Source organism: Pygocentrus nattereri, chromosome 17, assembly GCF_015220715.1.
Source record: "Pygocentrus nattereri isolate fPygNat1 chromosome 17, fPygNat1.pri, whole genome shotgun sequence".
Classification (NCBI taxonomy): Eukaryota; Metazoa; Chordata; class Actinopteri; order Characiformes; family Serrasalmidae; genus Pygocentrus; species Pygocentrus nattereri.
The window spans coordinates 22,774,188-22,918,366 of record NC_051227.1 but is presented as its reverse complement, the minus strand read 5'-3'; the positions used below and the strand labels follow the sequence as shown (position 1 = coordinate 22,918,366).

The 144,179-nt window shown below is 38.5% G+C and overlaps 3 protein-coding genes and 1 long non-coding RNA gene across 5 annotated transcripts in view; 2 read left to right on the top strand and 2 right to left on the bottom strand.

The window, feature by feature from the left end:
* frem2b (FRAS1 related extracellular matrix 2b) overlaps positions 1–9,675 on the bottom strand; it is a 143,226-nt gene extending 133,551 nt beyond the window's left edge. The window contains exons 1-2 of the mRNA XM_017708604.2: positions 4,586–9,675; positions 406–495 (exon numbers count right to left, since the gene is read on the bottom strand). Of these exons, the coding sequence (XP_017564093.1) occupies positions 406–495; positions 4,586–9,605 (5,110 nt within the window). The 5' untranslated portion in view covers positions 9,606–9,675. The remainder of the gene's footprint in view (positions 1–405; positions 496–4,585) is intronic.
* Positions 9,676–22,910: 13,235 nt separating this feature from the next.
* LOC108433785 lies at positions 22,911–62,449 on the bottom strand. The gene is made up of 3 exons (XR_005131709.1): positions 62,062–62,449; positions 27,969–28,027; positions 22,911–23,018 (listed from the first exon to the last, which is right to left on the bottom strand). It is a non-coding gene; the product is annotated as an uncharacterized LOC108433785 (long non-coding RNA).
* On the top strand, positions 61,598–99,889 carry trpc4b (transient receptor potential cation channel, subfamily C, member 4b). Its single transcript, XM_017708566.2, has 11 exons — positions 61,598–61,920; positions 63,505–63,895; positions 77,446–77,964; positions 86,820–87,156; positions 90,071–90,210; positions 91,143–91,456; positions 92,988–93,183; positions 93,331–93,522; positions 96,806–96,847; positions 97,004–97,093; positions 98,456–99,889. The coding sequence occupies exons 2-11, from the start codon at positions 63,518–63,520 to the stop codon at positions 99,014–99,016; spliced, it is 2,769 nt and encodes a 922-aa protein (XP_017564055.1). The 5' UTR covers positions 61,598–61,920; positions 63,505–63,517; the 3' UTR covers positions 99,017–99,889.
* Positions 99,890–113,292: 13,403 nt separating this feature from the next.
* postnb (periostin, osteoblast specific factor b) lies at positions 113,293–133,770 on the top strand. Of its 2 annotated transcripts, none has more exons than XM_017708607.1 (21): positions 113,293–113,564; positions 114,212–114,310; positions 117,356–117,420; positions 117,691–117,848; positions 118,413–118,577; positions 118,728–118,874; positions 119,157–119,298; positions 121,135–121,347; positions 121,741–121,875; positions 123,684–123,832; positions 124,445–124,581; positions 124,827–124,957; positions 126,773–126,903; positions 127,432–127,534; positions 127,649–127,716; positions 128,047–128,092; positions 128,199–128,208; positions 128,323–128,591; positions 130,197–130,262; positions 132,365–132,400; positions 133,006–133,770. In XM_017708607.1, the coding sequence occupies exons 1-21, from the start codon at positions 113,446–113,448 to the stop codon at positions 133,044–133,046; spliced, it is 2,430 nt and encodes an 809-aa protein (XP_017564096.1). In that variant the 5' UTR covers positions 113,293–113,445; the 3' UTR covers positions 133,047–133,770. The 2 variants fall into 2 exon arrangements, with proteins under 2 accessions (XP_017564096.1, XP_017564094.1); XM_017708605.1 differs by having other exon boundaries at positions 113,295–113,564; positions 128,199–128,213; positions 128,328–128,591.
* The last annotated feature ends 10,409 nt before the right edge of the window (positions 133,771–144,179 follow it).

The window sequence follows — 144,179 nt, the reverse complement described above, 5'->3', positions numbered from 1 at the left end:
TCATAATTAAACATTCATTCCAGTCATCTAGTTGCTAATAGCTCGAGTTAGAAAATAATTAAAAACAAACCTTGATTGCAGTAATTTGCCAAGTCTTCAGCCACAGCGCACACACATGTCAATCAAATGACTTTTACCAAACAGGACAGGCCTGAAAGGAACAGCAACAGGCCCTGTGTACACATGTCCATTAACAATCCACGTACCAACTCGCACCTCACTTCCATCTGCAATGCTGTCAGACCTTTCTACACTGATGAGAAACCTGAGAGACACTTAGTCCATTAATATTCCACTTTGTTTAAAGGGATGGCGGAGATCAACACTTACATACAGAGTGTGGGCGCCAGAGAGAGAGAGCGAGAGAGCCCAGAGATCTATAAATAACACTGAAAAGACTCCTACCATTGTCTTCAATGGAGAAATAGAAGGTGTCGCTGGTGGCATTGTTTTCATCTCGAAGTACGTAGCATACGTGCATGTCATCAATGTCAGCTGAGGGAGAGATGGTGAAAATGCATCAGAGGGACAGACACAAATGCTGAAAGTTGTTGTTGAAGTATTTCAGAATATATTCATCCACTACTGTTCAAGAGATATTTTCATCTACTACTATAAAGAAGAGTTAAGTTGAAAAACTGAGAATGTTTTTTTTTTCTCAAATGAATACATCAACAATCAACAAGCTACTCACACGCACTTACGTCATGCACCGTAATTCAGTGACTGTGTCGTGTGTTAATATCATTTGTTCGCTTAAAGCCGGAACAAACAATGGACATCGCAATATGCCACACAGTTTATTAAATGAAGTTTAGGTATGATTTAAAACCCTTCGAGGTCTTCTGAGGTTATGCTGGTAAATGCACTTATAAGAAAACTTCAATCACTATGGATGGTCTGTGGACAGAAGTCAATAATAAAGCAGCTTCTTTAAAGATCACATTTAATGGAAAACCCATTTTTCTGGCTTTTAAATTAGATTGTGATAACAGTTTTGTGATGTCACAAAAAACAATGCATGATCAAGAAATATGGTAGCATATAGGCCCTTTAAATAATTGAAACATTTATGGAGAAAGAAATTTAAGAGGACCTTAACTCTATGCAGTCAAGCATAACTGCTACAAGGTTTTTTTTTGTCAGTTTGATCACTGACACGCTAAAAAATGACAGCGAAACAGGACCAACAGTTTACAGTGTTCATCAGCATTTTGTATCTCTTCTAATGTTGAAACAAGACTGGGCATTGGCAGCAACTTTACCATACCATATGTATCACGACAAGTGTTACTATAAGTGAGGATACAATGACAGTATGTACTGTGAGATGTACGACAGGCATTTTTTCTTAATGTCTACCTTAAAATTTGATTACGGAAAATTATATCAGTGATGTTTGGTGTAATATTAACAGCAAACAACAAAACGTTCACTAACATGTAGATGCAGATCACACAGAGCTCAGTAACGTCATCTAAAGCAGCGTAAACAGTTAACAGCTAAGCGCTAATCACACTAGACTACAAACTAATAACGCTGCAAAACTAATCACAGCTGTAAAAGTGAAACTAAAGCCCAGTCATAAATGGTGCACAAGCCTTGCGGTTTAATGTGGCCTCACTGCAACAGTGTGGATTTAGCCATGGCACATTTTCCCCAAATTTCTTGAATCACAGATGAGGACCAATCACAGTGTATTTCTGTTGACAGCTGTCTGGTCAGAACGGCAAGACGTGAGCAAAAATGCATTTGTTTATTTATTTAAGCAATTCAAAGAATTGTTTGTAATTAGTAAAATTAAAAAAGGGGAAGGTCTGTCCTACATGCACATGTTTAAACCTAGTACCCTTGAGGTTTCTTGAACCATAGGTCTGACATCACCAAGGTGAGGTCTTTAAGGAAGACTGCTGGGCTTAAGGTGGCATTTGAGACTGAGCTTAACTCAAACACACAGCTAACAAGCAGCTCCCACACCTTTCCATTTGTTAATAAAAGATACATCATGCACACAGCAGGACTGGTAAAAATAATGAATTAACTCTGTGCTCAGTCTCTCCTACACGTGAAAGGCCGGACTGAAATATTTTCTTCTCCAACAATACAAATAGTAGTAAATCTATAAGGCATCAGTATTAGTTTGCAATGTGCTGGATTTTATATCACAGGGTAAGATTTTAATACAGCAATGTTATACATAGGACTGCTCATAACCAATATTACTGCAAATATTCAAAAACTCTAGGAGAATAAAGAAAGCTCTGTGAATAAGGAGAGATGTGTTTCACATCAATAAGTAAACAACAAAGAATATTTTTACAAATATTATTAAATATCAAATAATTAAATATTATTAATATTATTATTATTATTTCTAAGCCACTTATCCTTGTGGGTTGTGGTGGGAGCTGTAACTATTATTTTACTGATATTATTATAACTGATATTTAACTGATATTATAATAATACTACTACTACTACTAATAATAATAATAATAGCTTTGACATTATTTATTGCATAAAATACTAATCAGTCATAGCATGCAGAATTAAATACTATTTTTGAATTAAATACTATATTTTATTTTGATGGAAATTACCTGGCAACCCTGAGCACTACTGGTGCCTTGCTAGCAATTCACTTCATAAACAAAACTCTGTTTTGCCAGACTTATAAAACCGACGCAATGAAGCATTATTATTTTATTTTAATATTCGTCACAGTCCTAATTCTACTGTATACTAGCACATACACATCATGTAAAGGCAAATACGAATACTGCCAATACTGCCTATTTAGCATATATTGCTGTCTTGATATTTTGACACACCTCACACTGTTTTGCCAAATATTAATAAAGTATTTAAAATTAATTAAAGGAACTGCTACCCATTCATTCTTCACTGTGTCTACAGACACAGCGACGCTCCACAAGATCTCAAAGTTTTTAATGGTGCCTTAGGTTCACTTAATAAACTGTGTCTCATCTTGTATTGGAATTTCAGTGATTTCTGGTGGTATTTGTCCTTTAAATGAGCAGACCCGACAATCAACACCAGTGTACGACACATGGACATCCATGTACATCGTACATGCTTGCTCTTGTTGACTGCCAGTGTAACATAATACAGTTTGTAAATCAGTATTGAAATACATCATGACCCGATGTATCAGTCAAGAATGTGAAAAAAGGCAAGCACCACTGGTTCTAACAAGGTTTAAGTTTGTCACTTGTCACATATTCACTGATGTATTTTGTTCTTAGGTTTGACATCTGAGTGCACATCACTCAGCATCAGTTTTACCTGATGTCTGAGGTTTAAAATTTGGGAAACATCAATAAAAAACCCTGGCACATCAATTTCCCGCAGAACGACAGGGTCCATAAAGAACATCAGAATTCCTGCTGGCACCACATCACTTATCTGTCTCTCTCTCTCTTGGAGCACATGCTTTTGTAGCCTGGGCATTTTGAAGAAAGAGTTAAGCTGACAGCTGAGGCTATCAATATTTGATGTCAAAACAGTTCCTTTCAAAGAGGAGAGCTCATAAAATTGTAAACCCATCATTTTCAAATACCCACCAGGGAGCAACAATTTTATTTACTGTTGGTTCCCACCCGGGTGAGATGTCCTTGAAGTATTAAAAAAAGCATACTAAGAAGAAGGAGGTTTTCAAGCAGGAGAAATGGTATTGGAATGATCAGCTCTCCTGCTAGTTCTGCTGAATTAAACTATCTGTTTATGTAGCTCTCTGACCAGCAGCAGCCCCAAGGTTAGTTTTGTTTTTTGGCAAATAAAAAATCCCTGTTGGTGCTCATGTTTGTACATGACATTTTCCTTTCAGAGTTTATTCTGCACCATGAAAGAGCTGGAGTTGTACAGTAACTCAGAATATGATGTTCTCGAAAAAAAAAACAACAAAAAAAGCAGAAGTGTTTTCATAACAGCCTTCAATTACAGAGGAATTCTACAGATTTTTCAACATTTCTGCAAAACTGAAGTAAAAAATGAAAGTCATGCATAGTGGTATGATGTGAAATGCCTCACTGTAGAGAAACTTGCCGACTCTTGGGAAGTAGAGGCATTAAAGGCCTTAAATGCTTTGGACATCTGGTCCCTATCACCACCACTGTAAACAATTGTAACTGTAAGTTTCTCTACAATGAAATATTTCACTAAAAACCACCAAAATAATTTTTAACCGTTTAATTATGCAGATACTTTGAAAAAAAAAATATAACTGGAATTCCCCTTTAACACACTGCAAATGAATGCAAATTCAAAAGCTACGCATTAGTCTGCTTGAAATGATGTCTCGAATTCAGTTCAAACTACATATTTCTCTCTACCCTGAGCTGTAATGGGTTTTGACCCATGCATACAGAGAGTTTAAACATTTGCATATGCTGTACAGTGAACTTCACCACTGATCTCAGGGAAAAATTCAAATTCTTTCAACAACCCTATCAGAGTTTCACTAAACTTTAATCATTGGGCAACTTGTGTACTGAGGCTACACAAAGCTGAACACTGATAAAAATAATGGTGCTTAGATGCATTAAAATCATAAAAAACAAATTACCTTGTGTGAACGTGGTGATGGTGGCGTTTCCTTTGCCCAGATTGATGAGGTAGCCGTGCTCTGCACCCACAGTGACTCTAAAAGTCACAGCTCCATGATGGCTGTCTCTGTCCTCAGCCTTCAGAGCTTTACTGGTGATCAGGAAGCCCAGGTGGCCGGTAGTCAGCGTTCTCAGCATCGTACCACCCTTGTTGACCACAATCTGTGGAATGCCATTGTCCACAGAAAGGATTGTGATTTTCATCACTTGTGGCTTGCGTGTTTCAAAAACTGTGTCAGGGAAGATGTAAAAGTCTGTGTGGGTTCCATCAGTGACCGTGAAGGAGAAGCTGTCGGATGCAGACTCTGTTCCATCGTGCTTATAGCTGATCATGTTGTCATTGAGATCCTGCTTGGTGAAGGTGGTGACAGGCCTGGTGTTGTTGAACAGAAGCTTCCCATGAACAGGCACCTGGGTGATGGTGAACTTCAGGAACCTGTCAACAGTGTCCCGGTCCTCCACGGTCAACTCAAAAGGGGTTATTAACTTAGTCTTACCCTCTGTAACAACCAGCCCGTGAATGGTGACCACAGGCTTTTTGTTGTCCACGTCTGTTATAGAGATGCGGAAGGTCCGGAACACGGGGTTGTAACCATCCGTCACCTCAAACTCAAAGCTGTCCATCTTAACTTCATCATCTGCAGTGTGGATGTAGTAGACTTTGTTGCCAGCTAGCTGGAGCTGAGTGAAAGAGGTGATGGGCATGCCAGGCGTGTCTGTGCACTCCAGATGGCCTCTCATAGGAGCTCGAGTGATAGTGAAGACCAGATGTTCGTCTGGGCTGTTGAGGTCACTGGTGCTGAGCAGGTCTGTGGTTAGAGTCACTCTTCCACCTTCTTTCAGAGAAACCCCTTTACTAACTACGTCAGGGAACACCATGTCTATTCCACCAACTGTTACGTAAAAGTACCTGTCAATCAGTGGGTTGATGCCATCGGTGACATCAAATTTGATGAGGTCACGTATTCCTTCTTGTCCATTGTGGACATATAAAATCAAACCCTGGTCAACATCATTTTGTGTGAAATTCATTCCGATAGTTATGTTTTCCAGTGTTCCAAATGGCGTCCTCCTTTGTAAAATTCCCTGATTGGGACCATAACGGATAACATAGGTTAGCGTACTATCCTCTGAATCCAGGTCTGTGGCTTTTAGAACTTTGTTGTTGATTTCTTTGATGTCACCTATCTCTATTTCAAGGCCGTCATTAATTGCCATCCTTGGAGTTTCATCATCCACTGGGATGACCATGATAATGACAGTTTTTTCCACCGTGAATTTGCCATCAGTGAGAAGAACAGTGAAGCTGTCCTCTGTGGTTTCGGAATCATCATGCTCATAAACAATACTAGAGGCCTCTCTTATCTGATCTAGAGTGAAGTTAGTTACAGGAACAGTGCCAGATGTTAACTGATTTAGAATAAAGCCATGTTTAGGAGGTTTAGTGATAATAAAGGTCAATTCTTCTGTAGGAATATCTGCATCCACACCATTCAAAATAGGAGTGTCAATCACCACGTTCATGCCTTCCATTACCACAAACTCTCTCATGTGGATCTCTGGCTTTTCATCATTGGATGGAATTATCACAATGGGGAAAAAGTGCCTCTCTGAGAAATTGATGCCATCAGAGCATCTGAAAGTGAACCTGTCCTCAACTGGCTCCACTCCTTTGTGAATGCTTTGTACATAGTAGATATGGTTCTGTTTGATGTCTTTGATGGTGAACGCACTAATAGCGATTCCTGACCTGGATTTCTCTGACCCTGGAGCAGGCGATATGTTCTCCAAGTATCCTGATGTAGGCTGAACAATGATCGTACACAAAAGGTCATCATTGGGAGTGTCAATATCATCAGCGCTTATGTGCAATATCTGAATGGCATTTTTCTCACCTTCAACAACGCTGAATTGGGGACCTACAAACACCTCAGGGGCTTGGCTGTCTATTGGCAGAATAGTTACCTGCACTCGAACGCCCTTGATTTTATTGCCTCCAACAGTCCACTCATCAGACATATCTGAAAGCGTCAGATTAAAGAAGTCTTCTTTTGTGGTGAGGCCAATTTCTCCACTTGTGTGCGCATAGACTACAAAGCCACTGATGATGTCTGCTTGCGTAAATCTGTTGGACGACACTCCATTCACTAGTATTTCACCAAACACTGGGGGATCCTCCACTATAAAGGTCAGTCTGAGGTCATCAGTGTCCTCATCTCGTCCTTGAATGACATTAGTGGTGATCTCCGTAGCGCCATTCTCTAAAACGTCAATGTAGGAACCAATGGTACCTTCTGGAAGGTTTATGGTTGGAACCTCATCATCAACGGGCTTCACAGTTATCCTAATGGTGATTGTGACAACATGGATCCCATCACTTACATCAAGTTGAAAGAAGTCACTGGTTGACTCATCTCCATTGTGAACGTAGGAGATCCTGCCATTGAAAATATCATCCAGATTGAACAAATCCCCTTTAGTGAGGATGGTAAACGTGTATTGAAGCTGACCATGCGTAGGAGGCTGGATGAGCGTGAAGGATATCCTTTTGCTATCCGTGTCGGGGTCTGTGGTATGAAGCTCGGAGTGTCTGATGACATGAGTTCCCCTCTCCAACACAGTGAAGCCAGTGTTGGTTATTTGGGGGGGCTTGTTGTCGACAGGCTGCAGGAAAATGGTGAATGTTCCATCCACACTGTTTCCTGCTGTATCTTCAACTGTGTACTGGAACTGCACTACATGCGGAGTTATTCCCAGCTCCAGATCGGGAGGCTTGTATGCTATCTTATGGTGGTTTATCTGTGCTTGTGTGAACTCCGTGACCTCCGTATTTGGACTCTCTGTCAAAACAATGGTTCCAAGGATCCCAGGGCTGTTGGTATCTGTGTCTGTTGGTGGCTGAGTGATGATGTATTTTAAATCCCTGTCTTCGGAGTCCAAATCAGTGTAACGTAGGAATTTCTTGCGAAAGTATGTGAGCTGGTACTCATGTACAGTCAGCTGTAAGGTGGTGCCAGGATAAAGCTCAGGTGGGAGGTCATCGATAGGGAGAATTTTAATAATAAAAGAGTTCTCCCCTGACTGATTTGGTGGGTCGTTATCATCTTGTACTCGGAAGACAAACTGATCCATAACGGCTTCAGTGTTGTGAGGCCCAATGTGCCTATAAAACAGCTTCCCATCTGTAATTTCTTGTTGGAGCCACTCTGTCACTGCCTTCTCATACATTTCATCTTCAGAATTGAACCTCCATGTGGATGGATCTTCTGGAGCATCAGACTGACGGAGTAGTACCTCCCCTATAGTTGAGAAAGGAGGCTCCATAATAAATTTGATGGTCGAGTCTTCAGAGTCAATATCAGCGGCACTGAGCATTAAAGCAGAAATAGGCATGATCTGGTTTTTAAACAGCACTAAACCTGTGTTGGCATTGATAATAGGTGGCTCATCATCAGTTGGCACCACAGTTATGGGGAAAAGGAACTCTACTTCATGTCTGCCATCTGTCATGCGGAATATGATGTTGTCACTGTACGTATCGCTGCCGTCGTGCTGGTAGATGACAGAGCCAAGGTCAAGATCTGCCGGTGTGAAGAATTTTCTCCTGGAGCCCAGCACGGTGAGCTCCCCATGCCTCAGCCCATCTATCACTGTAACTTTCACATCATCTAAATTGTCCTCATCACTAATCTGCAGGTTCTGCAAACTGGACAGCGGTCGAGACTGGCCCTCATACAACAGCTGCCCTGTATTTCGAGTCACAACCGGAGCCAACGTGTTCATGGGCTTAACCACAATCATGAAAGCGAAAGGGTCAGAGACGGCTCCCTCTGTGTCTACAACCACAAACTCAATTTGGAAAATTCTCTCACTGTCCGAATCCACAGATGGAGGCTTGTATGCTATTTTGAGATCCTTCAGATCTCCCTGATAGAAGGATGTGATGGGCAAATTCCTGTCATCTGTGCTCACAATGTAGCCCTCCTCAAAAGACAGAGGAGAGGTAATGTTAAAGATTAAGTCATCAGGTGGGGATTCAACATCCTCAGCAGCGAGCATGTCTGGAGTTATAGCGGTCATCACAAACTGATCAACTTCCATCATCATCATCGCCACAAAGCTGGGTTTGGGGGCAGTATTTTCTTCCCCCTCTTTAATGCGCACCATAATTTGGAAAAACTCCTGTTTTATGACATTACTTTCCTTGTCTTGTAGTTCAACGTACATTGGAATATAGTCTCGGTTCGGTGAGCGGTGGGCAAAAGTGTGCTGGTAGCGAACGTTTAGCCTGACAAATTCATCACAGTCAATCATTTTGCTTAGTTTACCTTCATCAATGAGCTTCCCATACCTGGGCAAAGCACTGACACTGGCAAGAGACGTTATTTTGCACTGATATGTATTCCTATCATACATGAACTCAAGAATTTTCCTATCGATAGGATTACTTATCCCAAGCAGCTTTTCCACAGCGAGGGGCATGTTTTTGGTCAGAATCTCCAGCTGAGTGAAGATCACCTCCACCTCCATCATGAACGGTATGATCACAGTGTGGCTCTGTGTGTCGTACCTAAGTTGTAGCCTCACTCTGTCTCTGGACGGACTCCTGGACCCGAAGTGCGAGTACTTCACGTCGTTTGGGCCAAACTCGCAGGGGAACTTTTTAGGAGACAGCTGCCCCGGTCTCTGTGACAGAGGGTCATTATCCAGAACTGTTAAGGTGCACTTGTCTCCGGGCTGGACCTGGATGACCAAATCGTTAACAGGATCAACAAAAACTGACCTGCCGAAAGGGACCCGTATTCCATTGTTAGCCACGAGTATGGCATCCTCAGACAGCTCCGATCTCAAGCCATAGCTCAGTCCAAAGCTGTCAAAAAGCTGCGCTGAGGAGCCATCAGTCAGCGTCAGTACGAGCACAAAGAAGCAGATGAAGCAGGAGCCGCCGGAGAGCCGCATCTCGCAGGCAGGAGGAAACATCCACAGCTCGGCGAAAACGAGTGGTGAAAGTTAGAGAGGAAACGCGGCGCGCTGCTGAAAGCTGCCCCACGCCTCGGCGCTCAGGAGCTGCACCATTCTCTCCGCCAGCAGCTGCACTCCTGCACGAACTTCATGCCTAGAGGAGCAGGGCGGGACTGGGAAGGACACGCCCCTTCACGCTCCCATTGGCGGAGCGCAGACGGCGGAATGCGCTTTGAAACTTCTGATTGGCGCGCTGGGGCTGTCAGTCAGGGAGGCGGGGCAAAGCGAGAAACCGAGCGGGAGCCACAGAGAAACGAGCAGAAAAAACACTAAAAAGATACTAGATTTTTAACAAATGATCATTTCAATGATTTAATTGACAAAAAAGTATTTTTTTGGCCACATTTTCAAGTGCAAAAGAAATGTGAACATTTTTTCTTTCAATATTTACACGATTAAATATTTTTTCGTTTTTATTTTCTAAACTAGTTTATCACATTAAAATTCTCAAAGCCATATGTCTATGCCTATGATTTCAAATAAACACTATTATATACGTTTATATGTGTTTTTCTTTACAAACTGACAATAATATTACATGTTAGGCTCCTCAAATAATTTCAGAAGACAATCGTTCATTTATTCTGTTTGTTTATTTGTTTGTTATCAGGAAAGTAGTCGGAAGTAATTAGAGAAGCAGTAGACGTGCTTTTTCTTACTGGCACTGAAGAGCATTGTTGCTCATTGCTCCGGCTCCCTCTGGTGGTTGGAACGGAAAGTGCACTCTCAGAATGATCAACTAAACGAGCACTGAGTTTATTCTGCTAAACAGATATTTAGATCTGTGTATTTCTGTTAGCTGTAGTGCTAATTGCTTTGTTCAGTGATTGTTAGAGGCCAGTATCAGTATAAATGTATTACCAATATCAGCCGCTAGAATAACTGTATCAACCAAATACTGTATTCCCTTGCTGCTGTTCTGGTGACTATCTCCGTGGCTGCTATGGTCAAATATGATAGACTATCTGCTAATATGTCATAGTATGTTACATCCTGCTCTGAACAACTCTACATATCGCTGCTGTCAGAACAAAACTTGTCTCCAAAATGGTAACTTTACAGGAGAAGGAAAAAACATACATTACTTTCAATGTAAGTCAATGGAACCAGACATTTTCCTGAGCCATTTTTGGCCATTTATTTTGATCCATCCTTCATGGAATTTACACACAATATAAAGGCCAACATGCATTTACAAAATATGTCAAAAACTGAATATCGACAAAAAATGGAGATACAAGGTTTTGTTCCAACAACAGCGATATACTAAGTCCCATCTGTGTCCTGCTTTGTATTTATGATATTTATTGCACTGTACTGTCTGCATTGTGTGTATTTGATCATTTTGCTCATTTGTTCCTGTGTTGGTCCTGGAGGAATGTCTTGTTTCACTGTGTACTTGCCTTAGAACTCCCAGCATATATCCCTTCACTATAGACTGAAAAAATATCTTTTAAGCTAAAACCTCATTTCAAATCTACAAGTATAATGTAACATGCCACATATTTATAACAAATTGGTGTAATAACTTTGTGTGATGTTGCTTTTAGAAGTATTAGACCTTTTGGATGTCTAGTTCCCATCACCACCACTGTAAGCAATCATGACTCCATAATTTTCTCATGAACTCTTAACCATTTAATCAGGCAGACTTTTAAAACCAATGGAATTCGCCTTCAAGCTGATGTAGGCTGCCCCATCTGCAGACATAGGCTGAGTCAATGTAATCACACAACGCTTCTAAAACACCTCTGACTACTTAAAAAAACGCACAAAATGTGTTAATTTCATATCTGTTCTGCCTGCGTGTTTTATCTTAGCATCAGTTTCACCAGCAGTCTCAGCGTTTTATCGAAATGGAACTGCATTAACCGAGGCATTCCAGTTATTCAGGTCAAATGTTTGAGTCCATGAGTCCATACTGTACTGTGCACATGTGTTGTGTTTTATTGAGTGATAAGCTTTGCATGGGTCTCTAGGGGGCTGCCAGGGGATGTGAGGAGAAGGAGCAGTTGCTCAGTGTAAAGATATTACAACATATGCAAAGGAAAAAAACTCATAAGCTGTGAAGCACACATTTACATACAAACCACACATCTCGTCAGATCTCAGCCTGTTTGTTGTGAGGAACACTTATTTTTTATTAAGCTCTGTGAGAGTTGAATCAGACATCTAATAACGCCTTTCGTCATGTATGACACTTAAGCTGAACGCATTAACAGCCTGTTAAGATTAGTTATCCAGCTCAACCATCATGATATGAAATAGTGCTAATAATCAAAAGCATCTTTCATTTCTCCTTGTGTACGTACATACAGTACTGTGCGAAAGTCTTAGGCACCCAAGACACATTTTCAAGACCTATTTATTTGTGTAGTTTGAGTTTATTTGGTGAGAGATGTGTTAATATTTGAACAAACATCCATCCATCCATCCATCCATCCATTTTCTAAGCCGCTTCTCCGTCAGGGTCGCGGGGGGGTGCTGGAGCCTATCCCAGCAGTATTCGGGCAGAAGGCAGGATACACCCTGGACAGGTTGCCAGTCCATCACAGATTTGAATAAACAAAAATGATAAAATATTAACAATGATTTTATATATATATATATATATATATACACATATGAATATAAAATAAATAGTGATTTTTTGGATGCTAGTGTGTTGTGTGTTTCTCCTCGAGGAAGCCCAGTATTATATGTAGTTAAAAAGCAACAAGGCAAAATATGGACCCAAGAAATTCTCGTTACTTTTTATTGTTTTTATGTTTATTTGAATTATGAATATGACTTTATTCTAATGTATATTGTGATAAACTCACTGCTGAGGTAAATTGTTTAAAAATTAGCGTAGATGCCTAAAACTTTCACACAGTAAACACAATATAACTGCTGATAATTGGCTTCGAATCTGTAAGTCTGTTTCCTTTTTCACATCAATCATGTTTCATCACACTCTTTTCTACACATGGTGTCTATTTGAACAGGCTCACACTCCATGCATTACAGTTTTGGCGAAAAGACGCTTTATATAGCACAAAAAGGTGCTGACTTACAATAACAATAGCAGAACCCTATTTGGTGCTCTACTGAACCATTTTTACGTGGCCTTTTTAAAAGAACCACAAACAACAGACTTTCCACAACAGCGACAAGCCACTTATAACCATGCAAAGAGCCATTACTGCATTCAGACAGTGATCTAATTGTTCAGCGTTCTATATATAACCAATGCATTTACTGCAGAACTGACATTTATTTATGATCTGTTGGCTGAAGAATGTATGTGTATATATATATATATATATATATATATATATATGTATGTGTGTGTGTGTGTGTGTGTGTGTGTGTGTGTGTGTGTGTATAATTTTTTAAAAAGATGGTTCTTCAAGGGTTCCTAAGTCAAGAAAATGGTTCTATATAGAACCATGAACACACGGAACCCTTTGGATTTTTAAAGGGTTCTCTGCATCATGAAAGCATTCTTCATTAATGTTTGTGATGTAATGTATTGACAGTAATGTATTATGATTAATGTAGAATGTGCTGTAGATGGTCTTGATTAAAGAACCCTTGAAGAGCCATCTCTTTTAAGGATGTAGTTTTCATTCCTTTCATTGCTTTCAGGTTCTCATAGAAATGTGCAGGGATGTTTTTAGACACCTCCAAAGTTGAGTCTTACAAGTTGAATACATTTTCCAATTCAAAAAATCCCAATTACAGATCTCCACTCATCCACCTATAAAACCTCACTCCACATCTCAGATGTCCACCTTTGGTGTTCTGGTGCAAAATTTGTGCCTCTTTTTTGTCGGTTTCCTTTTCTCAGTGAGGACATCTTATCAGCTACATCCTGTCAGGCTCATAGTGTTTAGTTGTCTTCTCACAGTGGAAGGATGGACAGAAACAGCTGTGGATTTTTTCAGATCTGAATCAAGACCGGAGCTTGATTTTCTCCTCTCTCTCAAAGGTGAAAGCTTTAAGTGCTGTTTGTCTGATGGGGACATTTTTCATGGCCTATCAGGTCTTGCAAAGCTGTAGGAGTTAAATTCTCTGTAGTTCTTTGCTCCAGTTTTGAGAACTCTTTGTTTTTTCTCTCATTTCGCCTTGATGTCCTCCTCCCTCATGCAGGTGGTTTATCTCATATCTAATCTCATCAGAAATATTTCCTGAAAATGAATAATGTGTACCTAACAGCTGTTTTGACTGGAAGCTTGGACTTTACACACTCCTCATTTACTGATCTACTTATTATGTCCTGTTCCAGTGCTGCAGGAAGAAATCTCATTTTTGACATCTCTAATTTATTATGCAGCAGTTTCTTAAGAAAGTGAAGATTTTCGTAAATCCTCCTGGAATTCTGTGCTGTCAGGAGCCTCACGTGGACTTAGACTCAGTAGATTAGCATTATACAGAGCTGATTTACAGCCCTATTGTGCAGTCTTCTGATTTATCACCACATTCCCCCCCACAACACGGACCTCCAGAGCATCTCAGTTCTCAGAGCTTCTCTACACCCAGAAACATAAACATTTGAGTTACTGCAACAAGCTGTGCTTTCTTCGCTCTATGCTGGCCTGTTTTTCTTAGCCACTGACCGTGAATGTCCACAATGCTGCTAAGAAATGACCATTTTCCAATTGTATATTTTACTGTAGATCACCATGAAGCACTTTTATGTGACCTTGAGCCACAGTAAAAACATTACTATGTGGAAACACCTGCATGTCCAGACGTGTGGTGGGCAGGTAAAGCTCACAACAGCACCTCTCCAACCAGAATCCTAAACCCGCTGCTTTATTTGAAACTAAGCAGATGTTCTGAGGGTGACTACAGATGTTCCCTGATGATCAGACAGTCCTCTAAAATCTCTCTCATAGCGGTCTATACTTAAATGTTCCATGCATTTATAGAGAGGCCAAACATTGCATGAAGCCTTGTGATCAGTTTTCCCCTTTCGTTGCTAATTCACATCACATGGTAGATCACTGAAAAACACAATCAGCCTTGAATGCGGACCAGGAACTGCCAGTTTGTTGAGAATAAACACATATTTTTGGCTCTAACACGACTTTGATGACAGTCACTTGGCATATCTAGCACCATCAGTTCCAACATACTGATCCAACCCATCAATTAAAGTGTGAATCAGAGCATTCCACCGCCCGTTCCAAAACATTATACATCGAGCACTACCTGGGCTCCTTCCGCCTTCATGGTACATTCCTGTAATTACTGTTTTCTCCTCTTGTCTTTTATTCGGAGTGAAGCTTCTAAATTCGTGTGTTTTTGATACAGAAAGACATCCTGTAAAGCTGATCATTTTCTCAGTGCCGCTTTGTCATTTGACTGCAGAAGCCCCTCACTGAAGCTTATGGAGCAGTATGCATATAAAATGACATTCAAAAGGTGGTTTATACTATATTCTTCTTTTTGTTCATTCAGATCATAGACATTTTGAATGAATAGAGGGACTGCACTGTTTAAAAAAAATAAGGTGCCAGTATAGGTTCTTTGGAGTGATACTAGAGCAGGGCCACTAAAAGGCCCATATTAAAACATCGAACAAATCCGTGGGCCAGAGAACAACTATGTTTTAATTCATTTTTAATTAATATTTTACCGTAAACCAAACTGTTTATTCAGCCATTGTTTATTCACAAAGCTTTAACAGTAAAATATATTGTATATACCTTAAAAATTGACATAAATAACTGAAATATTTTAAATTCCCCAGGAGCTAGATCTAAACCTACCTATTTACTTGATCTAGACACCTGCCATCCTTTCTTTGCTACATGTTCATTAAGGCTTGGGCTCAGTTTCTGAGCTACTAAGCTAACATTAAGTGTTTATATTGGCTGAACTGCAGCTAGTGTGTTTGGCAATACAACTGGTGTGACACTCTGTGGAATTGTGTAGAATTGAAGTGTAACTGCTGTCCCACAGATCACGGTTGGGGTAGCAGAGGCAGAGCACATACTACGTTGTAGTGCACACTGAGGGCTTTAGTGCAGCACATTGCGAAACAAGCAAATGTTAATAGAAAATTAAAATACTTTTATCCTGATCTTTATCCCTTACCTGATCTGGCAGGCAGGCCTTGTGTTTCATACATGGGCTATAGAGGAACCACTTCTGATTCCCTAAAGAACCTAGACAAAGTCAGATTTTTTGGAAAAAAAAATCTTTATATGACACGTTTTAGATTATACACACACACACACACACACACACACACGCACACACACACACACACACACACACGCACACACACACACACACACACACACACACACACACACACACACACACACACACACACATATATTGCTGTTGTCAGAACAAAAAAATCATATCTCCAAAATCACACAAAATCACAAATCATATCACAGCTTTACAGGAGTAGGAAAAAATATACTGAACTTATAATGTAAGTCAATGGAACCAGAAGTTTTTCCAAGTAAAAAAAAAAACAGACTTTTTAAAATTACGTCAAAAAGTGAATATATATATATATATATATATATATACACCTGTGGTTGCATTGACTTGCATAATCTAAAATGTTACTTCTTTTTCTCAATTTTCTCAATATGTTAAATTCATCAAATAAACAGTAAACATGTATTAAGGTGTGCAGAGGTGTTTCCTCTGTTGAGGATGTGTTCATTTATTTTCACTTAGAAAATCAACAAATGTCATTTGACCAAGGCACACAAACAAAAGAAGAAGAAGAAGCAGAAGAAGAAGAGTCTATCCATACAAGCCGAGAAACCTTTTTGCTACTGCTGATGGAGCCTCAATCATTTAAAGTTTTGAGCGATACCAAAGAGGAACCGTGTTGGATCTTAAAGAACCATGTTTGCAAAGGGGATTTGTTAATGTAAAGAACATTTAAAGGTTTAAAAAACAACAGCACATTGTTAACATGCAATGTTTAAGGGTTCTTCCTAGAACCTTTACATTATGTGGAGGTTCTTTAAAAGTTGGGGGTAACACGGTGCAAAGTACAAACAAGCACAAACCTTTTGAGGTAGTAAAGCAGCATAACCATCATTATACAATCATATTACAGTTACTTCACAAGTGTCAAGTTACCTGTGTTACTCATATGTCTGTAAGAGATCAATAGTGATTTGTGCAATGAATTTAAACTCTACATGTCCTGTATGTTTATTTCTATTGGCTGCTTTTGTAAGTAATCTGCCATCTGCGACAGCTGACTGGGAACTGGCCTATGATCATTGATGTACGAGGGTGGGACGCAATGTAAAACTTGGAGAACAATGTGTCAAAACATCTAGTCCTAATAATAAAAAACTGAGTCACTGTACTAAAGAAGAAAGTGCCCCAGCCTCACCTAACAGGCCTGACTCAGTTCCCATTCAGGAACAGCTCTGTAAGCTTTACATTTTACTCACATAGATTTTATTTCAAGCTGTTTTTGAACTCTTTCTAGCAACTAGTTTCTCTGTATGAACATCAGCTGTTCACCATTTTAATCAGCAGTTTTCTTAGAAGTCAGTGATAGTAACCGTCCTTTCAAACACTGTTTACTATGATTGGCTATTTCTTCCCAAATAATCTACTGAATGCACTATTAAGTTTTCCCTTGTATTTTCCAGCTTGGGTTTGTTTGGACCTTAGACAGTTTCACAAAAGTAATGAGCAGCAAGACTCAGTTTCTCCTGGAAGTAATAAGTCAAGAAATCCAATTACAACATGAGAGGAGTGATTAGTCATATGAAATGGATTGTGGCTTTCGTCTAACTACCCCAGCACTGTTCTTTAAACTAAAAGATTCCTTAAAAAGAATTTAAATGCTTTAAACTATACAGGGTTCTTTAAAGTGCTTTCCATACATACCTCCTTCACCTAAATGTATCTCTGAAGACAGGGACATCTCCACTGAGATGTTTTTAGGGAACTGAAAGTAATTCTTCTACAGTGTTGTGTGAAGAATTGTGTGCTTTTTTGTCACCAGGTAAACTGCTATGGTCTATATGTGATGTTTCAGTGTTGACAGCAGCCTATTTCTTCATTACCCTCAGTCTGGCGCTGATGACCCAAAAGGTCACAGCGAGTGATGACTGCAGCCATTCTGCGAGCAAATCCTTGGTCATGCATCTTATAGGACCATCTGGGCTGAGCTGACTGAGCAATGAAAACATATTTGCTATCATAAACAGAGGGCCATGGTCAAATATTGGATAACCTTGTCTAACCATAATGTACTATTTATACAGCATTTCTTCTTTTGCTTTACAAAAAGAACGAAAAAAACACCATATGGTCTCATCAGTCTCTGTCCAGAAGTTCTGCTGTCATTTTTTATCCTAAAACACTTAAGTAGAAAGAATGTACCAATAAATAAATAAAGCAATGACAGAGTTGGCAAGAAAGTACTTTTACTTTAGCGTATTCAGCTAAATGCATTTTACCTGATGTTTTTTATATGATAGGTTTCCTGGTGGAGCAGTTATTCCAGTTGTGTGACATCTTTATATATTTGCTTGAGTTTCAGTTTTGAGCAGTTGTGATTCTGGGGAATATTTATAGAGTTGCAGTCAGAAAAAAAAAATGCTCAGATGCATAATGTCATAAATGGATCTTTAACACTTGTTTGAGGAGTGTGAAAGAATCTCTCCCTTCCTTTCAATGATATGCCAGTCTAAAACTAGCTTGAAATATGTTATTTGTCAAAGGCTCAGCACAATATTTATCCCTTTTATCCAAAATGATATATCAGTAAGTATGTGATTATCATCATACTTCTGCTTCAGTCCAACATTTATTGGGCACTGTAGAGTGCATAAAATGACCTCTACATTTATATGTTTTTTTTTTTTGTATTCTGAGAGGGTGCTGGATAATGTTGGCTAATTGTGTTACCTAAATTAGCTTGCTAACATTGCATTAATGTGAACTACCTGACATCAAATATTTTGCATCTAAGATGCAAAACAGCTACAAATGTATTTTTATAACGTTATATGATTAGATACACTGACGTTTTTTAAATTGCCAATAGTCATTGAGACTTTTCCATGATTAGTTCCTGCTGTGTGTAGTTAAAGCCTGTTAGCTAGACCTGGTTAACCATCCAGTCACAAATGCACAGATGATTCCACACTAAACACATTCTTAAAATATGAAGTGTGGTGACTTTAACTTAATCAGAGAATTTGATTAGCATCTATTTAATCACAGCGTGGATTCCATCGTTGACTGAGACCCCTAACAGGCTTTCTCCCGTTGTCTGCAGGGCACCCGCATCCCTCAAAAAGGGAGACAGCACACCAGTATAACTTTCATCCAGCTCACATTCAGATCATTTTGGAGTTATGAGTTTACAGTTAACAATATGAGACTGAAATGTGCTTCCTATTCACCAGCTTTGTTTGAATTTCACTATTCCTCCTTAAATAGTGGGCAAGAAGCTGATGAATTCGAAGCTGACCAGCTTTGTGTTAACAATATAGTGGAAAAGTGAATCCTTCGAATAGCTGGCTCATAAACAGAAATCTAAGGTGTAGGCACCTTAGCATGTTGCAGGCTGAAGAGGGAGATTCAGAATAACAACCTGTCCCTGAACCTTAAAATCACTTATTGCAACTTCTTAGTAGAACTGTTTACAGCCAAATTTCTGTTGTTAATGTGATAATCAAAGGTTTTGCATTTCAATTATAATGTTAACATGAAGCTGAAATCACCTTCCAACTGGCCAGCTTCTTGTTCACCTTAAAAGGTGCAGTAAGTACAGTCTGCCTGTGCCCTCCATCCAGGCGATTATGCTTCACACAGAGGCTGTCAGTTAATCCTCTGGTGTTCATGCCCACACAGCAGAATGGTAGAAAATGACAAAGAAAAATTATATAAACCACTCCTTTTATGTTGTTTTTGGGTAAAATATTAGAAGATAATATTAAAATATATTGAAATATATTAAATTGCTGAAATATTTAAGTTATGTAATATTCTGTAGTCAGTCCTGGTTCTACCTAATAAGCAACACAAGCAGCTGCTTAGAGCCCAGAACTGCTTAAAGCCCACTAATAACCCCATTCTGGGTTATTATTGTGCCATTATGTTGTCTAAGATGCATGAATAGAGGGGAAAAAATGATAAATCATGTCTCAAAACAAACATAGACATCTGGAACCAAAAAAACAGAGAATTAAAAAAGAGAAAATGTGGAGAAAAGACCTGCTACAGGCTGATGCTGACTCCAAGAGACTCTGGAGGTGTGGCTATGCAAACAGCCACACATAAAGCCTGATGGTATCCATGCACCCTCCAACAAAGGGACTAATTATGTTATTTAATGTTGTTGGTTGGTAGTTCATGATGATTGTGTGTCAGAGTGTGGGTTCAGCTTGGGGTGTTTTGAGTGTAGATGTAGTCTGGTGAAGAGTTACTTGCAGCAGAAAAATGGCTTCCTGTCATGATTGGCCCCTCCCAGTCCTGTCCATGTGCTTTTTGTTTACTTTTTCATCCATGTGCGTTTGTTTTGGTTTCCTAGTCCAGCCCCTTGTTTTGGTTACCAGACATTACAGACATTAAATACATTACAGATGATAATAGTTTTAGATGTTTTGATAAAACTGTAACGTCTTTTCATAAGATTATAGAGCCCAAACGCAGAAGAAACATATTTATTTCAGTCAATTCACCTCACATCATGTTCTCACTAGGTAATGCATTTCTGAGGCTGATCCTTAAAATTTTTTCCTTAAAAAAAAAAAAGGTTCTGATTCATTTAGAACCAAAAATCATAGCTTGTAGAATACAGTTATAAAATTTTACATGCTTATTCCAAACCATATTCTGAAGGATATTGCATTGAAAAATATTTTACAATAAAAGGGCATAAAGATTACTTGATTAAACATTAAAACTTAAACAGATTGATTTATTTTGTCGGTTTCAGGTGACTTCAAAGTGAATTCTATCATCCAAAGGAAAAAACACCCAAATGGATGAATAGATGAAAGATCAGAAGTAGATACTGTCTCATTTGCATATCTCTGTATTTTTTTTCTTTTTGCAAAACATCCCATTCAAAACACATGCAAGAATATTAGTAATCAACTGCCAAAGCTTGGCTGTCATATGAATTGTTTTAAAAAACTGTTGTATTCACTCACAATGTCTATAAATAAGTTGAATATCCTTTCTTACAACAATCTAATGCAAAATTTTAAATATATCGACTAGACTTAAGTTGTTTTCACTTGGAAATATATCATGTTTTTCCAGTGATCATTACAAAAAAACAGCATTTAACTGATTCTTTCAGCCTGCCTGTATAAACTGGCTCATATAACACTGGACCTTAGTATGTTTGCACACATGATTATCAATATCACAGATCAGTTATTCACCGCAAAGGTCACCGTGTGTTGCCATCCCTCCTGCTGATGACCGCTCTCAGAATGCAGCGTCCCTGCGGTCACCTCGCGCTGCAGTTGTCGTTCTGTCTCTCCACTGCAACAATTGCAGAGCTTATCATGTCTATTTTTTACTCTGAAAGCCCCATTGTGGTGACAATAGAGGCCACAGTCTTCTCTGATCTCATTAGTGCTATTTTAGTTAATTACTTCACCGGCTGCGTGAGGCCTTTGATGGAGCATGCTGCCCCCGCCAGGCCAGGGGGAGGCCTATTTGCCGAAAACCTGTCAAAACAATTTTTGTTGCAGGCAGGTTTTAGCTATCAAAGGCCAAACATCAGCATGCCAGAGGTGGAGGCTTGGAGGGAGACCTAGAGGCAAAAGCTTTGAGATAAGCCCCTGTGAGCAAAATGTGACAGAACATTTGGTTTGTGGGAAATAATAGTGAAAATAAATTGTAAATTTGGCGTAAAAGTAGAGGAGGCAGTGGATAGGGCAAGATGGAGGCAGATGATCCTCTGTGGCAACCCCTAAAGGGAGCAGCCGAAAGAAGAAGAAGAATAGTGAAAATAAATGTTTCATACAAAGTAACACATTTATGCAAAGGTTGAAAAGAAACATTTCATTCCTTAATATTGGATAACATGAGGTACACTGACCTGTTGAAAAACAAGATGCAAGAGACATAAAAAGTAGACATACGGTGCCTTTCATATATACTGGCACCTTTGGTAAACATGAGCATACTATTAGTTAGTGCTTATCCTTTGAATCAAGCCTTTAATTGATATGCAAGAATTGGAATAAAAAAAATTCATATCAGGAAAATCCAACCACTACCCAGTTTATGCTTCCTGGCTGACACAGTCAGGTTTTGATTTAGTGTCTGCTGGAAACTGATGTCCATGATACCATGTATCTGAACAAGCTGTTCAGAGCATTTAGAGGAAAAATGTCACCATAATTCACAGCGTGGCTTTGCATCACATTACACCAAATCCACCTCTGGTCTTTGTTGCCAAAATCTCTATTATGGTCTCATCTGATCACAGAACACAGTCTAACTGAAAGTTCCAGGTACGCCCAGCAGATTCCTAACAACTCCAGTTATTTTAAGCATTTTAATCATTGCCTTGCTAGTGGAAATGGGTATTTTTAACTGTTCAGTTACTTTTGTAGCCATTTCCTGATTTGTGCAGTTCAACGACCTCTTGCTGGACATTTTCACTTAGAAAATCAACATTTTCTGTAAAGGAGCACAAAAAGTATTTTTTAAATTTAACACATTTTTTAGCAACTAATATGAATTCTTTGGTTACAATTATGAGACTAGTACATAAGAAATGTGGTTATGAGAGCAAGGAACTGAACTGTGAACTCACATACATACATACATACATGTCCTTAGGGTTTAAGTGGTTTTATGTACACTGTAAAAAGTGGCTCATCAGATCTACCTAAAAATGACTTTGTGCTAACAAGCAATTTAACTAGTTTAATTCAACTTTAAAAAATGGCTTTGATTGAAAGAACTGTTCATTCAAAGTATTTATGCAAGTTGAACAAAACTAATTAATTTACCTGTTACCACATAAAGTAATGTATGGTACAGCTTATGTGCCATTTTTACAGTGCATACAAAATAACCTCTTTACATAAATGTTGAATATACAGTACTGAACCAATAATAAAGACCACTCTTTATTTATCTACTTTTTAGACAAAATGGTGATTAAGTACAAGTTATATATTTTCTGATGTTTCTCAGGAGATATAATCCATTTGCATAAGGAAGTGGAAATTCAAAGGAAAGACAAGAGCTTCCAGAACTGAAGTTCAAAAGTTTATTAAAAGATACAGAGCAAATTGGACTCCTAGCAGTCATATCAGCCCTGGTAGGCCACCAAAAAAGCTACTTGGTCTCGTCTGACCATAGAACACGGTCCTGCTGACAGTTCAGGTAACGTGTGGCAATCTGCAAAAAAGTATAGAAGCTGTAATTAAAGAAAAGGATTTAAATTTAAGGAAAGCATGGACACAATATCAAAAAAATTGATTATTAGTTGTTTGGGCTCCTATGTAATTGGCAAGTGGTTGGGATAGTGTAGTGGTTAACACCTCTGCCTTCTACACTGTAGGCTGGGGTTCAATCCCCACCTGGGCAAACACCCTACACTATACCAATAAGTGTCCTTGGGCAAGACTCCTAACACCGCCTTGGCCTGCCTGTGTAAAATGATCAAATTGTAAGTCGCTCTGGATAAGAGCGTCAGCCAAATGCCGTAAATGTAATTTAAATATATGTCTAAGAAACAACAAGTGCAAAAGCAAAAAAAGGGGTTGTAAACTATAATAGTGGGATTGAATAAATATTCAGACCACAGCTGTACAAAACAATGTATTTCCATTTATTGAATGATTATCTAATGCTGGATTATGGAAGGAAAACAGACCTGTTGAAAAACAACAGCGATTGCTGCACTGAAGGTAAATAGAAATGGATGTTCTCTGAGAATAAATTAATGTTGCATTCTTCAAGGATTAGTTGAGATATCCTCCCGAGTGTATTCGTCCTTCACGAGTCAGCCCTGTTCAATACTGAATGCATGCCAAAGCCTTTCTGAGACAAAAAAAAATGTCCAAACATGCATTATAAACACCCATTAAACCTGTTAACACAGCCATGTTAAGGCTGACTTGGCCTGACATTCCACACCAAAAATATTATATTAAACCCTTTCAGCAGCCAAAAAGGAAACTAACCGAGAACCGAAGGTGAGATTAACATAAGTCATAGCCTTATTTATAGACAGGAAAGCATGGTGGGCCAAAATAGAGGATGTTGTGTCAGTGTTAGCAGTTAGACTTCTACAATTCGATTTTAGGAACTGATAATATATGTTGTATGATTTAAAGCAAAGCTGTATCAAATAAACCTATAAAACAGAACCTGGCATGGCTCTTTGCTGATTAGAACAGCAAGAGATGTAGTAACATCCAAAAATGTAATGCATTGAAAATTATTCTGAATAAACATCATTAAAAAGCTTTTTGACTTCAATGAAGAAAAAAAAGCTTTAAGTGATATAGAAACTTTACACTACACTACTTTAAAAATAAAGGTGCTAAAAAGGTAAAATGTCTAGGACAGGGGTTGGCAAAATGCGGCTCTTTTACTGCCCTGTTGTGGCTCCACAGCAGACGTAAGTTTTATAAAAATAAAATAATCCTGCTCTGCAGTAAAATAAAGCTCTGCTGATCGTTCTAACACAGTTTCAATAACAAATGGTCTTAAACACTGGAGTTAATGTGTAACTACTAATTAACTGCTAAGACTGCTGGTCACTCTAGCAATGCAGAAAACCCACTAGCCTAGCTAGCAACTAATGAAAAGGCAAAGAAAAATAATAAATGTGAACAAGGACAATTTGGAAACAAATAGACATTTACATTTATAATCACTCCAGCTGGTTTCCTGACATTAATCTGCAGCGAGTGTTTAGAGAAACACTAAAAGGTCATGAAGCTGATGGAAGCTTCTCATTTACCAGCCTCTTGTCTTAATTTGCACATTTCACCTTAAATGCTGAAGACGTCAGCTACATTGTTAGCTACATTCCGGCACCTTAGGCATCATTTACGGTGCAACTGGAAAATTAGAACAAGAAGCTGGTGAGTGAGAAGCTTCAGCCTCATAAAAAAGTGAACATTGAGACATTTTCCAAGACACTATTCTACTATTGAGGAAAAGTTTCCTGCTGGAGATGCGAGAAAAGCAGCAATGGCTGAGCTAAAGCTTAAAGCAGAGCAAAGTAAGTCATGTTTATATTATATTTTTAGCTATATACTAGTACTTCAGCACATGCTGAGACATATTTACAGCCGCAATGGTAAAACGGACATAAAATGTTGTGGCTCCCAAGGTGGATTGATTTTTGTTGAAATTTGACAAAATGGCTTTGCTTTACATTTATGTTGCCAACCCCTGGTCTAGGAAGATGCCTTAAACTGATACTCTTTAAAAAGATGCCATTGAAGCACCACTTTTAGTTGCCAAACAACCATGTTTGAAAAAGGTGTATATGTGTAAAGAGCCTTTTAAACATTTTAAACAGATATTGTCATTCTTTAAATTTTTAAAAAGGTTCTTAAAGAATAATCGATTGAAAGGTTCTTTAAATATCCAAAAGTGACTCTTTTGGATATCTAAATATACAAAGCCATATATAAAGCAGTTCATGCAAAGAACCCAAACATTTACATTATGTGCAGTTTCTTTAAACCTTACAGGTTCTTCACACTCTGAGGAAACCAAAAGTGGTACTTTAATTGCACTTTGTAGCACCTTTGTTTTTGTACTGTATGTTTAGGTTCTTAAAACTTTAAAACAGTTCTTAATGTTCACATAAAGCACAAAATAGTGCTTTACAGAACAATCAGTTGAAAGGTATTTTGAGGAATCAAAAGTGGTTTTACAATGACATTATTCCACAAAGCACTTCTTGGTTCCATTTGGCAGCTTTAATTTGAAGAGAGTAGTGCTACATTATCAGACCTCAATCATTATTATTATCAGTCTGATAGTGAAATGATCTCTTAATGGTGTTATAAAGTCAAAGTATCAGTTATTATTACATTGCATTACACGATTTAACCAATTTTTTCATTCATTAAGGTTTTATTGTATATTTGAAGTTATGTGCACAAATGTGTTATAGAAATGTATTTTTGGATGTTATTGCATAATTACATTATTGGGTTCTACACATAGGAGATGTTTTGATTCTGTTTTCAGTGGCTACTTCTGACCTCCTGGCTGCTACAGCCTTATCTGTAATCATCTTTTTCTGGTAACAGAAAAAGCTCTGACACTTCCATTACCCCCCCACCCCCAACCTGCACCCCTTTTCCTTGCCTGTTTTTCATGGTGTTACTATGGTAACGGAGTGTTTTGCCTACCACACAGTACCTGAAAATTGTTGGATGTGTGAACATCCAACTGCAAAGGGTTTTAAATTTAGAGCTACTGACAGGTGTCGCCTCAGAGCATCTCATGAATATAAATCAGCTGTACTTTCTTTTATTTTTATATGCCTGAAACCATTATTAGACATGTTTTATAACTATTATATGAAAAAGAAAAAACTAACATCATGCATTATTTGTTTATGTGCTATATAAGACGTTTTGATGTTTTTGATGATCTGGACTTCAGCAGCACATTACATGTACATATACAGCCAAATGAAAGCAGAAAAAGAAGAACCCTGTACAGAAACAAACTTGCTGATAGTGGCCACAAAGATGACCTTTTTTAAATTAACAGCTCATAACTATTGGCCCCCGTGTTATTGGAATGACAAAAATATTTCCCCAATTCCCTGCTTGGCTGTAATTGACTGTAACACTAATCTTTTAGTGAGCGGCCCAATGATCCTAAAGTCAAGTTTTGTTCCACCAGACTTAACAGTAGGTATGAGATGGCTATTATATGCTCGGAAGCAGCGGTTTTGCGGTTCCCAAAGGCATGAAGAGTGATTTAAACTAGTCTCTAAGACATTTTGTCTATTATTGGTAAGTGATTATTCTTGCTGATGGCTAAGGCTTCATTTCACAGCTTTCTTGCTGTCTTGTGGAGTGATGACTGCTGTAGCTCACTCTCAGATATAGTACTGGGCATCTTGGGCATCTGAGAACATGTAAAAAATCCATGTGTACATATACAGATCTAGACAATAAGCATGTATTCATTTAAAAACAACACAAAGATAAACACAAATAAATAATACGTGTGATTTGATTTGTGTGTGCTCTTTTTGCTCTCCTTAAAACTCCTGGATAACGGAAGAAAATGTTTTACTATGAACTGGCAAAGAAAGAATGAGGTGGGTGTTTTCTGTTGAGAGATTTTTTTAAGATAATTTTTTCTGCCGTTTTCTTCAGTTTGATTTTGGATAGGTGGGAGTAAACTTGGCAGAGGAGCACTGCAAAAAATATCTCATTGTGATACTGTTGCAAGAATGTTATAAGATTATTCCTCCTTTATCTGTCCATTTTTACTTGTTTTAAGTGATTTCATCTGGTGAACGTGTCTTATTCCACTGGCAGATTAGTTTACTTGTTTTGAGAAATAATTTTACTCATTTCAAGAAATAATGGACAAAACAGGTAACATCATCTGCCAATGGAAGAAGACACGTATTTAAGATAGAACTACTTAAAAACAAGTAATAATGTCTAGAAATGAGAAAAAATCTCTCACAATATTCTTACAATAGTCTCATAATGAGAAATAGTAGATACAGTACTGTGCGAAAGTTTTAGGCATCTAAGCAAATTTTTAAACAATTTACCTCAGCAGTGAGTTTATCACAAAATACATTAGAATAAAGTCATATTCATAATTCAAATAAACATAAAAACAATAAAAAGTGACAAGAATTTCTTGGGTCCATATTTTTCTTTGACACCTTCACAGCCACCACAGAGACTTGTTAATATCATCAATTACATCATGAGCACAATTTACTGAAGCACTGATTGGTCAAACCAGGAGCTGCTTTTTAACTACATATAATACTGGGCTTCCTCAAGGAGAGGTTTGAAAATGGTTAAACAAACACACTAACATCCAGAAAATCAATATTTATATATATATATATATATATATATATATATATATATATATATGATCACAGTGTTTAACTCTACTTAACAGGCAAAACAGTCTGCAAATATGATCATACCAGCTCATAACGGGAGCATAAAGGGGCCCAGCAATTAGCTAGCTATGGTTATGGATTTAACTTTTACTGCTGAGCATTCAAACTTATACATAGTATATCTGTGACCTACCCATCATAGGATGAATACATGAGTTCTCAAGAATTAGCTACTAGATCTCTAAAAAGTACTTTTTACTCACCATTCAGAGAGCGCTCTCCTGCAAGGGGGCTCTTATTCTTCAAAATCAAACGTGTAGCGCTGAACCAGAGACAGTATAAATGAAGAGACAGGTCACTGGTTAAGATATGAGCCAAACAGTACAAAGTATTTTATCTAATGTTATCCGTAATTTCTTAATTAAGTTAATGTGGCTTTTAGTTCTCATTTTATAGGTTTCACATCATTCAAAGAAATAGCCTGGTCTTTTACGACTGGCAATAACTGCTGGTTTTGTTACTGTGCATCTAAGACTTAGATAAATTTAATGAGCTCTGTTATGATTGGATGCCCTATATTGTGCCTCATTGGCTCAAACTGCTGAAGGCTGAACAGGTAAATATGTTCTCAAGACATGACACATATGATGAATTCAAAATGTTTCTGCAGCTTAGTTTCCATATTTACTGAACAGACTGCAGTTTGAATGGCATGTGGTATTTTTTTACATACCGAATCAAACTCTGTCAAATTCACATTGTCATGAGCGGCTCATGGGAGGCATGCACCCTCCTAAATAAATTACTAAAATGCTGTTTATGTTGTTGTTTGTTGGTTTACATATGTGCAATGTGTTATGTTTAAATGTGTCTGGAGGTGTGGGTGTTTTCTACTAGGGGTTGGTTACCATGATGTGGAAGTCTATGGGTGGTGGTCACCTCCCCTGTGAGCTCAGTGCTTTATATGTGCCATTAAGGTCATTCTTGTTCTACCATTATGGTGGTAAACAGTATCCTTCAGCTCTGAAGCCATGAAAGTAAGTTTGCAGACTTACTTTGCTCTGCTTTAAGCTCCAGCTATACCCACTTTCCTCCCATTTCCGCCAGAAAACTTTTCCTCAGAAGTACCGCAGCTTATTGTAAAAAGTCTCTCAACGTTTGACTGTTTTACGAGGCTGAAGTCACTTCTCATTCATCAGCTTCTTGTTGGAATTTTCCCATTCCACCTTAAATTCTGCCCGAGGTGCCAAATGTAGCTGCTAAGGTGGAACTGGGAAATTCGAAAGAGAACGACTTCATCTTCGCAACTTTATGGTTTCACAGTCTCTCATCGCAGGTTTAACGTTCCAGGAAACCAACTGCGCTGCTTGTAAATCCATTCGTTTTCAAATGTTCATCTTAAATTTCTGCCTTTTCGTAGCTACTAGTCTGCATGTCATTTCTCAGTCATTGAGAACCAGGGCTTTCCTGCTATGCTGCACACTTTGGAGCCAAGATTCAGCGTCCAGTCTCGAAGATATTTTACTGACACAGTGACGCCTGACTCTGTACAATGAGACCAAAACCAAAGTCATAAAATCACTGAATTAAATGAGCAGGACGGCTGTAACGTGTGCTGCAAGGACATTCACTACCACTGGATTTTATGTCACCCTAACAGCGCATTTTATTACAGATAAGTGGCAGCAGCATCTCAATCAAGAGCAGTGAATGAGAGCCTTCTAGATCACTTCCATTTGATTTATTAATAAAAGACATTGGAAGTAAATTCATTATAGATCACTACAAATACTTTGCTTTAAAACTACCGAGTCATCACACAGTGAGAAAATAGAAATCCTATAGAGAAAAAAAAGATGCATCAATAATCGTTTTATGATCACATCACAGCCCTCTGAATCGTAATTGAATCGAATCGTGAGGTGCCTAAAGATTCCCGCCCCTAATATATATATGTATATATATATATATATATATATATATATATATATATATATATATATGTCCATTATATGTACTATTGGGGGAAAAAACAGCTGCCTGATTTTTTTTTCCATTGTTGGGTTCAGATATGTTTGGTAGATGAATATGGCCATCTAACAATGACCCCTTGTGGTTACTTTCCCTGTGTTCTGCAGTCTTAAAGGAATATTCCATCAATTTCAAATGCCATATGCTAAATTACCCCAGAGGGTTTGAAAGAGCCTTGCTGCATTTTTAAGACAGGGCTCAGGGTTATTTGGGAAATTAGCTAAATTAGTTAAATGACTCAAAGCAGCAGGGACTTCCGCAGAGGTTTTAATGCTTAGCAGGTCTGTACTGTAGGCTATGGTGGACTATTTGGTGAAAAATTAGAAGCTCTTGGATGGACAGAGCTGCTTAATCTATTATCTGCTTAATCTATTAATAAAATACTGTAAGTTTTGTTTCCTTAACACTAAAAATACAAGGTAGAGATTTCAATAAACAGGATGCAAAGGCAGAGTTTGGAGATTACTAATGATGGGTTAAGCTGAGTAACATTAATACACAACCCTCTCATAATGCAGGGTGTCGAATCAGGTGAGCTCCTGCTTTGTTGGAATGAAAAGCTGCTCAACCCTTTGCAGATCAGTTTGGACACCCTTGACATAGTTCTATAAAGTAAAGGTTCTATAACAATTAAATGTTCTTCCTGAAATTGTACATTTAAGTCAAGAACCATTCAAGAACCTATTTCTTATTTAGAGTGGAAACAGTAAAAGTGTAGAGTGTCAAATCTAAGATAGCTCCTCTATATTCACTCAACTCTTGTAGTTAACTACAGAATTAAGGCAAATAGATCACTATCAGGACAAATGTCTCATGTACATGTTGTATAAAATAATCATGTTGGTCTTTACACTTGAATCTTTTGGAAGCTTTACTCACACTTTTTTAAACAATGTTTTAAACACTGAATGGGCCAGATGTGAGCTTGTAACTGGAACATCTGGGGATAACCATGCGATTTTTATTTATTTATTTATTTTTGGCTACATGTGATTGAGAATGTACATTTATTAGGATTAGAATGAACTAAGTGAGAACTTCTAAACCAACCTAATGCTTAATGAAGACGGAGCTCAAAGAAGGGGTGGGTTCATCAGCACTGAGTGACAGACTATGAGTCTGTGGTTATTCCAATGGATGTAACATAAGTTAGCATGGAGAAAAAGTCCCCCTAAAAAAATAAAATGAGAGAATGGGATCACATCTGGCCCCACATGACTAGCAACAAAATAGCCTTGTATTTGTGTTTTGATTGCCAGTGTTCATACTAGTTTTAGCACAACTATCGTCTATAGGTGGTCTTTGCCAGGGAAAATGTTAGAGACTTTTCCATTAGCCCCCTTTAACTCATTGAAATGTGCCACCACAGTAGTTGTATGTCCACATGGGTCATAGTAAAATGTATTAGGTTGTGGATTGTGTATCAAATCTAGCCTCTAACTGCAAACACTACCTCACAGGAAGAATTCACAGCTAACAAGACATCACATGGTGTAAGTGTATGCAATTTCAGGATAGATTTGTCTCAGTAGTTTTAAATAAAACATATTGGATCTGTATCTGTTGATACTCAAGGGCCTCTTTTCCATTGCAGAGCCAAATGGTTCCCTAAGCTGCACCAATTCCATCTGTTGTGCTACATTACTCTTGTAAGGAATCTTTGGGTTTGACAACGGCACCATGGGAATTATTATTATTATTATTACTATTATTATTATTATTACATTCTACAGAACATGATACATACACACATACAAACTAGTGAATACAAACATACTAGGGGGCAGTGAGCACACTTGCCCAGAGCAGTGGGCAGCCATATCCACGGCACCCGGGCAGCAGTTGGGGGTTAGGTTCTTTACTCAAGGACACTTCAGTCATGTACTGCCAGCTCAGGGAATCGAGCCGGTGACATTCCAGTCCCAATGCTGGTTCCCTAACCTCCAGCCCAGCTCCTCTCTCCTTGTTAGCGGTTCCATTGAACATTTAGCAAGAAATGCTAGATTAATGGCTTGCCATTTATAGAATGGTGGACTGAAAATTGCTTGAAACGTATTTGTTGTTTCAGCAAGATGCAGTAGCACAGTACAGACATTAATACAGATCCATCAGCAAACAGCTACATCATTGTGTGATCTCACTGAATGGTTCTGTGTCCCTGAGCATGGTTAGCTAGACATGTTGCTAAACCCATGCTGAGTTTCAATATCAGTATCAGTGTTGTGTAAATCCTTTCTAAGGAGTGTAAATCCTTTCTAAATTAACAGAGGGACCAAATAAGCACAGTTTATGCAGTCATAATGCACAAAACTATCTGGACTCATTTACACTCTCACAGATAAAAGTACTAAACTGTCACCGGGGCACGACACCTCTTGTCACTGGGGTGGTATACTTAAGGATACATCTCAGTACCTTTAGTCAGGGAACATAATTGTACCATAATCCACACACACACACACACACACACACACACACACACACACACACACACTCACACACACACACCATCTCCCTCAAGGTCGCGGCGGGTGCTGGAGCCTATCCCAGCTGTCATTGGGCGGAAGGCAGGATACACCCTGGACAGGTCGCCAGTCCATCGCAGGGCAGACAGAAAAACAAACATACACATTCACTCACACACTCACACCCAGGGGCAAATTATCCATGATCCAATTGACCTGACAGTATGTCTTTGGACTGTGGGAGAAAACCCACGCAGACATGGGGAGAACATGCAAACTCCACACAGAAACAATTGAGGCGACAGTGCTACCCACCACACCACTATGCTGCCGTACCATAATCCTTTGATGTTATATTTTCCAAGTTGCACTGACTCCATACACCCCGTCTTGTCTCCAGGCTTTTTATTTTATTGTTCTGTTTTAAAACATTAGGTCATGAAAAGGTACAAATACAGACTTTTCACCTGGGAAAATGTATTTAAGGTACAGAATTGGACCTTAAAACCACTGCTGTACATTTGAGGCTACATTTACATTACATGTACTTTGATGAACAAAAAATGCAGCTGCACAGAACCTTTATTTCTAACAGCACTGTAAATGTTTCATCTGGCAGAACAGCAGCTTATATAAACAGGTTTTCTCTCCAGCAGGATATCTAAAATAATCAAACGGTTATTTCAGGTGGGTCATGGTTCAATACAATGCTTCAAGGATGTGTGACTGCTCTAAATAAATATTAACACTAGACTGGTTGTTTCATTTCTGAATCTCTAAATTGCAGGAAAGAATCTGTGCTCAGCAGCATTAATAAAGAAAGTTCATTTGCTTCATGTTGCTTTTTTTGTAAAATGTCACTAGATGGTGCTGTAATGGCATAAGTGCTGTTTCTTTATTGGTCACTATAAAGAAGTGCAAGTATCTGAAATTGACCTTAATATAGAATGTCAAATGATCAGAAGGAATGACTATGAGTGGAAAAATAGAAGTAAAATCTGAACTCCCTTGTTTTTTAACATGTTTATAAGAATCAAAACACACACACACACACACACACACATACACACACACACACATCTTCTAAGCTGCTTCTCCGTCTGGGTCGCAGGGGGTGCTGGAGCCTATCCTAGGTGTCATTGGGCAAAAGGCAGTAAACATCAACAGTGACACTTTATTTTGAGTGGTCCTTTTTAGACGACAAACACTCATATATATACATGACTATCAGTAACATATCAACAACATATCAGTGCTGTATTGGCAGTGAATACATTCAGTAGATTATCAAAAGACTTTTAATTAACTGTGTCAATAATTTTTTTCATAATCTGCTCGATTCAGTTGTTTTTTCACTTAGTTTGGAGTGTCTAAGTTCATATCTGTAGAGGAACTGAGAGGAACTAAACATGTAACAGGTTTAATGCAGACCATCTCAACATCCTCAGCAACCTGTTACAGAGACACTGACAGCATTTTGTACCTGGAGCTTAAATGGATTACGTTTTGGTTAAGTTAGGGTTAGGATTAGGACCAGGGTGAAAGTTAGGATTAGGTTTTGGGTTAAAGTTAAAGTTAGGGTTAGGATTAGGACCAGGGTGAAAGTTAGGATTAGGTTTTGGGTTAAAGTTAAAGTTAGGGTTAGGATTAGGACCAGGGTGAAAGTTAGGATTAGGTTTTGGGTTAAAGTCAAAGTTAGGGTTAGGATTAGAGCCAGAGTGAGGGTTAGGGTTAGGTTTTGCTAAAACGAAGCACCGTATTAAGTCTATCAAGCCATCAGGTTCTTCAACTCTTCCCATTGGGGCCAGAAGAGAAGAGAAAAGAGTGAAAAGGAGAATCTCTCATGCTAAATAACAGGTCTATTTGATCTATCTGCACATATGGACACCTTCCTGTACATATTGCACTTCTGCACACCTTATCACACATCTTGTTCATCTGGATATTCCACACCTAGATGCTTTATTTCAGTGCCAATATATTTATTCAGTATACTCATTATATGCTGTTATATGCACCTCCTTGTACAGTCATTACTGCACTGCCTTTTTATCTCAGGATTGATCATATTGCATATTTTTGTATATTCCTAGTTGTGTATATGTCTGTAGGTAGGTTGTTTGTATATATTCTTCTTTTTATATTCTAACTATCTGTCTCTAATGTAAATAATGTATCAGTAAATAACAGTACATCTTCAATATATTTACCTCAATGTATTCAGATGCCTCACTACCACTACTTTACTGCTTCTTCTCTAATATTTCACTGACACTCTGTTAAGAGTTTATTAATCATCTACAAAGAGCCACTCAAAATAAACTGTTACTGAATCACCAACAGCTTTATTTCCAAAGGTACTGTGTTGCCATGATTTAGCTGTAAAACACTGCTTACTTTTAGAAACCTGACATCATATGTTCCTCTGGAAATATGAACTCTACAAATGTCAATGGTGTGGGACTGTAATGTCCACTAAGACAGAAACTCCACACTGATGAGGTCCACCCATCCTCAGTGCCCCTCATTTCCACTTCCTCCAGTAAGCACTCCAGGATTGGTTGATTGACATTATTAAATTATTGGAAATCTCTAAAAGCTGAGGATTACAGGTTCTTTCTCCTATATATTTCTCTCACTTACAGCCAAACTGCGCACTAAAATGAGCAGAAATGACTGCTTCTCGACATATCTTAAAATTATTTACACAAATCAGCAGTCATTTGAGCTCATCTACAGGGATATTCATACAGTAAGTGCTTCACCTAACTTATCGCATTTGACATCATCATAATCAAGGTTAACCTGAAAGCTACATCAGATGTGATCCTCACAGTTTCAGGACAATTTCCTTCACATTCAGAGGGTGGTCTCAAGTCAAATCATGGGGACAATTTGGTTAACTTGCTGTCCACAGTATCCACAACACTGTCATTCCAGACAAATTTAATTCATTTGCTGGAGTCACAGAGGACATTGACGTCTTTATTAACAGCCTGGTGAGGAATGGCTGCAACTAAGTGGTCAGTAAGGTTTTGCAACTACTGAGGCCTCAAAAAGAGCACAATGGCCCTTTACCATTCCCAGTAAATACACTTACTGTACTAAACACAGAGCTAATGATATATTGGCTTTCAGTAATAAGATTTTATTGATAATACTATGTCTCTAGATTGACAGCACACTAACTGGTGGAAAAAAAATATTTTGGTGATTTTATTGTTTGTATGATTGTTTGTGTTTTTTTTTTTTTTTTTACATACTTTTGATATATATTTTATACATACTATATAACAATCATTTGAACATGGTAGATGCCACTTACACAATGGAAAAGTTTCAGAAACAATCCAAATATAACAATATATCATGATATATCATGTTGCATTGTTTCTGATTTCAGGTTTTTTTCCTCTGACAATGACAATATGCTAACATCTGCATCAGACACCTATTTCATGTTATTCTCAGAAGCATTCAGAGTAGCCTAAACCCATCATCAAGCAAAAACGCTACTACTTTTTTTTTTTTTTTTTTTTTTTTTTTTTTTAATTGTATATTTATTGGATTTTATAATTAACAGAGGGAAACAACAACAAAACAACAACAAATCAGAAAAAGAGGAGAAAAAGAAGAGAGTAATGTAGAATAAGATAAAATAAAATATAATAAAACAAAAACATATGTTAATCGCCACTATGATATATGCAATTTGACATTATTGCAAAATGTTCAAGAATGAGTGAAAGGGTATGGTAAAAAAGTGTTAGGTAGTAATTACATAGAAATTACAATGCAGGCAGGGGTACAGATGAGGTGCAAGAAGAAAGATCATAAATCCTCCAACACTTTCCAAACTGGTGACCATATTTCAGAGAATTTTTGTTGTCTGTTATGCATTTCAAACGTGAGTTTTTCTAGTGGAAAGACATTCGACAGTTGTGTCAGTCACATCTTGACTGTTGGGACAGTTGGAGTTATCCAGAGCAGTAAAATACATTTCTTTGCTAGGTATGACAGTGAACCCATCAGGTAGGATTGGTTTCCATTTAGCACCCCATTGGGATCATGAGCCAAAAGATACAAACATGGTGACATGTGGAAATGTTTTTCTAACATCTTCTGAATGACCTGATGAACATCTTTCCAGAATACTTGGATTTTAGTGCACTCCCAGAACATGTGCATAAATGTACCTGTATCAGAGTTACACTTAGGACATAGTGGAGATGGGTTTTTACACATCTTATACAGACGTGAAGGTGTTAAATAAGATCTAAAAAAGAATTTGAAATTCTGTTCTTGGATGTTAATGGAAGTGCAACTAGGAAATATTTTCTTATGCATATTATTCCAAGAGTCATCGTCAAATTTAATAGAAAGATCTTTCTCCCAGGCCTGTCTCAATGGATTGTAACATGGCTCAGTGAAAACGCTACTACTTTAATGGATAATGAATAATGAAGTAGAAGTAAACAGACCAGCAATAAACCAACTTGTGTGAAAACAGGAATTTCTTAGTATATTCAGTATCTACCACTTTCCAGATAAGATATACCAAATTATCTCTATTCTTTGTAACATTATTTTCAACAGCTCAGGCATTCAGGAAATGAATAAAATAAAAAAGGTGGGGGGAGGAAAAAGAAATCTCTTGACTGACCACCCCAGAGTCCGGATTTTAACATCACTGATTGTGTTTGGGATATCTTGGATAGTAAGAACCAGAAAATGCAAACAACTTCTAAGACTTAACTTTGGACATTAGATTTATTTGAGAAACTGAAAATAATGGGGGCTCTAATAAAAGGTAAAGAATGGACACATTAAATACTGAAAAAAAAAACTGGCATCTGTGTAATTTTCAGTTAAATATGTTTTCTGTTCATTTTTCCCTGATACTGTAAAATAAATACTTAGTGTGTTTTCACTAGAATTGCATGTTTTCTGAACATGTAAGAAAAATGTTACCAAAAGAACACACTGAGAGAAGCACCAGCCAAATACGAAATACCAAATACCAGCCAAATTTTATTTAAGTACATGAAAGTGAAACTACTTTAACACTAGATCTTATTGTCAATGCACTAGAAATGTTTGTTGCTTGTCCAGTGCAAAGTCTTGTTTGAAACAGACAGTAGTTACTCAGACCATTCTATAAATACCAATGAAAGTACATTGTGTAACCGTCTTCACTGTGGCACTGATCCACTGAATCTCACCTACCTGATTCCTCACTTTCTATACATTCAAAGGAGCTACTCATGATTCAACACCAGCAGGGCTTTTATAATGTAAATATTACCCTAGAAAGAGAAAACAAGCTGCTGTTTAAAGTATGGACAGGCGGTATGGTGAAAACTCAAAAACAGCATTTATCACAATCAACACTTCACAGTACTGTTAATGTTTTATCTTCCTACACTGTGTAACATTCATTCTCACATGAATGCTGAATAAAGCTAAGAATATTAAATAAAGTAATTCAGCATACCCATATGGAAAAACTATATTACAAATGCATTCATTAAATATATCTTTGCAATGTATGTAAAACTGTATTTGTTGGATATATATTTAAAATGCATTTATGTGTATTATAACGTTATTATACTTTTTCAATTGAGTGTAGTTTTAATAAAGGTTACAGAGAGAACTAAATGGTACTGCCTTTGTGTTTTGCATTGTACTTTGCATTAATGTATGGCTGTGCTCACTCAAGAGTTTTTTATTTTTGTATGGCACACTTTTATGTGAAATATTTCCTCACATATTTAAAATACATGTATGTTTAAATATATTTGGTTAATATGGAAATAAATTCTGAAATACATTTTAGTGTTTGTAATGCATTGCAATGTGTTTGAAATGTACAAAATATGTCCATATGGGTAGAGCTGAATGACTGTAGATTGATGAAATAACATTATTTGTGCATATTGCATATGTACAATATATTACAAGACTGACCTTGGTCTATGTTACACAAACAGTGCCTGGTTTAAGTGCTACTATGAAAAATATACATGAATACAAACTAGTATAAAAGATAAAATGTCAAGTATTTTTAGGGACTTTGAAACAGAATTGTATGGGCTTGAAATGTTTATTGAAATTTCCAAACAAGCACTTAAATGTTCATCCTCAAAATTCCACTGATATATTTTTGTTTTATAAGCCCCGTTCAGTTTTAAGTGGGGAGATGGGGTTATGCTAGTTTACCACAGGACATCTGTAATGTTTATGACTGATTCGCACAAGGCATCTCAATATAAACGTCAGAGATGGGGTGGCCATTTATGCACTGCTTTTACTCCAGAAAAGACATTTAATTTAGCAGTTATTTTGTTTATTCTAGCCTTTTTCCTTGATGTCTTAAGTGAAAGCAGTGCTTAGCCTGGGAATTCACAGCAAACAGTCAGTATCACTGCATAAAATCTAAGTTTTTTATGAACTGAATTATCAGGCTCTGCGACAGGTTGAATTTTTTGCTGACCGTTATCCTCTCCTAGACTCATCCCCACTGGCTATGAACTCCACCACAGTGGTGCCATCTACAAACAGCTGGTTCCTTAAAGACACAGTCATTGGTGTAGAGACAGAAGAGAAAGGGTGAGAGCACAACCTTGTGGTACAGTACTGAGAGCTTACTTCCATTGCCTGGTCCCAAATTTTTGGGCATCAAATTTGTATATTTACTAAAATCAATGAAGATATAACATTAAATAGCTCTTTTTTTTATACTGTTTTCAGTAAAATACCAGTAAAAGACAGTTTACAAATCACTGCCATCTGTTTTTATTTGCATTTTATGTACTATCCCAACTTTTTTGGAATTGTGTTTGTATTTATTAAAGATAAATTAACATTTATATTAACAATAACTGGTCAATTTAAACGCATTTGCCAATGAAATGTATGCACTTGCTTATGTTTGTGACTTGAAAATAAGACAGAGGTTGGAAATACTAAACAGAAAAACAATACCAACTTATTTAATGCTCAATGAAACTGGTGATAGTTCAGGTATTTTGAATACGTGATACCACCAGACCAATCATGCATTAAACAAAAGATCTGGAAAATCACACTGTCTGGTTGACAAGTAGTTCAAATTTCTAAATGCATAAATAAAGAACATTGCTGTGGTATTAAAATTTGCTCTCAGAAGCATTCACTGTAAAAAAATGTTTAATATTAATTTTTGGCCTTGTATTTACATCAATAACTGCAATATTTTACCTGTTACTTGTTTGCAGTGCTTGTATAAATGCTCCCCCATTCACAGTCACCGTGACTTCATAACACTATGATGTGTTTCATATTCCTATTTCCTTAAATCAAACAGGGAAACATGCACACATTCGGGTCACCCAAGATCAACTCTGCTTTGGAGCTGGTCAGGAGTGGCTTTTGCAATATTAACAGCCATTTGGCGGATCCAACAGGAGACAAACTGTCACTTCAAACAGCTACTCATGCTTCACACATGAGGGATCAGAAGAGAGGCTGAAGAGTATGAACTGACATCTTCTTCGCCTGCTTTGCCTCTCCTCTTCCCTCATCACACCCACGCTTAATGATGCAACTCTAGGACACAGAGATTCCTACTGCCTTCAATTTCAGAGATTATAGCAGACCCTCTTGTGGGTCAGGCTCAAAGTGCATGTACATACAGCCCATTTGCAGTGAAGGCAATGATGAGACTTACAAGCACAGTATGTTTTTCATGTATTCAGTCATGACTCAGTTTATCACAAAAATTCACTAATACGTCAAGACATCAACTGATTAAGGACACAGTTTCATTAGTACAGTATCATTGTTGATCTATGGCCAACAAAAATAACCAGAATATTTTCTCATCAGATTACTCACATAAATATGCTCTGCTTTCTTCCCACACAAGTCTAAGAAGCTGAATTAAAAATAAGAAACTCAGATAGCTATTTGATGTTTCCCATGGGTTTGGACTGTGAGTAGCCTTGCTTCCAGGCAACTATGCTGAGGCAGACAGCAATACTGCCACAGAAGGGAAATGTGGTTAAAATATTGTCAAAAATATCCAGGGCCACCGCAAGGGATATATAATTATATCACATTGGGCCCCAGCACCTGGCTAGCACAGACACACTGACCCTTAAAATATAACACTGTGCAGACATGCATTCAACATTCTGCCTACAATGGAATTCACTAAGTTGGTTCACATAGGTACATTGTAAAAAACATTCTATTATTAACAATAGGTTAAGAAAGTAACATTGAAAAAAATTGTGTAACATTCTGATAACGTTTTATTGCCACTGTGAGTCACAGGCTCACCCCTGCATAGGGCAGGCTCATTATTTCAAACCTTTATTGAACGGAACCAGTTGCATCTGCAAGCTGCAGAAGAATAGCACTGTAGTGGTGACTGCGTGAGACCATAGGAAAACTGACAGGCAAAGTCAAATATGTAAGATTGAAATGTATTTATTAATATGATTATTACTTTATTAATATTTTACTATAGTTATTTATTCCATTATCGCAGAAGTGTTGGCACTCCTCATTTCATCTGATTTATTCATTCATTATTCATTTTCTCAGGCTGATATTTCACAAGTCTTATATCTCGAATCAGAGTCAAGTCATGAGTCAGTGAACTCTCTTAGTCTGGTGCAACTCAAGTCTGAGTCACCAATTATTTTTCTACATTTCTAAATTATTTTTCTTAACATCTGGTGTTCATTATCCAAATACAGCATTTCCCACACTCAGGTTATAACCTCTGCTAGATGTAGACTACAAATGTTGTAGCAGTACATTGTTGTGAAAGGCTGAATTTACTCTTTATTTTAATCTCTTTATTTACTGGTAAGAAATATTGTCATTATCTACGTCCTCCATATGCTTTTGATTCAGACACAGCTGGACATTGTTTGTAATTACGACTGCTGCCAGTATGTAAAGAAGCTAAATTGGAGTGTTGAAAATAGACCAACTACTGATCAGTAGACTGTCTGATTTGAACCCCTGTTTTTTCACACTCCATTGCAGGTGGCATTCAGTGTGAAGTTGCCTTTTGTCAGTAGGGAGTATGCACTGCTCTTCTATCCTTGACCTCAACTTTTACTCGAAGCCTAGATAACCAAACTGAAACTATCCTATTTTGAACACATTCTGAGAAGAACCAATTCATTGGAAAAGACCATTATTCCTGGGAACATCCAAGGTAAAAGAAAAAGAGTACGACCAACAACAAGATGAATGGACACAATCAGAGGAATCATGAACCAGCCATTCAGAAGCCTGAAGACCCAAACACAGACATGGCATTTTGGAGGAACACTATCCACATTGTGGCATCCATGCAGAGTTCTAAAACTCTGGAAGGCAGGCCAAGTTGTTGGAATGAGAGTCCCTTTGGCAGAGGTCAGGGGAAAGGGTTTAAACTGACTTGGTCAACTGTAAATTCACCCTGTCTATGAACCAACTGATCTCCCTTTCAGTCATAATAACTATGTAACAGACTAGAAAACAGTTTGCTGAAACTAAAAAGTAGCGATTTTACAAGCACTTTGTTTACTTTTTAGATTAAATCCTAAATCTTTAGGAGATGTGGATGAAGTACCATGTGGGCCAGGTGTTGTTTGACTAGCTATTCCTCAAAACTGTCAAGGAGCTGCTGTACTTTCTGGAGTTTGCCAGCTTCTACTTGAGATACGTGATAAACTTTAGTATTGTTACTGCACCTTATTCTATTCTTATTACAAGCTTTCCTGGTTAACTGCTGATCCATATTTTCTCTCATGCCATATCAAATCTTTAATATTACAAAAGTCTACAAAAATCACAATTTTAAAGATAATAGTTATATCTGCCTGTAGTCATTTATACTTCTAGTTAAATGACTGTGTTTCCTTAACCTTAAGTACAGTGCATCAGAAGTATTGAATTCAAGACCTTGAACCCAATTTCCAGTTCTTTTTGTAAATACTGGAAGTTTATTTGGAATGTACGCCATTACGAGAGGGATTTCTCAACTCCAGGCCTGGGGATCCACTGCTCTGTTCAGTTTCAAGTTTTCCCTACCCAAACACACCTGATCAGAGCTGGAGTGGGATTATTTAGACCAGAGTTATATGATGCAGAGCAGCCCATCTTAAACTCTTCTTCTGCTACACACACAGCATTGCTTTTATGTAATATAACATATTCTAAAATCTGTGCACTTTCATCTTCTTCTTGTCTTGCTCGTATTTAACCTTCTTAACCAGCTTTTTCATACCCGCAGTTCTTGCCACTGCTACCTGTCTTCACATAATTTCTGTATGAAAATTGTGAAAACAGTAATAAACTCAGTGGAGCACAGTGTGTTATGTAAGCCAGCACCACATTGCTGCACTTAATTTGATAATCTTTCATGGCTGACATTAGCTTCCTATTGAAATTTCCGTTCCACCTTAAATAGTGCAGCAATTACATGCAAGTGCCCAAACATCATTTAAGGTGGAACAGGAAATAAGTTACTAACTTTAGCTTCAACTGATCTCTATCCACTGTATGAGTTACAACCAGCAAACCTAAGCTGTACCAACTGAGGTAGGGTCTACTGGTTTAACCCTTAAATTACTATATATACACACTTGGATTAATCATTTATAGTTTGTCTGTGTGTTCTTGTGCTTTTATGTGTGAGTTTATTTAGCTCACAGCAACCAGCTCAAAAATCTAGCAGACCATTAGGAATTCTCCACACTCTTCCGGTGACCTAGCACTGTAGGTCACTATGAGGTAAGGTATAAAACTATGAATCAATTACATTTATAGTTTAATTAAGTGCCAGTCATTTCGCTGCATTCAAGCTCCAGACTTGGAGAGTTTTTAACCGCATGATTTCTAACTCGATTTTTCCCTTCAATTTGCCTCCAACAATTTTTTTACAATTTGAAGCAAATTTCTAGCTTAAGTTTTCTTAACTGGAAGCAACTGGCAGCATGATCTGGTGGTGTGTGTAGCCTTGTGATCAAGGATCCCCCCTGATATTTTCAAGCGTTTGATTTCTACTACTGGAAACATTCATAAGTACTCCTGTAGTGTGAGATGGTCAGAGATGAGTGACACAAGTAAAAGACAATGAAAGAGAAAAAGATGAAGAGACATTCTAGATGTACAGTGAAGCGTAAATTTGGAGAAGCGGCCTACACAATATTGGTACATGTGTGAGTGCCTTCATAATATACTATCTAGAATTTTAAGAGACTTGTTTTACAGTTTCAAGTCAGCTACTAGCTGTCTATTAAATGAAATATATAAGTTAATATATAATACAATGACATATTCTTTCACTTCCAGTTTGTTTTGTTATGCTTCTTGCAACCTGTCCAGTTCCAGCTTTCTTTATGTCACATGAAAGCAGTGAGATATGGACTATTGAGTGCTTTCTCATAGCCAAAATTCATTACATATGATAACATCTCTGCCCAATTGTCCATTGTGCCTGCCCTTGAGACAAACAGAAAAGATTTCTGTGAAAGACTGACATCAAGTGTAAGATGCTCTTTTGTTATAAGCATGCTTTTTGTGTACGTCCTGCTTTACTACTTTACAGACTTAAAGCTGATTATTTTGTTGATTTACTGTATCTCCTCTGCTGCAGTAACAATTCTCCAAAGACATTCTTTTCTACTGTAAAGTTACTCACTTCATGCCCTTTGCATGTTAGGCTGCATTTAAGATTTGTCATTCAAGCGTCATTTGTTTACTTTTTCTTGTTTGGAGGTGGAGAGGAAAAGGAGGCGGAGAGGAAAATGATATGGTCATTTTGGAAGGGAATGGGCACCAGGAAGACATTATCAGCCACTCCTCCTCATAGAGAATGCTTTTCTGACACAGATCAAGATTTCAGGCCTTTGCTGGAATGCACATGTGAAGGCATAGTGGTCGGAGAAAGTAGCCAATCAAGTTGCATCTGGAAAAATGAGGCAGCATTTCCTCACTCTGATTCAGTGTGCTTTTCCAAAGATCCACAGTCAAAGTTCTGATCTTTTACAGGGGAAGAGGTTCTGTACAATTCAATCCTTGATAAGTAAACAAAGTCATTCAGTATGGTTTAATGGGAGACGGTGCACTCCAGAGAAATGTACTGGTTCACATTTCAGTGGTGGTGATGGGAACCAGGGGTTACATTTTCTATGCAAATATAGCCACTTTGTTTAAAACTAAAACAGCCAGTGAAGCTACATGTATTAGAAGTTTTTACAATGTGTAATACATTCTACAATAGAAAATCTGGACTATATTTCTGTACATCTCTCCACCATAAACAGCTTTTAAAAATACATTTTAAGCCAAAATGTTTGTCTCAAAACTTTAATAAAGCAATGTTTCAGACATCAGGCAGCATATTCATAACCATTCTCATAACCACGCCATAGTTTTCTGTGAGGGAGCTTTTGGAGACAGGCTCTTTAGACATCTGGTTCTCATCACCACCCACTGTAAAGCATTCTGATTCTTTCTCTAGAATGGCCTCATGTTTCTTTAGAAATTCACATTATATCAGTCAATGTTTACATCTTAACAATTTATTAATGCTGAAATTTTGAAAATAACTGGTGGAATTTCCCTGTACAGTGTATTCTTTTTGTAGTTGAGGCTGTTTTTATTTACTTTTTGAAGTATGACTCACAGTGATTGTGTTTTTCCAGTCATTCTCAGTTCCCATGGATATTTATATCTAACTGTCACTCAACAGTAATATGCCTTTCAGGAGGCATTGAATTCAATTGCTTGTTCTCACTTAAATGTTATACACCGTCACGGTTTTACTTGTAAAGCACTGAAATATGTCACATTTTAGTTCAAGTCCAGTGTGTTTTAATACAGTTAGCTCAGCGTAAGGTCTTGAGTGTTAATGCAAAAGCAGGACTCTAATCAGCTCTAGAAGATTGCCTTCCATCCAACTGACACTGATTTTTCCAACCTGAAGAAGGTGTTTATTCATGATTGAGAGAGAATGCTGTCCACAACTGCTATAAAAATGCAAATCTGCTCATCTGCTTCAAGTGCTGCCGAAGACAGTCACCCACTCTGTCTGTGAAAGTAAAGGTGAGGAATTTGCTTCCGAGATCCTCTCATCCGCAAGGGATGACAGGTGATCTGCAGCCCCTCTCCAAAAAGAATGTGTCATTATCTATCAATAGAGCGGAAGATACAAAGAGGGCCCAGTCTCTGACATGTATGGCTTACTAGACATTTTGACCTCGCAAATATTTGAAGACAGGAAAGGAACTAAAATAGCCTCTGATTGTTATGGAAGAGGCTGAATTTCTGGATGACTGTTTGACATCTCATTATAAACAGTGATCTCACTGTCAGAAACAAGAGAACTTCTCCACAAACAAATGGTCATTTATATGAACATACAATCATAACAGTTATTTTGCTGTTTTTTCCCAATATTTTTGCTTCTGTTTAAAAGTTCAGACAGTTATTGTATCCAGGACCTCTTGAGATTACAGTATACAGTAGACATTTGCTTGTGGTCAATTATCTGATGCTCTTTTGGCATTTGGCTATTTCTACAGCCAATACTTTGTTATTATTAACTCAAAGTCAGCAGGTTTATTGTTCTATGTAAGATTTTTCATTCTTTGCTTTTAAACTTGTGTGGCCTTCTGGATTGCTGGAACCTCAGCAGTATTGTAGAGCTATGATTAAAAGAAAATCTCATTTTCCAGCTTATTCAGTCTAATAATGACCATTATAAGTCGAATAATAACTAAACATTTTACTGTCTAAATATTTTGTTTGTTTTCATCCTTTTGTTTTTTCTTGTGCTTCAATGACTTTATACACTAACAAAGAAAAAATATTCCCTGAAAAACAGTTTCGTTGGAAGAAAACTTTTTTTTCTTGTGTCTAAACATCAAAGTGAGCTATTTCCTAAGCATCTCATGGGAGACACCAGCCAGACTAAACATTTTTACATTTCAGTGTCAGAAACAGGGAACTGCACTACAGCAGTGGTTATCCACATGGACATGGTGACAGCGACAGACATTTAGCTGTTCATTCAATATTAATTAAAAGCGATATGATTTCTCCTGTTTAGAAGTTCAGACCATCCAGAAATGCTTAGTCATGAAATTCCTGCAAAGATATTTGCAGGAGTTCCAACTGTAACTCTAGTAAGTATCCACAACATGGCAACATAGTGTGTGTGTGTTTGTGTGTATAAATATGTACAGTATATATGTGTGTGTGTGTGTGTGTGTGTGTGTGTGTGTGTGTGTGTGTGTGTATATATATATATATATATATATATATATACACAACCCCAATTCCAATGAAGTGTGTACGGGACGTTGTGTAAAACATAAATAAAAACAAAAAACAAAATACAATGAATTGCAAATCCTTTTCAACCTATATTCAACTGAATACACTACAAAGACAAGATATTTAATGTTCAAACAGATAAACTTTATTGTTTTTTGCAAATATTCACTCATTTTGAATTTGCCACTGTGTTACATCACCTTTCCTTTTAACAACACTCAATAAGCGTTTGGGAACTGAGGACACTAATTGTTGAAGCTTTGTAGGTGGAATTCTTTCCCATTCTTTCTTGATGTACAACTTCAGTTGCTCAACAGTCCGGGGTCTCCATTGTCGTATTTTGCGCTTCATAATGCGCCAAACATTTTCAATGGGAGACAGGTCTGGACTGCAGGCAGGCCAGTCTAGTACCCGCACTCTTTTACTATGAAGCCACGCTGTTGTAACACGTGCAGAATTTGGCTTGGCATTGCCTTGCTGAAATAAGCAGGGATGTCCCTGAAAAAGACGTTGCTTGGATGGCAGCATATGTTGCTCCAAAACCTGTATGTACCTTTCAGCATTAATGGTGCCTTGACAGATGTGCAAGTTACCCATGCCATGGGCACTAACACACCCCCACACCATCAGAGATGCTGGCTTTTGAATTTTGCGCTGATAACAATCCGGACAGTCCTTTTCCTCTTTGGCCCGGAGGACACGATGTCCATGATTTCCAAAAATAATCTGAAATTTGGACTCGTCAGACCACAGGACACTTTTCCACTCTGCGTCAGTCCATCTCAGATGAGCTCGGGCCCAGAGAAGCCGGTGGCATTTCTGGGTGTTGTTGATATCTGGCTTTCGCTTTGCATGGCCGAGTTTTACTTGCACTGGTAGATGGAGCGACGAACTGTGTTCACTGACAGTGGTTTTCTGAAGCGTTCCAGAGCCCATGCGGGAATATCCGTTACAGAATGATGTGGGTTTTTAATGCAGAGCCGCCTGAGGGATCGAAGGTCACGGGCATTCAATGTTGGTTTTCTGCCTTGCTGCTTACTTACAGAGATTTCTACCGATTGAATCTTTTGATGATATTATGGACTGTAGATGATGAAATCCCTAAATTCCTTGCAATTGCACGTTGAGAAACGTTGTTCTTAAACTGTTGGACTATTTGCTCACGCAGTTGTTCACAAAGTGATGAACCTCGCCCCATCCTTGCTTGTGAACGACTGAGCCTTTCAGGGATGCTCCCTTTATACCCAATTACACTCACCTGTTTTCAATTAACCTGTTCACCTGTGGAATGTCAACTTTCCCAGTCTTTTGTTGCCCCTGTCCCAACTTCTTTGGAACGTGCTGTAGGCATGAAATTCAAAATGAGGGAATATTTGCAAAAAACAATAAAGTTTATCCGTTTGAACATTAAACATCTTGTCTTTGTACTGTATTCAATTGAATATAGGTTGAAAAGGATTTGCAAATCATCGTATTCTGTTTTTATTTATGTTTTACTCAATGTCCCAACTTCATTGGAATTGGGGTTGTATATATATGGTGACAGACCACGTAAAGTTACAGAAAGGGTCGCCGTGTGCTGAGGATCATAGTGCATGAAAATCTCCAATGCTCTGCTGACTCAATAACTGCAGAGTTCCATACCTCCTCTGGCATTAACATACAGCAAACTATGCACTGGGAGCTTCATGGCATGGTTTCCATGGCTAAGCAGCTACATGCAAGCCTTACATCACCAAGCACAATACCAAGGAAATGGTGTAAAGCATGTTGCTACTGGACTCTTGAGCAGTGGTAATGTATTCTGTGGAGTGACGAATCACACTTCTCTATCTGGGAGTGCGATGGACTAGTCTGGGTCTGGTGAATACAAGGCGAAAGTTACCTGCCTGACTGCACTGAACCAACTGTAAGGTTTGGAGGAGTAGGGATAATGCTATGGGGGGCTGTTTTTAAGGTGTTCGCCTAGGCCCCTTAGTTCCAGTAAAAGGAAATCATAATGCTTCAGCAGACCAAGACATTTTGGACAATTGTATGTTTCCAACTTTGTGGGAACAGTTTGCCAAAGACACTTTTCTGTTCCAGCATAACTGAGCCCCAGTGCACAAAGCAAGGTCCATAAAGGCATAGCTGGGTGTGTTTGGTGTGCAAAAACTTGGTCTTCACAGAGCCCTGACCTCAACCCCTTCTAACACCTTTGGGATGAACTAGAACAGAGATTGTGAGTTAGCTCACAATTTCAAATGCACAGTTTTAGAGGCATGTATATTGTAAAATATAAAATGCACTTGTTCAAAATGTTCTTCATGCCTATACATTTAAGAGGGGCCATGCAAAATATGGGAGTATCAAACAATAAGTGGATAGCAATATTAAACAGCTAATTACATTTTCCACTCTAACAGGCATATTTACTAAGAGAGGTGCTAATTACTAACTGTCTATTGATACTTTGCATGTGTGGAGGTGGCCAGTTCAGTAGCTTATTTACTACAAAATGAACACAGACACAACTTCAAAAATTAGCATATGAGCAGTGCAGTATAACCAGGGCTGTGTTCAGTCCTGACAAAACATAGCTAATTATTTAAATGGGAACAGTGTTGCCACTATTGCAGCTGAGAGGGCCATTCTCAGCATTCTTTTCAAAGAATTTTCTGAGCCTGATTTAAATACATGTTTACTACTTCAGAATAGATATGCCAGGGTTTATATACACATCACTGCTGATCAAGTAACACCTCTCACGCCCATCAAATAAGAGAAAACATACCTCCAAGCCCATTGCACACCATTTCACAGCATTTTGGCAATGTAATTTAACCTGGAAACGACTGGCAAAACGATGCACAACACTTTGAGACTAATTATTTGGCTCATGCTTTTTTGTTTGAATGCCTGTTTTTGCCAGGTATGAGGAAAAAAGACTTAACCCTGTTTTCTGGCTCAAATTGTGACTCATCAGGCCAAAATAACGACATATTTTCTCATAAATTTGACTTAAAAGAAAAACTGTCAAAAATTGTGTTGTGCTAGTTCAAAAGGTATGAGATAATGTCAGAAGAATATATTATATAAGAATACATAAATTCAACATAAGTGAATATTTTGACTTTCAGTTTTAAAATGTGTTACTTTTTGGCAAAATATGCTTGCAGTGCATGTTATAATTTCACAAACTCTATTCTTAGCTGGAGTAATATAACAGTCCAGAATATTTTGGTGGGAAAAAACTTCATCTATTAACACTGCTCTCTCTTCATAACCTTTCTGCTTTGTCTCAATTTTGCTGGAGGCACCATTACTTCACTGCCCCTTATGCCTCACAAGTGAGCACATTTTGAAGTTTCGGGGCACTGTCGGTATATTATGTGGTCATATCAAGGCATGTTTTGCGTTGCATCTGCCTTCATATGCACATCTGGCACTGTTTTCTGAGCTCAGTCCAATCCCATTTCTAACCAGAAAGCAATGCTCAGCCCTCTGTGAGTGAATATGCAAATGTGAGCCCATGAACAGCTTCAATGAATCCACATTTTGCACATTGGCATGGCAACAGATGTGAACTGACAATCAGATTTTCACAGTGGTTCACACTGTCTGGGCTCTACTTGGCCCATGTGATCCGACATGTTTCATCTTTCTTCATGTCTTCTAAAGTTGTGTGTGTGTGTGTGGGGGGTGTGTTTCTGTGAGTGCCACATACATTATAAATAGTGTCAAAAAAGGATTTTTTAAGTGATGCTGAACAAGAAGCATTTTAGAACCTTAAATGAATGATCCTTTGAAAGAACTCAATGAAAATGTTCTTTATTTCTACGGCGTGGCTCCAGAGAACCCTTTATTTTTAAGAGTGTACTGGCTAAGTGATGTGATGTGATGTGAAAAATCACTTGACTACTTCAAATAAATTTATCAGAGATGTGACAAATGTTGTTGGACAGGAGCATGGAGAATTCCCATCTTGGCCGGATTGCCAAACCTACAGTGGTCTGATTGCAGCCACTGTGTAAACAGTAGGTAGAACATGGTTTATATAAAGCATCGCACAATCGTTTTGTTTACCCAACACAAGACCAGGTCTGTCTCCAGTCACAGACTTTCTGTCAGCAATGCGATTCACAGCCTATGAAAGAAAAACGAGACCTAAACAGTTGTTCAAGGGAACTGCTGTGGTGTGTGGAACTGATGCAGTGCTTTGGTGAGATTTTAATCCAGATAAGATTCATGTGGTCAGGAGCAGCCTTTGGATATGCTGAAGTATTGGCTTCGCTTTTGACTCTTGTATAAAGAAGAAGCTCATTCTGTTCCTCTGACATAAAAAATACAATCAATTTTCTTAGCCAACCATATAATGCTGTCAACAAGTAAAAGTATCTGTTCTTTCTTTCTTCTACAAAATCTAATTTAGTGTAATGTATTATAAGAATGCGCTTTCCATTTCACGGCAAACAGTTTCGGTTTGGATCTTTAAGAACTCCAGAGGGTGCTGGCCAGTGTTAACTAACTAGCCAACTTCCTGGCATTGCTGTTGTCTAGACTTTAATCAGATCTCCCTCGCTAATTGCCTTCAGATGTTTAAATCCAACATGATGTAAAATGTGATATAATCTTACACAAAATGGCTTTAAAACTAAGGTGTATTTTACAGGACGAGAAACAAGATAATAATCAGCTCACTGCTGGGAAGAAGAGTTGGGATGTCTGCAAAAGCTGCATCTTCTCTGTTTTATTGTTGTACTATAGGACTTGAAATCAACACCATTGTCCAGCAACTGGAATGGTGGCCCATAACTAAATCTATGGTTGAGGTTATTTTCAGCTCTTACAAAAAGGTCCTTTAAAACAACAAAAACAACAGGTCAGGCTTTTTCTAAAGCATAATTAAATCTATTCCATGTTATAATCATTAGGCAGTAAGGAAAATTGCCACTGAGAGCAGAAGAATTATCTTGTGTAAAGTAAAAACTCAATCTCTCCTTCTACCTGTCCATAAATTATATACAGTACAGCAATGGACTGACCACCCCAGAGTCCAGACCTCAGCATCACTGAATGTGTTTGGGATTACTTGAAGCTTGAGCAGGAGAAAATACAACCAACTTCTAAGACTAAACTTTGCAGGTGTGGAAGAAATATCCCTGCAGATTTCTTTGAAAAATTGTAAGCAAGTTTCCTGAACAAAATGGAAGCTGGAATAAAGGCAAAAAGTGGACACACTAAATTCTAGAAAAGCATAAACTATATTTAGTTGTTGAGGCTTTTTGTAAATTTCCATTAAATATAAGTTTTTTTCCTTTTTTCTGAAGCTGAAACATTAATAACTTTAATGATCATTCTGACCGGCAGTGAAATAAACGAAGAGTTCTGATTTTTTGCACAATACTGCACATATTCTCAATTTATCATTAAAATAAGGGCATTTTACTCCCCTTCCTATGTTAAGAAATTCACCTGGTCTGCTCTTCAGTGTAGAAGGGGAAATTATTTTTGAAGAGTATATAATCTAATTGGTCAATGATATCATGTGTCATCTCTTACACTACAGTGACATAACTCTGCAGTGAAAAATCTTCAGGTAATGAGATAAAATGACATCATTGTGTAATTCCCTTCACACAATGATGGATAATAATGTGTCTCTGCATTATGAGAATCATTACCATCTATTACTCCTCTTGCAAATGCATTGCATATACTTGCATAATGCACAAAGGCTAAAATTGCACATGCATACACATATCTAAAAAAAACACAGCTGCATCATCTTCAAGAAGAAAAGGCTCGGGTACAATAATCACTCATTTCACACACACATACACATATGTATATATATATATATATATATATATATATATATATATATATATATATATATATATTTGGGCTAATTAGCACACAACTTTCAGTATAAAAAAAAACAACCATAGCACACATAAAAGAAACAATCAGTATTCATGTGCATTAAAGTGTCCACATACACACACACACAATAAAAATAATAATAGGATTCAGGGCCAGAGACTTCTGGGGCATCAGATTCCATTTCCCTGGTGGAGGTCACTGAGGTAGTTGCCAAGCTTCTAGGTGGCAAGGTCCCAGGGTGGATAAGATTCACCCAGAAATGCTTAAGGCTATAGATGTTGTGGGGCTGTCATGGATGACACACCTCTGTAATGTCGCACGGACCTTGGGAACAGTGCCCTTGGACTGGCAGGCCAGAGTGGTGGTCCCTATTTTAACAAAAGGGGACCAGAGAGTGTGTGCCAATTACTGGGGTATCACACTGCTCAGCCTCCTGGGAAAATGTATGCCAAGGTGCTGGAAAGGAGACTCTGACTGATAGTTGAACCTCAGATTTAGGAGGAACAATGTGGATTCTGTCCCTGCCATGGAACAGTGGACCAGCTTTTCACCCTCTCATAGATTGTTGAGAAGGCATGGAAGTTTGCCCACCCAGTACATGTGTTTTGTGAACTTGGAGAAGGCTTACAACCATGTTCCCAAAGATTTTCTGTGAGAGGTCCTCCGGGACTATGGGGTATCAGGGCCTCTACTCTGGGCCATTCCCTTTTTGTATGCTTGGAGCAATAGTTGTGTCTGTATTGTCTGCACTCCTCTTCATGGTATTCATGGACAGGGTGTCTAGGCATAGCCGAGGTCAGGAAGGTATTATGTGGGGAGGCCGGAAGGTGGTGTCTCTGCCTTTTTCCAGATAAGGTTGTCCTTTTGGCTCAATCACATGGATCCGGAAAGGAAGCTCTTCCTCCAAATTAAGAGGAGCCAGTTACAGTGCTGCCTCTCATTGGAGGTTTACCAGGGGTGAGACAGTGAAGCAGGACCTGCTGAAGGGGCTATATTTCCAAGTTGGCCCGGGAGTGGCTTGAGAAGGAAGTTGAAGGGGACAGGGGTTCTCTGCTTTTACTATTGCTACTGCAACCCTAGCTGGATCAAGAGGTTTAAGATGATGAATGAATAATAATAATAATAATAATAATAATAGTATCACTCTTTCTTCTTCTCCACAAAAGTCCTTACATTTTTCTACTGCATGCTCAAGGGGTTAACCTTCTAAGAGCACTGAAAATCTCCATGGCTGGTAATAGAATTACAGCAGAGACTTGCTCACAAATGTTCAAATATTACTAAAATGTATAACCTCAGCTAAAAAGTAGCATGTATTCACACCCACCAAAAAGAGGTTTTTATGAAAATATATAAGGCAGTTAACCAATGGAGATAAAACATCACAGCATTATTCAGCTAGTCAAAAGCATTTACATACATTTGACTGACCATGGTCAATTCACGCCAGAGACCTACGAGATCTGATCAATAACACCCCACTGGACCTGAAGGACTGTGCGCTATCTTAGACAAGCCCAAAGGAGGGAGAAATAAAACCAGAACATGTGCTCTGTGCTATCTCTTGTGGGCAGCTTAGTGGGCATAGAACAGGTCTTCTTAAAGAGGTTCATCACAAAGTGATGTTCAAAGACTGCAGTGTTGCCAGCTGGATTTACACCAGAATCTAAAGCCATGCATCTTTTGCTGCAAGAGGACAAAAGAGTAAGTCTCTTAGTGTATTGTAAGTTCTTCCATTATACTGCATAATGAGATGAAGCAGCACTACCATGTAAGCATGAAATTAATTTACACTTGTGACAATAAAGTTGCCAAAAAGGGCTGCATGGAATGATTCAATTCAATTAGCCATCCACTGAAAGGTTCTTTAAAAAATCAAAAGCGGTTCTTCTATGGCATCGCTCAAAAGAAGACCTGTAATTTTAAGAGTGTAGAGGAATTTCACAAAAATATCAATTATAAAAGAAAGAGAATTGTCCAGGGTGTATCCTGCCTTCCGCCCAATGACCGCGGGGATAGGCTCCAGCACCCCCCTGCGACCCTGAGGGAGAAATTAGAAAATGTGTGTGTGTGTGTGTCTGTGTGTGTGTGTGTACACAAACTAAAAGAAGTTATTTAATGGCATATACTTGTGTAAAATGTAGAATTAACTTCAGCAGTGGGGAACCCTCAGCGCCTTTAACTCATTCATGGGAACTAAAAAGTACATGTTTGTAATTCAACACTTAAAAACATTTTAAATTCTTGAAACACTCAAAAGAAAGAAAGAAAAGTGTCCAGTCAGGATTTTTTTCTTTGAGCTCTCAGCCAAGCTAACTCTTCTAATGGTTACGCCTTGAGGAGCTGGACTGAAGGCCAATTACATCCAATTATCTACCAACATACAAACCCAATTGCAAAAAAGTTGGGCCACTAATGCAAAAAAAAAAGAAGGCAGTGATTTGTAAATGAACTTTGACCTGTATTTGAACAAAACAGTACAAAGACAAGATATTTAAAATTTACATTATAAACGTTGTTACTTTTTTGTAAAAAATAAATTAATCCAGAAAATGATATCTGCAAAAAGTTGGGACTGGATTTTAGACTATGAACATTGTTGAATGTTCAGAAAACATATTAAAAGAGATAAAGCAACCATACTTGGATATAAAAGGAGCATACAGGAAAAACCTAAATCTTCAAGGATTTAGGTATAGCAAGGATGGGTTGAGGCACGACACTGCATGAGCAAATAGTAGAGCTATTTAAGAACAACAGTCCTCATTGAGCGTTTGCAAGAATTTTACTTATTACACCCCCTATGGTGCATAATATTATCGAAAGATTCAAGCAATCCAGAATAAATAATGAAATGTCTGTGATCTCCAATCCCTCAGACGGCACTACATTAAAAACCTGCATGCTTCTGTGGTGGATATCACCACATTGGCTTGGGAATATGTTGACAAACAATTGTCAATAAACACCATCTGTTGCTGCATCCACAAACACAAGTTAAGACTGTACTAAGCACAGTGGAAGTTACATGTCAACAATGTCCAGAAACACTGTCAAACCCTCTGGCCTTGAGGTCATCTGAAATGGACTGCGAGTGGAAAAGTACTGTGGTCTGATGAGTCCACCTCTCAGATTTGTTATGGAAATAATGGGCATCATGTTCTCCATGCCAAAGAAGCAAAGGATCATCCAGATTGTTACCAGTGTAAAGTACAAAATCCAAAGTCTGTCATGGTATGGGACGGTATTAGAGGGCAAATTGAAGGCACCATTAATCCTGAAAGAAATTTACACATTTTAGAGCGCCACATTGCCTTTTAGACACCATCTTTTTCAGGGACGTCAATGCTTATTTTTAACATGATAACAAGAAACCTTCTGCATGTGGTAAAACAGCTTGGCTGTGTAATCAGAGTCTGCCTGTCTTATATTGAAAACTTGTGGTGCATTATGAAATGCAAAATATGACAACAGAGGCCCTGTATGGTTGTGCAGGTGAATATATGTATAACTTAACAAATTTTTGCATTCAGCAGATCAATTGGTGTCTTCAGTCACCAGTTGACTATTAAGTGTTGTTTAAAGGAATTCTGATGTAACACAGTGGTAAACATGCTCCTGGCCCTGTGTTGCGGGCAACAAATTTACAAAAAACAATACATTTCATCAAAACATCAAATATTGTATTTTTGTGTTATTAGTTTTATATAGGTCAAACACAAATTAGTAATTACTGCTTTCTGTTTTAATGGCATTTCACATACTGTCCCAACTTCATTTGAATTTTGTTTGTAATTATAAACTGACAGCCAATCAATCATATATTTATTTCCAGGTGGTACTAATTTAATGAGAAAAAGGCCACTCTAGGCCTTCTGGAAGTCCTAGACACATCACTGACTGTGAATATGGGTGGTAGTATAAACAGGCTTCAGTTAGTTACTAGGAATAGAAAAAGTTGTCAGTGCTATATGGTCTTTACTGAAAATACTGTAGAAATACAGTAAAAATACAACACCCAAGGCAAAATATATGTTAATGTCTGTAATAAACATATAGAATGTCTTTTACAAGCTTCAAATGTCATTCAAAGTCTCGCTTTGGATATAGAATGCCTAAAATGTTAATACTTGTCACAACTAGCTTAGCATTTACACACAACTAAAAATGGGTCACTAGCAGAAACTAGCATCATTATATAGGTGTCTTTTGCTTTGTTCTGAGGTTTTTGAGTCTTTACAGTTGTGATAGTAATAATTTGCAACTAAACCTTCACAAAACTCCACTAAATTCATTTTTTAACATGAAGGTTGTGATAAGCAGTGTTATGTGGTCGACTGAAGTAAGTAGTGGACGCATGCTGGCTTACAGTGCAAACTATTTTCTGAGCGTGGAGATGGAGACATGAACACACTGTGTAAACTGAGACTGGCTTCACTAGCTGTTCTGCAAGTGACATTTATGCCTGTTGTTTTCCAGACAGGGCTTGCGCACGACACCGGAATCAGCTCTCAGCCAGTGATTGCATCTATAATCCACAAATGAACATCAGAGTTAAAGCCCTGTTCTTCAGAAGTGTACAGAAGCACAACTCAGTGAACAATGAATGAAACTGAGTTTCTTTTTATGTCTACTGAGCTGACACTTCAATAAGACTACGGGGTTTAGGATTTGTTTCTCAAAAATAACATCAAAGAAGTGAATTATGTTCAAAGCCACAGCGACTCAGTGTACAAAAGGCTATCAACTGTACTTTCTACACTGATAAAATGATTCTCCAAAAAAAAAAAAAAACATGATTATGCAAAAATGCATGATTAAATATTTCTCAACTGCTCTTACAACCCGGCGTTAACGGTTTCCTTTCATCTTTTATCAGAAAAAGAGATGAAGAAAGTGTTGTTGGTGACTAATTTCACCGCCCAAGTCTCCACCACCAGCTGTCATCTTCTCTGGATACCCTCCCACCTGTCTGATTATAGACATATTGTTCATTCCACCAAAACGAGTGCTGGTGCATTTCTCACTGGAATAGTAGTCTAGGCAACAGAAGGTATTCAAAGCAGTTTGCCACTTGAGCATCTTCTAATTCATTCAGCATTTTCTATGCAAATAGCCACTTGCCTAATGCAGCTGCACATCAACCCCTGTGTTGGTCTTATAGCTCAGATGAAGTGATTCAAGTCAATATTAACATGTACAATTGCAAGCATATCATTCACGTATTAATCGTACAAACTGCTTATTCAGTAAATAATTGTATTACTTCATGTTATAATTAAAATAATGTGGTTAAATGTGGGCTCACATACAAGCTCAAAGAGTCCTATACAGATTTGCACGTTCAAGAAGCAATTAAAGGTAAAACAAATCACATGGAATCACTCCATGAGTAATGTATTGCTATGTGCCACCATTTTCATAACTGTGCAAAAGACCCTTTGCTTTTTTTTTGGTTGACAGTTAAAATGGCCACTAAATGCAAGATATTCATTTTTCATGTGATATTTCTGAGGAGATTAGATATAAGACTATCCACTTGTGTAATGAAAGGGGAAAAACAAGTGAAAAAACTGGATTTCCCAAAACTGGAGTTAAAAACAATTTTAAAATATAGAGAAAAAGGCACTGTGAACAGCTGTGCAAGACCTGGTAGATCACCAAAGCTGTCCCCGTCAGAAAAACAGCCCTTAAAGCTTTCATCTTTGAGAGAGAGGAGAAAATCAAGCTACTTCACATCTGAAAACATCCACAGGTGTTTCTGTCCATCCTTCTACTGTCAGAAGATGACTCAACACTGAGCCTGAAAGGATGTGTAGCTGTTAAAGAAGCTCTTACTGAGAAAAGATAAAAAATAAGAACATTTGTAAATCAAACAAAGAAGCTGCTGGTGTTCTGTGACCACCCCAGAGTCCAGACCTCAACATCACAGAAAGTGGTTGGGATTACTTGGAACGTGAGAAGCAGAAAATGCAACCAACATCTAAGACTGAACTTAAAACTGAAAAACATCCCTTCAGATTTCTTGGGAAAAACTGAAAACAAGTCTCCTGAAAAGAATGGACACTGTAATAAAGACAAATGAGTTTCAGAGTTTCAGAGGCTTCTGTGTAATCTTGTGAAAAATGTATGTTTTCTGCTGATTTCTTGGCTTAGAAAAATGAATAACTAGTACTAAAAGTACTAAAACTTCATGTCTGGAAATTAAATAAAAGACAGGTGGTCTCTAAAGCTGCAAATCCCCCACCAAGACTCCATCTTGGCAAAAATCTTTTCTAAAGTTTTCACTGCCAACAAAAGTTAAATGTCTATTATAGGGATACCCAAAGTTGGCTTGTAAGGATGTTTGATTTGGCCTGCCATAACCCCACCCCCTCACCCGGTGAGAACAAACATAAATGTTCATACTAATTACATTCTTATTTGACTTTCCTAAAGTTTTCATAATGACATACAGAGCCATATTCTAAAATATAGTTTTAAAAATAAACTTCACTGTATATTTTGTTTTTTTAGCCCCTAGTCCACCAAAACCATTATGCCTTGCAAAAATGTTTTTTACATCAAGACCCATTGATTTGTAAAGACATGGTATGTAGCATATCGACAACAGAGCAAAGCCTTGTAAAAGTAACTTTACAGAAGATGAAAGAAATTTTGAGACAGAGTAAAAAGCAGTTAGTTCTTTCAAAATATGAAAATAAAAAAGGCAAAAAAGTGTATGGGAAACTGCATTATGTGTTGATTTTTGGTCATCTTCATATAGACAAAAATGTGCTACATGCTGATAGAATCCTCCTCCTCCTCAGCCACAGCAACCACAATACCATCGACATTAGCATTACTATTCACATCAATGATGACAACAATATAATCAACAGCCATGACAACACCACCAACAACAATGTAATCAACAGCCATGATGACAACAACATAAATAACAGCCACGACAACAACAACAACAACAATGTTATCAACAGCCATGGTGACAACAACAACATAACCAACAGCCATGACAACAACAACAACAGCAACAAAAACATAATCAACAGCCATGATGACAACAACAACAGCAACAAAAACATAATCAACAGCCATGATGACAACAACATAATCAACAGCCATGACAACAATATAATCAATAGCCATGATAACAACAATAACCAACAGCCATGACAACACCATCAACAACAATGTAATCAACAGCCATGATGACAACAACATAAATAACAGCCACGACAACAACAACATAATCAACAACCATGACAATAACAATAACAATCAACAGCCATGATGACAACAACAATAATATAATCACCAGACATGATGACAACAACATAAGCAACAGCCATGACAACAACAATAACCAACAGCCATGACAACACCATCAGCAACAATGTAATCAACAGCCATGATGACAACAACATAAATAACAGCCATGACAACAACAATAACAATGTTATCTACAGCCATGGTGACAACAACTACATAATCAACAGCCATGATGACAACAACAGCAACAAAAACATAATCAACAGCCATGATGACAACAACAGCAACAAAAACATAATCAACAGCCATGATGACAACAACATAATCAACAGCCATGACAATATAATCAAAAGCCATGACAACAACAATAACCAACAGCCATGACAACAACAACATAACCAACAGCCATGACAACAACAATATAATCAACAGCCATGACAACAACAACAACAACAACATAATCAACAGCCATGATGACAACAATAACATAACCAACAGCCATGACAACAAAAACAATGTAATCAACTGCCATGATGACAACGACAACAACAATATAATCAACAGCCATGACAACGACAACATAATCAACAACCCTGACAACAACAATAACAATCAACAGCCATGACAACAATATAATCAACAGCCATGACAACAACAATAACCAACAGCCACGACAACAACAATAACAATGTTATCTACAGCCATGGTGACAACAACTACATAATCAACAGCCATGATGACAACAACAGCAACAAAAACATAATCAACAGCCATGATGACAACATAATCAACAGCCATGACAATATAATCAAAAGCCATGACAACAACAATAACCAACATCCATGACAACAACAATGTAATCAACAGCCATGAAGATGAAAACAACATAATCAACAGCCATGACAACAACAACATAACCAACAGCCATGACAACAACAATATAATCAACAGCCATGACAACAACAACAACAACATAATCAACAGCCATGATGACAACAATAACATAACCAACAGCCATGACAACATAATCAACAGCCATGACAACAAAAACAATGTAATCAACAGCCATGATGATGACGACAACAACAATATAATCAACAGCCATGACAACAACAACATAATCAACAACCATGACAACAAAAATAACAATCAACAGCCATGATGACAACAACAACAACAATATAATCAACAGTCATGACAACAACAACATAACCAACAGCCATGACAAAAACAATATAATCAACAGCCATGACAATAACAACAACATTATCAACAGCCATGATGACAATAACATAACCAACAGCCATGACAACAAAAACAATGTAATCAACAGCCATGATGATGACAACAACATAATCGACAGCCATGACAACAAAAACAATGTAATCAACAGCCATGATGACAACAACAACAACAACAACATAATCAACAGCCATGACAACAACAACATAATCAACAACCATGACAACAACAATAACAATCAACAGCCATGGCAACAATATAATTAACAGCCATGACAACAACAACAAAATTAACAGCCATGACAACAACAACAAAAACAATATGAAAACTTGTGGTGCAACCCTGCATGAAAAAACACCATTAGAATCCATTGAGGTTACAACCTCCTGCTTTTGCTTTCTAAAAGGGATTGGCTTAACGGTGTCCAACAGAGATTTCCTGTAGAAGGACTTTATATCCTACTAGAAAAACATTTAGAATCAGCCACTGGCGACGTGTTAAACCATTAGGGTCCTTTACATTGTGAATTCAACCCATCAAAATAGCAAAAACATATTACAAAACCACCAGAAACACTTCTGTGCTTCTATGTTTTTTTCAGCAGGGAATCTTCCTGACAGCCGTTCAGACAGCAGGCATTTCTCTGTAATTGTCATAGTGCACGGCTCCTTTCAGCTGGAAGCGCGTGAGACGCAGAACAGACTCTATTCTTAAACTGAGCTGACTTCAGGCGCAGTTAGCACACGGTTTATTCCTCTCTTTTCTGGATTCCTACTTTACCGCTTCAGGTTAGCAGAAGGCTGGGGTGTCGTTGCTCTGACTCGGGGGATGATTTACATCATCAGAGAGCCGCAGAGTGAGGAACTGTGTGATGTGCGGGAGTAACGCTCGGCGCTGGGAAGCTCTCAGAAAGCGCAACGGCACACAAAACGCCTTTCCAGAACAATTATGGCGCAGCTGCGCACTTCAGCGGCGTAAGTGACGGAAAATAAACTCAGCGGTTCAAATTCAGGTAAGTTAGGCAGCATTTAGGGTCGCTTTTTTGCGCGCGGACCATTTCAAAAGAGCTTTACAGCAGCACTGATTCGAGATGCTAAACTCGCGCCCTGAACTTCATCTGCTGTGTGTTTGAAGCGATGATGAATGAAATTACCTGGAAAAGTGAGGCTGGGCTCCTTTCAGCCGTTTCCTTCAGCTTTTGTTTTCACGGCGATCTTTCTCTCTTACTCTCTTACTCTCATGCGTAAAAGCGCGTAACGCTTTTTTTTGGCAGCCTCCTCGTGTGCGCGTCCAGATGCTGGCAGTGACTCTCCAGGCGAGGCGTCAGTGACTTAAATGCCTTCAATACATAAGGATGTGTTTTATTTTCATATTCTGGTTGAAAGCAGCGGTTCTGCAGTGACTGATCCAGGCCAGAGTTACGCAACCTTAGCGAAGTTTTCAGCAGCTGATCAAGCCGTTTTATTCTGTGGCCGGAACTAAAATGGCAACAAATGGTTTCTATTGGCCTCATACACTGATTCACCTTAACCTGCTGAAAACTTTTCCTTAAAGGTCTCCTATCATGGAAAACTGGATTTCCATCTAGAGCCAAGAGTAGCCTGTAAAGTTCCAAAACATCACACTGACTGTTCTAGTCTGTATTAGACTGTTCTAATCTGTATTAGACTGTTCTAGTCTGTATCTAGACTGTTCTAGTCTCTATATAGAGGAACTAAGCAACTCAGCTGTCCATCTTGAATGAACTGCTTTTGTGTTTGTGATCTCACAAAAAAATTCATTCCCACACTCAGCCTGCAGCACTTTAGCCCCGCCTATTCGCACTGAAGTTATAGGGAGTGTTGCAGCCTGGGGTGTTTTTGAATGAGTCACAATGCAGGTTAGCCCATCAGAACCGAGCTCATTTAAATATAGTCTAATTTTTAAACTCAGGTTCATTGTAAAGGATAAAAAAAGAAGTTGGAAAGTATTTAAATCAAATAACGCTTATTGTCACATCACATTTACAGGTATTATTATTATTACTTTTTAAAAGAAGGTAATATGAATGTAGGTAATAATGTTAACTTCTATGCAGAGTATGTTTCCTTTGGTTGACAAATGTGCTTATTTATGTTCTTTTTAGGTCACACAAACATACACACACACACACACACACACACACACACACACTAAATATATATACATGTACACATTAGAATACACCAGTGTTGCACCATTCCAACATAGTAATGGTAATATACAATTTCATTTTTAGATATTTACAACTCATAACTTATGTACACTTTCCATCTATGCAATATGTGAGTCTGAGGCAGATAAATGAGATGCAGGGTTAGAATTTATGACGTTTTTGGTACGTAAACGGGCCCTTTAATGGCGAACTTACAAAGAAATGACCACAGGTTCCAGCTGCAACTATCTAACTACAGATAATGTGCGCACCGCCGCTGTAATTGCATTAGAGAGTCATCAGAATGGGTGGATGTCGCCCCCCGCCTGCCTCCCCTCCCTGTCTCTGTTTGTCATGTTGCGAGCCGCAGTGCCCGCGCTGATTATCCTCGATCCACTCCTCCTCTCCTCTCCACTTCCACAGCTGTCCGACCATCATGTCTCAGCTCTACTACCGCCGGAAGGACCCTTCGTGTTACCGGGACCGCATCCCTTTGCGCGTGGTGCGCGCCGAGGCCGAGCTGTCCACGCAGGAGAAGTCGTACCTGAGCGCCGTGGAGCGCGGGGACTACGGCAGCGTGAAGCGCGCACTGGAGGAGGCCGAGATCTACTTCAAGATCAACATCAACTGCGTGGACCCGCTGGGGCGCACGGCGCTGCTCATCGCCATCGAGAACGAGAACCTGGAGCTGATCGAGCTGCTGCTCAGCTACAACGTGCACGTGGGCGACGCGCTGCTGCACGCCATCCGCAAGGAGGTGGTGGGGGCCGTGGAGCTGCTGCTCAACCACAAGAAGCCCAGCGGGGAGAAGCAGGTGAGAGTTTGCAAACTCCTTTGAAAACAACAGGATTTGGGCAGGAATAGCTGCCAAAATGAGACCTGATCTTCGGATGTGTCAGTGGTTCTCAGGCCTGGTTCTTCAACAACTTGAAGAACCTTGTCTTACATGTTCTGCTCTAATAAGCCTAATTGAGATATGCATGTTCTTCGAAAGTCCTTCCAGAGTTGAACAGCAGGTGTTAGGGCCAGTACAATCTTACTAATAACAACAATAATAAAAGGTTCCTAAATAGTTATGGGAAAAACTTTAAACGAGACCTGAACTTTACATGTGTCAGTGGTTCTCAGTTCTGGCTCTTGAAGAACTTTGTCCTGCATGTTCTGCTCTGATAAACCTGATCCTGCTATTCATGTCATTCAGTCCTTTCCCTGCACGAATAAACCTGATCAAGCCAGGTAGTCTTGATAAATAAGGTTCCTAAATAGTTATAGGAACAAACTTGATCATTCACATATGTGGACCATTCTACCAAAATGGTCATGTAAAAAAGAATTATGAATGGTTTGTGGTCATAAAACCACAAAGGCGTCTTAAGGGAAAATATAAAATAGAAAGGTAGGCTATAGGCCCTTTAATCTGTACAGAAACTTTATGTGGAGGAGAAATTTCCTCATTTACCTTTATAATTGATATAACTTTTTTTAACCCATTACCAAGGCATGGGCCTGCCGACAGGCCCAAAGTTTTCTTACACACTTCTAAGTGTTACCTATCTAAGAAAAGATCCATTAGTTTACACTGAAGCCCCAGAGTTATTGAATAATAAGCTTAGTGTGTCATAAGTTCGGCATGTTAAGGGGTTAAGGAATGACAGTACCATATACAGTAATATACAGTAACTTTTCAAGAACATTTTTATTTGTATTTTTTTTTCATTTACCATTTTTTAAATGAGAAATGTAGCCAGCATTACATTAAAACATTTGGCAGTGTGTGACTCTTGAGTCTAATCATGATACAGATGTAAGCTAATGTTAGGAGTCTAGCCCATGAACCCTTATTGGTACAGGGTGATGTGCATGCCTTTGTGGTGAATCAAAGCACAGTGTGTTATTCACGTGTCATAAACTTTTAAAAAAAATCCATTCATGGTGGAGAGGTACATGTGAGGCATGTGAGTTTTTTTGTACTTAACAACATTTTACCATTATCAACATTGCATAAGAAATTTCAGTAAAGGCATGAAGCTTCACTGGTGGTTTTAGATAGTAAATAAAGTGGCTGTATCTGAGTCTGTATGACTCTCTACAATGAATCACTCTGAACGAGCTTGTTTACATCTCAGTGACTGAATTATGCAGGAATTTTGAAAAATTGGTGGCATTCCCCTTCCATGTTGTCTTGATATTTTGATTTCTCTCAACACTGTCCTGAAATCTGGCCTAAGATATCTGATAAATTCACAAACTCTTTGTGAAATATACACCTGAACTTGATCTACGTCATCATGACGCAAACAGTCTTATTTAACAGAAACACACACAACACTTTGTAAACAAGCAGCTTGGAGCTTTCTGAGGACACGTGTGAGAGAAAAGAAAAGGTTCAAATCCTCCAGGATTTCTCAATATGCTAGAAAAGCTGAAACCAAAAGTGAGGACAGCCCAAGAGGGATGCCCTCTCTTTAAGCCAGAGTCAACATTTTTACTAGAACTTTACTGAACCAATCATCAGGTTAGAGCTTTGTAAACACACTTAAGGAGACAATTTGTGAAATATTTTGGAAGCAGGATGTTTGACTATCTCCTAAACATGAGCTGAGGGTAACCTGGATAATTTAAGGCCAAGTTGATGATTGTCCAGTAATAAGTCCATTAACTCTCGCATTGAACAAGCTTGACTTTAGATTAAATTATCTAGTTAACTGGGAAACCCTGCTCTGTGAAATTCTCCTCTGGTCTAACCCTAATTCACATTTAACAAACATCACATGCAATACATAACAGAGCCATATCTTTACTGAAAGAATGGCTTAAACAGTCAAGCTCACTTGTCTATTTCAGGTTTAAATCTATTGACCATTGCATCTCAAGAGTGCTCAGCTATTTCTATATTCTGTATTTCTATGCCCTGTAATAAACTGTACACATAAGCTATGCTCATTCAGTTATGCTCATTATATTTATTGTTAATAGCCTTTGTGATATCATAATATTCTTTCTGCTAAGTAACAAAAGCTCATTAGTATGCAGATGCAGAAGCCTTATTCATTTTTAATAGCACTCTGTTTTCTGATCTTTTTTTTTTTTTTTTACCACATAATCACAGCTCCACTCGCATTGAGAGTCTTCCCTGCTGTGATCATATTCGAGAAAATGCTCTGAGATTTGATTTAGCTATCACGAGTCCCACTGGACCTTGACTTCCCCTCCTCCAACCATCTCTTATCAGCTACATATCTGAACTAGCAAGTGGGCCAATTCCTCACTGAATCACTGTTGGCTTCTTGGCCTTGGATTTCATGATAAAAATGACAAAGTTCTCTCAAATTCAGCTTTTAATCCTCTAAAGTTGAGAGTTTCTTTCATTTTGTTATTCAAAAAAATATTATTGAAGGGTTCTTTAACAAAAGCAGCTGTTATATAGAACAATGAAAACTTTTAGGCGCATAAATGGTTCTTTGCATGGTCAGTGATGGAAAACCAGTTGTAAATAGAACCACAAACACTCAAAGAATCATTTGAACGCATAAATGATGGAAATCCAGTTGTGCATGGTTCTTTAAAAACTCTTTTAAAAATGGCTCCACTATTGATAAAAGTCAAAGAACCAATTTGCTAAGCATATACAAACTTTAAAAAGATGGTTTTTCAGGTTATTTGGTAAAGGCAATGGTTTTATTTATAACCATGAATTCTATATGGAACCATTTCATGATTAAATGGTTCTTTGCATGGTGAAATGGCTCTTCAGATTGGACGTGAATATGTTGTATATGGTTCTATATCGAACCTTTTTGAAAATGGTTCTAGATAGCACCAAAAATGTTTCACCTACTATTAAAGGCTTGACACTGTAACAATATCAGAACCCCCTTTTGGTGCTATATTTCTCTCAAGTCACTTTCTCCTGTCTGTTAACATGTCAATCAAATATGTTGACCGTAAGAATCACATGTCCCATTAAGAATCATGTCCTGCTTCTTTTAAGCAAAAGACACAGCGCACTTCACGTTTAAAAAAGCGCTGAATGAACGCTGCCTTAAGCGAATTAATCAGTAATTACCTGGACTACAATGCAAACAGACTGACTTATTACTCAGATATAGAAGTGTTTATTAAGAGTTTGAAAGGGGTTAAAGAAAAAATATTGGCATCTTACAGATGTTTGACTGATATTTTAAACTAATGTTTGTATGTGAGAGGATAGAAAAGAGCAGAGTGTTTAAACGATGCTGGGCTACTGTGTTAGAATGTCTGTATTTGTTGTCTGCCTGTCTAACTCTACACTCTGAAAAAGATGGTTCAGGAAAGAATCATTAACACTCAAAGAACCCCTTGCTTGATTAAAGGGTTCTTCAAATAGATGAAGAATGTGGTGTGGCCTTTTTGGGTCACACTTTATTTGGAGTGGTCTGTGTATGATGATTATAAAACATATGAAACAGAGTATCAGTAACACAATAACAACATTATCAGTGAAGAAGCAACAGTGCAGCATCTGAATATATTGTAGTAAATATCTTGTAGATGTTCTGTTGATACATTAAGTAGCATTGTTAATATGTTACTTCCATTATGCAAAACCCAAGTCTGTTAAGTGTTTCATTTAAAAAGGAGCACTTAAAATAAAGTGTCACTGCTTTAAAAAAAGTTTATATATAGCACCACAAAGTGGTGTTCTATTTTTATGATTTTAAGCTTGTAACAACAGAAGAACCCCATCTCAAAAAGGTTCTATATAGTACCATCTACAGCACATTCTCCATCAATCTGAAGAACCCTTTAGTGATGCAAAGTGTTCATGGTTCTATATAGAACCATTTCCTCTACTGAAAACCCATGAAGATCATCTTTTTTAAGAGTTTACAGAAATAAGTGTTATATTTCTCCATAATGTTGATTTCTACACCTTATAAACCTGTATGCATCAGTATCAGCAGATACATATGAGAAATATCAAATATCTGCGTCGGCCCTCAATTCCCCTATAGCTGCATCCCTATTTAACCATCCTCATCTGGATTAATTCACGCTCCCCTCATTGCCTTTCACAGTTACTCAGCTGCATTCATTTGGCTTTCACTGGAATGGCTATGAGCAGAGCCGATCTGATGATCGACCACAGCAGTGCGCAGCACGGTCAACCCCAGTTTTCTCTCTCTTTCTCTCCCCAACCCATCCTTATTCACGCTGCTTGTTTGATATGCAAATCACCAAATTAACATGTCTATAGATCACAAGCGGACCAGGCGGAACATGGGAGCAGGTTACAGGCTTTGATTTCTCTGCAGTGGGGTAGATACTGATGGGCATACGGATACTTTCTGGGCCATCAATCACATGTCTGATGGGATTCCTCACTTTGTAGTGGTGGTATGGTTCAGTGGTCTTTAAATAAAGTGTCATATCTCAACAACCAAAGGGAGGTAACAACATGTCTCAGATAATGCACTTTGGAGACCTCAGTGACCTCAGAGATGGTTGCGTATAATCCCAGAGATCCACTTACAACATTTTTGTAGGTTTATATACCCAAAAGACCCATTAATTCATTTTACATGACTACTTTTCAACCTTTCTTTGTGTCTTTAAAACTGATACATGTAAATCACCTCTGTTCTGATTGGCTGTATTGTGCCTCATTCAAAAAGTAGACTGAAACACTGCTTATAACTTCTCAGTAAATAGGTGGATAGATATAAACACGTTGGCTTTTGTGACATCACAGAAACAACAAATACAAAACAGGCTGGAGTTTAATTCCCATATCGCTGCTGTCCGAAGAAAACGTTGTATCTGTATTTTTTTTTTGACAAGATTTGAAAATGCCTGTTGTTCTTTACATTGTGTGTCAATTTCATGAAGAATGGACCAAAATAAATGGCCCAAAATGACTGAAAAGTCTGGTTCCATTGACTTACATTGAAAGTAAAGTAGTTTTTTCTTTCGCCTGTAAACTTACCATTTTGGAGATACAAGTTTTTCTACCGACAACAGCGATAAATGGACTGACTGGATGGAAAAATCATGTTATTCAAGATACTGGCCCTTCTAAACATAAATGTATAATATGTATTTTATTTTCTGAGCTTCTAAAACCGGCACTTACATTCACAGCTAAGACTTTCCCATAACAGTGCAGTTTTTCTGGTTCTCTTCATTGTTTTCAGTGGGCTGACATATTGACCTGCTAGTTTGGGCCTGCCATTCTAACTAGACTCATCATTATCTCGTGCTCGCGCCTGCTGGGTCACGCTGCTCTGTCTGTATGTTCCACTAGTTCAGCCCAAAAGAATGGACAGTGCAAGAGATGTGCTAATCACCTCGTCATCTAATCACCACCACTCTCTCACTCTCTCACTCACACTGCAGCTCTCAGAGGGGCTCTGCATTACACACACTCTGCACATCTCTCTCCACATTTCTGTCCTCTGTCTCTCTCTCTTTTGTTGTATCTCATTCTCTTAATCGCTTCTTTCTCTTTCTCTCTGTATGTATATATTTCTTTCTCTATCTCTCGTTCAGTCAAGCTTGTTTTCCTTTTTTTCTTTCTGTTCTTCTCACTCAGTGTTCATCATCTTAGTCCCTTCCTTTTCTCCCTCTCCCTTTCTCTCTCCATCTGTTCCTTCCTTTCCTCTCTTTCTTTCTCATCTCTCTCTCATCTTTCTCATGTCTCTCATCCTCTTAATATCTCATCCCTTCCACTCTCTCTCCTGTTGTCACTTGCTTTTCTCCCTCCCTCTTTCCATCTGTCCCTTCTTTTTCTCTCTTTCTTCCTTGTCTTTTTGTTGTCTCTATACTCTTTTTATTTTTCTATTCCCCTCTGCATTGTATATACTTTGTTCTGTCTTTATCTTTCTAATCTCAACATCCCTCTTTTCATCAATCTGTCATTTTCTTTTTTTCTCTTTTCATTGTCTCTCATTCTCTTCTTTCTCTTTTTCTCCATCCATCCATCCATCCATCTATCCATCCATCCATCCATCCATCCAGCCATCCATCGTCATCCACTTATCCAAGTCCACATCCAAGGGATGCGGTCGAATGCCTTCTCCAAATCCACAAAACACATGTGGATTGGGCGAACTCCCACACACCCTCCAGGACCCTGGTGAGGATAAAAAGCTGGTCCGGTGTTCCACGACCAGAGCAAAACCTGCATTGTTCTTCTTGTAGCTGAGATTCAACTATCGGTCGGACTCTCTCCAGTACCCCTGCATAGACCTTACCGGGTAGGCTGAGAAGTGTGATCCCCAGATAGTTGGAACACACCCTCTGATCCCCTTTCTTAAAAAGAGGGACCAACACCCCAGTCTGCCATTCCAGGGGGACCGCCCCAGATGTCCATGCAATGTTGCAGAGACATGTCAGTCAAGATAGCCCTACAACATCCAGAGACCTTAGGAATTCCAGGCGGATCTCATCCACCAGTTTTCCAACCAACTTGGCTACCTCACTCCGAGTGATGGACGGACCCTCGCTCAGATCTCCAAGCTCTGCCTCCTCTAGGGAAAGATTATTGGTGGGATTGAGAAGATCCTTGAAGTATTCCTTCCACCATCCAATGAAGTCCCCAGTCGAAGTCAGCAGCCGCCCAGCCCCTCTGTATACAGTGTTGATCGGGAATCGTTTTCCTCTCCTGAGACGCCTCATGGTTTGCCAGAACCTTCTCGGTGCCTGCCGATAGTCTTTCTCCATGGCCTCACCAAACTCCTCCCACACCTGAGTTTTTGCCTCAGCAACCACCGAAGCTGCAACCCACTTGGCCCTTCGGTACTCATCTTTTACCTTCAGAGTCCCACAAGCCAACCAGGCCCAATAGGACTCTTTCTTCAGCTTGACAGCTTCCTTTACCCGAGGTGTCTGCCAACGGGTTCGGGGATTGTCGCCACAACAGGCACCTACAACCTTGCGGTCACAGCTCCGATCCGCTGCATTGACAATGGAGGCACGGAACAGGGCCCACTCGGACTCGATGTCACCGGCCTCTCTTGGTATGCGGTCGAAGCTTTGTTGGATGTGGGAGAGTTCCTCTGCCAGATGTTCCCAACAAACCCTCACAACGTGTTTGGGTCTGCCAGGTCTGTCTGGTATTTTCACCCGCCATCTGATCCAACTCACCACTAGGTGGTGATCGGTTGACAGCTCCGCTCCTCTCTTCACCCGGGTGTCCAAAACACATGGTCGCAAATCCGATGACACAACTATGAAGTCGATCAGTGAACTGTGGCCTAAGGTGTCCTGATGCCATGTGCACTTATGCACACCTTTGTGTTTGAACATGGTGTTTGTTATGGATAGACTGTGGCGAGCACGGAACTCCAGTAACAAAACACCACTTGGGTTCAGATCAGAGAGGCCGTTCCTTCCAATCATGCCCTTCCAAGTCTCACTGTCATTGCCCACATGAGTGTTGAAGTCACCCAGCAAGATAATGGAGTCCCCGCAGGGGGCACTTTCCAGTACCCACTCCAGGGTCTCCAAGAAGGCTGGGTACTCCGAACTGATGTTCGGTGCATAAACACAGACAACAGTCAGAGCCCGTTCCCTGACCCGAAGGTGCAGGGAAACAATCCTCTCATCCACCGGAGAAAACCCCAACATACAGGCGCTGAGCTGGGGAGCTATGAGTAAGCCCACTCCTGCCCAACGCCTCTCACCCTGGACAACTCCAGAATGGAATAAGGTCCAACCCCTTTCGAGAGAGTCTGTTCCAGAGTCCCCGCCATGTGTTGAGGTGAGCTCAACTATATCTAGTTGGTATCTCTCAGCCTCATACACTAGCTCGGGCTCTTTCCCTGCCAGAGACTTCACGTTTCATGTTCCCGAGAGCCAGTTTCAGTTTCTTATATATATATATATATATATATATATATATATATAATTTTTGTCTGTCTGTTTGTCAATATCCCTCTCTCCATCAACCTTGTTTTTCTTTCTTCTGTCTCTCTCATTCAATTTCTCTCTCTCTCCTGCCTCTCTCTCTCTGTGTTCCTTCCTTTTCTCTCTCTTTCTCTTCCTGTGTGTCCCTTCCTTCTCCCTCTCTCTTTGTCTCTGGGGTTCTATTTATAGAGCTCTGTGTCTCTGTTGCTTTTACCTTCAGACACATTACACATGTTTTCACTTTCTCCAGCAATTTTGAGGAAAGCAGTCAAGAAAGAGGATCTGGTCACCTCCTTATAATTTTCAGAAGAATCTGTTTGCCGACACTTTTCTGTGTAGCACAGCTGCAGTGTGAATATGCTAATGTTCTGGGCTTACAGTATATGAAACACATAAATCCTTGTCCAATTGTTGACACTAAATGTATTATAGTGGTTGCGTATCTGCCACAGTTTGAGCTTGGTTGAAGTCTGCCATTGCATTTGAGCTTTTCTAGTACTTTTTAATATAAAAATGCCACCAATGTGTCAGAATCAGAGACAGAACCAACACTGAGTGTTTAACCCTTAGATGTCTCAGAGATGATGGTGTAATTAGATTTTTCACTCATAGCTTATTGCAAAAGTGATTGTAAATCAATATTGTTAATCCCACTTAACTGAAAGGCTGAATCCTGGATGTTCCAGTCACATTTCACATAAAAATTAAAACACAGCAGCGTCTTGATCACCTACCACTGTCTAGTTTGTTATATCTGAGGATGTTCACTTTGTTTTCAAGGCATTGGACAGGCTGAAGGATTAGCTTTAACCCTACATGGAGCAACTGATGAGCTTCCGTTTCTTCTCGTTGTGATGGTCAGAAGCACAAATATATGAGATGCACATATGGGACAAATGACTTGAGAAATTTGACTAAGCTAAAAGTCTGGTGGACCCACCAGATTATTGTTTTTTTTAAACAAATACAGCCATAATTATGTAAAAATACCCGATGTTTGAAATATCACAAGTGGGATGAAAATGGGTTATTTTAGATGTTCTTTACAGAAAATAATCAAAGGCCAAATAATTTCAGGTTGAAGTAACAATAAATCACATCATTTTTTCTTTTGGTAAATACTGAAAATGGGTCCCACAGACCCCAACACCACACAAGGGTTAAATAGTGCAGTAGTCCCAATCAGGCACCCAATCATGTCCCAGAATGTAATTCTTGCTCCATTTAAGGTGGAACAGAACTTTAGAGCAAAAAGCTGGTGAGTAGGATGTTGATTTTACCCTTTCAGAAGTTCAGATGTGAAACATCTTGCACATGTTTAGAGTATTAGAAAGCAACGCTAATTTGCCAATATAGTGTTCAGTTTTGAACTGCAGAATAAAAAGCCACTGCAAAACCTACAATAGGTTAAGCATCTAAAATCGTTTAATTATTTTCTTTTGTTTTTTTTATAGTACATGAGGCAAACAAAGCGAAAAGCAAGACAAGCCAAGCATAGAAAGATAATGACAAACAGGCTGTCATGCATTCAGCTCGTCGAGTGAACTCCAACTCCCAGAACAGCATTCTTCTTGTGATTGCTTGTCTCACCGTGATTTTGACCGTTTAGAATCGTGTTTTTGACTACGTCTGTTGCCTTTCCCTTTTGGTACTTTTGCTGGTTGTGTGGATTTGTTATTGGACTTTTGGACTGTACTTTGACTACTCCTTTGTGTTTTGCCCCTTTTTTGTTTCCTTGGCTGCTAGCTAGACGAATAAATCGTTTAACCTTTCATCCACGAGCGTCTGGGTTTCAGTCACATCGTAACACAGGCAGTATACCAAACAAATGAAGAAAAAAAATTTATTATATGTAATGCAACACATATACACATATAAACACATACACTCTTAGCATCTTTGTACCAAAAATACAATAGTCTACTGTAGTACGCTTTGTCAAAAACTCAGTAAGATTGCTCTGCTGTACAGAAGAAAGTGGGAGCCAGGGCACCCTTAAGGGAACCCCCTCCTCCAACCAACCCCCCTACAGGATTAGAGAGTGATTTATGAAGTGAGTGCTGGTCCTGTTTCATTTTAACTGGTAAACGTGCTGTACCTCTCTTGGCTGTGTACATGACCTCATAAAATATTGAAGTATTGCGTTACTTGTTCATGTGTACAACATCCTTAAAATTCTTGCCCTCACCAAAACACAGCTAAGTGGGAATACCTCAGCTCTGTCTCAGGCTTCTTCTGCTAGTTTGGGAAAACTCAACCTTCAATTTTCCCTCTTCTGAGAGGTTTTCAGAACGGAGCTGGAATGGCCAAGAATTTTAAGGATGTTATATGTAGCATGTACAGGTGATGCAATCTTTCAGAACAGAGTTGAGGAATAGCTGAATCTGTAGCATCTAAATGCAGATACATCATACTCTAAATAACCCACACTGCTAACATCCTTCAGCTCTGCTTCTGCTTTAAAAGAGTGTATATATAAGGCCCACCTGTGTCTCTCTGACAGCACTAATGTCCACCAGTCTTTCTGCCTAAAGTGTTTGGATAAATGAGAAAATATTTACCATACACTGTAATCCTCAGGCTCTTAATAAGTATGACATTCCGGACTTCACACAGCATGCATTACTACGACTGACCTTGTTGTGTTTGACCTGTGTGCACCCTGTATAACAGTGATGAAGCCAGGTCAGGTCACTGGGCTATTTTTATGAGGACTTCAGATTTTGGGCAGCAAGTTCTGGGAAGAGCTGGTTGAAGGCTGAAAAGTAAAATGTAACCCTTAGAATGCTAGAGATATAATAAGTATATTATAATTATATTCACAGGATTACAGCTGAACAGTTTACCATGTAGAAGATTACAAGTACAGGGAGTTTCTTTCTGAGCCATTGGCCAATAGGAATGTAGATACAAATATGTAAAATGTAAAATACACAAAATAATGTAACACAAGATTATATAACAGTCACTGAACATCTATAGTTAAGGTATTGAAGTAGTGTGCAGTTATATAATGCAGGCATATATTGAACTTACATTCTGTATAGACTTTATATCCCCTCCCATAATCCTTTTCATAATCAGTTGTTTTTGTGAAAAGGCAGCTTCTTCTAAAGCTACAGAATCTGTTAACTCATGATCACATTAGTTACTATTAGCTCCTAAACATTTCTTTTTGCCTGTATTATTACTTTATTAAATCTATGAGATGTCATCTACCATCACCAGGCATGAAAGATAAAGCTTTGTTTTTCTTTAGGCCAGTGACAGAAACTATAAAGTTAAACATAACATTAGAGTCACCATCCACTAAGTGCTTGCTGCACACTCTCGAGTACTTTGTGTTTGAGCAAGAGGTCCAATCTCTTCAGCCCTGACATCTAACATTAGGCTGGCACTGTAAAAATTGCTGTAAATTTACTGTATTTATTTTTGTTATTTCAGAGGGTTATACTGTAAAAGATTGGCCATTTAGAGCGATTGCACTGCTTTACAGAAACATACAAGACAACACAATTTACAATTTAAGAGTAGCAAAGTTGCCAGTAAGGTACTGCAAATGTACAGTAATTAACAATTACTGTGAATATGCAGTATCTTACTGGCAACTCTGCTACCTGTAAATTACAGTAAATTTTACAGGATAATATTCACAGATTAATCCATGGAACCCACCATCATTCATTCTTAAACATTACTGTTTTTTCATTCCAAAAAGTATCTCAACAGCAGCTTGGCACCAAACAAAATGTTCACCACTTTCTAATTCTTTGAATGTATTTTTGGAGAATCATTTATAAAACTCATAATAGCTGGCTTTACCAAATCAAGGCTGTTTCTGCATCTGTATCTGTATACAGATCTTCTGCATCTTCTGTACTGAAGAAAACCTCCCTTCCTATCTGTAGCCCATGATGACTTCAGGGAATATACTGTCTGACACTACAAGGAAACTAAGGAAGCTTTACAATCAACTATTAAGTATTAAGCAACTATTACACAGTCCAAATGTAAAGGAATATATGCTGCAAATAAACACAACCACTGGTGAAAACACAACTGGTGAATAAAACTTACTAATTAAATTATTTTGTTTCAACTGGAAATGTAAGATTGTATTTATGGGTATTTACAGAATGTCACCTTTATTTGTTTCATTTTATTGCCCATATCTTACCAGTACAATTACTAACTTAGTACAAAATGTTAGCACTTTACCATTTTATTACCAACTAGGTACTACAACAATCACTAAATCATTACTAATTACTTCTTCTTTATTAACAATGTGAAAACTAGCATGTCATTTTTAGGTTAGTACACCTGTTTACTATTGTTTTACCATGTTGTTACTCTTTTATTACCGATCACCGATCTGTGATGTGCTACTGTTTTTTTCTTTCGGCAAAACTGTACACATAACCAACATCAAATTCAAATCATAAAATGAGCGGGAAGTTACTGAACAAAATCTTGGGAGAGAGGTTCTTGTGTATATGCCGTGGGAGATCTTTGCATAAATATATCTTTTTTCTTGTAATTTGATAGGGAATTTTGTATCTTGTTGAGGAAATGTGGACATTTTAGGGGCAAAGCATTGAATTTGGCAATCTGTCCTAAATTTTAGTGTTTTGGGTTGTGTTGTCCAATATTCCATGGTGCAACGTTATATTCCCCAGCTTCATCGTTTGTTATGTGTTGATTCATCAATGTGCTCTTACTACAATACCCAGTATGCATTATGGGAATACGTCATACACCCATAGGGAATTCGCATAATGCATGCTGGGTATTGTAGTGAGAATACAGTGATGAATGGACATATGAGAACACTGCAAAATCATTACTTCTGTCAAACCACTGAGGCTGAGCTGAATGCTGTCACTAATCTATAAGCTAATTAATACAAATAACTCTTACCTCAGTTGTCAAACAAAATAGTAAAGAAAATAGTCATTTTAAGATTATTCAGCATAAAATGAACCCCAAAGACCCCCTTTGTCCTCATCTTGAGAAAAGAAGGCAAACTGAGCTATATAGATATAAATAGCTAGGTAGCTACATTGCTAACAGTAGATTTTTACTTCTAGTCCTGCTTTTTGTATTGCTTTTTTTTGTGTTGTCTCTGTCGTAATTGACAATAGTTACCACAGTTGTATGGCTGCAGTAAAGCAGTAATGTTAACTAGATGTCAGCTAATGAAAAACAAAACAATCAGAACAGGCCCAGAAATCCACATTAAGCAAGTTGCAATTTTTTCTAAAATTCTTCCCACCTTCAAGATACATCACCAGAATATGATCTTCCAAGTCTTTGAAAAGAAAACTCACTCTAGACACTACTGCAGCACCACTGTTGGATGCGAGTTGGCATGTTGATAACAGATGAGGAGATGGTTTAATTCTTCATTTTGGCCACAGTGTCTCTTCAAGTCTTCTACTATTTTTCAGACGTTTTGTCCTTTTCATTTGTATCCAGGTGCCACCTATACTGCTGGACAAACAGTTCTCGGACTTCACCCCTGACATCACCCCGATCATCCTCGCTGCCCACACCAACAACTATGAGATCATTAAGATGCTGGTGCAGAAAGGTGTGTCAGTCCCTCAGCCCCACGAGGTGCGCTGTAACTGCATGGAGTGTGTGTCCAGCTCAGATGTGGACAGTCTGCGCCACTCTCGCTCACGCCTCAACATTTACAAGGCCCTGGCCAGCCCATCGCTCATTGCACTGTCCAGTGAGGATCCCTTCCTGACTGCCTTCCAGCTGAGCTGGGAGCTGCAGGAGCTCAGTAAGGTGGAGAATGAGTTTAAGACAGAGTATGAGGAACTGTCCTGCCAGTGCAAGTGTTTTGCCAAAGACCTTCTGGACCAAACACGTTCCTCCAGAGAACTGGAGCTCATCCTTAACTTCCGCGATGACCTCAGCCTCCTACAGGATGAGTCCAATAATGAGCTGGCCCGCCTCAAACTGGCCATAAAATATCGTCAGAAGGAGGTAAGACTGATATTAAATTTTGTTAATGATACCATTTTTATTGACCAAGACGTCTGGTAACAGGTAATACAGCTAAACATTTATGTGGTCAAAAATTAAACTGCAGTAGTTTTAACTCAAATAAACAACAGAAATCCATAATATTTTTTTAAAAATTAACTCAAGTGGCCGGTTCTGGCATGAAACTATTAAAATCCTAAAGAGGGAGTGATTCTTCTCACATAGCAGTCTATTCATTACATTTGTGAATAAACTAAATACATATTTGTGCTTTATCAGGATTTTGTCACTACTGACAAATCAGTGAAATATCTGTATTGGTTGTTATTACTGTCCAAACAATATGTTAAATATTAGCTACAAGCCCAGTTCTAAAAACATTGGAACAGTATGCGTAAGGCTAATAAAGATACAAAGTCAAGTCAAGTCAAGAGGCTTTTATTGTCATTCCATCTATGTACAAGTACACAGTGGAGTGAAATTACATTCCTCCAGGAATAACACAGTGCAACAAGGAACACAAAGTACAAAATGCAAACGTGCAGGCATAGCGTGCCAACAAAAATAAAGTAGGGATTAATAAATTCTGTTTGACCTTCATGAAATTAAAAATGGCGCTGACACATAATTTTTATTTTAACATTATATTTATGTTTTACTTCATGAACTTTCTTAACTTTTGTAAATTTATACTCATTCTAAATTTGATGCCAGCAACACAGTCCAAAAAAGTTATGTGTGAATTTTTTGCCATTCTTCAGTTATACAACTCTTTGTGCAACTATACAAGGCCTTCTTGTCATATTTTAAGATTTCTAATGTAATATACACCGATCAGGCATAACATTATGTCTTTGTTTCTATGCTCATTATCCATTTGATCAGCTCCACTTACTATATAGGCGCACTTATAGGTACAGTTACAGACTGTAGTCCATCTGTTTCTCTGCATACAGTGTTAGCCCCCTTTTCCCCTGTTCTTCAGTGGTCAGGACCCCGATGGACCCTCACAGAGCAGGGACTACTTGGGTGGTAGATAATTCTCAGCACTGCAGTAACACAGACGTGGTGGTGGTGTGTTAGTGTGTGTTGCGCTGGTCTGAGTGGATCAGACAGCGCAGTGCTGCTGGAGTTTTTAAACACCTCAGTGTCACTGCTGGACTGAGAATAGTCCACCAACCATAAATATCCAACCAACGACTAGAGGATGACCAACACAAACTGTGCAGCAGCAGATGCGCTATCGCCTCTGACTTTACAGCTACAAGGTGGACTGACAAGGTAGGAGTGTCTAATAGAGTGGACAGTGAGTGGACACAGTGTTTAAAAACTCCAGCAGCACTGTGTCTGATTCACTTACTTAAGTGCAAAGCAGGATAACTCAACCCACAATATTTTATAACGGTAATACTTCATGGCCATTTTGACTAGAAATTAAATGAATGAAAGGAGCGTCTATGACATTGGCACTGTGCTGTACCATAAGTGGTTCCCTTTTGATTCACAATAGAACCTCATATAGTCATGAGTATGAGAGCATATATGCAGTATTTGTATTCTAAAGCGAGGCAGATGGTCCAGTATGTATCTGTAATTACACATGGTTTGTTCTAGAGTTCTCCTCCAGAGGCAGAATCTCTAGCTGCTTGTAATAGCTATAATGCATTCATTTGTGCACTGCAGAGTTTTTACCTCACCAATAAGGTCCTCAGTGGACTGCAGAGCTCATAATGACTGCAGGTTGGTGTGAAAACGTTTCAGCACCATTTGTTCTTTCTTTACATTTCAGATTTGGAGGCATTCCCTCTTTTTTCGAGTTGTGCTTGCAGATTCAAATGTGTACAGCATTTGCACTTGAAATCAACTATATTACATCAACATTATTAGTGCCATAAATAACTGAAAGAAAATCTGTGTTTATGTAATACATTCTATTCCTGTGGAAATTAATTCAAACCAAGTAAATGAAATGCATCACTTGTATCAGTGTAAACAGAAAACCTACAGTGAAGCGGTGAAGAATAAAGTCTTCTATAATGTAGGCAGCATCTAATGTGCTAATTGAGGCTATATTAAGCACTAACTGTATTAGATCTGTGATGTGCCAGTATCTGCTGTGTACTATGAAAGATGTTTAGTAGGATTTTGCTTTGGAACATGTGGATATAAATAAATCAAAGAGATCCTTTTAAGTGGGCTTGTTTCTGTGAAACACTTATTGTACACTTATTATTTGTCTAACAACTAGTCAGTATCTTCAGAAGAGTACAGTGTAGCAGCATAAACAAATATAATGTATAATATGAAGGGATGGCCAACACTCATAAAAGTAAAGGAGCCAAAAAGGCTTCTTTGCACAAGGCCATAAAAGAATCACTTTCAATGGGTGGTTCCTTGGAGAATGACTTTTGTATATGAGCTATATGAGTATAAATAATGTTTGTCAAGTTTTAGAAACATCTACACTCTTAAAAAATGGTTCACGGATTCTTTAGTACAGACAATGGTTCTATATAGAACTATGAGCAAGATTTGCATGCTTAAAGCATTTTTGCACAGTGAAATGTGTTGTATATGGCTCTATATAGAATCATATTGAAAAGGCCCTATTGCACAAAAAAAGGTTCTTCTGTTGTTACAAGCCTCACATTGTAACAATAGAAAAACCCTTTCTAGTGCATTCACAATGCAGAGAACCCTTTAAGCATGCAAATGGTTCTTGGAGTGTTTACGGTTCTATATAGAAGGATCATCTCTTTGAGCGTGTACTTAATGTGAAGGTTCCATGAAGAACCTCTAAATTGGGATAGAACACCAAACATTATGTTGACATTCTTCAAACCTTTAAAAACTTCTTTACTCACTCAGTCATTTACTGAAACAGTTCTTTAGGGAAACAAAACAGGTTCTTTATATTATTGCTTAAAGAACCTTTTTTTAGTGTAAGCCTACAGCCGAATGCTGTTTGTCACCTAGATGATTTAGATGCCCCCTTTAAAGCATTTCTATTGAACTTTAATTAAAAACACAATATCAGAAAATTTGTTTAAAAGAGACAGAAAGAGAAAGTCTTGCCACCTGGAACATAACAGCTCTGGCTCAGCTGGTTCTGTCTGAAGTGGACATGGCCATTCATTTTGTTATACAATGCACAATTATGACGTCAAAGCCGGTATTCCGCTGCTTAGATGCTTTCATATTAGCACAGTTATTGGTACTGTAATTGTTATCAGCACCCAGAATGTTCTTGTAAATGATAAAATCTCCAGTATCACTTTCGTTGACTTGTAACTGTGCTGCATGGCGCTTGTTATAACACTTCTCTGCTCCTATGTGATAATTAGATTCTGAGATTAGATGCTCTAATGACATTTGCTTCCAGTCAAAGAGATTGTGTGACAGAGATGATTGGTCACACAATCCTAGTGATTTAGCCGACTTTTTCTCAATAGGGGCTGATATTAGATTATGAAGAGTTAAATCTTTCAGATTTAATCAGTACCAAGGCACTCATGACTCATGTAATCGTGATATGTATTTTTCATTCTATCTGCTGTATTTTGTCCTTCTCAACTTCGCTCAGCCCTGCTGGATCCAGAAGTCTTCTAGTCACTTCTCAAGCCTGCAAGTGATGTTCCAGAATGGATGTAGAGGTTATATTGTTGAGATTTTGTTCAAAGCACATTTGAGCAATTTCTATTGATCTATTCATTATGAAATGTACAGGGCAGCTGGTGCTTCCCAATGGGGTAAAAAAGGCAAATAAAAAAAAAAAAAAAAAAAAAAAAAAAAAATGATGAAAACTAAAATAAATGGAGTTAAGAAAGAGTTTGATAAGACAGCAACCAGTGACAAACCATGATTATTTGATCCAGGCCTTCAGTTCAGCCCATGTATGTAAAACACATCTTTAATAATGCTTTAAAATAATACCTAGCACCTAGTCTAATAGTATGTTAGCACTAAAATAACACTGAACATGGATATTTTTGGCAACTCTACATTAACCAAGAACATTTGAGGCTTATGAAAGATGCGGCATGCACTTAATCTGAATCTTGCCACAAGCAATACCACATCTTACCTCATATGTAGCAGTTTTACAAAGACTTTTCGAGTAAAGAACCATACAACTGCAGCTGCAGCCTTCCATTCCTAACAACTAACTGGAATCTGGTTAGACTACCACATGTATGTGCTGTAAATGACATATTTAGATGACATATTTAAATGACACTTCCAGAAGGCTGAGTGACCTTTCTTAGTCCCATTGTAAATCACAACATTCATTTCTTATGTGGACAGTTTTTAATTATGTTGGTGGTTAATCTAACATGTAAGGCCTTCAGTTCAGCTCTTGAATTCTTAGTGAATGGGAGAAGTAGCTTGGCTGTATCAACATAAGTATCATTTGGAAACTTCCTGATGATTCCACAATTTTTCTTTTGGGTTTGGTGTTTCAAGATTTAAGCTCTTACTTTCCAACCAAACTTTTACAATGAAATGAAAAGTATTACTACAATAACTGAAGCATTTAAATACAACCCTCATGATGATTGTATATTGCATCACAGAAGGGTAATTGTCAGTTCCCAGAAATCATTAGCCCTTCCCTGAAGGCCTTGACATTCCCCACCCACATCAATATATTACATAGTCTGCTCCAGGCCTGGCAGAAGAATTAAACAATTAAGCAAGAGGGCAAAAGAAATGCCTGAGGAGGCACAACTTTACCCAATAAATGATGAGCAACAGGCTTCTCTGCTTTTAATAACTTTCAACACACAACTGTTGATTTTATTTAGCATTACCAATACAACACTGCAGAAACAGAAATACATTAGCTAACAGAATATTAAAATAAAAATATTAACTTTAATAACAGCACACCAACACCAGCCACACCTAACCCAAATAAAACCCAGTTTAATTAACACACAGCACAACCCTAACTCACAAACAGAAAGGACACTCTGTGTTTATGTGAATCACCACTCTTACCCTGCATTCATACCAGCAGCGACTTTTCGCCTCATCACCCAAATGTCTGATTACTCATCGCCTCTGGGTGTTTCTGAACTTGAGCTGACTTTGTGGTTTCAAATCAGATACCTTCCCACCCAAATGTTACTAGAAATCAGATGTGTTCCTACTAAAAATAAAAATCCTGGGGGGAACTGCTGGTCTATAAATTTAATCCCTGCATTATGCACTAGCCATGCAGCCTAATAACCCATTAATAATCCAAATAATAGCTCAATCAGAATAGAACCCGTCCATGTATACAACTCAATAGACTAGTCCGATTGATGCCATTCGGAATACAATTTCTATCTGGTTGAACAAGGTGGGTAATCCTGTAAATAAACCTTTAAATAGAAGAACAATAGCCATGTAAACGCTTGTATCCAATTACATTCCCAATTGGAAAGTTTAAGTATGTTCTGCATGTGCATCATGTCATAGTGAAAGTTTATAACGTTCAACATGGCAGGAGCAGAAACTGGTCTTCTGAGGAGACGATAAGTTGAAGCTCTGAACTTTATAAGAAGGCCATCCAGCTTATATGTCTCAGAACATGATATCTTCCTCACGCCACTTCCTTAATACATGTGAAGTACATTTATCTGCCATCATTTTAAAGCACTTAAAAACACAAGTGCGTCAGCTGAAAACTCTCACCCTGACTCGACCTCACGTAATGCTTGCTGTCATGGTAACGTTTACACTAAGTGGTACTCTATGCTTATACATAATTTTGGATTGGATTACTTGTGGTGTGCATCTAAATGGAGATTTTCCAGCAGATTGTTGAGTAGAGTGAGCATATAAACACCTCAGTCTTAATCTAAAATCGGAATGTATTCAGTCAGATTGGCAAAAATCACTGCATGTAAACACAGCCACTGCCTATGCAGTCACTATGACAAGAAAACTGCTTCTGTTTTTTGCCAGCGCTGCTGTCAATTAGTGGCGGAAGCACTGCCGCTGGTCTATCTGGGTGCATAAAACCATTCAAGCCTATGCCAAGTACAGCGAGTATCAACAGCTGGTGCAGGAACTACGGCTTGATGAGGACAGATTCTAGCTGTATTTCAGGCTGGACAGAGCACAGTTTGACATGCTGCTACTGAAGGTGGAACTCTGAATAGCAAAACTTGATACCATCGAACCATTGGTACTGAACGGCTTGCAATATGTTTACGTTTATCTGTCCATACTGAAACGCTCGCTACAGCCCTGTAGTTTTTACCCCATCATAAGAAGTAAGTTCAGTGTTAGACTTAAGGCAAATTGTAAACAATCAGATGATCTGGATGCCTGCCCTTAGCAACAGCCCTGGGGGCATCACCCCCTAATGGCCCCTAGTGGGGCCAGGCCTAGCCTACTCTTTCAGATGCAATACACTGGCACCAGAGGTAGGCGGTGATCTTCATTTAGGCTGTCAACCTTCATTTAGCTTATGCACCCAATAAAGAAAGATTCAACAGTCCTGTTAATCACAAAACGTCATCCTTCACTTCATACTTTGTCCAGTGCTTAGAGTGTGTCACACAGAGCCTTGACCTTTTGTTCCTACAGAGTAATCAGAATGTCTGAATCTGAAGTTTGGCAGACACGTAGTGACTATTGTTGTGGCTGTTAATTAGTGTTCTTTCATTTTGGGGTTTCAATTATTACTGTGAGATTGTATTTCTGTGAGATTGCATTATGGGTATTTTTAAGACTGGTGAGGTCACACGATCTCTTTGAGGTAAAACGAAAAAAGTCACGTCTCTTAGAAAGAACTTTCGTTATCTGTTCATTATGGCTCATTTTTGTGTTGGCAGCCGTCTTCATTTGCATGATCACCATTAGAGTTTTAAAAGTTACTTTTAATCGCTCTACAGACTGTACCTGAAGAGCTAGCGATTATGATTCCTGTCCAGATGACAGCCATGCCCTTCTTTCGCTCCATTTTACTGTGAGCTGTGAAACCTGTGGGCTTAAATGCAAGCTTTGAAATTAGCATTATGCTCTTAACAGTCTTGCCTTTATTGTTGCACAGAACTGTGACTGAGAATGGTAACTTGAAACGTAATTATCTGGAAACAAATGCAGCAGCAAGGTTTAAAAAAATGCCTGTGCATCATTTAACATCATTAGTCACAGTTATCACCAGTGATGACAAAAGCTTGGTGTAATTCTTTAATTATTTCTCATTTGTGGTTAAACGAAGCAGTTTTTTTGCCATGTTTATGGGAAAAATGGGAAAAGCCAAAGTACAGAATGTACCTGTCATTACAGAAGGTAAATCAAATGTAAAGGTAAACCATTGCATACATTTTACTATGCAATTATAAGGTAATTACATGACACTAGCAAAATGAAAGTAATATCTCCTGTTGCTGCATGCATCAGCATATCCAGTGGGAGTAGAGAATGTGAGCATTTATATTTCTGAATCAGAATCATACAGCACTAATTAGGCCTGATGGAGAACACTTAAAGCCATGTTAGTTTTGACCTCATCACCCAGAGAACAACTGGCTCAAGTTTAATGAGGATTCATTTGGGTATAATTCATTTAGGCTCCCATTCACTTCCGTCGGGCAGCGCAGATGCCCAGATAATGACCATGGATAAATCTCAGGGAGAAGAAAGTGGAAAAAAACAACACACAAGGAACAAATCGAGGATCCTTTTCAATTTCCTCTTTAAAATATTAAGCTCTGTGGATCATTTAAAAAAACGCATTTTATTTCCTGTTTTTGTAGTGCATGTTTAGTGCCTACACCTTCAAATTGCCATTTGATGGTGGAATTGAGGGGGGGGAGCCGGCTTCAGCAGAATGTCAGCAGTAATCTCAGTGGCTCAGCGGGGTTGGAGGGCGAAATGAATCTGAGGAGAATTGGAGTAGACAGACAGACCTCCTGCCTCCAGACCATTACCACTTCATCACCAGCTTTATAGACCACTATTATACCACCCTAGCACATGCACTGCTTTCAAACACTATGGCTGACCTACAGCGATGATTTTATTCACAACTGATTTTATTCACAGTTTGGTCAAACTGGCTCATCTCGCCATTTACCAATAGTACAGAGTCCTATAAATTGTATCATGAGTGGCCTAATGTTGCCATTAATACCAGCTTAGGTTCATTTTAGATGAACAAGAAGCAAAATGTAGGTCTTTTATGTCTTTTATTTATATGTAACAGTCAATATCTTGAGAAAGTGATTACTTCTATATGCTCAGTCAAAATCCTGAGAAAACAAGCCTATTGAGACAATAGTCATTATTTTCTAAATATTCAATCAAAAATTTGAGAAAAAATGAAGACATTATTTCTGCATACTTCGTCAAAAAAAATTTAGAGAAAGTCGCTATTTCTACATAATCAGTCAAAATCTTGAGAAAATAAGGTGTTATACAAAAGAACGATGTAAACGATGGATGTCTTTTCACCAAAAGGACTGTTCACACAACAATGACCTAATAAAATAATACTAATAAAATTTCCCCTCCTCTACTTATAAACATACAGTATTAACTGAAAGTTAATCTGCACTTTCAACAGAATTTGTTTGGCTGTTTCAATGAATTACAAACAAGAAATAATTGTTTGTTGTTGCTGGTTTTAACTGTGACTGCTAAGGGTTAATGTAGTTTTAGTGAGAAGTGGGGCACGACTACATCTATACGTCTATCTTATTTATTTATCTATAAATCACACCCATAAACAATGATGAGTAATAATGCTCAAAGAAATAGAACCTGGATAATCCTGCAGCTTGTATTTCAGGCACCTGTTTGTCCACCTGCTGTGTTCATTACTCATCGCCCTCCTCTCCTTCTGTCTCGGTCAGTTTGTTGCCCAGCCAAACTGTCAGCAGCTGCTGGCATCACGCTGGTATGACGAGCTCCCAGGCTGGCGGAGGCGTCACTGGGCTGGAAAGTTCATCACCTGTGTCTTCATCGGCCTCCTCTTCCCTGTGCTCTCCCTCTGCTACCTGGTGGCCCCCAAGAGCCGCTATGGCCTCTTCATCCGCAAACCCTTCATCAAGTTCATCTGCCACACAGCCTCCTACCTGACCTTCCTCTTCCTCCTGCTGCTGGCTTCCCAGCACATCGTCTCCACCGACCCCAACCGGCAGGGCCCAATGCCCACCACTGTGGAGTGGATGATCATGCCGTGGGTCTTAGGTATGGCCTTTTCTCAGTCTGCAGATTTGAGGTTCAAATCAAGGGTGGCGAAAGTAAAGAAAAGAGATTACATACTACACAGGTTAGAGGCACTGCTTCAAACAAAGGCTTAGGGAAGCTTTTCAGAGTGATTTTATTTAGCAAACTTTAAGGGCCTCTGTATGGGCCTACATCATGGGTTCTCAAACTTCATCTCCTCATGGCTCATCCGAGGTGGTGGGTGGCTGGAGGGTTGGGGGTTGGGGGGGTGAGGATTTACATAAAAAATTATAGATTATTTCTGAAGTGCTGACACAGAAAACCTGAGAACTGTGGCCTGAACAACAGTTTAAAGACCAGATTATCCATTTGAGTTCATTCACAGAAGCCAACATTTCATCTTAAAAACTGAATGATAAAAAAGAAAAGACATTTGTGTTTAGTTTATAGCTTTATATATGTCCTCTTCCGGCGCCGCTGTGGGTTAATTTTCTATGTTTGCCAAAAGAAAGAAAACGTGATTTATTGTTATTTTCAGCCTCAGATTCCTTGGCCTTTGCTCATTTTCTGTAAAGAACATCTAAAATAATCAATTTTCAGTGTCTTCACTCTGTTCACCCCCACGCATTTATATTACACATGTGGTGTCAGGCTGAACCCATGGGGAATAAAAGTGTGGAGGTACTATGTCCCTTCACTCTGTTCTCCTCCTACCTGGCCTGCTGTTAGTGTGTGTGCCTGTGTATGTGGACAACACGGACAGGCTGCTGACTGGCTACAGCTGCTAAAGGAGAACCCTATGCTGGCCACTTATGGTATTTTAAACATCTGTTATTTTTACATTAATAATGCAGTGGGTCCACCAGACCACTGAGTAACAAACACATGAACACCACACAAAGGTTAATAGTCCAAGGATAATAAAACAAACAAGTAAATTAATTAATGAATAATGAACACAATAAGAAAATGAAGATGATTATACCACTGCAATTAAAAATAAATGATTAATAATATTAAATACAATCCTGACTGACTAACTTTGCATTCTACTTTTTAAAAGCAAATGAGAGTAAAATAAAGGTGTTTCTCTGTCTCATCTTGATCTGAATTTATGCTATAAAACACATGTTTGTTAACTGGTTACTAAATGAGGAGAGCAAAGCAGTGACCTGTTTTATTTTTTATTTTTTGCATGTTATCTAATCTTAATTCAAATTTCCATAAAACAAGCGATTCCTTACTGTCAAAACTACTAGTGGTGTAACCATACACACATTTCATAATTCAATTCAAACGACACTGTGGTCTTGATTTAATACATCTTTTATACAGCAGAATATGGAGTGCCTGAAAATGTACCTGTGAACCAGTGTAAACCTAACACGTGGTAAAGTAAGTTAACATTACCTTAGCTAGCTAACAATAGCATGCTAGCTTACCTAGCACAACATAGACCATCTTAAGATAAAGCATGAGATATTCACATTAGTTCATGGACTTTTTGCCATGCATGTCATTATATAGCAGGATTTCATGCTCATGCTTTTTCTATGTAAATATCTGCTGCTATGATAATGCAAATTTCAGCTTGCTGTGGGAGTTTTTATGGGTTTGCATTGTCATTTTAGCACCAAGCTAACAGTGGCTCTGTTTACATGCCAGAATTTTCCCAATCCGATTTAATACAATCGGATTACAGATTAAGAGGTGTATATATGCACACTCTATTCAACAATCTGATGGAAAATCTTCGTTTACATGCTCACTACAAGCAATCCGATGCATTGCCATGACAGCGAACATCAGATGAGGTTCAGTCAGTGTGAGATGAGTTTCCAATTGACGCGCTTGTTTTTTCGATTTGCTTTAAAATGTACCTCGCATGTACTTATAAAGGAAGTGGCGAGAGGAAAATGTCGTGTTATGAGACACATAAGCTGGACGTCCGTTCCACCGCAGTCTTTTAAAGCTCAGAGCATAAACTTCGTCTCCTCTGCAGACCAGTTTCTGCTCCCGCCATGTTGAGCGCTATATACCTTTCCCTGTGATGTGATGCGCATGCACAGAACGTACTTACACGTTCGGATTGGAGTGTAGTTGGATTCAGGCATTTACACGGCTATTATTCTTCTATTTAACTGATTATTTATGGGTTTACCCACCTTGTTCAATCAGATAGAAACTGTATTCCGAATAGCCTCAATCAGACTACGCTATTCCGTTTGAGGTGTTTACATGGACGTATTCTATTCCGATTGAGCTATTAGTCGGATTATTAACGGATTATTAGGCTGCATGTAAACGTGGATAGTAATGCACATTCACTTTTCCACATTGAGTTTAAATACTTTTCTGCACTTGTATGATGTGCAACATATTTTTACTTTTTATTGCAATTTTTCAGTGAATCCTTCAGTAAATACTTCAAATTTTAAACCTAACTATGAGTATTAGTATTATTATAGTAGCCTGTTTGCCCATTAACCTAGCTTTTTGAAGCTGTTTGTATTTTTGAAAACTGAAATGAAACCATTTTTGGCTTTTTTAAAGTACATTTTATTAAACAGGTAAAATTTACTAACGTCCAGGCAACATGAACAGCGTATAAATTGACAGCAAAGCCCACTTTTGCCTTTAACTGTTCTACAGAAGTCTGTATGAAACACCTCTCATGACACAGTTCACATGATTGTACATGTGTGATGAAATCAAGCTGGCAATACTGAGCTGTATGAACCTTCCTCAGCTTTTCATTTGTTATTCTGGGAGCTGCATAAAGTAAAACATCTTTCTATGGGACTCACATATTTATGGAAACCATGCGTTCAGGTACATGTGAGCGCCATGCCTGTTTGAGTCTGACCTGATTCACGTTTGATCACAGCCCTAGTAACACATATCTTTTGCATGCATCGTCTGACTACTTCAATAGGTTTCATCTGGACGGAGATCAAACAGATGTGGGATGGAGGCTTTCAGGATTATATCCATGACTGGTGGAACCTTATGGACTTTGTTATGAACTCACTTTACTTGGCAACCATTTCACTCAAGATAGTTGCGTATGTGAAGGTAAGCAGTCACTCAGTGGTGGAAAATGTACTCCAAACCTGTACTTTAGTGGAAATACAATGAGCCGTACTTGCAAATGCTTGTATTTCTGCCTTCCTGTGCAGTAGATTACGAGATTACTAGCGTGTTTGAACACAAGCTTCAGTGGAAGGGACAAGACCCAATGTCTGAGCGTTTTATAGAAAGGCTTTTAAAGATAATTTCAGTGTTTTTATTGCATAGTTCTCTAATTAGGATGTTAGTAAAGTCACTCTGAGTGGTCTGATGAGAAATGGTGCATTGTTGAAACTGATTTCTTGGTGATAGGAATCAGGGGTCATGATGTCAACAACCATTTTATATACGATCCAAAATGGCCAGTGAACCCATGCATGTCTTCCAAGTTTTATATGTAATGTTAATGACAGCAAAACAGTGAAAAGTCTGAAAATGGAAGTTTTGTTTGGGGACTATTTTTTCATATTTGAAACCATTTCATGTAATAACTTCATGCTAGGTGGTTTTAAGAGGCATTAAAAGTTTCTTTAGAACAGTAGTTCACATCAAACCACTCTGAATGACACAGTTTACCGGTACACTTCTCTGAGTATATCATGTGTATTGTCAGTATGTCTGAAACAATGAACAACAGCACGTATCATAAAAATTACAGAAAGCCTGCGAACAATGTGATAAAGTGTTTAGCAACTGTATAAATTGAAAAGTAACAAGCAGCTGAATGGATGTCAGCCCATTATGTCCCATTAGCCCATTATGTCTCATTTTAATTACTGATTTTTTCCAATTATTTGATGTTTATTCTTCTGTTCCTTCTTAGTTTGTTTTCACAAACTTAATTAAAAGAAAACTTGTACTCATAGATTTTCAGAGTTTTTTTTTTAATGTAGGCCTGTTCTTTTACTGGTGCACTGTATCTGTTCTGTCCACACCAGTACAGCGGATGTAAACCCAGGGACACCTGGGAGATGTGGCACCCCACGCTGGTGGCCGAGGCTGTGTTTGCCATTGCTAACATCTTCAGCTCCTTGCGCCTCATTTCCCTCTTCACGGCCAATTCTCACCTGGGCCCCCTGCAGATCTCTCTGGGCCGAATGCTGCTGGACATCCTCAAGTTCCTCTTCATCTACTGTCTAGTGCTGTTAGCCTTCGCCAACGGCCTCAACCAGCTCTACTTCTACTATGAGACCAAAGAGGACCGGAACTGCAAGGGCATCAGATGCGAACGTCAGAATAACGCTTTCTCAACGTTAGTATAAGTAGCTGTCTGCTAAAGCTCTTTGACCTTTCTGTTACCACCACTGAAAAAAAAACATGTTGCCATTTTATTTGGGATGATAAGGATATGGGGTTTATAAGCTATTAACAGACACACACACACACACACACACACACACACACTTTCTAAGCCGCTTATCCTGGGTCACGGAGGGCGCTGGAGCCTATTGTAGCCGTCAATGGGCCGGAAGGCAGGAAACACCCTGGATAGATCATCAGTCCAGTTATTAACAGCACAACTTTTTTTTTCTTTATTTTTTTTTGCTAGTTTAAATTTTTTAACCATTCATGCAACTACAGGCAGAAGCCCAGCTACAGCATAATGTATGCTGCTCTGACAGAGTCTGTGATTGTAGCTCTCTTGTTCAAAAACAGCTTTTAAATGGCTTTTGAAGCAACACTTTTAGCAGACTGTGTGAGACAGTGCTTGCATGAGACCTATGGATACATTAATAAGCAGCAAACTAACTAAAGCAACAGCTCCAGTTTATATATATATATATATATATATATTTTTTTTTTTTTTTTCCTCAATAGATGTTGATGATGCAAATTTAAAAATGTGAGAACTGTGATTTACAGGTCCAGGTTTACATGAACTCTGCATTCACAAGATTAAAATACTATTACTAGATTACTGAAAGGGATAAATACTTTCTGATGTAACTTATTATGGTTTAGTTTGTCCTCTAAAATACACTTTTTTAAATGGAGAAAATATTTTTAGGGTTAATGTGATTAATCGAAATGAAATATTTTAATAGTTTGAAAGCCCTAAAATGAATTTATTTCTCAGCCTGAGCACATTAGATGTTGCTGAGAGAATTCTTTCAATATCACACTTGTTTTTGTAATTATAGAAAGATAAAATAGAAATGATCAAAAGCTATCTTTTACAGTATTGCTAATTTAAAAAATGTTGCTACAGACTTTAAATCAAATGTAAATTCATTAGGTTACAAACTGTTATTAATCATGTAAAAATCTATACTGTATGCAGAATTATGAAAGAATTTGGACACCTCTGGGCATGTTTTGTTGAAAATAAGTTAACACATCCTCTACAGAGAACACACTTAAATATGACATTTTTCTTCCAATTTAGTGCACAATTTCTTTGTATTTGCTGAGTTGACAGGCCACATTTAGTTTTATTTTGCCCCAATATGTTAATTTCAGCAAACAGACAGTAACTGCGTACACATTACAGTGTGCAGATTGTGCATTAAAGTGCATTAAAGTCTGCAAAATTGTGTATGTTGTGCATTATGGTGCATTAAATGTGACAAATTTGTATCTGTAGTGGACGTGTTAATTATTTTCACTTCTACAGAACATGGCATTTGACCAGGGGTGCCCAAACTTTGGATTACAACTGTGAATGTTACAGCAAAACAACAGTAATAACTCTAGATCTGTAGGAGTTAAAAGAGCCACTGCATAACTGATGATTTATACAGATTGTGCTTATTTCCTAACTGTTTCTCTCTTTGTGCTCGTAGCTTGTTTGAGACTTTGCAGTCTTTGTTCTGGTCCATATTCGGGCTGATCAGTCTGTATGTCACCAACGTTCAAGCAGACCACAAGTTCACAGAGTTTGTGGGAGCCACCATGTTTGGCACCTACAACGTCATCTCTCTGGTGGTTCTGCTCAACATGCTCATCGCCATGATGAACAACTCCTATCAGCACATCGCTGTAAGTGTTGCCTGAGACAGCCAAGCACAGACAAAGCACTCATAGTTTATCATTACATTTATGTTCTTACTTTACGGCTGTGAATTAAGTGAGTTTATATTGATTGAGCATTGTGATTAATCACTCTTGCGCATCTGCATTGTTTAGGATCACGCTGACATCGAGTGGAAGTTTGCCAGGACTAAACTGTGGATGAGTTATTTTGAAGAAGGAGGAACACTGCCAGCACCTTTCAACATTATCCCCAGCCCCAAGTCCATATGGTACCTCATTACCTGGATTAAGATACACATTTTCAAACTAAAATCAAAGAGGACTGAGACGTTTGGAGTGTTAGGGGTGAGTTTCCTTCCTTCCATATTTGCTGTCCTTTTTTTAAACCAAATAATTCCATAATGCTCATTAAACAATAACTGCTGAAAGTTGAATAGACTGCAGGCGATTACTGGCTTTTATTCACCAGAATAGCCTTAATTTAATTCCCAGTGCCCTTCTGCGCAATTTGTATCATAAGATGTGCGTCATGAGACGTCTTCAGAAACCTGCTGCTGTAATTTGATGGGCAGGTCATTGCAGGTAAAAAACAGGCTTGTTCTTTGTTAACCTTAAAGAAATTAGTTTATTATTTAGATCAACCCTTAAGTATCCATTGGAAGTCCACTTGTGTGTGGCATTGTGTGGTTTCATGTTCTGAAAACAGTCGTAGTTTATTTTTACATGACAATTTCCTCTCTATATCCTAAGAATTAAACAGGCTGGTGTTGTTCAAGATTCATATACACTATATGGACAAAAGTATGTGGACACCTGTACATTGCATCCATATAAGCTTGTTGGACATCCCATTCCAAAAGCATGGGAGTGGGAAGGCCTGGCTCACGCATTACCATTCCAGTTCATCCCAAAGGTGTTCAGTGGAGCTGACGTCAGGGGTCTGCAGGGATATGGGAAGGGGGTTTAAGTTGGTGGTGCTGAGATTCTATGCAGCATATATCGCTGTTGTCAGAAGAAAACCTCCAAAATGGTAACTTTACAGGTAAAGAAATAAACCTACTTACTTTTATTGTGAGTCAATGGAACCAGATGTTTTTCCAAGTCATTTTGGGTAATTTTTTTGGTCTATTCTTAACGAAATTTACATACAATGTAAAGGACAACAGGCATTTTCAAATCATGCCAAAAACTGAAAAACAACAAAAATGGAGATACGAGGTTTTCTTCTGCCAGCAGCGATATGTAACATGCCCAATGATGTTACCCAACATTTTACATTAACCAGCTGGTTTCAGCTCAATGTAATGAGAAAATAGCATTCACCTAAACAAAGCAGGGCTATTACAGATTTAGACAATATAAAGATACAAACTCATTATTATTTTTATCTATATTATTTTTAACAGTTGCAATCCAGAAATCAGGAGGTGTTGCAGCCTCCTTCCCACTGGAACTAAGTGCCCAAGCCTAATCCCTGAAAAACAAGCATTAACCCTCCTCCACCAAACTTTACTCTTGGCACTACGCATTTCGGTAGGTAACGTCCCTCTGATATCCGCCAAACCCAGAATCATCCATCAGACTGCCAGATAGGGAAGCGTGATTTGTCACTCAGAAGTAAACATTTACTCTTCTCCAGAGTCCAGTGGTGGTGTTCTTTACACACTCCAGTCAATGCGAGATATTACATATTTTGATCTTAGGCTTCTGTGCAGCTGTTCAGTTATGCAAACTAATTTCATAAGGCCTGTGAGTCCCGGTATATGAGTTTGCATGGTCTACCACTTCATGGCTGAGCTGTTGCTCCTAGATGCTTCCATTTCACTATAAAAGCTCCCAAAAGCTCCGAGTTCATACATCTGTTAGAAATGGGTGCGGCCAAAATGCCCGAACTCAATTATTAGCAGGGTGTCCATATAATTTGGGCCATATAGTGTACATAAATGAGATTTTTTTTCTGACTAGCTGCCCTGTATTGTGCCTCATTCAAAAAGCGATCTGTCTGAAACTCTCCTTATAACTTCAACCCGGAAAGGGTGGAGCTAAACTGCTATAAGCTGAATAGGCAGACATGACCTCACATAAACAATTTATAACATACATTAATATACACTCACTGGCCACTTTATTAGGTCCACCTGTTCAATTGCTGGTTAACACAAATAGCTAATCAGCCAATCACACGGCCGCAACTCAATGCATTTAGGCATGTAGAGGTGGTCAAGACAACTTGCTGAAGTGCAGACCGAGCATCAGAATGGGGGGAAGAAAGGTTTTTTAAGTGACTTTGAACGTGGCGTGGTTGTTGGTGCCAGACGGGCTGGTCTGAGTGTTTCAGAAACTGCTGATCTACTGGGATTTTCACACTCAACCATCTCTAGGGTTTACAGAGAATGGTCCGAAAAAGAAAGTATCCAGTGAGCGGCAGTTGTGTGGACGAAAATGCCTTGTTGATGTGAGAGGTCAGAGGAGAATGGGCAGACTGGTTTGAGGTGATAGAAAGGCAACAGTAACTCAAATAATCAACTAAAACCTCTGAGGAATGTTTCCAACACCTTGTTGAAAGTATGCCACAAAGAATTAAGGCAGTTCTGAAGGCAAAAGGGGGTCCAACCTTTTACTAGCAAGGTGTACCTAATAAAGTGGCCGGTGAGTATATAAATATTTAAAATGGGCTGTTTTGGCAGCTTTGCCTCAATATATAGACTGTATGGGTTTGAGAGTAAATTGTGTATTTTGGAACTTTAGCAGTGTTTATATGCTACATTTTTGTTATTATTGTTTCAAAACAGAGCAGATAATTAAATTTTTCTTTAGCTTTTTCCTCAATTGACACTCTTAAAATAATGGTGCCAATAAAGGGGGTTAGTTTTTTAAAGACCCACTGAATAGAGAAGTTTTTAGAGAACCAGAAGTGTTGTATTATTTAAGGGTTCTCCCTAGAACCTCTGCATTAGTTGGAGGGCTTTAAAACCTAAAAACATTTGTCAAACTCAAACACCTCATTTACATAAATTATTCTCTAAAGAACTACTGAATCACTGAAAGGTTCTTCTGGGAACCAATGATTGTAAGTTCACTGCTTACTGAGAATAAATCACAGTGCATCCAACTATAAAAGAGACCTTGTGCATCTTTTCCACTTAGAAGCTCCAATTCCACATGCTCATGTTACTATGTTCATGATGTTACTATGAAGTCAACTGGTGCCTGATTTATACAAGTTAAATCACCAAAGTTTCTGAATGTATAGCCAGCAAGACATTCGGTTTAATTGGGCTGTCATCATCAAATGCTGGATGCTTTGAAAGATTTTACAAATGTTTAGGACTTACAAACATGAAAGGCTGGATTTGCTGAAAAAAAAAGCAAGAAGAATAAGTCACTAAGCTGATGATTCAAGTGCAAAAATGGCTCACAGCTGGAATCTGGCAGCTCTACATGATGAAGATGTGTTTGCAGCCTGACAGGAAATGATCGTTTATCAGCTTCTCTCGAGGATGAAATCCCTTCTGTTAAAAGCTACTACATCCATTTTCACTCCAATAAGAGACCTTTATGGGAATCATCAGTGATAAATACTGCTTTCAATGCCCTAATTATTTCTCTAATGTTTCTTTTCTCTTAGAGAAGAGCTGCTGAGAAAGTGAGACTCAGTCACCAGTATCAGGTGTGTTGAAATCCACACTTCAACTGAAAGAACAAGCTGAAATATTTCACAGTTAATCCTGAATGACAGTGAATCACCTGCAGCTAAAGCACACGTGAATTCCTTGTTGTTGCACCTCTGTAAGTGTCTGCTATCAACACCTGTGTCCATGTGCAGGAGGTGTTGAGAAACCTGGTGAAAAGATACGTGGCAGCCATGATTCGAGATGCCAAGACCAAAGAGGGGCTCACAGAAGAGAACTTCAAGGTAAAGAAATTGTTTTCAGTTTCGTCTCTGTCAGACATGAAGACATGAGCTGAACTGACATTCCAATTAAAATGGAAACTGGAAAATGGAAACTGACCTGCCTGACATCCTAAAGCTCTGTATTATTTTTATTTATTTTTCACAAAATTTCTAAATATGATCCCACACCAACCTGACTGTTACTTGATGATGCATGATACACTTTTAATTAGTCTTTAGTACATTAAGAAATGCTGTTTTGCCCCCTTCCTGTTTCAACCTGACAGCGCACCAGTACACAAAGCAAGGTCCATAAAGACATGGATGAGTGAGTTTGGTGTGGAAGAACTTAACTGGTCTACACAGAGTCCTGACCTTAACCTGATAGAACACCTTTGGGATGAATTAGAGCGGAGACTGCAAACTAGGCCTTCTCGTCCAACATCAGTATCTGACCTCACAAATGCGCTTCTGGAAGAGTGGTCCAAAATTCCAATAAACACATTCCTAAACCTTGTGGAAAGCCTTCCCAGAAGAGTTGAAGGTGTTCTAGCTGCAAAGGGTGGGCCGACATCATATTAAACCCTATGCATTAAGAATGGGCTCTCACTCAAGTTCATATGCATGTGAAGGCAGACGAGCGAATACTTTGGGCAATATAATGTATATGGAAGCTCATTCAATAGGAGGAAGAGAAAGAAATCATGGTAGTATGTCAAAATATTGCTTTAATATCTCAAAATACTGACTTAGCAACTCATAATATTAGGCTAACGTCCTAAAATAATTACTCAAACACATTTTTGATATAGTGTCTCAAACTTTAGGGAGAATTTGTTATTATTTCAAGATACTAGTTAAAAATAAAAAAAAGGGAATATTTTGAGATATAACTCAACATTTTCTCTCCATGGAGTTCACTTTCATCTTGACCAAACTGTTGTTTAGATAGCTTGCCTGCCACTGATCAATCAAAAGTGAGCACATGTTAGAGGCATATTACAACCTGTACAGTAGTGTCAGCAGGTATCTCATGGTTTCATAATAACTGTCCAGTTGAGATAGGGTACAGAGCAACTTCCCTTCTCCAATAAATTGGAGTTGATTTTCTTATAATAAATGACCATATTTGCCTTTGGGTATTAACAGGTGAAAGCAATGGCTTTCATTCATTAAATAGGTGTAGATTTCAACACCCGACATGACATATAAAGTATGTGGACTCCTGATGTTACAAGCACTCCAGCCAGATGAGAGTTTGATTGTGCAGATATGCCAAAGTTATATATAAATAGCTGAATAATGAAACTACTTGTGACATTCACACATACTCAGATTTTGTCCCACAAACTGGTCACGGCTCTATTTTTTAACCCTCTCCAGGAGCTGAAACAGGACATCTCCAGTTTCCGCTATGAAGTTCTAGGAATGCTGAAGGGAAAGCAAACATGTGTGCCTGGTCCTAAGATGGTGACATCGACATCAAACATTTCATACCCAGACCATTTGCTCCAGTGCTCCACAGCCTTACTTCAGAAGAATAAGCCAAGCATGCTGGAGGTCAGCAATGAACTGCTGGGGCCTCCAAGCAGCCTTCTCAACGGTTCTGTAATGACCACCAAAGATCTGGCCAGAAAGGACTATCCCAAGGATTTATCTGACTTTGGCCTCTTCCAAAAGCCTCAACAGGGAACGAACAGCCATGCCAGCACAAACATCATATACTCAGTCTTAGAAGAGGCTGGAGATTTGGATATTGACCAATCCGATTGCAGCACAGAGGAGAAGCACAAGCAGCCATTGACTGAGAAGCACATAGAGGAGGAGGCATCAACGTGCCTATCTGAGGAAGAAGAGGAGGAAGAGGTGGAGGACCCAGAGCAAGAACCAGTTGCATTGTCGAATGCAGTCCAGCTCTGTTTTCTTTCACCCACTGACACATAACTTGAAGATACTTGTTGAACAAGTTCACCTTTTAAGGTCAAAAATAGACCTCAAAACCAGAGCTGTGTCTTTGAACCAGCATCTGAGGATATATGTCCTTCTAAAGTCTCAGGGAAATGGTGTGTGGAATTAATCAGCTGTACTTAACAGACGAAGAATGAATAACGTTCACATTCACCTTCTGGACCAGCAGTGATACTTTATGTATGTATCTCTGCAGAGAAAGGAAAAAAGAACAGTATGAGCAGCCCGAGTGATGCAGAAAACTTGTTTTTGTAATATTTCTTTTTATTAGGCTTCACTGTGTTATCATACACTCTTAGTCGCTCCTCAATGGCTTTTCATCTTTCTGGGTAATGGAATAGTTATAGTCAGGCAAAAACAAATTCCAGGTATAGGCAATAATCTCTATTCCATCAACCAATACATGATAACATTTAGAGCCGTCACTATCAAATATATTAGTAATCAAGTAATCTACTAGTTGTTTACATAATTACTGAAGTGTTTTTTTTAAAAGGCCAAATAATACAAATTGACCAAAATAATGAATAACAATTCATGTATAGAATGTCACCTTTCAAAAAGTTAAAATACTTTGTATTTTGATAAATGATAAAAAAAAAAGATAAAAAAGGAAGACTTCATTAACCACTTGAAATCCAAGGTTTATAACAACTTGATTTTTGAGGTGAAACTAGCAAACTATCATTAACTTAAGGTGGGTGAATACCTTATGAGGGGTTACAGAAGCATATCGTTGCTGTCAGAACAAAACCTTGTATCTCCATTTTTGCCGTTTTTCAGTTTTTGACATGATCTGAAAATGCCTGTTGCCCTATATATTGTATGTAAATTTCATGGCAAATGAACCAAAAGAAACGGCCCAAAATTACTTTGAAAAGTACAGTAGGTTTTTTCCTTCTCCTGTAAAGTTTCCATTTTGGAGACACAAGGTTTTGTTCCGACAACAGCGATATACTAATTGAATATGCTTATCAAAATTTATATATAATCAAAATTTAAAATGTCCCATTCCCAAAGTTTAAAATTTCCATTCAATACTGTGTTTTTAATTTGCCATTTGGTATAGTAGTATTGACATTTCAATTACACAAAAATTAACAACCCAAGTTAGAAAGATGTCAAAATTCAAATGTAAATGGGAAGCAGGGCCTCTTCCCTTGGCATATTACATATTCTCGGCTACAGTTCTTATTCTATGACATCTGACCAGATTGCATTTTCATTTCCATGGTCTTCCCAACCTGTCAGTCATTCCATCAGGGCAAGGCCAACAGTATGCTTATTAAAAGAGGCTTTATATGAAAAAATGGCTGCTGATCGGTCTTTAGAAGATGGAGCGAAACACAGTAAAGTATTGTTTTGTGATAATTACTTTGTCTTTATACATGAACCAAGAAGAATCTTTAAAATAGAAAAATCTGCCACATGTTTGATTAATCACTTGGTTGAAATTATTGTCCATATCGGCCAACCATGGATGACTGGCGTGGCAGACAGAGATTCATCCAGCATTGTGGGCTATTGATAACTTGCAAAGTGAGCTTCAGATGTGGATATATTGCTGTGTTCCACTTTATCTGTTACCTAAAATGTATTCATAAAATGATCTAATTGTAATTGTACTGGTACACACAGATATTTGTACTGTGTCAGTTCTTTCAACCGAAATCAGCATAGGGTCTCTAATGTTCTGCTTTTCTTTTAAAACATTAAATGGTACCCAAAAAAAAAATCCCTGGTATAGACTTGTGTGACACAGTGAGCTGTCAGACAGCTGGTAAAATCAGCTAATGGGGGCCTTTTTAACATTGGCTTTTATCTGGCTTAATTCGGCAGCCCTTCATAATTCACATAGCAGATTAGCAGGTGAGTTGATGGCAGAGAAATACACTCACTGGCCACACTCACCTGGCTCAATTGCTTGTTAACACAAATAGCTAATCAGCCAATCACATGTCCACAACTCAATGCATTTAGGCATGTAGAGGTGGTCAAAACAACTTGCTGAAGTGCAGACCGAGCATCAGAATGGGGAAGAAACGGGATTTAAGTGACTTTGAACGTGGCATGGTTATTGGTGCCAGACGGGCTGGTCTGAGTATTTCAGAAACTGCTGATCTACTGGGATTTTCACGCACAACCATCTCTAGGGTTTACAGAGAATGGTCCGAAAAAGAGAAAATAACCAGTGAGTGGTCATTTGTGTGGACCAAAATACCTTGTTGATGTGAGAGGTCAGAGGAGAATGGGCAGACTGGTTTGAGATGATAGAAAGGCAGCAGTAACTCAAATAACCAACCAAAATCTCTGACTAATGTTTCCAACACCTTGTTGAAAGTATTTTCCAAATTTTCCACTCCACCTTAAATGGTGCTGCTGTAATATTTGTATGCATTGAGGCACCAGAATGTAACTACTGTATTGTTTAAGGTGGGCCGTAAAAATGTTGAAGTCAATTAAGCCTTGTTTTTTTATCAGATTTTCCAGACTGATAAAACTTGCCAAGAAACAAGAAATCTTTCTCATGGGGTCATGTATAAAGATACTAAGTATCACAAGTGGCTATATTTGTCTTTTACCCCTCATCTGCTACTGTAAGAGTAGCTATAAACTCTTCAGCTGCCATGTTTTCAGATAAAGCCTTTCCGCTGCAGGTGCTGTTGGCTCCACCCTGACAGGTTAGGAAGACCATGAAAATGAAAATGCAATCTGGTCAAATGCTTTTAGCAGTAGGTGACAATAAGTAATTACAAAGAAGAGAGGTGCTGTTTCCCATTTATATTTAAATTCTGCCCTCTTTCTGGCTTGGTGTTCTCTTTGATAAGGCAATTTAAATGCATTATTAGAGAGTTAAAATGCATTAAAATGTAATGCATTAAAATGTAAGATAAGGTAATTAAAATGTAATTCATCATTTTGACACAATTATTGCATTATCAAGTTGAGCATAAATGTGCAGTTCTGGAAATACATTTTAAAATAATAAAGATAAAGCATCTAAATCTTTGTGTACATCAAATGTCAATATTAGTATACCAAATAGCAAATTAAAATTGCGTATTGAATCTGAATTTTCATTTTGAGCTCCACATGGGAACTTTGAATGCAAACATACAAATACATTGCCATATTACATATTACACTTTCATTTTAGTTTTGATACTGATATGCTTCCATACGGGTTTTACAGCTATGTTTTCTTAATCTTCCAGATCTTCCCTTGTCATCCAACTGGTTCCCCATAACTGCCATTCTTTATAGCCATATTTGACAATGGAAACTGCAAGCTGGTCTGATATCTTTTTTTATAAGCTTCGCCTGCTTTGTGGGCACCAATTTGATTCATTTCCAGATGCTCAGGCCACGATTGTTGAGAGGTAGGACAAGTCAGAGAATTCATTTCACTCTGGAAATGTCATCAGCTGACAGTTCCTAAAGACAACTCATTAGGACTGGTAAAGGAGGTAGAGTTGGTAAAGGCCTAACGTTAATCAAATATTTATTTGCAAACAAATGTTATTTTTTAAAGTAGCTTGCTGCAGAGGCTGCGTCCTTTTCACTTAAAACATCAACACAATTAGCGGTTGCACACACCAGTCAACTTTAGTACTCTGCCATGTTGCTGTAAGCTTTATGACGTCTAGTTGCTGATCACGTTTTTATGATGCCAACAACAAGGAAGCCTCACAGGAGACAACAGGTGAGGAGCCTGGTGATTTTGGGCTCGATATCTCTGGTTCCCTGAAGGGTACTAATGCGATCCAGGACTCGTTGGAAGGGGCACATCATGCTCTACTGACTCAAATGATCTGGCCTTGTTCTAGCTTTTCTCCACCAATCCACAGTGCTTCAAAGATCAGATACTGAACGTTATCTCTGGCTTCCCAAAGACTACAATAAAAAGCCACATGTTGCTGGAGAGAGAGCATACTATGGGCAGTTATGGCACTTTAAATTTCTCTTTTTTAAAGCTTTTGCTTGTAAAAAAAAACACCATATATCAGTAAGATAAATACAAATAAACAAATACAGTGAAAATGTAACAAGCCTTTTTTTTCCAAAAAAGTAGTTGATATTCTGAGATTTGACTATTAATTCTATCATAACTGAACTGATGACATTATTCTAAAGTATAATGTAGAGTCAGTGCTGCCATGTTAGATTATGCAGTTCACTGTCATATAGCTCACTTTCAAAGCAATAGCTGAACTCAAAGAACAGCATTTTCACTGCTGCCTGTGCTTCAATGTCTGGCTTTTATTCTCTGCACTTTATTCTCTATTACTTTATTATTGATCATTAACCAAGCACTGTGCAAAAGTCAGACCTCCTTTATTTCTTTAATTTCCAGCCTAAATGGCCATTAACTATAGGTTAAAAAAATAAAACAGAAAAGATACATTTAACTGAAAATTACATGGACTAAACCACTCAAACAATTAAATTAACCCCACATATCGGCTTTAGTTTATGTAGTTAACTGTGAATAATCACATGTGTCTAATTTTAGTAGTGTTTATGATGTTTTATGTTCATGTTGACAGCCCAATATAATATCACATTATTCAGCTTCCACACTTTTTTTGGAGACTTGCTTTCACTTTTTCAAAGAAATCTTGAGGGATATTGCTCCACACGTTCAAAGCTCAGTCTTAGAAGTTGGTTTGGTCACATTTTATATTAAGCGTCTGTAACAACTGAGGAGTTGCATATGAACAACATGTGCAACAACAATGTAACTACATTGTAATTACTGAAATGGCTGTTTCTTCAGCAGTAAAATGAAGTATGTAATAACTTACATTAAGACATTATTACACTGTATTTGCCAGCTTTCCTAACAATTAGCTAGCATTTATGTTGCTAGTGCTGTGACACTGTAACCAGTTTTAGCTTTAAACCTGTCTGTAATGTAACAGTACAGCAGACGTCCCATCATCTTAAAAAGGAAATTATTGCATCATTAAATAAATGCGTTGCATTTCCCCAAAGCAATGTCTATATTACCACTGCATTATCACACAGTACCTACATAACAACTACACAGGAACTGTTCACTTACTTTAAAGTGTAACTAACACTTGTGTAATTACATGAGGCAAAACTGAAGTTGATACACATATGTAATTATATAGGCTGTACTTCTGTAAACCATCTGTAACACTGACTAAATCATCAGTAGTTACAGTGTTTTTAGAGATACTTTCTATAAAGTGGGATCGTTGGTTTAGTTTTCTTTGTATCTCACCATCCAAGTAATCCCAAACACATTCAGTCATTCAGTGATGTTGAGGTCTGGACTCTGGGACGGTCCACTTTTCATCTTTTCTCAGTGAGGGTTTTTGTCAGCTACACATTCTCTCAGACTCAGTGCTGGGTTGTCTTCTCACAGTGGAAGGATGGACAAACACACCTGTGGATTTTGTCAGATCTGAATCAAAAGTGCAGCTTGATTTTTTGCTGTCTCTCAAAAATGAAGCGTTCCCCCTCCTTAGGCAAGTGGATGATCTTGTATCTAATTTCTTCATACACATCATTTGACAGATCAATAACTTGTAGTTAACAGGCATTCTGACTGAAATGTTAATAAATAAGAGTGGTCTCTGACTTGAGCCCAGTATTGTATATAATGACAGAACAAACTTGATGCCTAGTTTGTTAAACTATGCAGTTTATCTACATTGAGTATATCAGCCTTAATTATTGTAGTGGCTTTAAGCCCTTATGACAGCGAAAGTGTCATGTTACTCTGCAGTAATCATGCAATCCATTAGCACTCATTTCAAAACTGTAACTATGGAAACATATGTACTTAAGAAGCTGTGCATTGTCAGTTACCATTTACAATTATACCTAGCTTTAGTGTGCTGTGCATTACATGATATGGTCAATGAAAAAATAAAGACTTCATAACGGTAACATGTAAGCTTTGCATATATTTTCATACACATGCTTGCTAAGTGTACAATGAATTTTCTTTGTCTCAAAGCCTTTCTAACAATTTCTACAGAATCAAACATTGTTCTTTTAAAGCATCGTTTCTGGCACCTTTACATTTAAGAGTTTAATTATACTAGAGCATTATACTGTTGTGTAAATTCTCCTATTTCTCAGGAACACATCTGGCCATCAGCACCTTTCTTCAACAACCTCACAACAATCCATCTGTTAGTTCATACAGTTAGAAATGCAGCAGTACTGCAGCTCAGTCTTATGCTATGAATTTACTACCACCTTGTGGAAGCTGTGAAAATGGACAGCGAATTCCAAGCTTTCCTCTTTTGCCATGAATGTGTGTTACAGCTCCTTAATCAATGTAAAGTATATACCTTAAACAGTGGACATATAATTCACATTAGCATGCAAAAACAATGAAGGACAGACCTATTTGTGTCTAGTGCAGGTGAGGAGTGCTGCTAAAATCCATGCAAACCTTTCTTTTAAAGCATTACTGCTTTTAGACCAGAACATAGGCAGTGAGAGAACTCTCAAAATAGCTATTTTAAAGAAATGTAAAAGCTTCTTGCAGTTCCAGATGCAGTAAAAGGTGAGAATCACTGGGATTCTACATGTTAACTATTTCACTATTCACTATCTAGCATTGATACCTGGCGGAAACAGGTTATAAAATGTTGAAAGTCAATTAAGCCTTGTTTTTTTATCAGATTTTCCAGACTGATAAAACTTGCCAAGAAACAAGAAATCTTTCTCATGGGGTCATGTATAAAGATACTAAGTATCACAAGTGGCTATATTTGTCTTTTACCCCTCATCTGCTACTGTAAGAGTAGCTATAAACTCTTCAGCTGCCATGTTTTCAGATAAAGCCTTTCCGCTGCAGGTGCTCCTTTTTTTGGAGACTTGCTTTCACTTTTTCAAAGAAATCTTGAGGGATATTGCTCCACACGTTCAAAGCTCAGTCTTAGAAGTTGGTTTGGTCACATTTTATATTAAGCGTCTGTAACAACTGAGGAGTTGCATATGAACAACATGTGCAACAACAATGTAACTACATTGTAATTACTGAAATGGCTGTTTCTTCAGCAGTAAAATGAAGTATGTAATAACTTACATTAAGACATTATTACACTGTATTTGCCAGCTTTCCTAACAATTAGCTAGCATTTATGTTGCTAGTGCTGTGACACTGTAACCAGTTTTAGCTTTAAACCTGTCTGTAATGTAACAGTACAGCAGACGTCCCATCATCTTAAAAAGGAAATTATTGCATCATTAAATAAATGCGTTGCATTTCCCCAAAGCAATGTCTATATTACCACTGCATTATCACACAGTACCTACATAACAACTACACAGGAACTGTTCACTTACTTTAAAGTGTAACTAACACTTGTGTAATTACATGAGGCAAAACTGAAGTTGATACACATATGTAATTATATAGGCTGTACTTCTGTAAACCATCTGTAACACTGACTAAATCATCAGTAGTTACAGTGTTTTTAGAGATACTTTCTATAAAGTGGGATCGTTGGTTTAGTTTTCTTTGTATCTCACCATCCAAGTAATCCCAAACACATTCAGTCATTCAGTGATGTTGAGGTCTGGACTCTGGGACGGTCCACTTTTCATCTTTTCTCAGTGAGGGTTTTTGTCAGCTACACATTCTCTCAGACTCAGTGCTGAGTTGTCTTCTCACAGTGGAAGGATGGACAAACACACCTGTGGATTTTGTCAGATCTGAATCAAAAGTGCAGCTTGATTTTTTGCTGTCTCTCAAAAATGAAGCGTTCCCCCTCCTTAGGCAAGTGGATGATCTTGTATCTAATTTCTTCATACACATCATTTGACAGATCAATAACTTGTAGTTAACAGGCATTCTGACTGAAATGTTAATAAATAAGAGTGGTCTCTGACTTGAGCCCAGTATTGTATATAATGACAGAACAAACTTGATGCCTAGTTTGTTAAACTATGCAGTTTATCTACATTGAGTATATCAGCCTTAATTATTGTAGTGGCTTTAAGCCCTTATGACAGCGAAAGTGTCATGTTACTCTGCAGTAATCATGCAATCCATTAGCACTCATTTCAAAACTGTAACTATGGAAACATATGTACTTAAGAAGCTGTGCATTGTCAGTTACCATTTACAATTATACCTAGCTTTAGTGTGCTGTGCATTACATGATATGGTCAATGAAAAAATAAAGACTTCATAACGGTAACATGTAAGCTTTGCATATATTTTCATACACATGCTTGCTAAGTGTACAATGAATTTTCTTTGTCTCAAAGCCTTTCTAACAATTTCTACAGAATCAAACATTGTTCTTTTAAAGCATCGTTTCTGGCACCTTTACATTTAAGAGTTTAATTATACTAGAGCATTATACTGTTGTGTAAATTCTCCTATTTCTCAGGAACACATCTGGCCATCAGCACCTTTCTTCAACAACCTCACAACAATCCATCTGTTAGTTCATACAGTTAGAAATGCAGCAGTACTGCAGCTCAGTCTTATGCTATGAATTTACTACCACCTTGTGGAAGCTGTGAAAATGGACAGCGAATTCCAAGCTTTCCTCTTTTGCCATGAATGTGTGTTACAGCTCCTTAATCAATGTAAAGTATATACCTTAAACAGTGGACATATAATTCACATTAGCATGCAAAAACAATGAAGGACAGACCTATTTGTGTCTAGTGCAGGTGAGGAGTGCTGCTAAAATCCATGCAAACCTTTCTTTTAAAGCATTACTGCTTTTAGACCAGAACATAGGCAGTGAGAGAACTCTCAAAATAGCTATTTTAAAGAAATGTAAAAGCTTCTTGCAGTTCCAGATGCAGTAAAAGGTGAGAATCACTGGGATTCTACATGTTAACTATTTCACTATTCACTATCTAGCATTGATATCTGGCGGAAACAGGTTATGGCCTTGAATTGACCAAACTAACTGATAATTAAATGACTGCCTATTGCTGTGCTATTGCTTAAATGCTTTATAAATTTTTAGGAAGACAAATGTGATGAGATTGTCTATCAGGTTAGAAACTGTTAATTAGCACTGTTAATGCAGACCTCATATTCAGATAAAGCCCATATGACAGCAGCTAATACCTTCTATGTACATGTTAACATGTTAACTACCAATCTTCATTTCAGAATAGAGGGTCAGTCGGTCTGTATTTAGCATGAATTGCTGATTTATTATTGAGGTATTCATAGGAATCATAAGGAAACGATCAGAGTATAGACCCAAGGTTTAGGTAAGGGTTGTGGAAGCAGAACTGGGTGATATGGCCCAAAATGTTACCACAATAAACAAAATTCATATCGTTTGATATTGATACATGTCGCAGATAAATGTCAAATCATTATTTCTTTCAAGTCTGAAGGCTGATTTTTGCTCCTGGGTGGTTAATCACTGTTTTAAACTATCCTTTATGGTAAGAATATGATAAGCATTCACCAAACAGTGGAGCATTTCACAAATCTGCCATGGGAGAGTGGGAGAAAGTGTCTGGCTGTTTTTACCAGTTAGGTAATAGTCATGAAAATGCTAAACAAGTGGCCAACAACAGAGCTAAACTGTTTAGTTTCTCAACAACATCAACTTAGTACGAATAGCAAACATTAGCTGGCTCGGTACGTCAGTGATGGATCACACCGCCTTACTGGCATCAGTCCTACCACATCCATGTCAGAGCATATCATGATATTCAGAGACCAGCAAGCAGACATCTGGATTTCTCCATAGGAACTTGAGGGGTGAACCGCAATATATCAACACCAGACAAAGAGAGTCCTCCTTTCAGTTACGGTTAAACTAAAAGCGGTACTTTTGTGTCTTGTTTGATCTACAGTATCATCAATTCGCTGTGTTGTGCGAGTGACAGAGTGCTGCTTCAAGCTAGCCAGCTGCTAAAAACAGCTAGTCTGTAAAGAGAGTGCTCTCACGCTTTCCAGTGCCTCACAGCTTCTTCAGTTTACTTTCCTTTAAATCAGGGCTGTAACTCGAATGAATAACACTTCTTCCTTTCACTTTTGTTTCTTGGTGTACTAATGTACTAATACGTAAATATGACTATTTAGCACTGTAACAGCACTTTAGTTGTGATTTAACACTGCTAAAGCTTGTGAGGATGTACAGAAAGAGGTGAGTTCACTTTAGGACAGCACAGTTACGCCACTTATCTCATCACTCACACTTGGTCACAGGAGGACAGATCACCGGTCGCTCCACTCAAACAGGGAATATATAATTCCACGTTTCAGTATATTTTGCAACCCATTTTTCTTTACTCGTCGCCCCCTCCCCTCTCTAATCATGTCGAAAAACTCGGCCCTCTCCAGGCGCCAAAATAAGTTCTTTGGAGTGATACCAGACAGGAATCACTTTGGGTTCCTTTTTTGTAAAGAACATTTAAAGAACCTCCATTTAATGTAAAGTTTCTTTAGCAATCAAAGTTTTTTTTCTACATGTGTACATTCAGGCCAAGAATCAGGAAAGGAACCTTTATTTATACAAGTGTAGGTTGATTTAGTGCAAATATTTACTACCAGAGTCTCTACTCTCTGTTTGCCTAACATGGCTGTAACTGCAGCCTAGCCTGTACATTCCTGTCTAAAGCAATAAAATCAGAAGGAGAGAGAGAGAGAGAGAGAGAGAGAGAGAGAGAGAGAGAGAGAGAGAGAATATGAGAATGAATTCTAGAATTGCACGTTTCGGGAACTGCTTTACAAAAAGCAGAGTGTAATAATGTTTTAAGATTAGTTTGTTAGTGATTATTAATTAGATTCTATTAACACCATGCAAAATCTTTAATAAGCAGTTATAACACAAATAAAAGGAGCAGCAGTGTTGCTTGCCAAATAGTTAACCAACATTCATCTACTCTGTTTAACCTCAGATCTTGCTGGTTACTTGTATTACTTTGTCCTCTTGATTCAGAACTGTTCACAGTGGTAGTGATAGGAACCAGACGTCTGAAGAGGTTAATGCCTCTAAAAGCTCCCTCAATATGCTGCCTGAAGTTTTGATTTAAAACACTTTTTTTTTCTTAAAACACATTGTAAGGCAACACAGTGCTCCAAGAAAGCATATTTTTTCAGATTTTTCACAATTTTTATCATCATTAACATTAATTATCATCATCGGGATGAGTGCAGTTTCACTGGTGGTTTTAAACAGAAAACAAAATTGAAAAAAACAATGCTGTAGACATTGTGATCATCCCCACGACCGTAAAGAAATCCATGTTGACTGTAGTCAACTCTACAATGACTCTACAATTAACCAGTTCATATCAAACCACTGAATGACACTGTACATACGATTTACGCAAATATTCTGATAAAATTGGTGGAATTGCCCTTTAAAGACTACATAGCTGGCAAACTATCACTAGAGGTCAATGTAGGTAAAAATCATAAACAATAGCTTGGACCGTTGTATATATAAAGTGGAAGGGGGAGGTTAGAGCCTCCTTCTGGACTGGGTTGCGTTTTTTATTTGGCTGCTTATTTTTTATCATTTCTGTCTTCAATCTCTTTAATCTTTTAAGGGTTCACTAGTCCAGTCTAGTGTTACTGATTCTAAAGACTGTCTGACATATTTAAATGTGCTGAAGACATCTACTCTGGGGTTTTCTCATTCTTTCCAACCTCGCACAGAGCGGGCTTCCCGAGTTACATTTGTCATCTGCATTTCAGTGAAAAATGTGCCTGTGGCTGGAAATCAGCCCCTGCTTTGCCACAAGAGGGAGCCACAGAATCCAGCACCTCTCATCTCATGCACACCACTATATACTGATATACTCCAGGAGAGTCTGCTTGAGGGATCCAACATACGAGCAGATCTGGAGCTCTGTTGCATTGATTTGTGTCTGAGATGTGGAGCTATATACTGATATAATCCAGGAGAGTCTGCTTGAGGGATCCAACATACGAGCAGATCTGGAGCTCTGTTGCATTGATTTGTGTCTGAGATGTGGAGCTGACATCTGGAGAGCAGCTCTTATCTTATATAAAGCTGATTTATCCTTAGCTTGCTGCAGCCTCACACTTGCAGGGGCAACGTTTACTCCCCTTTCTCCTCCAAAATGCTTTTCTTATATTCAAACTGGTTGCCAGTAAATGCAGATTTTCTTAGGGAAAGAAAAATGTCTTTTTTCCTGGCAACAACGGGTGATAAACGATCAAGGAAAGATGCTGGACCAGCAGAAACACTTCTGACACAACCACAAAAGATGAATGGTCTGCAATGTTATAAACATCAATTTGCATTTCTCTGACCGAATGTGGCTTAATGCCCCTAATCACAGCAGTGTTTATCTCTATAGCTTCATGCTTTCCATCAATAGATTATAGAAGAAAACCACTCAACCATGTTTAAAAAAAAGGCATGAGTGGCCTTTTGTGCCATGCCCCAGTGGCAGTTTACGACCTTAATTTCTGAGAGCGTAGAACCACTTGATTTAACCTTACAGTCTTTTCAGGAGACTTCTCCAAAACAAACTGCAGGGATATTTTTTTCTACATGTCCAAAGTTCCTAGATTTTGGTTGCATTTTGTGCTTCTCACCATCCCAAGTAATCCCAAAAACATTTCCTTTTCTCAGTCACGGGCTTCTTGACAGCTACACATCCTTTCAGACCCACAGTGCCGTCTTCTCACAATGGATTTTCTCAGATTTGAAGCGAGAGTTGAGCTTCACTTTTTCCTCTCTCTCAAAGACAAATGCACCTTTTTAGAACCGTTGTAGTAAACGTGAAGACGTGAAATGTGAAGAACTTTTAAAGTATAAAGCCCCAAAGAACCCATCTGCGTGTTTTCCTTCTTAGCAGATTAATCTTGCTTTTGTGCGCTCAAAATATACATACAAAGTATGTCCTCTGAATCACTATCCAATGCCCAATAACTGACTGATGCATTCAAATGTTCTACTCTCTCCATGTAAAGTGGGCAGTCCTAATAGTGCATTTATAATCAGTGTTGTTATCAATCACAAAGCTAATGTATGTTAACAAAACTGTGTTCCCCATGGTCTTCTCTCAGTTCAAGTCAACCCACCTGAATGAACAGCATTAAAGTAAATAAGAACCTTACCTTCTATAAGATATCACTAAATAAACAATATAATGAATACAATTGCAATACCTACAATCTATGATACCTCCTGTACATTGTCACTATGTGTGTTTGTCACTAAAAAAAATAAAATAAAATAGAGATGCCCTAAAACCAACTGGACTAAAACCTCTTTACATTAATTTAAGGTAAAGACAGTTTTGCTCTTTCCTGGAAAGTTTTGAGAAAGGTGGAGATGCATGTCTGTTTTTGGATAACGATGATATGTAGAGCCTGTTTCTGTCATTTTCTCACACTGTTATGTCTATTTCTGCTTCAGTGATGTAACAGGCTGGGACTGTTGACTGAGGGCTGTCAATCACATACTCATCAGAATATCAGTGCCATGCCCAGATGCTTCTCAGACATGGCTAATAAGTATTAAGCAATGCTGCATTTATATCTTGCTATTTTCTTTCAAACATTGCTGGACGTTTGAAATAACTCAATTTTAATATCAAACAATAAAAAGTATTTTTCACTGTATTCCTTTAAACTTTAAATGAGCTCCACATACTCACATAACTGTGTTCATTACCTACAGTTGTATATAGTACAGAAGTTTTAGGCTCTTAAGTAGATTGATTGCAACCACATGTCTGGAGAAAAACATACACACAATTTAGCATCAGACCAAATATAAATAAACATGAATACAGTTTAAAAAAATTTAATACCTTTCTCTTTTCAAAACAGTAGTTGATATCTTGTGAGCTGGTTACAAGAACAAATGTTTGGTTGCAGATTTTTCCTTTCAGATTGATTCAATTCCACCACCAAAACACCTCATGCAGCATAATGATAACTGCAAATAAGGATTCTATGAATAGATGTTTGGAAATGGTTAAGCAGCATCACTGCTTGTTGTATTCATATATATTTTATGTTTTTTTTTGTATTATCTCTGATCAAATATTCCTACTGCCCCTCTAAAGATAACAGCTTTTTAAATGTAATTTTCTCAGGAGGCTAAAACTTTTGCACAGTACTTTGAATAAAGATGCAGTAACACTTTTATTGGGTGTGGTTTTTTTTTGCTTTTTTTAAACAGAAAAAAACTGATTCTTCTAAAAAGTTGCTGAATTACATCAGTACTGTGTCAGTCCCCAAGCCTGATCTCATTCTTCACAAGCCCACTCCCTAAAGCGTGACGATTATTTGGTGAAAAGGTGAGCGTGAGCTCCAGAAGGCTTGCTGGAGAGCCTGGTGGAGTCGCTGAGTGTGTGCCTAGAGCTGGCCTATAAAAGTCGTGTCCCCCCCTGCCCAAGCCCATTTCTCCCTCTCAGCTCCCACTGAAGCAGAGGTGAGCATGAAGCTCCTTTTTGCAGCTGCCTTTGCACTCTTTGTGCTATCTGCCTTTGACAAGGTGGACTCTTCTGCTTATGACAAAATAGTGGCCCACAGCCGCATACGGGCAAAGAAAGAAGGGTAAGATTTTTACATTTACTTTTTATTACCTTTTATTATTACCTTTTAAAAGTCTCAAAAGTCACAAGTTGATTAACTGAAAGCAAAATGCAGTTTAACAGTTTATTTTATTCATGCATTTTTTATTTTTTGCATGCTAATTTATTTAATATTTAATAAATATATATATATATTTTTAAAAGTTAAACATGGAGAATGTAGGTAAGCATAGTTTTGTAGGGTGAAAATACATTTTTTGTTTATTATTATTATTATTTTACATTCATTTGCATTGTCATTAGCATTAATTTATTAATTCTTTAATAGTAAAAGACAAACTTATAGTTTGATATCTGGGAGAATGTAGTCTTAACAATATGCATTTAATAATAACCCCATGGACTCTAGGCTTATTCACTTAGTAACTACCACACATAACATGATAATTACTATGTAATTAATATGTAACAGTGTGGAAACTTCTTTAATGTTTAATAAGTGAAATCCAAAAAATATATATTTCACAAGAAATCATAGAAAATATGCATATCCAATCATTATCTCTGATTTCATTCTCATTTATTAGATGTTTGAGTCCAAACAGTTGTTTTTCCTGCTGTAGTGACTTCATGCTATGCCTGACCCTTTGCTTGGTGCTTCCCCTTCAGACCAAATGTTTGCGCTCTGCAGCAAGTGGTGGGAACCAAGAAGAAGTACTTCAGCACTTGCCGTAATTGGTATCAAGGAGCCATCTGTGGAAAGAAAGCGTAAGTGGGACATTTTCATATCTCCTTGGGGCCATTAAGTAATCTGGCTGCTGGGGTCAGGGGTGAGAGGCTAGTGTCCCAAATTGGGGGTGTGTTAAAAGCATCTCAGCAGTCCATTGCTTTCCATAGAGTAATACAGAGCTTAGTCACTGTACCCTCTTTTTGAACCATCTCTGTGAAAGCCATCAGACTTGAGTGAGTTTCGTGCGTGAGGAAACGACCCTGTTGCTCTTATGACTTCCTGCATGCTGCATGCCACAGATGAGATTATTTAACATGATTAGCTTTGTGGTGTACTACTAGAGAGAATTGCAGAGTCCTTAATTGATATAAAGCAGGGAGGACTTCTGGCAGGACTTGTTACTAATGATTAAAGCAAACCACAGTGCTGGCTTGGAGAACCAGGGCTGTGTTGAAACAGCTCACCTTAAATTCCCGCCCGTGGGCTACGAACACATCTGTCTGCTAGATCAGAGAGCAGTCAAAGTTAACTTCTGCTACTGAGTTAGTAGGTGTTTGAGATATTTCCCTGACATACAAGCACAGTGACAGACAATTTCTCAAAAAGGCAGGGGACAAAAGATATGAAGAACATGAACTGTAGAGTCAGATCACTCACTGCATGTCCCTGTAATGAAGAGGCTGGGTTTTTGAAGGCAATCACGGTCAACCACAAATGTTGATTCATGTTGAGTCTGTGATGCCTCTGGTGTTCCATTTCTTTTTCCACGGTTGGAAAAGGGGAGTGGGTTTATGGGTTTACAGAAAGGGAACAGTCCCTGGAGGCGTGGACCAGGCTGGCCACAAAGCTTCAGGATGACGGCTCCTCCAGTGCTGTTGGTTTTACCTCGGCGCCTCTCCTCAAACATGGAGCTCAGCCAGACCAGACGTTCCCATCAGCAGTTCAGCTTCAGCTTTGCAGGAGCTTTTTTGCTGCTCTTGCACTTTTTGCTCCATGCCTGGTGTTTTCTGTGAATTCAGCAGAAATGGTGATTACCATTACCAGCCTTAATCTCAGAGTTCATTCAGTGTCTGAACGTTGTTAGTGCTGATTAGGTTTCCATCACTCAGCAATGGTTTGAATTTAAGCATCATCCAGACTAAATTTATCCATGTATTATGTGGTCAACAACCCGTAAATCCTGTGGATCTTCCATTTTATAGTTCAGAACCCAAATCTAATATACAAGACTCAACTAATCAGGATCTTCTGATGGAATGAGCTGACCATCAGGCTTTGATTCTATGCTAAAAATCTCAACATGTGCTTTGGATTTTTGCATATTTTACCCCATGACGCAACATAATTACTGCTATAAATCATGACCGCCCGTTCTATCACTGGGAAAAATGTCAATAAAATACAGTAGGAAACGTCTAAATCCGTCCCTAAACTGTTGATGTGGTAGAAAACCGAGGGCCTGCCAAGTCAATAGAAGTCTGGCTTTCCTCCTCGTGTGGGAGAGATGTTTGAGACACTCTTGTTCTCTTTTGGCTAAACGTCTGGAAGTGCAACAGACGCTGTGATGACCTCATCACCAACCCCCTTCCTCCTCCTCTTTTATGCTCACTGTGCTTCAAAGCCCCTGCCACAGTAGAGCATGGCAGCCAGCCATGACCGTGGAGCCCTCTCTCAGAGAGAACTTTTGCTTGGTTCCTGTCTGCTGCTTCTAGTTCCTCCATGATGCTAGCATGGTGAAAGAAATCTTTGAACTCCTCATTTGTCTCTACTAAGTGCATTACTGTTAATTCTGGTGGAAGCATGCCCCTGCTTTCCACTTCCAGCATGTCTCTCCCACACAGACCATCCCTGGAGCTTTGTCCAGGTTGATTTGTGTGCTTTAGTCTAGCCTGGTGTTCCAACAACCAAGCAGGGGAAACATATGGAAGCATTTGATAATGCAGAGCCTTTCCAAGACTGCAGCCCAATAACCCCTAGGTCTGCACAAAAAATACTCTCCCCCTACCACCGCTGTCACATGAAGATGTATGAATCTCTATAGGCTTAATGTATCTATATCTACTCTATCTATTGTGGTTTCATTAAAAAAAACTCTATTAATGTCCTGTGCATAGGGTCCATGTTTTCAGTGACATCGGTGTAGTGCCTAATATTTTTCTTTCCTTTTTTCCATATATAGCTTACTGTAAATGTGTCCTGCAAAAGACAGGCACTCCAGTGAGATATGCTGTAAAATGCAGTAATAAAAAAAATATTAGAAACTGCCACAGGGCATGAATTTTATGTGCTGATTCAAAGGCCACATAGTAATTTATAGTTCCTATATAACTGTCCTAGGAATCACCAGTAATGAGCAAATTCATTTTAAAAGTGGCAAAAAATGGGCAAAGACATACTTTTTCCATTACATGCTTCTTTTCAGCCATATTTTTGAGACATATGTTAACATAATTATAATGCTAATTAAGAATAATGATTGCATATATGTTGAAAATATTGTGCAATAAAGGAAACATTGCAACAGACCATCCTTTCAAATGTAGATCTTGGGAGCATTTTCTTAATAAACAGAATTATGGTATTATATGTTCAATAATAGTCAGTTGAATGCATTCCTTGTGTTGTAGCTGACTCCAACTTCCAAGCCAAGATTTCCTTCTGGTTGGAAATTTGGTTCCACTGACCATGTTGAAGCCAAAACATAATTCTGAAGTTTACCACATCACTAGGTTCTCTCAAAGATGCCATTTGATGTGTTAAAACGTTGTGGTAGTGTAATTCTAGTGGGACACATTTACTCAAACCTTGAGGCCACATAGCATGTTTATATAATGAGACAGTTGATGGTTTCCATATGAAAATGGTATGTTCAGCCCAAAGAATCCTAAAGCTTATGTAGCTTGTAACGCGAAGGGGCTCCAGGAAAATGACAGCATGTTCATGTGCTGGACAGTGTTGGATAGCATAAACTGTAGAGTTATTATATTGGGGCTTATGGAAAAAAGTATTCTTGCTATTTTAGGCCAAAAATAGAATGGAGAGTGGTCAGTTAATACTGTGCTTGGGTTTTCTTTCTTGTGTAGAACTGTTCTTTATGAGTGCTGCCCAGGATACATGAAGCTGGAGGGTATGCGCGGCTGTCCTGCTGGTGAGTTGTCTTATTTGTATCATAATTGTCTTTCAGCCAATCTGAACAGAAAGTTGTTACAGTAAAACCTGCTTGACAATATTTACATTATTTGTTGCCAATCTAATCCTGTTATCTGCCAATGGGTAGGAACATTCTTGTGATAAAGGTGAGAAAGTATGGGGATATGGGTGGGGCATACGTAGAGATATAAACATGATCATAATTGAGTCTCTATCATTATCAAATAACTCCAACATGATCTGTATTGTGTTATTTTTCTCCCTTTAGTTGCTCCTATTGACAACGTCTATGGCACTCTTGGTCTGGTGAATGCAGTCACCACACAGCAGTACTCCGCCATGTCCAAATTGAGGGAGGAAATTGAGGGATCCGGATCATACACTTTCTTTGCCCCCAGTAACGAAGCTTGGGATCTCCTAGATCCGGTAACTGACAGGTCTACATATGTGTTAACACAGTCTTATCTAAAACCACAATAAAAACAAAAAATGGCAGGCAGTGAATATGACCAAGGTGGAGGCAAATTGATCATTCATAAATGGAGAAACATGGTCTCAGCTTGCAAGGACTGTTTTGAAAAGTCTAGTGTTTGTAAACAACACTTACTAATAACAAATTATGACATGCTTTAAGGTGTTGTTCACAAACCAAATGTAACTATTTGAAGCGATATCTTTACAAACGGGTAGTTTTAAAAGATGTGAGAAAAGAACACAATTACATGAAGTAATAAGTCTTGGAGATATGATTATGAGGGAAGGTTAGGTCAACCATCGATGACAGGAATTGTAGTCTTCCCATGAATTTGCAGTTACTTCACATAACCAGATTCAAAAATTGCCATTATGAGATCCTGTTCCCAGAATCCTGAGGTCCAGTTGAATTTTGCGGAGAAGTCTTGCTCAATTTGTTCATTATGCTCATGACCTGGAGGCTGAATTGAAGTCAATGTCTGAATAAGTATCGATGATCTCTCCTATGCCCAACAGGAAGTGAGGAATGGTTTGGTGAGCAATGTAAACATTGAGCTGTACAATGCTCTGCACTATCACATGGCCAACAAGCGGCTCCTCACCAAGGACCTGAAGAACGGAATGACCATCACCTCCATGTACAATGACCTGAGCCTTCACATAAACCATTATTCCAATGGGGTAGGTTAATTAATTGTCCTTTTAGAGAGGTTTTTAGCATATTAGCTTAGACAGAGGCAATAAAATAGCACATTACAAATGCAGATGACACATCTATTAATGCAATTTTAAATGGGAGATCAAATACTGTATTCCTTCTCTGATCTCCAGGTCGTCACAGTGAACTGTGCTAGGATCATCCATGGAAACCAGGTGGCCACCAATGGTGTGGTTCATGTTATTGACCGTGTTATTACTGCAGTGGGCAACACCATTCAGGATGTGATTGACGTTGAAGATGACCTGAGTTCACTAAATGTAAGTTGTAGGTGCATCATGACTTTGAGAAAGATTTCTATACCCCTAACAGCCCTCCAGGCTTTGTAGCTTCTATCCTTGCATGTTGAAGAAGGTTCCATTAATCAAACTTCCTATATTGTATTATAAAGAATGAAATAGTACTGTTTCTATTCACTATTCACTCTATTCTTCACAGTATTCTTCACTTTCTCCAGTTCTACCCCACCCCTTTCTCATTAAACAAGCTCTTCCGCCATTCGTTTTTTAACTTGATATTATTCCTGCTCTGTTTCATTCCAGACTGTAGTTACAGCCTCTGGCTTGATGGACAAGTTGGGTGAACCTGGACAATTCACCCTTTTCGCCCCCACCAACGACGCCTTCTCTAAGCTGGATAGTGAGGTTATGGAAAGACTTATGGGTGACAAGGGTGTTCTCCAAGGTAAAGTACTGAGCCAAAAACAATAATTTCCATCACTTCCTTGGAATTTCTTCTGCAAACAAAACTCCAAGTGTACAAAAGATGCTTTCAGCAGGAGAGAGGAAACATTAAGCCCTCATATCGATGGCAGACTTGGCACAAAGTGGCGGTTTATTCCTCTTTAATGAAATTAATGTCCAAAGGAAACACAGTTGTGATGGTTCCCTCGTACCATGTTTGCTGATCTGAGTAAACCAATAATGCTGGTGTTTCCCCTTGTGAACTTTTTTTAAGGCCCATTCAAACCAGATGGGGACTACATCAGCATGTTTTTTAGGATTGGGAATTCTCAGACTTTTGGCAAACATTGGCATATGCACATTTACGGCAGCGTTGCCAATTAGAGTTACTGTTTCCTTTGTAGTATTTTGGGATGTGTACAACTCTGGCTAGACCCCAGGTCTCAGATTCAATTCATGGCCTTATCTTTTGTGGTCTTTAAATGGCAGATTCTTGTTTGCTTGGAGTTCAGAACTGTTGATTTAATAGTTGATCATGTAAAGAAATATTCCAACCTGATGTAGAAAAAACTGGATTTATTGCTATAGAAGCTGATTGGTTATTTTTCCAGGTGCACATTACCACTGACTGTTCAAAATCATTACACTGAAAGTTTTGTATTCAAACTTGTAACACTTTAGTGTAAAATAGAAAATATACAGACATTTGTTCCCTTAATCACAAACTCAACTGTATTAGATACATATAGAAGCAAACCAAAGGAATTTGAGCAAAGCCTGTAAAACAAAGCCAACTGTAGCTGGTTCCTATGGTGCATGTTTTTTCCAGCAGTGCTGCAATGTAAATTTTAAGTGTTGAAAGATGATCAAAAGGATCCAAAGTGAGCATGCTCTTCATCTTGCCAAGTGCAGGAAACAGCTGTAGGTTTTATTATCCAATGAGAATTGGCAGTGTTGGAATATTTGCATTTTTAACAGTCTCTCTTCAGCCATTTGACTGGGACATCAGAGAGCTTCACTTGGAGAGAAGCTGCTGACAGACATATTCTCAAAGGACCCAAAGGCTCCCAAGGACACCTGGGGTTCAGGAGTTGATACAGATACTACCACTGGAGATACAAATGACATAAGTGTCAGCTTGAGAAACTTTGCTAGTTGGAAAAAACAGTGGAAAAAAAGAATCAGAGGTGCAGACACAGACAGCTAAGAACATCTTTAGGTGATTTTGGTAATATTTCTAGATACAGGATGAAACGGCAACTCTTAATAAAGTGCTTTATATTGTTAAGAGTGAGTGCTTTCCCCCTAATATACCTTCTTTCTTTTTGATTGTACCTCACCTAAAGTTAGTTTGAAGTATTCCATTTTCTTTGTTCTGATAAAAATTCTATCAAAATACAATCAGATGTATTTAATCCTAGTCATTACTCAGAGGTTCGGGAACCAGCCTTGTGACCGAAAGGATGCAGATTCAACCCGCTGAGCTGACAGTACATGTCTGAGGTGCGCTTGAGCAAGGCACCTAACCCCTAACTGCTCCCGGGTGCTGTGGATAGGGTTGCCCACGACTCTGGGGAAGTGTGCTCACTGTCCCCTAGTGTTTGTGCATTCACTAGCGTGTATGTGGTGTTTCACTTCACGGATGGGCTAGATTGTGGAGATTCAATTTCCCTATTGTAGGGCTAAAAAGGGTCACAATCTAAACTTAAACTAACAAAACTAGGTTTATATGCATACTTGGTTTAGAACATTAATTGGTTTCAAACCACAGATCAAATGTTTTGTTTTCAGATATTTTATCATTTGCCTACTCAAAAGCTTTTTTTCTCCTCCACAGCCCTGCTCAACTATCACTTGTTGAACTCAGTCCAGTGCTCTGAGGCCATTATGACTGGAACCTCATATGAGACCCTGGAGGGCACCAACATTGAGATTGGCTGTGATGGAGACAGCCTGACAGTCAACGGCGTCAAGATGGTGCTGAAGAAAGATATTGTCACTACTAATGGTGTCATTCACCTGATTGACGAGGTGCTCATGCCAGACTCAGGTTAGCTTCCACTTACACATCTGCTTCTATTTAAAATATATATTTCAAGTGCAAAACACCTCTTAATGGCTTTTGACTCACTCACTCATTTTTAGCAGGCTGAAGACTCGCCACCACGGGATGCTATAAGCATTCTAGCTTTTGGTGCTTAGCATCAACAACACTATGTTCTTGTTTACAAACATACAGTACACTACTATACAAGCAATCATAGTCCTATGCAATTTTCTTATGCCAGCTTAGCAAACCTTTTGAAATTTTTGTATTTATCCTATTATATAGAAATTTGCCAACTGCCCAGATAAATGGATTTAAACATTTTCCCAGTTGACTTTAGACTTTTGCACATTACTGCACTTCCTAAACAGCAGGGACTGTACTTTCTTCTCCAAGCTAAACAAGTCATGGAGCTGGTTGGACCATCCCAGGCCACCTTCAGTGACATGGTGTCCGAACTGGGTCTGGCAGCAGCCATGAGACCGCAGGCTGAATACACACTGCTGGCCCCTCTCAATGCAGCCTTCAGTGGTAGGTCATCCTAAATGAGTCCCTGATGTTTCAGTTACCTTTGGCAAACTCTTATTCCTCTACCTGTCTGCTGAGTTTGCTGAGTTATTGGTTTTATTTTCTATTTCTCTCTTTTACCTTCTGCATTCAGTACTCCGACTCAATCATTTAGGCCTGCATCATTTGTCATTCTCTCAAGGGCATGTTGTTTCTTCTCTTTGTTGACACAGTTTTATAATTTCTTATCCATTGCTTTCATCCTCATTCACTGTTTCACTGGCTTTTAATAAAGCAGGTATGTAAACATGCCACTCAGACTTTGCACAGGTATAAAAAACTTTGTTTTAATTAACATTTTCTAGACCTATATATAAAAAGAAAAGGTAATGTTTACTGAAATGGTGAAAAGATTAAGGTGCCTCACGTTCATATCCCCAATGTATCAGGTTTCCTTTACTATGAAAAAAGGAAGTATGTTTTAGCAGGTGACTCTGACCTCTTGACTTACTAAAGATTACTAAATGGATGTGTACAGTTTAAGGGAAAACATTAGTTCAAACTTTATGTTAAGGTTCTTTAAAAAAATGTTCTTCACACTCAGATCTCCTGTAGAAGAGCTATTCTTTAAATAATCACCCATTGAAAGTTTCTTTAGAGAACAAGAACCATGGCAAGACCTTAGAGAATTAAATAATTTTGACATGTCAGTAATGCTACAGGACATCTATGAAAGGTGTTTGGTTGACACCAGAATGGTTCACACAGACTAGACTAGATCATTTAAATAGCAATTACTAATGCATATGCTTCAATGGAAATGATGAGTCAACACTAGCGCAATGCAGCTTTTGTATAGTGAGACTTTAGGTCTCCAGTATACAGCAAGCTTCCCCAAAATAAAACTGTAGACCTCCCAAGAGGCAGACCCGGGCCATTCGCTCTACCCTTGTAAATGTAGTGTATTTATGATTAACGACAGTGTAGAAACATTCATCATTTGTTCTTTACAGGGCAATTTATGCCATTTATGGGTCAGCTTGGGGGAAAAGACAGAGCTTCAGGCAACAATAATAACTTAAAACCCTATTTGAGAACGTGCATTCCTGAAACTGTTGATCTACAAAAAAGAAAGAAAAGCAAAATGAAACTGAGGCCTGACCTCGACCCTTACAGGCAACTTTGATACAAGACCCCAACAAACCATGCCTTTGTTGATTGACTGTAGCTGATCCTAGCAAACTGGTGCAAATAAGTACTCTGGCACTGACATTTGCTTCTGGCCAGTGGTAAATTTGTGACTGAAGAAATTGTACTGCAGTCTGTCTACTGTAACACCTTAAAATACCATGTGTATGAGACCAGCATGTGATGGTAATCCTGACTCTTTTGGAATTTTAAACAATCCCATTTATTGATCATTCTTTTTATTTTGGCCATGGTGAATAATTTTATATATATATATATATATATATATATATACACACACACAAACACACACACACACATATATATCAAAAAGCAAACCCAACCAGACCAATGCCTGATGCTGTATGTGAAAACAGACCCAAACCCAGTCTGCACCAAGCCTGGAAAACCAATATTTTGCCATGGCAGCTGATTTAAAATGGGTAACAGTGCATGATGCATGATTTAATGTACATGTCACTTGAACAATGTTGAGCTTAGATTTGTGTAAGAACAAATAAATCATGAAAAATGGCTCTCTACTCCCTACGCAGTGCCGTATGTAGGTCATAACAACTCACAGAGAGCGCTGTATAGGGAGTAGAGAGCTATATAACTCCCTCTCTGTCTGATGTTCACTGTAGATGAAGTAATGTCCTTGGACCAGCGCTTCCTGAGGATCATTCTAGAGAACCATATTCTGAAGAACAAGATTGTGCTGAGTCAGTTGTACAATGGGCAGCGTCTTGAGACCCTAGGAGGGAAATTCCTCAGAGTGTTTGTCTATCGCACGGTCAGTCTCCTCACAGCACAGAAAAATCAATAGCAATTAACTGAATACAACTTACCAACCATTACCACATCATAGGTTAAAAATGTGTTATGTTGTTTGTTTAAATTCCAGGGCTTTTAAAGTAGATATCATTGAATGCAATACAAGTGAGCAAACCTATAAAATATGCTGGTGAGGAAAAAAAAACTTCTAGGTTCCTTCACAGAAAGGCAGCATTCAAAAGGCTGAAAGATACTTGCCTTTAATGAGAACTGAGACCTACGTAGACCTTTTTACAAAGGCCTGTTGCAACAAGTGTCGGTTGTCATAATATTTGCTGAGATGAAATGCCACCAAAATTGACTAAAACAGCCTTTATGACAAATGGTGCTTGTTGAAATAAGCCTTTCTGGAATGCAAATATTAAATGCAGGTTTATGTCTAGGATTATCTAGGTATTAGGTAGCCATATTCAGGTGTTATGTAGCCAAAATCTTGGTAATTATATCAGCTCACAATGCGATAACAAACATCCAAAGTACAAAACAAACAAAAATACATTAATATGAAAGAGATCTCATATTTCAATGCTTACAGTCCCATCTTTTTAAAATTCCCTATCTTTATTGAAAGGCTGTCTGCATTGAGAATGCCTGCTTGATCCGTGGAAGCAAAGAGGGAAGCAATGGTGCCCTCCATCTAATGAAGACGCTGATCAAACCAGCAGAGTCCACCATGTTCAAACTGCTGACTGAACATGGAGGCTTCAAGTAAGTGAAACATTTTAATATACAGCTTGTAGACATACTTCGGGATGTGTTACTGGTAAGCAAGCAATAACAAATGAACAAGATGTTCTGAATAAATAATGACTTTCCCTCAAAATAGTGACATGTCCAAGACTTAAGTGAATCCCATTTTAGAGGATTATGAGGGCTATATCAGAAAGTCAGTTGTGATGGGATTATGCAAAGGAGAGCCGAGATAACAATTCTAATTTTCTGCATGCGTGTAGGATCTTTTTGTCTCTGATGGAGGCAGCTGGTCTGACTGACCTGCTGAAGCAGGAGGGAGATTTCACCCTATTTGCCCCGACTGATGAGGCTCTGGCTGGCCTCAGTCAGAGAGACATCTCTGTTCTGAAAAGTAAGTGTTGAAGCCCTCCAGAAAACCTAAATACACTATTTGCTTCCTAATTAGATTGAGTGTTAGTCATAGGGCCTAGATGTATATTGTGTGCCCACATTGCTACTTGCCTTTCCAGTGTCTGCAAGTACTTCCATCAAAATTGTTCAGTGTAAATTTGGCTGTCCTAGTTTTGGGGACAGCTTGCATAAACTACACAAATCACAAGGCTGGTGGCACTTGTCCCTTCTACAGCTTTTAAGATAACATACAGACAATGTCTTTTCAAATTATCTTGACTGTGCTTCTTTCATCATCAATGCACATTGTGACTGAAAACACTCCTCTAGCCTGTGCAACATTTTGAAACTGCTGCTCAATCAATATCAAGGATTCCTTCTCTCTAATCACTCATCCAACATGGTGGAAAAGCTAGTTTTACAAAAATATCTATGCTGCCTATTTATCATTATACACCAATTAGGCATAACATTACGACCTCCTCCTTGTTTCTACACACATTGTCCATTTTATCAGCTCCACTTACTATATAGGTCCACTTTGTAGTTCTACAATTACAGACTGTAGTCCATCTCTTTCTCTGCATACTTTGTTAGCCCCCTCCTCAGTGGTCAGGACCCTCACAGAGCAGAACCTATTTGGGTGGTGGATCATTCTCAGCATTGTAATAACACTGACGTGTTGGTGTGTTAGTGTGTGTTGTGCTGGTATGTGTTTTTAAACATGGTATCCACTCACTGTCCACTCTATTAGACATTCCTGTCTTGTCAGTCCACCTTGTAGAGAGATGAGAGACAACAGCTCATCTGCTGCTACATAATTTGTGTTGGTCATCCTCTAGTCCTTCATCAGTGGTCACAGGATGCTGTTGGCTGGATATTTTTGGTTGGTGGACTATTCTCAGTCCAGCAGTGACACTGAGGTGTTTAAAAACTCCAGCAGCACTGCTGTGTCTGATCCACTCAGACCAGTGCAACACACACTAACACACCACCACCACTACATCAGTGTTACTCCAGTGCTGAGAATGATCCACCACCCAAATTGTACCTGCTCTGTGAGGGTCCATGGGGGTCCTGACCACTGAAGAACAGGGTAAAAGCAGGGCTAACAAAGTGTGCAGAGAAAGAGATGGACTACAGTCTGTAACTGTAGAACTACACAGTGCAGCTATATAGTAAGAGGAGCTGATGAAATGGACAATTAGCGGTTATAATGTTATTCCTCATCGGTGTATAGGTCAGTTCTGAAATGTCTCAGTCTTTTGCGTTCTCTCAAATCACCCTCTCATGTTTACATGCATGTCAAATGCTTCTTTTGAAATACTAGACGTGGCAACCCATACAGAAGTCATCTCAATACCTCTTTACTCTCAGAGTCTGAGCAAATTAATGCAAAATAATGATTATAATAGTTATATATCTGCAGAAATTAGGTCTTTGCAAACATTTTTTGAGCAGGGTTTTATCATATTTCTTAATTTCAATTAAAACTTTCCGGCTTATAAAACATAGGGATAATGAGAGACAGGTGGAAAACAGGTGGTGACAATCAGGGGTGGAGTCACTTAACAAAGGGGCTGGATCAAAACAAACGGACATGGAAGATCAAAACAAAAAGCACATGGAGTGGGAGGAGCCAATCGTGAAACAAAGTAACACTTAAGTTTGGTATCACAGATATTAATATTTTACACCATACACCCCCGAGACTTATACTTATTAAAATATGATGTGGGAGAAAGCAGTAAGTATAGTTGTAGGTTACTTTAACTGAGATATAAAGTGCATCTAATGTCTCCTCTTTCTGCTTAAGGCGATCCCAATGCCCTCAGAGCCATCCTGCTGTACCACTTCAGCAAAGGCATATTCATTGGTGGAGGCTTGGAGACTGGAGTCACTAACCTGCTCAAATCTCTCCAGGGCAGCAACATCAAAGTCTTGTTTGTAAGTCCTTAAAAGCCCAACAATCCTCCTCACTGCTAAATCCAGCTCATGTGATTTTCATTTCCAGTCACAAGCCTCTATTATAACCTCCCTCACATCAGCAGGACTTTCTTAAAGTGTAGCAAATGATTCATTTTAAATGAATCAATTCCAGGTCTCTAACAAGCAGAAGTGCTTTACTGCCATTTTTTTTTAGTTTTCTTGCCAAAAAGGAATTACAGTACAGTAGACTGCTGTTACTGAAGATGAACCTTGTCCTAGTATGTCAAAAAGGAGTTTCAGAAGAAGGAATATAGTGTCAGGCCACCTTTGCTGTGTTGAGCTGGTCAATTAATTTCCTTCAGATTTTAATGTGCACAAACTATTTATGCAGGAAAGCCAAAGAAAACAAACCAAAAGACCTTGGTAGTAAAAGATAAGATAAAAAAAAGAGCATGCAAAATGCTCAAAAAGTGCCATTATTCACAACAGAGATACTTTTTCAATTGTACTTAAATTGATTAACTCTCAAATCTTGCTTTCACGCAGGCTAATAACAGCATGCAGGTGAATTCTGTGCAAGCTCCTGATTCCGATCTCATGGCTACTAATGGAGTCATTCACTTTGTCAAGACCCTGCTTTACCCTGAAGGTACAGCCTGCAGCACTACACTCTACATAAAAAGGTTCAGCGGCATCAAATTAAAGTCTTAAAGTGTGAACGTGTAGCTTGAATGTCTGAACTAGTAAAATCGCTCTTTTACAGATATTCCAGTTGGAAGCCAGGAGCTCCTGACACTTTTGAGAAGGATCACTAGGTTCATCCAGATCAAGGTACAAGCCCACAACTTGACACAAGACTGAACAATTTAATGCCCAAGCTCCTCCAAATAAAATGTTTATACCTTGAGGGCCCATCACTGAAACACTTAACGACTTGGAGGAGTTGCCTTAAATCTAACTGGCAAACATTGTTAAACATGCATGTGAACTTGGATTGATGTAAGTGCCTTGAGTCAATTAAATTAATTCACTTTAATCAAGTGATGTTTGAAAGGCCTAATACAGCAACTGACAGGTTGTCAGTTCTGGGGGATCGTGATACCTTTAATAGCATTTCCGAGTGCATATCTGTAGTTCACTTGTGCCCTTTTCTATTAACAGTTTGTATCAGGATACAGATTTCAGGAGATTCCACTGACGTTCATAAGTAAGTTTAATGAAGAAAGTGTCAGTCATAGAAAAAGCTGTATTTGAACAGTGTTCACATGGCTTTGCTATTGCATCTCACACGGTTTACTTTTATTCTCTTACAGAGAGAGTCATCACAGGTAAGGTGAAGATCGGTGACGTTGAAGAATACTGCATAAAGATGATTATGCATGGTCTCTAAAATTATGTTATCCTGTCACTGTTCTCTCTCATTCATTTTAATTCCGGCACAGTTCCTGGTGATGTCACCAAAGTGACCAGAATTATCCAGGGAGAGCCCATTATTACTAAAGTTACACGAGTCATCGAGGGAGAGCCAAGCATCACCAAGGTTACAAGGGTCATTGAGGGAGAGCCAAGCATCACCAAGGTTACAAGGGTCATTGAGGGACAGCCAAGCATCACCAAGGTTACAAGGGTCATTGAAGGAGAACCAACCTTAACCAAGGTCACGAGAGTCATCGAAGGAGAGCCGACTATTACCCGTGTCATTGAAGGTAAATGTAATTTTGAGGTTGTTAAATAGTAATAGTCTATAGCATGCACATAAAACCTTGAAATTGTAATATGAATAAAATGTGCATTCCGTAAACCTTATGGTGGAACACGTACATGAACTTGTGGGACCAGGTGTGAGCTCGTAATGAGAATACGCATCTGGGGATAGCTTGTTAAACTACTGGTGCTGGATTGCAGTAAACTGCAACACTAATAAGGGTATGACCCCTCTAAAAACTTGCCCCTGCATTCCTCTGTCCATGGCCTTTTAACCCCTGGAATACAATAAATAACTCAAGCAAAACAAGCTAGCTAGCAACGTTAAATAACAACTGTTTAATGCAGTAAATCGATTTGTTCCCACCCTAATAAGTCTATATTTCCACTTACATTCGGCCCAAATTTTCTACTGGTTGTCCCCCAACATTCTCAAGATCACATCTTGCCCCATGAGACTACCAAACAAGCTACAGGAGTAGGTACACTATTAGTCCATTAACTATGATCTAGTGGTGTAACTAGGTTATTATAGTCAGCAGTGCAAAAAATAAATACACACATACATAAATAATGGTCTCCGAATGAAAATTCTCTTCCTTGCTTGCTTGATTTTGCTATTTGTCAACCATACTGGTACTTTAGTGTAGCTTAGTGGTTGTACATTATTAAGTTATTGCAGCTACTTATGAGTCATGGATGTAAAATTTCAAAGTTAATGATATGAGGGACCAATAAAGAGGTCAGAGGTTCTACTTGTCATGGGACCTTGCACAATGGACCATTGCTGAGAGTTATGCCATTCACAATGATCAATTAAGCCAGCAGTGGGGAACTGAACTGGACTGCTCCAGCACATCAACTAAGTTTGTTAAATGATTGATAAGTTGAATCAGACATATTTGAGAAGGGAAATCACCAAACTATGTAAGAGTTCAGTCCTCCAGAACTGGAGTTCCCCACTCCTGTATCAAGTTATACTATGGGATAAGATGTAAGCAGTATCATTCACTGCTATTCCTGTGTTTTGAGAATGTGGAAGCGATTAACTCTGCTTAAATGTTCTGCATCAACAGGTCCTGAATACTTGGTCAGAAGCTCCTCCAATACGGAGCTCCATGGTAGTGTGATATTCCGAGCAAGCCTTCCTTTAAGCATGCTGATTGTAGGGCTAAATGACACAACCTTTTCTCCTTGCTGTTTTTTTTTTGCCTCACCAACTTGGGTTCACAATTAACAACTCTTTTTTTCCTTCTGTGATAATGATGCTGCTCTGGCAACCCCACTTCACGTAGAATTCGTAGGAATTATGAGTGATCACAATCTCATTGGATTTCACTCAAATGGAGTGGTGAAAAAGCTATAACTGTTAAACGAGTCATTTACCTCTAGTCTTAAATGATCAAATTCCTACGAATTTGCAACTGTGACACAATGTTACTCTCTTTTGGGTTCTGAAATGTTCCAGGTAAAAGAATAACAGAGGCCCAGTTTCCTTTAGAATGTTTTCCTGTTGTTTCCAGATTCTTTCACAAGTTCTGTCCCATTTCCTTCTCCTTTGTAGCAAAAGCAGGTATTAATTGAATCTGATTGTTTCTCTTTCTAAGGACCTCAAACAGAGTTCATCACAGGTTTCGACACGGACAGTGAGAGACTAAGCAAAATCATTCAAGGTGAGCTTCTCCGAAAAATGCATTTAAGTGCACTTTCAAAAGTGTATTTAATATGAAAAGTGTAGATTAACATTTACACTTTTTAACATACTTTAAAATATTCTAAATGTATTATTTTGAACGTATGACAATGTAGGTGTAAACTGTACTTAAGTATTAATTGTAAATATATGACAATGTTCTAATACACTTCAGTGCTACTTACTGAGTCATACTGTAACTAAACTGCACTTTAAATTATAGTTCAATGTCAGTAAATACACTGACATACAAACAAAAAAACATTTAAGTGCACTTTTTTATTTAGGAGTAACTAAATGCAGCTCATATATACACTTAAATTATATTTATATTTAAATTACATAAGTCATGTTGAAAAATGTATTCTATGGTTACAAGTGCTATTCTAATCATACTATGCTGCAGTTAAGGTTAAGCCAATTTTACTACACTTGAAATATATTTTAAATGTGTAATCTTGGGTGTGTCGATGCCCATATTGGATGCTAGTTAGTGTAAGTTGTATTGCAACTGAAATGAAACATAAATTAAAAGCCATTGCTTTAAAATACACTTCTAAACAATAAGCCTAATTTAATAAATATGCTTTAAGTATGCTTAAATATATTAAAAATGCATCTATTTAAGTGTATTTCCTTACAGTATACCCACACATGATTTAAAATTTGTTAGTTTACAAATATATGTGTTGAAAAATACAGAATAATATATTTTAGGTGCATTTACATAAAAATGTTTTTAAACTTATAAAAGTTTAAAAGTATACAATACATACACTATATTTCCAAAAGTATTCCTTCACCCATCCAAATCATTGAATTCAAGTGTTCCAATCACTTCCATGGCCACAGGTGTATAAAACCAAGCACCTAGGCTTGCAGACTGCTTCTACAAACATTTGTAAAAGAATGGGTCTCTCTCAGGAGCTCAGTGAATTCCAGCGTGGTACTGAGATCGGACGCCACCTGTGCAGTTGTGAAATTTCCTCACTACTAAATATTCCACAGTCAACTGTCAGTGATATTATAACAAAGTGGAAACAATTGGGAACAGCAACTCAGCCACGAAGTGATAGGCCACGTAAAATGACAGAGTGGGAAAAGTGGATGCTGAGGTGCATAGTGTGCAGAGGTCGCCAACTTTCGGCAGAGTGAATTGGTACAGACCTCCAAACTTCATGTGTCCTTCAGATTTGCTCAAGAACAGTGTAGAGAGCTTCATGGGATGAGTTTCCATGGCCGAGCAGTTGCATCCAAGCCTTACATCATCAAGTGCAATACAAATTGTTGAATGCAGTGGTGTAAAGTGCTGCCACTGGACTCTAGAGCAGTGGAGACAAGTGGAGTGACACGCTTCTCTGTCTGGCAACCCGATGGAGAAGTCTGGGTTTGGCGGTTGCCAGGAGAATGGTGCTTGTCTAACTGCACTGTGCCAAATGTAAAGTTTAGTGGAGGGGGATTATGGTGTGGGGTTGTTGTTCAGGGGGATAATGGTGTGGGGTTGTTTTTCTGGCCTCAGCCCCTTAGTTCCAGTGAAAGGAACTCTTAATGCTTCAGCAGACCAAGAGATTTTGGACAATTTCACGCTCTCACCTTTGTGGGAACAGTTTGGGGACGGCCCCTTCCTGTTCCAACAAGCATATGCACCATAAAGACATGGATGAGCGAGTTTGGTGTGGAAGAACTTGACTGGCCTGCACAGAACACCTTTGGGATGAATTAGAGCGGAGACCTTCTTGTTCAACATCAGTGTCTGACCTCACAAATGCGCTTCTGGTCAAAATTTCCCATAAACACAATCCTAAACCTTAGGGAAAGCCTTCCCAGAAGAGTTGAAGCTGGTATAGCTGCAAAGGGTGGGCCGACATAATATTAAACCCTATGGATTCAGAATGGGATGTCACTCAAGTTCATTTGCGTGTGAAGGCAGACGAGTGAATACTTTCAGAAATATAGTGCATTTCAAGTATACTACTGAAATACTTAAGTATGCTTATTTTTCAATAGAGACATGACTGCTCTGATAGTGGTCTATGTGTAGTGTATTATTAGTTAAGACATATGTTGTCTGATTTTCTACAGAGGGAACCAGACGAGTTCCTGGAAGACGGGTGCCAGGTAAGACCCTCAGAGAACTGCAGTTGTAATAGTCGGTATACGGTTTTATTTATAGCACAGATAATACAGTTGACACTATTGACTGATATCATTTAAATGTTAATATCATGATCATCATGATTATCATGATCATCATTATCATTAGTACCGCTACTAATGGCCTTCAAGTTGGTTCTGACTGTATAGATCTTAAAAAGCACTTTTAGGGAAAAAAAAAGGTGCCAAAAGGAGTTTTTTTGTGTGTTTGACAGAATCGCTTTGAAAGGTTAAAGAACCTCCACATCATGTAAAAACTTTAAATTGGACCAGAACTTCTACATTATGTGAATGTCCTTTAAATCTTTAAAAGGTTCTTTGCAGTCACAACTCTTTATGAAACATTGTTCTTTGTGGAAGCAAAAGCAGCTCAACACTTTTTGGCACCATTTGTTGAGAATGTAGATGTGTAGAAATGGATTATTTGTGCAGTTTCAAGCACAAAATAAATCAATAACTGCCAGTTTTCACTGAAGTACCACAGCACAAAGATCCTTTTAAATGGGTAGAATTAAGGTCACTTAATCAGATGACTACTCTCAGTCATTTCTTCCATCTCTGTTTTCCAGCTGGATCCAGGGCGAGACCCAGAGGGTCCAGGCAAGACTAGGCACCATAAGCGGGAACATAAAAATAGACCATCAAATGTTTTAAGGAAAACAAGGGTTCAAGGGACATGGAATCACTTGTTTAGGAGAAAGTGAGCTCCACTTATCAGAAGCTATTGGATCAGTCTGGTTGGAACTTACAAAGACAAACGCAATAATGCTAATCAGTGTTTGTTCTCTTTAACAGGGAGGGAATGACTTTTTTAAACATATCTGGTCAAAGCAGGGAACTTCAATAGTCCTTGTGTATGTAAATATTTTTTTTAAAAATTGTCTGGTTTTTGTGGAGGGTTACATTTGGAACACTGTTACAGAAAAGTCACAGAAAATATCACTTATGGAATTGTCTTAACAACAAAAAAAAAGGTCTAGAAGAAGGTCCAGAAAATGGTGTCCGAATGTTTGGTGATGTGGTGATGTGAAAGGGTGAGATGTAAGAAGACCACAGAGCTGCACACATCTGTGTATTATGCCAACTATTTGAAATATGTTCACGGAAAAAGAAGATTGTGTGTGAAAACCCACGTGACTTCTCTGCAACAGACGTGTTTCTGGGAATATATCTGTGTCTATTGGTAAGAAACTCCTAAAGCCAAGTTGAATCCAGGTTTTGTTGGGTTGAGGTTTACTTCTGCATGGCCAAAGATTTAATGGTGCTCATGTTTAGTATTTTGTTTTTGTTTTCCTCATTAAAGAATAAAATTGTTTGCAACATTTTGATAAGAACTTTGACTACTTCCTCCTTTACTGGCTCTGGGGTTGCAGGTAACCTAGAGGTAGGAGAGCTGGCCAACAACCAGAATGTTGTGGTTTTAAATCTCAGCACTGACCTGGTTGAAGCACTTAAATCCCAACTGCTTTAGACAGCACTGCTCCTAGACAAGACATAGATAAGCAGCACAGATTTCCCTTGTAGGATTTACTTTTGGTGCATAACGAAAAAAAGGCAAAATTCCCTTTTTAGCCATTATCCCTTCCATCCCCATTTATTACAGATGACTTGTTAACATCTCTCTGGCAGAATAAAACCCTTAATGACTGGTTTTAGCCATATTATATATATATGTAATATAAATTATTATTATTAACAGTTTACTTCACTGTGCATTAAGATTTCTTCTTTATGACCTGCATCACAAAAAATTGGAGCTATTATGTGAAAATCACAGTAGTAATACACAATAAATACTTTGTTATGACTAGATATCCTCTAAATGTACAACTTATTATATTATATAGTCATCAGTTTTAGGCGTGAAAGTGCAAACTAATTTTCAATAAGTTGCAAACTGAATGCGTATTTATGGTATTTTGCCAGAAAGATTAAATACCTCACTAGTATGTTAAAAAGTCATCCACACAATTGTTTACTTTCTAAGCATTAGGTTGTTTAAAAAGGGTTGAAATGAACATATTCATGTATGCTGTGAAAAAGGATATATGACACTATAAAAATAAAAAAAAAATGGTTAAATGAATTTTATCTTTTGAAGATGGACATTACAAATCACTGCAATGAGAAACACACAACTGAATTTTTGTTGAAAATGTTCAAACCCAAGCACCTCAATGTAACCTCAGGGTTTACACTGATTTGAAAATACAAATTCATTCCCTACTTACACCCATTTCTTACATGCAAATACTAAACGTTCACGTTGGGGCGTATCAATCAGCAGCCTGCTCAGACAGAAAGAATGGCCTCAGGGTGAAGCTACACAGAGACGCCATCAGTATTTCAGCACTTCGTGGGTTGGGACAGGTGCTAAAATCACCAGTGTAGATATCTCTAGGGAAAATTACATGAAACCTGCAATGATATAGGAAAGGACATTTCTGTAATGCACAATATAAAATAACTGCTTGTCTATAACAGATTAAAATGAGTTAAACAGTATACGGAGTAGGAGAATATGCTATCATGCAGTGTTTTGGGAATTAAGTAGCATTTTTAACTTGATTGAATTTAGGAAACCTTAGCCAACTGTGTTTGGAACACTGTGGAATAAGATTTTTGCATTTAACCCATTCGTGCAGTGAAACACTCACATACATGCACACTAGTGAACACACACAGTAGGGGGTTGGGAGACTTGCCTGGAGCAGTAGGCAGCCCTATCCATGGCACCCAGGGAGCAATTGGGGGTTAGTTGCCTTGCTCAAGGGCACTTCAGTCATGGACTGTCAGCCAAGGGAATCGAACCGGAAACCTTCCGGTCACATGGCTGGTTCCCTTACCTCCAGCCCATTACTGCCCCTAATTGAATAAATTAAAAGAAAAATGAAAAAATGGTTATGAATGGATGTATTCACTTAATTCTCAGTAGCACAAATACACTTAAATGTAATCAGATAATCCCCCCCCCCCCAAAATCTACAAGCGTGAGGGAATTTTCCTAGGTTGTGAAGAATTAAATGCAAGAGAACATCATGCCTCAAATTTCAGTTTCTGCAACTCGTTTCACAAAAAGCCACAAGATATGATGGGCTAAACGTTGGTGGGACTGCAAACTTATTGGGGTGGGAATGCTGCAAAATTGCTAAACCAATTGCTTTATGAAAGCAAAGCTGTAAGTAAGGGACAAAGGTGTGTCTGTCAACAGTGTCCAATGGATGACAATCCTGTTGTTAGCCCATGGATGTAATGTCAGTTAGCATGGCTGAACCGTCCCACCCAAAAAAACAAACTTAATTAAGCATGTACATGTGTGGAAAACTGTAGCATCTTGCAGATCTCTGCTGCATGACACGAGAATTGTAAAACTATGATTATCTGTGGTTATCCCTTTTTTTAAACTGGCCTTCATTTATTTTCCTTTATTTGTTATTTACATTTGAACTGATGTATTTACAGCAGTAACCCAGTTATCACAATTTCAACAAACAAGTAATGATAACTAGTAGTACAACTTTGGTAACTGCCCAGTTACAGTAAGAAGAGGAATATCATCGTCACAACAGCAACATTTTTGTAGTTGATAACACCTGTGATAGTTGATGATTCTCGGCACCAATTCAATACCATAGAAAAATGGAAGTATCATCAAGCACAATCCTGTAATTAAAATTACATTCTTAAAGCCTACACCATTAAAACGCTAAACCAGTAAGTCTAAAACCTAAGCAATAACCCAAATAGTAATATATGCAGTTCACAACATCCAGAAATAGAAACCCAATGAACTAGAGAAAATGAGGGAGACATTCTGCTACTTGTTTGGTATGTGTGTGGCTCATCAATATCACCTTATATGCAACATGAAAGTCAGCATTCACAAACAAAAATAAATGCAATAAATGTTTCTTTTTGGAATAAAAACATCTGAAGCATTCAAGCTCCATTATTAAGCTTGGAAGCGCCATTACTATAAAATAAATAAATTAAATAATTTTTAGTAGCAATTGGCGCCAAATTAGACACTTAACATGTCACATCTCCAATCCCCAATATAAAGGCAAACAGTGTATTTGTAATGCTGGGTTCAGACCCTTGCAGATAAAAGATAAACCATAAAGTTTATTAAAAGGAGAATCAACATAATAACAGGGTTAACACGAGACCATGTCAGAAACCAGGTTAATAAAACACAATACAATGGACGAAGACGATAACCGAGTCAGATAATCAAGCGAAGGTAGTAACCAAATAGCAAATGCACTGGAAGACTTGTAGTTAAAAAGGGGAAAAATTCAAGGGTCAGTAACAAGAAACAAAAAGTCATACACAGGATAGCTACCAAAGATAGATAGATAGATAGATTCAACTTTATTGTCATTACTCAGTACAAGTACATGGCAACGAAATGCAGTTAGCATCTACCAGAAGTGCAATTAGTAGCAAATAGTGCAAAAAGAGAGTGTGCAAGTGTGCAATAAATAGGCATAGTGCAACATTACAGTATATAGAATAAATTACTTATAGATATGCAAAAAAATAGATTATAGATGTGTAGATATATACATGAACATGTTGGAGATGTACACTGTATAGAATAACTGTTGCGATGTGTTATTTACATGGCAGTAGAATGTTACATTTGTGCAGTGGTAATAATGATGAATAAAATAAAATAAAACAACAGCTCTGATTGGTGAGTGTAGTATGAAAGGCAGTGTTCATAGTCCGCTGTGTGCAGTATGAGTGGTAGTGATATCAGCGAGGTGTGGAGTTCAGCAGAGTGATTGTGGAGGGAAAGAAGCTGGACCTGAGCCGACTGGTTCTGGCCCGGATGCTCTTGTATCTCCTCCCGGATGGAAGTAGGTTGAACAGTTTGTGGTTGGGGTGGGAGGGGTCCTTAATGATGCTGTGTGCTCTGCGCACACAGCGCTGGTGGTGAATGTCTTTGATGGCAGGGAGCTGCATGCCTGTGATGCGCTGAGCAGTCCTTACTACCCTCTGCAGGGATTTCCTTTCCGCCACAGTGGAGCTACTGTACCACACGGTCACACAGTTGGTCAGTATGCTCTCGATGGTGCATCTGTAAAAATTTGTGAGGATCTGAGGAGACAGCCGGTCTTGTTTTAGTCTCCTCAGGAAGTAAAGACGCTGCTGTGCCTTCTTGATGAGATGGGAGGTGTTGAAGGACCATGAAAGGTCTGCCGAGATGTGGATTCCCAGGAACCTAAAGCTGGACACACGTTCTACCTCTGCTCCGTTGATGTAGACAGGAGAGTGTGTGCAGCCCTTGGTTTTCCGATAGTCCACGATGAGTTCTTTGGTTTTGCCTGTGTTCAGGATGAGGTTGTTGGTGGTGCACCAGGAAGTCAGGTGCTGGATCTCCTCCCTGTAGGCCGATTCATCGTTGTTCCTGATGTGGCCAACCACTGTGGTGTCGTCTGCAAACTTGATGAGGATGTTAGATGTGTGCAGAGGAACACAATCGTGGGTGAACAGGGAGAAGAGCAGAGGGCTCAGCACACAGCCTTGCGGCACACCAGTGTTCAGGGTGATGGTGGTAGACATATGACTGTCCAATCTCACAGACTGGGGTCGGTCTGTCAGGAATTCCAAAACCCAGTTACACATGGGGGTGCTGATTCCCAGGTCGCTGAGCTTGGTGACCAGCCTAGTTGGGATGACCGTGTTAAAAGCAGAGCTGAGGTCGATGAACAGCAAAGAAGAGAATGGCTCGGTATACACTGAGAGAACAGAGGCCGTTCTTCACAAAACAATGGTACAAACAGACTTATATACACAGAAACACAGGCGATGATAATCAATACTCAGGTGACTGAGATCTGCTTGTTAGCTTGTGCTTGGTTGGTGGAGTCACACGACAGACTGAGGGATTCTGGGAAGTGGAGTCTGGAATGGAATAAGAGTCCAAATGAGATCCAGAACACGTGACGGTATTTTAAAGTAATCTGATCTTTGCAGTAAATCCACAGGCGGCTGACCTTGTGCTATTATGTGCAGACTTAAAGTCTTTTTCCTTTGTTTGGTTTCACTGTACTTGCTTGGTTGGCTGGACTTTGCCGTCACTGCAGTGGCCTAGATATAACACAGCTGCTGCCCATTTTCATCAGGCAAAAATGTTTATGTTTGTTTACAGATTTCATTAGAGTACTGAACTTGCACATAAACTGTTGCGTCCAACCAACAGAAATAATTACCCTAAATTCCTCCCGTCAAACTGGTGGATGAATCTCACTCACATGGCAACCACACTCTGTTTTTTTCTAGTCACACTGCTCTGTGTTTGTGCTATTAGTAACCATTAGATTTTTATAGTTACAATATAGAGTTTATAGTTTTTCCATATTTATGTCTGATTGAAGGCTTCAGGTTCGCCTTTTCCACAGAACTGCGAGCAGCCTATGATCGACCAGCAGACACTGACATACACAATACTGAGGACAGCTCACTAGCACGCTAGCAGTGAATATGTACACTTGTCCATTTGCATACTTACTTTACTCATTATAATTAGTTACCAATTTCATTACTGAGTTTCATATCATTCTGCTCTGTGATGGACTGGTGACCTGTCCAGGGTGTATCCTGCCTTCTACCTGATGACAGCTGGGATAGGCTCCAGCTCCCCCTGCGACCCAGAAGGAGAAGTGGCTTAGAAGATGAGTGTTTCATGTCATTGTCAGCTGTGCTGCTTTGTTACTGGTCACACCTCTGACTTGCGAGCTTTCATTTTATCTTAGAACAAGAATGCATCAAAAAGAGAAGGGAGTCTAAGAAACCTGCGTTCATCAATTACAGTTCTGTGCAAAAGAAACCTCCCTTCATTTATTTATCTTTATTCAAGCTATTAATTTTTCAAGATATCGCTGCTGTCAGAAGAAAACCTTATATTTCCATTTTAGTTGTTTTTCAGTTTTTGGCATGTTTTGAAATGGCCTGCTGCCCTTTATTCTGTGTGTAAATTTCATGAAGAAGGTACCAAAAGACTGAAGACTGCTGGGATAGGCTCCAGCACCCCCCTGACGGAGAAGCGGCTTAGAGGATGGATGGATGGATGGATGGATGGATGGATGGATGGATGGTACCAAAAGAAATGGCCCAAAATGTCTTGGGAAAAAAGTAACTGACTTACATCAAAAGTCAAGTAGTTTTTTTTCCTTTTCCTATAAAGTTACCATTTGAGATCCACTCCTGCCTTAGATCCAAAAAAATCCACAGATGTTTCTGTCCATCGCTCTACTTTGAGAAGTAGACTCAACACTATGAGTCTGAAGAGATGTGTAGCTGTTAAAGAAGCTCTTACTGAGAAAAGGAAAGAAACAAGAAATAAAAAAGTCCAGTCACATCATTAAATGTGTTTGACATTATTTGGACTGTGAGAAACAAAAAATGGATCCAACTTTGACCAAACTTTGGAGGTGTGGAAAGATATCCCTGCTGACTTCTTTAACTAAAAGCAAGACCCCTAAAAAAGAATGGAAAACATAATAAAGGCAAAGGGTGGAAGTTATATTACATATTGTTGTTGAAGCCTCTGTGGAACATACATTTTCTCCTTATTTCCCCTGAGGCTGAAAAATGAATAACTTTTTTCTTATTTGCCATGCTGGAAAATGAATAATTGAAGGATGCTCTCTGACTTGCATAATACTGCACATTTTTAAGGCACTTAGCAGACACTCTTATCCACAATGACCCAGAAAATATAATAACTCTAGTTAGTGGATATAAGCTAGAATCCAAAGATTTCCTAGAGCTGGGAGATACAAGAGTCATTGTTGACTATGTAAATACAAAATGCACAGTACAGAGATTAAGATATTTGGGTGAATTTGGGGGGGACTGATGCTGGACCTATTACAAATTTCAGTTGCAGTTCTAGAAGCTACTCAATCACTCAATCAATCAGTGCAGCCCAGTGCAAAAAAAAATTATTATAGTTAATTATAGTTAATAATTATTATTATTATAGCCCCTCCCTCCAGTTGGCACTGCTTTATCTGATTTAACCAATCAAGAACGGCTGAAGAACTTATTAATCTGGAGCAAGTGTGGCAGATTTTGGTGAAATTACCCTCCACAGGAAGGTAAATCTCCAGGACCAGGGATGGTGACCACTGACCTAACCTTAACCTAACTTTTTGTACTTCTACTCAAGTCATTATTTCACTGGATAATAGCTCTTCAGTTTGGGTTTAGTCAACTCTACCCATCTCTGCAAGCAATGTGTACTTTTATTGGTTTGGGCAATGTTTTAGTGTGCACACAATTCGATCTCTTAAATCTATTTAACAACCCCATGCAGGCAAACACATTGTCAGTGCTGTATGTTGGCAGAGGCCCCTCTGTTCTCCACTGCAGCAGTCCATTGTAAATCTGAATGGACTGTAAAATAAATATGTTGTTTACATCTCCGGTGAATCATACAGCTTTTAACTCCAACACAGTTAACATCTCTACACAATACATACTTTGAAGTGGAGCTTTTATGGATTTGGAGCACAGAAATGTCAGCAGTGTGGAAAACTCCCCACACAAGGCTAACAGCCTTTCTGTTTTTATTTGAATAAACTTTCTCTATTAAGATAAACATTATTTATGAGATACGTAATACCTTTGGCCCTGGTGCTATGAATAACATCCTTGTTTGCAGTACCACAGCTGACCACTGACTAGTCATATTTAATGGTGCAAATGTTGCTCTGTGTTGTTTGTCAATGTTGACAGACTATTCTGCCAAACATCTGCCTTTTTAGCTCTCTAAAGAATTATTCATTGCATAATGGTGGCTTCTTTTAGTCTCATGAACTAGAACCTAATTTGTCTGATGAAATTACAAATGGCAAATTCTGGAATTTGATTCATCTTCTTTTGTCTTACTATGACGGATCATTTAGCAAGCTGTGGTATTGACTGCCTGCTGAGGATTACTCCCTCACTTAGATCAGCCAAGGCCAAAAACTGTCTAGTCACTGCCACATGGTTGAAGTATGGATGAAGATCATGGTGGATTGACCGTTTATTCCAAACACTTAAATCTGTTCAGAACAACAGTGCAGACAAGAATAATCCAACCACAGACAAATTGTCCACGTGTTGCTAGACTGACCTCCTCTTACGGCAAATAGAAGAACACTGTCACATAATGCAACACGACAGGATTATAGATTTCACTATACAAAGTGAAACACTTAAATGGTCTGTGATGACAGTAAGGTACACACTTGAAAATAAAAGATGACGAGCCATAGAAGAAGCGAGATTGGTTCCTTAAAGAATGTTACGATTGATTCATTTTGGTCCATCGTTCATGAAATTTACATACAATATAAAAACATGCATTTTCAAATTATGTCAAAAACTGAAAATCAACAAAAATGGAGATATGAGGTTTTGCTCTGACAGCGATATATGGTCATAAGGATATCATAACAAACAGCCTGTTTAATCTTAAGTAATAAAGAAAAGTTGGAAAATAATTAAGTAAAAATTAGCAGGGATTGTTTGTGGTGTAAAACTCCACTCATGTTATATATGGCCAAATAAAAATCTATAAAATGCCTGAAAAATGTAAACTCAGCACAAAAAGTAAGGAAATTTGTGTTTGGTAGATTATTTCTTTGTTGTAACAATGCTTCTCAGCAATAAATCTTATACCATTGGAAAGCCTGTTAATTTCCCTTTTAAATGGTGCCACATTTGTAAGGAACATGCATTTGTGGGATGAGCAGTAGAGCTGAGTATGTGAGTTGCGCCCATGAAAAATTTGCCAAATCTTCTGTGCTAATACAAAACAGCTTATTCTGCCATTGACTCGTTTGATGTTTGGTGGACTGGATGATTGAAGTTTGAAACAAGAGATATTGGCAATTTAACAATTTATTCATTTAACAAACAGGAGCCTCAGTAGCGTGTGGAAAAACCATACACAGCCACAACAGCCTGGCACCTCCTCCTCAAGCTGGTCACCAGCCTGGTCACACACTGCTGTGGGATGGCATCCCATTCCTAAACCAGCATTTGTTGCAAGTCAGCCAACGTGGTTGTGTTGGTCACTCTGGCACGAACAGCACGCCCAAGCTGATCCCACAAGTATTCAAAGAGGTTGAGGTCAGGACAGCTGGCAGGCCATTCCATTCTCTCCACTCCCAAATTCTGGAGGTAGTCACTGATAAACCCAGCTCTGTGGGGGCGAGCGTTGTCATCTTGGAGGATAGAGTTCGGTCCAAGACTGTGGAGATATGGGATTGCCACTGGTTGCAGAATTTCATCTCGATATCTCTCTGCATTGAGATTGCCTCCAATGATGACAAGCCTCGTTTTTCCAGTGAGAGAGATGTCGCCCCACACCATCACACTGCCTCCATCAAAAGATGTTACTCTATTGGTGCAGCAATCAGCATAGCATTCTTCGCGTCTTCTCCACACTTCACTCCAATCTGGACTCATCGCTGAACATAATGTTCCCCCACGTGTTCAGGTTCCAGTGCACATGTTGCCGACACCAGCGTAAATGGGCCTGGCAGGCCTCCTGGCAGCCTGATGATACTGGAGATTGGCTGCATGCAGTCTGTTCCAGATTGTCTGGGTAGACAGCTGTCAGCCATATTGTGCTGCAAACCTTGACTGCAAATCTGTAGAAGACTAATTACTGACAGGGTGAGGAAATGATCTTCTTGGGGTGTCGTCTTCTTGGGACACCCACTTTACGGTCTGTCTCTGACATCCCCTGTCATATAGAACTTGGCCTTCAATTTGGAGATGGTACTAAGGCTCACTCCAAATAATGCCACAACTTGGTTTTGCGGAAAACCAGCTTGAAGTTGCTCTATAGCGGGGCCTGATTGGCAGCACCTGGGGGTACCAGAAGCTCAAAACAAGTGTCAATAGCAACAGCAAAATAAGCTGTCTGGCAACGGCAGAGAAGATTGGGCAAATTTTTCATGGGCACAACCCACTTACTCAGCTCTACTGCTCTGAGCTCTACTGCTCATCCCACAAATGCATGTTCCTTACAAATGTGGCACCATTTAAAAGGGAAATTAACAGGCTTTCCAACAGTATAAAATTTATTGCCAAGAAGCATTGTTACAACAAAGTAATAATCTACCAAACACTAATCTCCTTAGTATTTGTGCTAAGTTTAGATAATGGGCCTTTTTTAAAGCAAAGTATGACATATTCTTGTCAGGGAGGCTAAGATCTTTTACTGAAGAAACTGCCAGACCAAATCAAGACGAATAACAAAACAATGATAGATAGCAGAGGAGTATCAGCCTGTTTTGCTACTTAAAACCAAGCAAATGTCATAAGCAGTCCTTATATAATCAATACAAGAAACATATGGGCCATTTAAAGGATTACTCCTGCTTTTTTCTCTGTCAGCTCTGTATAGTTTACACTGCATGGTGCCCATTTTCTGGTCCTTTTGCATAGTTTCAAAATGTCAGCTGCCATTTACATTTGAAATTAAATGAAAATGTAAAACCAAATGAAATGGTCCAAAATTACTTGGAATAAAACAATTGCATCAACTTACTTTTAAAGTTTTTCTTTCTCCGATAAAGATACAAAGTTTTGTTTTAAGATCAACAATATGTAGTACATGGTTGTTTACAAAGGACAATAATTTTGTGTCCCTGTACTTTGTAAAAGCTCAAATTTCAAATAGTGATATCCACTGATGTCTACTGTAAGTGTGATTTGATTCAACCAGTTT

What these genes read in the sequence shown, in the direction of transcription:
- trpc4b (XM_017708566.2), top strand. Translation starts at nt 63,518, where the DNA reads ATGTCTCAGCTCTACTACCGCCGGAAGGACCCTTCGTGTTACCGGGAC. An exon ending in AGCCCAGCGGGGAGAAGCAG is followed by an intron (nt 63,896 to 77,445) that starts GTGAGAGTTTGC and finishes ATTTGTATCCAG; the next exon opens with GTGCCACCTATACTGCTGGA. An exon ending in TCACAGAAGAGAACTTCAAG is followed by an intron (nt 97,094 to 98,455) that starts GTAAAGAAATTG and finishes AACCCTCTCCAG; the next exon opens with GAGCTGAAACAGGACATCTC.
- postnb (XM_017708607.1), top strand. Translation starts at nt 113,446, where the DNA reads ATGAAGCTCCTTTTTGCAGCTGCCTTTGCACTCTTTGTGCTATCTGCC. An exon ending in ATACGGGCAAAGAAAGAAGG is followed by an intron (nt 113,565 to 114,211) that starts GTAAGATTTTTA and finishes CTTCCCCTTCAG; the next exon opens with ACCAAATGTTTGCGCTCTGC. An exon ending in ACTGAACATGGAGGCTTCAA is followed by an intron (nt 124,582 to 124,826) that starts GTAAGTGAAACA and finishes GCATGCGTGTAG; the next exon opens with GATCTTTTTGTCTCTGATGG.